Source organism: Dryobates pubescens, chromosome 29 (genome assembly GCF_014839835.1).
Source record: "Dryobates pubescens isolate bDryPub1 chromosome 29, bDryPub1.pri, whole genome shotgun sequence".
NCBI lineage: Eukaryota > Metazoa > Chordata > Aves > Piciformes > Picidae > Dryobates > Dryobates pubescens.
Genome location: NC_071640.1, coordinates 11,531,396 through 11,669,221, shown reverse-complemented (window position 1 = coordinate 11,669,221; position 137,826 = coordinate 11,531,396). Strand labels below are relative to the sequence as shown.

At 55.1% G+C, this 137,826-nt stretch overlaps 3 protein-coding genes across 9 annotated transcripts in view; all 3 read left to right on the top strand.

Moving 5' to 3' along the window:
• ANAPC2 (anaphase promoting complex subunit 2) overlaps nucleotides 1-7,415 on the top strand; it is an 18,182-nt gene extending 10,767 nt beyond the window's left edge. Inside the window, exons 9-13 of the mRNA XM_054174464.1 lie at nucleotides 1,322-1,397; nucleotides 2,362-2,565; nucleotides 4,523-4,652; nucleotides 5,085-5,320; nucleotides 6,826-7,415. Coding sequence (XP_054030439.1) covers nucleotides 1,322-1,397; nucleotides 2,362-2,565; nucleotides 4,523-4,652; nucleotides 5,085-5,320; nucleotides 6,826-7,038 — 859 coding nt within the window. The 3' untranslated portion in view covers nucleotides 7,039-7,415. The remainder of the gene's footprint in view (nucleotides 1-1,321; nucleotides 1,398-2,361; nucleotides 2,566-4,522; nucleotides 4,653-5,084; nucleotides 5,321-6,825) is intronic.
• Nucleotides 7,416-19,952: 12,537 nt separating this feature from the next.
• On the top strand, nucleotides 19,953-27,481 carry TOR4A (torsin family 4 member A). Of its 4 annotated transcripts, none has more exons than XM_054174466.1 (2): nucleotides 19,953-20,067; nucleotides 24,897-27,481. In XM_054174466.1, exon 2 carries the CDS (start codon nucleotides 24,936-24,938, stop codon nucleotides 26,520-26,522), a length of 1,587 nt encoding a protein of 528 aa, XP_054030441.1. In that variant the 5' UTR covers nucleotides 19,953-20,067; nucleotides 24,897-24,935; the 3' UTR covers nucleotides 26,523-27,481. The 4 variants fall into 4 exon arrangements, with proteins under 4 accessions (XP_054030441.1, XP_054030445.1, XP_054030444.1 ...); XM_054174470.1 differs by lacking the exon at nucleotides 19,953-20,067 and adding an exon at nucleotides 23,253-23,360; XM_054174469.1 differs by lacking the exon at nucleotides 19,953-20,067 and adding an exon at nucleotides 23,253-23,364.
• A 25,723-nt stretch (nucleotides 27,482-53,204) lies between these two features.
• On the top strand, nucleotides 53,205-137,266 carry LOC104296977 (discoidin domain-containing receptor 2). 4 transcript variants are annotated; one of them, XM_054174305.1, is made up of 18 exons: nucleotides 53,205-53,293; nucleotides 90,997-91,134; nucleotides 98,385-98,487; nucleotides 103,554-103,782; nucleotides 106,934-107,081; nucleotides 107,809-107,914; nucleotides 112,811-112,997; nucleotides 119,563-119,809; nucleotides 121,696-121,788; nucleotides 122,286-122,443; nucleotides 122,672-122,867; nucleotides 124,418-124,662; nucleotides 128,220-128,341; nucleotides 129,260-129,457; nucleotides 131,741-131,975; nucleotides 134,887-135,036; nucleotides 136,479-136,516; nucleotides 136,871-137,266. In XM_054174305.1, the coding sequence occupies exons 2-18, from the start codon at nucleotides 91,071-91,073 to the stop codon at nucleotides 136,917-136,919; spliced, it is 2,568 nt and encodes an 855-aa protein (XP_054030280.1). In that variant the 5' UTR covers nucleotides 53,205-53,293; nucleotides 90,997-91,070; the 3' UTR covers nucleotides 136,920-137,266. The 4 variants fall into 4 exon arrangements, with proteins under 4 accessions (XP_054030280.1, XP_054030277.1, XP_054030279.1 ...); XM_054174302.1 differs by lacking the exon at nucleotides 136,479-136,516; XM_054174304.1 differs by lacking the exons at nucleotides 53,205-53,293; nucleotides 136,479-136,516 and adding an exon at nucleotides 53,421-53,489.
• The last annotated feature ends 560 nt before the right edge of the window (nucleotides 137,267-137,826 follow it).

The window sequence follows — 137,826 nt, the reverse complement described above, 5'->3', positions numbered from 1 at the left end:
CCAGGCCCTTCACCAGCTTTGCTGCCCTGCTCTGCACTTGGTCCTGTAGGTCAAGAGAGGTTCTCTTCCCTCTCTCCTCTGTTCTGCTTAGGCTGCATCTGGAGTATTGTGTCCAGTTCTGGGCCCCTCAGGTTGAGAAGGACCTCAGGGAACTGCTTGAGAGAGTTCAGTGCAGAGCCACAAAAATGATTGCATGGAACATCTTCCTCAGGAGAGCCTGAGGGAGCTGAGGGCTCTGGAGCTTGGAGAGCAGGAGCCTGAGGGTGACCTCCTTGCTGTTGCTAAAGCTGTGCAGGGGGAGTGCCCAGAGGCTGGAGCCAGGCTCTGCTGGGGGATGCCCAATGCCAGCACAAGGGGCAGGGGTGGAAGCAGAGCCAGAGGAAGTGCCATGGAAACAGGAGGAAGAATTTTGTCCCTGTGAGGGTGCCAGAGCCCTGGAGCAGGCTGCCCAGGGGGTTTGTGGAGTCTCCCCCTGTGGAGACATTCCAAACCCTCCTGGCTGTGTTCCTGTGTGAGCTGCTCTGGGTGCTCTGGCAGGGGGGCTATACTGGCTTTGGAGGTCCCTTCCAGCCCCTAACATTCTGTGATTCTGGTCCTTGGCAGTGCTGGGTTAACAGCTGAACTCCATGAGCTTGGAGGTCTTTTTGAGCTTAATGATTCTCTACCAGCTGGTTCTGGAGGCAGCAGTGCCTGTGGCCATTTCCTCTGCAGCTTTGGGCTTGCACCTAGAATTTCATGCCCTCACCTCTTCTTGGCTGCTTCCAGCTCAGTCCTGCCCTTGGCTTGCTCTAACAGACCAGCATGTAGGAAACTGGAGGCACTGACACCTCCTTAGCTCCATCCCACCTGTTTGGTGCCTCTTACAACCTGCTCAGGCTGCTCAGGGTCAGCAGGAAGTGTCAAAGGGGGGGAAAAGGGATGAAGAATCAGGAGACCTCAGCTGCAATCCAGTTGTGTCTCTTGATTCAGCAGCTGCAGTGGTTTTCCTTTCTCTGAACTGCAGCTGCTGCAAGCCCCATCAGGGGTGGGCAGTCCTGGGCAGGTGGCTCACCAAAGGCTGTGGCTGCCCTGTGGTGTCAAGGGGGTGGCTAAGTGCAAAGGAAAGGGGTGGGAAGGTCTTCAGAAGGCTGCTGCCCTGTGGAGGAAGTGACTGTTCCTCACTTAGGTGCTAGAGCCTGTTCAGATAATGTGCCTTGCAAGGCTTCCTAGGAAGGGCACCCTTGTGCCAGGGACCTTTTGTGGCTGTGTTGTGAGGGGTGGAGGCCAAGCCTGGCTCATCTGTCTGAGGACCCTGTGCCTGATGTGCTGCTTTTCTCCCCAGGGAGATCCGCAACGTGGAGCTGCTGAAGCTGCGCTTTGGTGAAGCTCAGATGCACTACTGTGAAGTCATGCTGAAAGTAACTCTGCTTCCCTTCAACTCCTGGGTGTTTGAGCACACTTGGGGAAGGGCTTGAGGAATGACCCAAAGAGGGTCTTCTAAGAAAATGGCATTCCCAGAATCCCAGTGAGGAGCTGATTCGATAGAATGGGTTGGGTTGGAAGGGACCTTGGAGATCATCCAGCCCCGAGCCCCCTGCCATGGGCAGGGACACCTCCCACCAGCACAGCTTGCTCAAGGCCTCATCCAACCTGGCCTTGCACACCTCCAGGGAGAGGGCAGCCACAACCTCCCTGGGCAACCTGTTCCAGTGTCTCATCACCCTCACTCTGAAGAATTTCTTCATCTCCAGTCTCACTCTCCCAGCTCAAAGCCACTGCCCCTTGTCCTGGCACTCCCAGCCCTCATCAAAAGTTCCACCCCCGGGTTGAACATCCCCAACTTTCTCAGCCTGTCCCCACAGGGGAGGTTCTCCAGCCCTCTGATCATTTTCATGGCCTCCTCTGGACCTTCTCCAGCTGTTCCACATCCTTTTCTTGCTGTGGGCAGCAAAAGTGCATTCAAAATCCTGTCTGGTTTTGAGCCCTGTGTGTTGTCATCCTCTCTGGAGGATGCTTGCTCTGGTGCTGTTCTCTCCCCTGCCCTTCCTGCAGTGCAGTGTTCTGGCACTGAGGAGCTGGGCTCTTCCAGCTCCTCTGGGGTTGGGACTGTGCAGATGAATTCACTTGGGGCCCTGTGAGAAGAGCAGAGGTCTGGAGGGCCTCCAGTGTAAGCCAGTGTTGAGTTGCAGGCCTTTACTCAAGCTCCCCACAGATGTTTCTGAGTATGTAGCAGACACGCTAGTAGAGGTGGTCAGGTCCTTTTGAGTGTCCCCAGTGTCATCCTGTGCAGACAACACTAGTCACCTTGTTTAAGCTTCTGTCCTAAGGGTTAGCCCTGCTGTGGAAGAGAAGGAGCTGCTGAGCTTCCTCTGCCTCCTGCAGGACATGGCTGACTCGCGGCGCATCAACGCCAACATCCGCGACGAGGAGGAGAAGCTCCCCGAGGAGGAGAGGCCTCCCTTCAGCCTCATTGCTGTCATCCTCTCCAGTGAGTTCTGGCCACCACTGAAGGAGGAGAAGCTGGAGCTTCCAGAGCAGGTCAAGGAAGCCATGGAAGCCTACTCCAAGAAATACGAGAAACTGAAGGTGAGGCAGCTTCAGCCCTGCCCAGAAGAGACCTCTGCCCTTCAGGCTTGGCTCTGGAGGGGGGTTAGGGGCAATCAGGGTTAGAAACTGCAGCAGCTTAGCTGTTGCCAAAAGCAGGGTTTATCTCCTGCTGGGGTGCCTGGGGGATGGCAGTCAGGGAAGGGAGTTGTCTGAAGTGCAGCAGTTTGTTGGTTAAGTGGATGCTGAGGTGGCACTTCCTGGGCATCTCTATCTGGTCGAAGCTTCTTGGCCCAAGTTCTGTAGCAGAAGTGTGGCACCCTGGCCTTGCTGGGCTGGGTTTGCAGCACAGCCCTGGGAGGAGAGGCTGAGGGAGCTGGGGTTGCTGAGCCTGCAGAAGAGGAGGCTCAGGGGAGACCTTCTTGCTCTCCTCAACTCCCTGAAGGGAGGTTGTAGCCAGGTGGGGGTTGGGCTCTTCTCCCAGGCACCCAGCACCAGGACACAGTCTCAAGCTGTGCCAGGGGAAGTTTAGGCTGGATGTTAGGAAGAAATTCTTCTCAGAAAGAGAGGTTGGCCATGGGAATGTGCTGCCCAGGGAGGCGGTAGAGTCCCCATCCCTGGAGGTGTTTAAGAAGAGCCTGGCTGAGGCACTTGGTGCCATGGTTGAGTTGATCAGATGGTGTTGGGTGAGAGGTTGGACTTGATCTCTGAGGTCTTTTCCCACCTGCTCTGCTCTGGCACTCTCCTTCCCTGTTTGCCCTCCTGAAGAGCTCTTTCAACATGGTCTCTTTTTGAGGTCCACTGTGAGTCTGGAGTTAGGGGAATGTTGCTTCCTCTTCTGTCTGTGGTCTCTCCTGGGTTTGTTCTTTCACTTCTGGAGGGCCCTCCATGGTAGGCAGTTTATGTGTAAGCATTTTTGGTCCCTGTAACTGTGGCTCAAAGCTGGAATCCCTGGCTTTATGAACAGCATGGGAAGGTGGAAGAGAGGTACACAGAGCAGACAGAAACAATGGTGCAGTCTTCTGTTCTTCAGCCTCTCAATCATGGCTGTTAGTCAAAGAGAGAGGGCTGAGGGGCATCTTGCTGTGCACATACAGAATGCCTTGGAAGCAGGAGCAGCTATCTGGAAGGCAGGGAGAGCTTTAGGTCACTTTCAGAGCTGTGGCCTTGGCTTCCTCATCCTGCAGGTTCTTGCCTGGTGGCATGCAGGGCACACATGTGAGGCACAGGTGATTCAGACCCAGCTGCCAAGCCACTGCAGTGTCTGTGTGCAGGTGCAGAGGGCTCTTTGCAGGCAGCCTGAGCACAGCTGGGTGTCTCATGCAGATGTTGCTCTTTGCTTGTCCACTTGTGCTCTGGCTCCATGTCAGCCCTGGTTTTCTGTGTCCTTTCTTGAACTTGCTATGATACACCAGGTGATAGGTGCCATGAGGCTGGGGAGCTCAGAGCTCTAGGTGCTGCCTCTTCTGCTGGAGCTATATGCCAGATGTGGCTGCCAGATGTTTTCTATGCCTATAAAAATTACTTGGGAGGGGATGCAGGAGGACATGCAAGGAAGGAGCAGCCTCCTTGAGCATCCTCAGACAGCAAGCAGTGCTCTTTTCACACCAGTATCAGCAGAGATTGCTTCTCTCTGAGGAAATCCTGCCTCTGAGGAGTATTTCTGGTAGGAGCTTGGCCTCAGAGGCCCACTTGGTGTTCTAGTGTTTCCTCACCCTGTGCCTACCTTACCTGAGAGCTGAGTGACTGGCTTTTGGGCAGGAGAGGAGCAAGGGCTGGACAGCTACTTGTGCCAAGGAGAATGTTTGCCAGGAGGGGGTAGGGGACAGCTGGGGGGTGGCAGTGCTGGGTGGCTCACGAGGAGGAGAGCAGCTTTCGTGTCTGCAGAGGTGTGTGGGGTGCAGATGGCCCTGGCTGTAGAGGGACATATGCAGTAATGCAGCACTCAGTGGTTCCTGTTGGAAGATCTGCTGTGAGTGGGTGCTTCTCCTTTCTCCAGGCCATGAGGACCCTGAACTGGAAGTACCACTTGGGCCTGGTGAGCCTGGAGGTGGAGCTGGCCGATCGCACCCTCTCCCTGTCCGTCTCTCCGGTGCATGCTGCCATCATCCTGCACTTCCAGACCAAGAGTGAGTGCTGTGGCAGGGGCTCAGCACTGCCACCCTGCCTGCCTGCCTGCCTGCTTCACATGGGTGGGTGGCAAGGCCATGTTGCTTGGGTGGCTGAAGGCTCTGAGAGCTCTGGCAGCAGGACCAAGACCTGGTTCCTGGGCTTGGATCTACCACAGGGCTCAGCCAGGTCTCCTTGGAGACTGCATCAGCAGGGCCCCATCTCAGCAGCCCATCTGCTTTCACTGCACACAGCTCCTGACAGCAGCTCCCCAGCCTTGGGGCTCTCAGCAATCTAATCTAGTGTGAGGTGTCCCTGCCCATGGCAGGGGGGTTGGAACTGGCTGATCCTTGAGGTCCCTTCCAACCCTGACAGTTCTGTGATTCTGTCATCCTCTGGCGTGCTGGGGGGTGGGCAGGTGTCCTGGTGTCTGACATCTGTGGTCTCCACAGGTACCTGGACACTGACAGAGCTGAGTGAAGTGCTCAAGGTGCCTGTGACCTCACTGAAGAGGAAGATGACCCTGTGGCTGCAGCAGGGTGTCCTGCGTGAGGAGCCCCAGGGCACCTTCACTGTGATCGAGGAGGAGCAGAAGGACCAGGTGGAGAAGGTCGTTCTGATAGACAGTGATGAGGAGGGGGACTCTGCCATGGCATCACAGGCTGACCAGAAGGAGGAGGAGCTGCAGGTACCCATCCACCTGTCCCAGCTGCTCCTGGAGCCAGCAGGACAACACAGCCACCCTGTGCTGCTGGGTTTGGGGCATGTGATGAAGGGGATGGATTCCATTTGCTCCTTGGCTTTGCATTTTCCCCTGCCAGTGGCTAAGTCCAGCATGAGGCTCTTTGAAGTGGGTGTCTCATGGTGAATAGGTTGAAACTAGATGATCCTTGAGGTCCCTTCCAACCCTAACAATGCTGTGGTGCTGTGACTGCTCACTGGTGCAGGTGCTGGATTGCAGCCTTTGCTCCAGAAAAGGCCCAGGGCTCCATTTGGACAGCTCTGAACCTGTTGTTGTTTCAGCTTAAAGAAAGCAAAAGTCTGGGACATGACTTTTGTCTTTGAAAATGGTCAAATCTCACTTGGGTTCACCCAGAGAGGGTTGGGTTGTTTTGGCACTTAGGCTGACCCAGCACTCCCAGCTGGGGCTTTGCCTCCTCTGTGTTGTGCTCCCTTGCAGTGCTTTTCCTCCCTCCCTCCCTCCACCCTCCCCTTGTGCCTCGGTGCAACCCGGAGGTGTCATGCTGGTGTTCCTCCACAGAGGGTCATGCTCCTCCCTCAGATCCTGCCTCTCACTCTGCATCCCAACACCTCCTGCTGTGCTTGGATGTTTCCTGTTTAAAGACCATGTGGCTGAGAGCAGAGCTTCCTGCCAGCCACGGCCCTGCTCTGCTTTTGGGATGTGTGACGCTGAGAGCAGCTCTTTCCCTCCCGGTGCCAATATCACTGTGGGTTACTGCTGCTTTAGGAAGGACATTGAGACTCTTGAATGTGTCCAGAGAGGGGCAGTGAGGCTGGGGAGGGGTCTGGAACTCGACATTCCTGGTGAAAGTCAGCACAGGACAGTGTGAGACAGGCTCCTGGCCTGCATCAGGAACAGTGTGGCCAGCAGGAGCAGGGAGGTCATTGTGCCCTGTGCTCAGCACTGCTTAGGCCACACCTTGAGCCCTGTGTCCAGCTCTGGGCCCCTCAGTTTAGGAAGGATGTTGAGATGCTGGAAGGTGTCCAGAGAAGGACAACAAAGCTGGGGAGGGGTCTGGAGCACAGCCCTGTGAGGAGAGGCTGAGGGAGCTGGGGTTGCTTAGCCTGCAGAAGAGGAGGCTCAGGGGAGACCTCATTGCTCTCTCCAACTCCCTGCAGGGAGGTTGTAGCCAGGTGGGGGTTGGTCTCTTCTCCCAGGCATCCAGCACCAGAACAAGAGGACACAGTCTCAAGCTGTGCCAGGAGAGGTTTAGGCTGGAGGTGAGGAGAAAGTTCTTCCCAGCAAGAGAGATTGGCCATGGGGATGTGCTGCCCAGGGAGGTGGTGGAGTCATCATCCCTGGAGGTGTTCAAGAGGGGCTTGGATGTGGCACTGGGAGCCATGGCTTAGTTGTCAGGAGGTGTTGGGTGACAGCTTGGACTGGATGATCTCTGAGGTCTTTTCCACCCTTACTGATTCTGTGGTTCTGTGCTTGCTTGTCCCCCTCTGCAGCTCTTCTGGACATACATCCAGGCTATGCTGACCAACCTGGAGAGCCTGTCCTTGGAGAGGATTCACAGCATGCTGAAGATGTTTGTGATGACAGGCCCAGTGGTGACAGAGATCGACATCCAGGAGCTGCAGGGCTTCCTGCAGAAGAAGGTCCGGGACCAGCAGCTCATCTACTCCGGAGGGGTCTATCGCCTGCCCAAGAACTGCAACTAGGCTGCAGGTGTCCTCCTTGCCTCTCTCTGGCACTTCTCTGTGCTGCTGCTGGGCTCCTGAGTGCTGCCCAGCTCTCTCCATCCTGTGCTCTGGGGGTGTGCTGTGCCCTCTGCCCCCAAAGGTTATCCTTTTCCCCCGTGGAAGCAGCTCGGCAGCAGCCTGGGCTGTGCACCCCACAGCTGCTCGGGCTGGGCCTGCACCCCACGTTGCTTTTGCTCCCATGTGTGGGTGTCTGGGCCCATTTTGCTGGTCAATAAATTCCAGCAGGCTCCTTTTGCAGATGGTACCAGCTCTTCTCTCAGCAGAGCTCTCTTGGCATCAGCCTTCCCATGCTGAATGGGCAGGCAGGAAACTCCCTGCTCTGCCAGGCACTGGCTGCTGCCTTTCTCTGGGTCTAGCCCTGGGAGCTCTGGGAGGGGGCTGTTGGTTCCAGCTGCTGCCTGGCTCTGTCTGTGTGGCTAAAGCAGCATCTTGCAGCTGCCTGTGATGAGCAGGACCTGCACAGAAGCAAGTGTTCATGCTGACTCCTTTGGCTTATGTGTGAGGAAAGTTCCAGGATCTGCTTAGCCTTGTGTGGGTCTAAATCCTGTGGGTGAAGAATGCTTCAGGGGGATGAGATGTAGCAGTTCTTCAGGGTGAGCTGCTTAGTCCTGGAGGTTAAGTGGGCACTGGTAGGTTTGCTTTACCATGGTACCAACATCACAGAATGGTAGGGTTGGAAGGGACCTCTGAAGATCAAGTCCAACCCCCCTGCCAGAGCAGGAGCAGCCAGGGCAGGTCACACAGGAACACATCCAGGCTGGCCTTGAAAGCTTCCAGGGAAGGAGACTCCACCACCTCTCTGGGCAGCCTGCTCCAGGGCTCTGCCCCCCTCACAGTAAAGAAGTTCCTCCTCATGTTTAGATGGAACTTCCCACGTTCAAGTTCATGCCCATTGCCTCCTGTGCTGTCACTGGGGGCAGCTGAGAAGAGTCTGGCCCCATCCTCCTGACAGCCACTCAGCTGTTTGGAAGCATTACTGTGTGTTTCCCTTCAGCACCAAGGTGGCTGCCCTCGAGGGAACATCATCCTGGTGTGCTTCAAAGGTAAGGCACCACTGAGGCCAGGGAGGCTGGTGGCTGGGAGCACCCCTGAGCTCTGCTGGCTGAACATCAGAGGGGTTCAGGCCTATATTCTCTCTCCATGGCATTCAGGCTTCCTCCATCCTGCTCTCTGGGTGGGGTTAGCGCATCAGGAGGAATAGGCTGAGCAAATCTGCTGGTACTGAGAATTTGCTTTGTGTGCAGAATGGTGCAAGGAGTCTTCCCCTTGCTCTGCTGAATCTTCTATCCCAACCTGTGGGCACCACAGTAGCTGGAATGGAGACAGCCAAGTGCCACACTTAAAATGCCAAAGCAGCCCTGGCTGTGCGTCTGGATGCCTGACAGACCTGTGGAGCACAGAAAACAGCCCATGGTTAACATCTATCCTTCTTTCTCAGTGCCTGAAGGCTCAGAAATCCCACACTGGGCATCCCTCCCATAGCTGCAGGCAGCAGGGGAGAGCCCTTACCCCCTCCTTTTGCACATTGGGTGAGAGCCCAATGTCCTTGTTCCCCCCACAGCACTTTGCTCCAGGCTGCTGGTGGTGTGGCACTACCAGCTGCTTGGCATCTTCTGCTGTGGAGCTGAAAATGTGCCTTGTGCTGTGTGGGACTCTGGAAATAAGCAAGCAAACCCCAGCCTGAACCTCAGGAGGTTCTCCAAGGAGAAGTGTAGAGCCCTGCACCTGGGGAGGAATCACACCAGGCCCCACTACAGGTGAGGGGTTGGCCTCCTGGAGAGCAGCTCTGCAGAGAAGAACCCTGGAGTCCTGGATGCTAAGTTGTCTGTGGGACAGCAATGTGCCCTGGTGGCCAAGAAGGCCAATGGGATACCTGGGGGCATTAAGAGTGTGGCCAGCAGGCTGAGGGAGGTTCTTCTCCCTTCTACTCAGCCCTAGTTACAACACATCTGGAACACTGTGTCCTGGGCTCCCCAGTTCACAAGGGACAGGGAACTGCTGGAGAGAGTTCAAGGGAGAGCTATGAGGATAATTAAGGGACTGGAGCATGTGAGGAGGGAAGGCTGAGAGCCCTGGGGCTGTTTAGTCTGGAGAAGAGCAGCCTGAGAGGGAATCTTATCGATGTCTGCAAATACCTGAAGGGTGGCTGTCAGGAGGATGGATCCAGGCTCTTTTCAGTGACACAGTGATAGGAAAAGGGGCAATGGATGTGAACTCAGGAAGTTCCATCTCAGCATGAGGGGGAGCTTTGCTGTGAGGGTGCTGGAGCCCAGAGAGCTTGTGGAGTCTCTTTAGACATCTTCAAGACCTGCCTGGATGCCTTCCTGTGTGACCTGCCCTAAGTGCTCCTGTTGTGTGTGTGGGGGGTTGGACTGGATGATCTCTGGAGGTCCCTTCCAACCCCTACCATGCTGTGATTCTGTGCTGTTGCTCCAGGTAAGGCCAAGGAAAATGAACAGCAGGGTAGGCTTGATCTTAAAGATCTTTTCCAGCTTAAATGATTCTCTGATGCTGTAATCCCAGACCACAGCAGGCAGGGGAAGGAAGTGCAGCTTGTTGAGCCCCAGGCAGAGCTCTCTGCTGTCTGCAGGTCTGGGAGTGTTCTCCCTCACACAAAACCAGCTCCTGGGGTCTTCTCTATGTTCCCTCACAGGCTGCTCAGCTCCTTTGTGCCCTTGCTCAGCTCTGTCTTGTGGAATGAATCAAAGCAGCCCACAAGTGCCTGGGCTTACATCCCAAACCCACATGCCTCAGGCCAGACGTGGGCAGGCTGGGCAGACACCCCTGCAGGCGGTCCCTTCCCACTACATGCTGCAGGTGCACAGCCCCAGGCCTGCATTTCCCAGCTCCTCTTGGGTTATTTTGTTGGGTTTTGTTTTATTTTGCTCAGGAAAGAGAAACTCTGAGCACAGGGAAAGGTCTGGGAAGGTGGGCAGCCAAGGGGGTGGGTGTCTGCCGGCTGCAGGAGCTGGAGCTGCCCAGGGTGTGCCAGGGCCCATCCAGCTCCACACTCAGTGTCTGGGCAGCTGTGGCCACAATGGGGCCTGGGAAGGTCTCCTTTTGATCTCCTGAGATCAAAGACTGCTCCAGCTTTGTGGAGGGAGCCTTGCTGGCAGCCAGGGCTGTCCTCGGCCACCAGTGGAGACAGGGCTGGCTGCTGGGGCAAGGAACGTGGCTGGGAGGGACTCCAGGGCCCTGGGTGGCTCTGCTTTGCTTAGAGAGAGAAGTGGTGTATAGATGCAAAAATGTCTAAGAGAGTTGGGATTGTTCAGCCTGGAGAAGAGGAGGCTCTGGAGAGACCTTCTGGTGGCCTTGCAGTGCTTCAAGGGCTGATCAGAAAGCTGGGGACAGACTTTTTCCTCAGGGCCTGTTGTGACAGGACAAGGGGGGATGGTTTGAAACTGAAAGAGGGAGATTGAAACTGGAGAGAAGGAAGAAATGTTTGACACTGAGGGTGCTGAGAGCCTGGCCCAGGTTGCCCAGAGAGATGGTGGATGCCCCATCCCTGGGGAGGTTTAGAATAGAATTAACCAGGTTGGAAAAGACCTCAGAGATCATCAAGTCCAACCTGTCAGCCAACACCATCTGATCAACTAAACCATGGCACTGAGTGCCCTTTCCAGTCTCTTCCTAAACACCTCCAGGGATGGGGACTCCACCACCTCCCTGGGCAGCACATCCCAGTGGCCAATTACTCTTTCTGGGAAGAACTTTATCCTCACCTCCAGCTTAAACCACACCCTGGCACAGCTTGAGACTGTGTCCTCTTGTTCTGGTGCTGGGTGCCTGGGAGAAGAGACCAACCCCCACCTGGCTACAACCTCCCTTCAGGGAGCTGCAGAGAGCAAGAAGGTCTCCCCTGAGCCTCCTCTTCTGCAGGCTAAGCAACCCCAGCTCCCTCAGCCTCTCCTCCCAGGGCTGTGCCCCAGACCCCTCCCCAGCTTTGTTGCCCTTCTCTGGACACCTTCCAGCAACTCAACATCTTTCCTAACCTGAGGAGCCCAGAACTGGACACAGGACTCAAAAGTGTGTCCTAGAGGTGAGGTTCTTCCTAGAAAGAGAGATTGGCCATTGGAATGTGCTGCCCAGGGAGGTGGTGGAGTCCCCATCCCTGGAGGCATTCAAAAAGGGATTGGATGTGGCCCTTGGAGCCATGGTTCAGTTGTCAGGAGGTGTTAGGTGGTAGGTAATAGGTTGGACTTGATCTCTGAGGTCCTTTCCAAACTGGTTGATTCTATGCTCTTTCTTGCCCTGACACTTCCCAGCTGCCCTGGTGGGCTTGGGATGTGATGAGTTTGTCTGTCCTGAGCTGAGCCTTGCTGCTGCCGAGGGAGTTGTGGGAGGTGCTGGTGTGGCTGAGCCAGAGCCACCAGCTGAGCTGGAGTGTGGTTGTTTCTAAGTGTGACAACAGGGGGAAAAAAACCCCCTCTGATTTAATGAGCACTTCAGCTTTTATGGAATGTTAAAGTCTTAAAGTTAATTGAAACAAGCTGGGAACTCAGGGTCTCAGCAGCACACAAGAAGCTGGGGGAAAGGAAAGTGGCTTTGGGCTTTTTCCCTGTGCCTTTGCCTTGCAGTTGCATTGCTTCAGCCCAGAGCTGTAGCTGCTGGCTGAGGCGAAGCCTCATCCCAGGTCCCTCAGCCTTGCAAATCACTTCAGCTTTAAGAGAAATGAAAGCAAACCAAACCATCTACAGCTTAAAAAGGCTCCTGTGACACCCCCCCCCCCCCCCTTTTCTTGACTCCTCCTGTGCTTGGGGTTGGCTGCAGTCCCCTGGTGGTGCCATGGAAACCCTCTCTGTGAGTGCTGTCTGCCTGGGAAGGGCTTCAGATGGTTTTCTCTGATCAGCCCTTGTGGAGTCCATCATTGTCCATCAGAAGGACACAGAATAGGATAGGATAGGATAGAATAGAATAGACCAGACCAGGTTGGAAGAGACCTTCAAGATCATCGAGTCCAACCTATCATCCAACACCACCCAACCAACTAACCCATGGCACCAAGCACCCTATCAAGTCTCCTCCTGAACGCCTCCAGTGATGGGGACTCCACCACCTCCTTGGGCAGCACATTCCAATGGGCAATCACTCTCTCTGTGTAAAACTTCCTCCTAACATCCAGCCTAAACCTCCCCTGGCACAGCTTGAGACTGTGTCCTCTTGTTCTGGTGCTGGGTGCCTGGGAGAAGAGACCAACCTCTGCCTGTCTACAACCTCCCTTCAGGCAGTTGGAGAGAGCAAGAAGGTCTCCCCTGAGTCTCCTCTTCTGCAGGCTAAGCAACCCCAGCTCCCTCAGCCTCTCCTCCCAGGGCTGTGCTCCAGACCCCTCACCAACCTTGTTGCCCTTCCAGCAAGTCAACCTCCTTCCTAAACTGAGGAGCCCAGAACTGGACACAGGACTCGAGGTGTGGCCTAACCAGTGCAGTGTCCAGGGGCAGAATGACCTCCCTGCTCCTGCTGGCCACACTCTTCCTGATGCAGGCCAGGATGCCATTGGCCCTCTTGGCTGCCTGGGCACACTGCAGGCTCATGTTCAGCCTACCATCAACCAGCACCCCCAGGTCCCTCTCTGCCTGGCTGCTCTCAGCCCCTCTGCCCCCAGCCTGTAGCACTGCCTGGGGTTGCTGTGGCCAATGTGCAGCACCTGGCACTTGGATGTGTTCAATCTCCTGCTGATGGATTCTGTCCATGGGTGACCCGCTGCAGGAGGAGAGCCTGGGGGCACTCACTGCTCTCCATCTTTTCCAAATGATCCCAAATTTCCCATTTTTCTCCCCAGTTTCTCACATTATTGTTTTTTTTCATGAAGCAAATAGCAGTGTGACCCCCAAGTCCCTCTGGGTGCTGCTGGTCCCTGCTCTCTCCCATCCCCAGTCCCAGCACCTACCCCACTGCCTCCCTGGTGCTGAGCCCAGCTAGTGCCTCACAGCAGGATGTCATAGCATGGCCAGCAGGTTGAGGGAGGTGATTCTCCCCCTCTACTCCACCCTGGTGAGACCACACCTGGAGTACTGCATCCAGTTCTGGAGCCTCTGTTCCAGGAAGGATCTGGAGGTGCTGGAAGGTGTCCAGAGAAGGGCCACAAGGAGGAGCAGAGGGCTGGAGCTGCTCTGCTCTGGAGACAGCCTGAGAGAGTTGGGGTTGTGCAGTCTGAAGAGGAGAAGGCTCCCAGGAGACCTAATTGTAGCCTTCCAGGATCTGAAGGGGGCTACAGGAAAGCTGGGGAGGGACTTTTTGGGGTGTCAGGGAGCGATAGGACTGGGGGGGGTAGAGCCAAGCCAGAAGTGGATAGATTCCAGGAAGAAGTTCTTCCCTGTGAGGGTGGTGAGAGACTGGCACAGGTTGCCCAGGAGAGGTTGTAGAAGGAAGTTTTGAAGGCCAGGCTGGATGTGGCTGTGAGCAACCTGCTGCAGTGTGAGGTGTCCCTGCCCATGGCAGGGGGGTTGGAGCTGGCTGAGCCTTGAGGTCCCTTCCAGCCCTGACAGCTCTGTGATTCTATGTTTTGGTTGGAAGAGACCTTTCAGATCACTGAGTCCCAGCACTGCCAGGGCACCACCAAACCATGGCCCTCAGCACCACATCTCCACAGCTCTGAAACCCCTCCAGGGATGGGCACTCCACTACTGCCCTGGGCAACCTGCACCAGGCCATGACAACCATTCTGGTAGCCCCATGGCTGTGCTGAGGTCAGCATGTGGCAGGGGGGGGGGATGCTGCCCAACCCAGTTTGCATTATTATTTTCCTTTTAAAAGCAGTTTTAGTGATGTGGGGATGGAGCTCAGCTGGAGGAGAAAGCAGCAGCAGGTTTCAGGGGGTCGGGCTTTAGGGGGGTCGGGCTTTAGGGGGGTCGGGTTTTAGCGGGGTTGGGGTTTAGCGGGGTTGGGGTTTTAGGAGGATCACTGGGGCCAGCACTCCTGAATGGCTCTAAAAAAGAAGAGATGAGCTAAAAAATCCCCCTTTGCTCCAGAGGGAGGGCTTGGGCTCCTTCACCTTGGTCTATTTATAAACTGTTTAGAAGGGCCACGATAACCCAAGCAGGATGCGGCGGCCGCCCGGGACACGCTCCCCGGCCCGGGGTAAACTGTTTGGGTTATTTAGGATGTGTTAAAGCAGGGCTGCCCAAGCACAGCCCGGAAAGTTTTGCTAAGAGTGAGACTGGGAAGAGCACAGGACCTGGCTCCACAGCCCCAGGGCCTCATCCTGCCCAGGGAGGCACTGCTGGTTTGCACCCAGCTGGCTGCAGCTCCTGCGGTGTGCTGGGGTTAGGATGCGGGAGAGCTGCTGAGGGACCCCACGGGAGTGAGCAGCTGGAGCAGCAGCAGCAGGTCCTGGCAGATCAACTCCAGGTGGGTCAGAGACCAAGGGCAGGGTGCTGCATCTGGGTGGAGGCAATCCCAAGCACAAATCCAGGCTGGGCAGGGACTGGCTGGAGGGCAGCCCTGAGGAGAGAGATTTGGGGGTGCTGGGGGAGGAGAAGCTCACCAGGAGCTCTCAGTGTGCACTTGCAGCCTGGAAAGCCAAGCAGAGCCTGGGCTGCAGCAAGAGAAGTGTGGCCAGCAGGGCAAGGGAGGGGATTCTGCCCCTCTGCTCAGCTCTGCTGAGACCCCACCTGGAGTACTGCCTCCAGTCCTGGAGTCCCTATTGCAAGAGGGATCTGGAGGTGCTGGAAGGTGTCCAGAGCAGGGCCAGGAGGATGAGCAGAGGGCTGGAGCTGCTCTCCTGTGAGGACAGACTGAAGGAGTTGGGGCTGTTCAGTCTGGAGAAGAGAATGCTCCAAGGTGACCTCATTGTGGCCTTCCAGTATCTGAAGGGGGCTCCAAGAAGGCTGGGGAGGGACTGCTTAGGCTTTCAGGTAGTGATAGGACTGGGGGGAATGGAATGAAGCTGGAGGTGGGGAGATTCAGGCTGGAGGTGAGGAGGAAGTTCTTCCCCATGAGAGTGGTGAAGCCCTGGAATGGGTTGTCCAGGGAGGTGGTTGAGGCCCCGTCCCTGGAGGTGTTTAAGCCCAGGCTGGATGAGGCTCTGGCCAGGCTGATCTAGTGTGGGGTGTCCCTGCCCATGGCAGGGGGGTTGGAACTGGATGATCCTTGTGGTCCCTTCCAACCCTGACTGATTCTATACTATGATACCCAAAGCAGTGGGCACTGCTGAGTGACTGGTACTGAAACACTGGCTCAGAGCTTACCCAGGAGATCTCTTGTCCCTGTCCCCAGGGTGCCTGTGGTGGGGCTGAGCCTCGGGCCAGGCTGTGTTTGTGCAAGATTTGCATCCCTGGCTGTGCAGGAAGGGCCCTGGCACCAGTGCCAGCTCCTCACCCATCCCAGCCCAGCAGCCATTTCCTCACCGCCTGGGGCCCAGCGGGGGGAGACCTGGCCCCAGAACCAGCAGGGACAGGGTGAGTGAGTGGGGGGACTGGGGTTGAGGGGAGAGGGCTGGCCCCAGTGCACACCCCCTTCCCCTGCAGTAGACCAGCAGCACCCTGCATGTGTGCAGCCCCCACCCCACTGCCTGTGTACAGCCCCCAGAGCACAGCCCCAGCTGCACTGCCCTGCTGCTCACATATGAGCCCCACAACCCAGCTGCCTTCCCCCCCAGCTCCCCCACTGCACTGCCCCATGCCCTCGTGTGTTCCCCCCACTGCACAGCCCCCTCCCCCCCATTCACAGCCCTCCCCATTGCACAGGGCCCCCCCACAATGTCCCTTTCTCTGCATGCAGCCCTCCCCATTGCACTGCTCTCCATGCAGCACCAGCCCACTGCCTTGCCCACCCCCCATCACCCTCATGGGCACCTATGGCTGTGCTTGGCCCCTAGACTGGGCATGGGCTGGTGGTGGCCACGCTGCCCTGGTCAGGTGCCCATCCCCACATGCTGCTGAGCTTCTCTAGCTCCAAGATGCCCCAGAGGTTGGTCCTACATGCCCACCATAACCAGGAGCTCACCACCCTCTGCTCTGACCAGGGCCCCCAGCACCTCCCTCTGTGGTTGGGAACCCACAGTCCACAGGCAGGGCAAGCAGCCCTCCTGGGCACAATTTGAGCCTTGCCTTCCCCCTGCCTTGGTTTCCTCATGGGGTTTAGAGGCTTCATTCCCCCTCACTGCCCTTGGAGCCCTGGGGGGTGGCTCAGGCTCCTTCCCAGCTGCTCTGGCGAGTGGCCACCCTGGGGCTGCTCTGGCGAGTGGCCACCCTGGGGCTGCTCTGGCTGGGGCTGCTCTGGCGAGTGGCCACCCTGGGGCTGCTCTGGCGAGTGGCCACCCTGGGGCTGCTCTGGCTGGGGCTGCTGTGGCTTTGCTTTGGGCTTGGTTTTTGGGGAAAATCCCTGGCCAGGTTGTGCAAGTGGAGGTGAGAGGTGAGGGAGGTCGAGGCAGGTTTGCTGGGGCTAAAGGGAAGCTCAGCTGTGGGTGGAGGTGAGGAGGAGCTGCCAGGATAAGCCCTTGCAGCACCTATTTTTTCTGAGCTGTTGAGGTTTGCTGCCAGCCCTTGGGAGGTGGCTGGGAGCTTCTTGCTCTCCTAATTGCTTCTTCAAGAGGTTTTGGGGAGCACTGCCTTTTTCCTTTGTGAATGTTTTTCAGCCCTACTGCTCAGAGGAAGCTCTCCCTTTGCAAAGTGTGAATGAGCCAGAAAAACCTCTCCTTTCCTCCCAAAGGGTCTGCCCAAGCTCCTCCAGAAGGGCCTTCCTGACCTTCAGAGCAGCTCCTAGCCACTCCATGCTGGTGGCTGTCCTCCAGCTGAGCTCCTGCACCTTTGTGACACAGAAATCCTCACATTTGCAAGGATTTGTTAGGCAAATCTCCCCCCACCTCGGCAGAGGCAGGGCCAGGGGCAGGGAAACTGCAGGCCCTGACTGGAGGGACCCTGCTCCACACATCCCCTCCCCATGGAGGTGTGGGGACCTTTGTGTGTCTCACAGGCAGGGAAGAATCCATGCTGCAAGGCTCCAAAACACCCCAAACTGATTTCCCCAGCCCAGCTTTCGCTGCTGGGAAGCCACTCTCACAGCGATCAGGCTCCAGCTGGGGCTGCTGCGGCGAGTGGCCACCCTGGGGCTGCTGCGGCGAGGGGGCCACCCTGGGGCTGCTCTGGCGAGTGGCCACCCTGGGGCTGCTGCGGCGAGTGGCCACCCTGGGGCTGCTGCGGCGAGGGGGCCACCCTGGGGCTGCTGCGGCGAGTGGCCACCCTGGGGCTGCTGCGGCGAGTGGCCACCCTGGGGCTGCTGCGGCGAGGGGGCCACCCTGGGGCTGCTGTGGCGAGTGGCCACCCTGGGGCTGCTGCGGCGAGGGGGCCACCCTGGGGCTGCTGCGGCGAGGGGGCCACCCTGGGGCTACTGCGGCGAGGGGGCCATCCTGGGGCTGCTGCGGCGAGTGGCCACCCTGGGGCTGCTGCGGCGAGGGGGCCACCCTGGGGCTGCTGTGGCGAGGGGGCCACCCTGGGGCTGCTGCGGCGAGGGGGCCATCCTGGGGCTACTGCGGCGAGGGGGCCATCCTGGGGCTGCTGCGGCGAGGGGGGCACCCTGGGGCTGCTGCGGCGAGGGGGCCACCCTGGGGCTGCTGCGGCGAGTGGCCACCCTGGGGCTGCTGCGGCGAGGGGGCCACCCTGGGGCTGCTGCGGCGAGGGGGCCACCCTGGGGCTGCTGCGGCGAGTGGCCACCCTGGGGCTGCTGCGGCGAGTGGCCACCCTGGGGCTGCTGCGGCGAGGGGGCCACCCTGGGGCTGCTGCGGCGAGGGGGCCACCCTGGGGCTGCTGCGGCAAGGGGGCCACCCTGGGGCTGCTGCGGCGAGTGGCCACCCTGGGGCTGCTGCGGCGAGGGGGCCACCCTGGGGCTGCTGCGGCGAGTGGCCACCCTGGGGCTGCTGCGGCGAGTGGCCACCCTGGGGCTGCTGCGGCGAGTGGCCACCCTGGGGCTGCTCTGGCGAGTGGCCACCCTGGGGCTGCTGCGGCGAGTGGCCACCCTGGGGCTGCTGCGGCGAGTGGCCGCCCTGGGGCTGCTGCGGCGAGGGGGCCACCCTGGGGCTGCTCTGGCGAGTGGCCACCCTGGGGCTGCTCTGGCGAGGGGGCCACCCTGGGGCTGCTGCGGCGAGTGGCCACCCTGGGGCTGCTGCGGCGAGTGGCCACCCTGGGGCTGCTGCGGCGAGTGGCCGCCCTGGGGCTGCTGCGGCGAGGGGGCCACCCTGGGGCTGCTCTGGCGAGTGGCCACCCTGGGGCTGCTCTGGCGAGGGGGCCACCCTGGGGCTGCTGCGGCGAGTGGCCACCCTGGGGCTGCTCTGGCAAGTGGCCACCCTGGGGCTGCTGTGGCTGGGGCTGCTCTGGGTTTGCTTTGGGCTTGGTTTTCAGGGAAAACCCCTGGCCAGGTTGTGCCAGTGGAGGTGAGGTGAGGGAGGTCGAGGCAGGTTTGCTGGGGCTAAAGGAAAGCCGAGCTGTAGGTGGAGGTGAGGAGGAGCTGCCAGGAGGAGCCTTTGCAGCGCTGGGTTTGGCAACACCCTGCTGCTTCCTCCTTCCTTAGTGTGGCTGAGGGAAGCAGTGGTTCTTCCCCGGGGAGTTTTTGTGCAGGGAGGGCTCAGGGTGCCTATGCCACCTCTTCCAGAGGCTTGTCCTGCTGTGGCCGTGCAGCTTGGCCATGTCCCCACAGCCCTCTGCCACAGGGCTGAGGGCTGCAAGGGGCCAAAAGCCTCACTGGGGCCAGGGGAAGCAGAGCAGCTGCACAGGAGCTGGCCCCAGGGACAGACAAATCAACCACTCTGGACTTGCTGGTTTTTTCCAGACTCTTTTCAATGAACTCACTCTTTTACCCCAATTCCCCCTATTTTCTGCTCTCCCTGATTTCCCTGTTGGCAACACCATTTCATTCATAGAATCATAGAATTGTCAGGGGTGGAAGGGACCTCAAGGCTCAGCCATTTCCAACCCCCCTGCCATGGCCAGGGACACCTCACACTGCAGCAGGTTGCTCACAGCCACCTCCAGCCTGGCTGTGAAAACCTCCAGGGATGAGGCTTCCACCACCTCCCTGGGCAACCTGTGCCAGGCTCTCATCACCCTCATGGGGAACAACTTCTTCCTAACAGCCAATCTCAATCTCCCCATTTCTAGTTTTGCTCCATCCCCCCCAGTCCTATCCCTCCCTGACACCCTCCAAAGTCCCTCCCCAGCTTTCTTGGCCCCCTTCAGATACTGGAAGGCCACAATTAGGTCTCCTCAGAGCTTTCTCCTCTCCAGCCTGCACAACCCCAACTCCCTCAGTCTGTCCTCACAGCAGAGCAGCTCCAGCCCTCTGCTCATCCTCGAGGCCCTTCTCTGGACACCTTCCAGCACCTCCAGATCCTTCCTGTGATAGAGGCTCCAGAACTGGATGCAGTGCTCCAGGTGTGGTCTCAGCAGAGTGGGGCAGAGGGGGAGCATCCCCTCCCTCGACCTGCTGGCTATGCTATGCCTTAAGCACCTCCAGCGATGAGGCTTCCACCACCTCCCTGGGCAACCTGTGCCAGGCTCTCACCACCCTCACTGTGAAGAATTTCTTCCTAGCACCCACTCTGGCTCTCCCCATGTGTGTTTTTGCTCCATTCCCTCCTCGAGGTGCCGCCTCAGCCCCAGTGACCTCTGCGCTGCATCAGCGCCCTGCCCTGCGCCGGCCACAGGCTGCGGGCTGTGGGGCTGCGCTGCCCGCGGCCGGGGCTCTGGGGCTGCCGATGAGCTCATCCCGGCCCGGGCCGGCCCCGCCGCCGCCTTCGTGCTCCTGCAGACGACGCCGCCGTGACGGCAGCCGCCGAGGAGGCCTGGGGGCGAGAGGGGGCAGCGCGAAGCGGCCGGCCCCTGGCCCTGGGAGAAGGAAGTGCTGCCACGGGGCCACTCCTCCTCTGCGTTTCCTCCCCGCGGTCGGGTTCGGTACGGATGAGAGCAGGGGGACAGAGGAGCGGCCGGCTGAGGCCGGGGGCTGGGCTCGGCGGCTGGAGGGGAGCGACGGCAGCCGGCCCTGAGCGAGGCACTGCAGGTAACCGCCCCGGGGTGGGCTCCCCCGTGCTGCTGCGACCCCGCAGGGCACCCCTTGGCCATCATCCCCCCCACCATCATCTGCTGATCATCGCCCCTTCCCACCAGAGCCTGTCCCCGTCTGGCAGGGACCCCGCTGCCCCTGCTGCTTCTGGATGCTTTGGGCTCTTTGCCCCCACTCGCTGCCCTTCCTCTGGTCTTGGCATTTGGGGCTTGGCAAGAAAAAGACAACGGTGAGGCTGGGAGCAGGGCTGGTGGGGGTTGGTGGCAAGCAGGTTTTTGGGGTGGCCTGGGAGGGCTTTGCATGGTTCTGGCTGTCACCCTTGTGCCGTGCTTCGGAAGAGGGCAAACATCTGCACGCCCCAGGCTCCAGCCGCGTTTGGCAGCTTGTTCCCAAGCGGTGACCCCCAAGGAGCAGCAGCTTGGGCTGCTGGGGCCATACCCCGTGCTAGAGCTGTGCTGGCCTCTGCCAGCAGCCAGCATCTCCACTCCTGGCCATAACTTCACTCCACTTTCTCCCTAAAATCAGCTTTGGATGGAAGATTTTGGCTTCCAGCTTGGGGATCAGCCTTTGGGTTTTTTTCCCCAGCTATGCTGACCCAAAGTGCTTTGCTTTGGGCTGCAGCTCCTTTCTCCCCAGCCCTTGGGACTCAGCAGCTGCCACTTTAAGCGGGGCCACGTTTCCGTGGCGGGCGCTGGGCTGAGGTCTCCTGCGAGCCCTGCGCTCTCCTCCCGCCGGCTGCCCGCAGGCTGCCCCCGGCCGCGCTCCCCTCCGGCCGCGCTCCCCTCCGGCCCCGCTCCCCTCCGGCCCCGCTGCCTCCGGCTGCCCACGCAGGCTCCTCTGTTGTGGAAACCTTGTTTTGGCGGCAGCAGGGTGACACACGAGTGCACATCGCAGTGTTTGGGGAAGAGTTAAAGGAGGAAAGCTGTGTGTGGGGGGGCGTTCTCAGGAGAGTTTCCAGGAGCTAAGTGGAAGTCGTCCCGCGGGGTGAGTGGACTCGGTGTTTACAGGAGCACTCGTGATGCTGGGGACTTCAGTGCCGGCTTCTTTTGCCTTTCAGTTTCACCCAACATCTGGTTCAGCTGTTGAAAGCTCATCTCTGCAGGCTGGCAGCGCCGCTGGGCTGGCACTGCGGGGGGCTGGCACAGCCACCTGCTCTGGCCCCGATCCAATACCGAGCAAGCAGGAGCTGCTCTTAGAAATACCAACAGGTATTAGGAGCTGAGTCATGCTATTAATAGGACTATTAAATGCATGACTGGACAGATTTTTTTGCTGAGGATGGGTTCTGGTCCCTCCACCCTGCCTTAATTGGCTCCTCTGGAGGGCTGGGCGTTTGATGCCAGTGGGGTGGTTGATGGAAGTGCTGTTTGGGCTCTTGGCTTTTGGGAAGGAAGGTCTAGCACCTCTCCCAGCCGATGAAAGTTTGATCCTTGCCACTTTCCACTGGCCTTGCAGGGGCCTTGGGCTCCCTGTGTGAACGTGGCAATGGTAGGAGAGTCAGCTTCAAGGCTGTGAGGAGCTGAACTGCTTCGTGCTTCGGCAGGGGCTATGGGCTGACACCCTGTGGTGTGTTTGGGATATCTCATGTTTCCCTTCCACCATCCTTCTGCTCCCTAAACATTTCCCCATAGAATCAGAGAATGGTTTGGGTTGGAAGGGACCTTAAAGATCACCCAGTTCCACCCCCCTGCCATGGGCAGGGACACCTCCCACTGGACCAGATTGCTCAAAGGCCTCATTCAGTCTGGGCTTGGACACCTCCAGGGAGGGGGAAGCCACAACCTCCCTGGGCAATCTGTTCCAGTGTCTCATCACCCTCACCATCAAGAATTTCTCCTTCATCTCCAGTCTCAATCTCTCCTCTCCTAGCTCAAAGCCATTTCCCCTTGTCCTGTCACTTTGAGCTCCTGTCAAAAGTTCCTCCCCAGCTCTTCTGGAGCCCTTCAGGTACTGGAAGGCTGCTCTGAGGTCTCCCTGGAGCCTTCTCTTCTCCAGGTTGAACAACCCCAGCTCTCCCAGCCTGTCCCCACAGGAGAGGTTCTCCAGCCCTCTGATCATCTCTGTGGCCTCCTCTGGACCTGCCCCAACAGTTCAATAAGCTGTGGGAGTTGCCTAAACTCCTTCAGCTCCCCCCTGGCATTTGTTGAACCCTTTCCTCACCTGCATGGGTTTGGGGCTGAGAAGGCTTCACTGTGTGTCACTGTGTTATGGCCTGGAGGGTTGACCTGGCCCCACACTGTGCTTTGCTGTGTCCCAGCTCCTGGACACCACAGCCCGTGCTGGTCTGTGCCAGAGGAGCTGCTCCCCAGCAGCTCTGGGGACAGGCAGCCCTTTGGGGACCCTCAGGACCCCCTTGCACCGTGTGGAGCAAGGCAGAGCACATGAGGTGGAGCAGCGGGGGTGTGACCCCAGCGTGGCGTGGGGAGTTTGGGGTTGCTGGTGGCCACCAGCCCTCCTGCCCTTGCCGCCTCCGTGCCTGCCTGCTGGAATCTCGTCCGGCTGGTTCCACTCTGGGCACAGGCAAACGCTGCACAGGGTCAGTAATTAGCACTCTGGGCTAATTGCTGCACAGCACCAGCTCGCCCAGGGAGTTGCACTGCAGCAGCCGCTCGCCCCAGCTCGGTTCCCACAGCCAGCTCGTCCCTGGGGTGGGGGCAAGGCTTCTCTGAAATGCCCAGGCACACCAAGTGGAGCTGGGAAAGGAGTGGGATGAAGCCAGGAGGTGGCTGGGAGCTTCCCTGGGCAGCCTCTCCCTCGCTGTGTGCCGGCAGGCAGCCTGCGTCAGCCCGGCGGTGCTGAAGCAAAACCTCCTCCGGACTGTGACATTTTGCACTTCCTGCTGAGCTGATGCGAGTTAATCAGAAACCCTTCGGGGACCTCCTCCTCCTCCTCCCCGGGGACACAGAGCTTTTGGCAAAGCCCAGGGTTGATTCTTCTGGGCGGTCGCTGAAGGTGCCGTGCGTGGCCCTGCCCATGCCAGCTTCCTGCTCCGGGGCTTGGCAGTGTCACGGCGGCCCAGTGCCCCTCGCGTCACAGCTGCTGTGGTCTGGAGGTGAGGGCGGGTGGGGAAATGCCCTCCCCCTGTGACACAGCTCCTGCCGCCAGCAGCTTCGTGCTGGGCAGGGACAGAGCTGTCCTGGAGCTGCGGCGCATGGAGGTGATTGCGCTGTGCGGCGGCCAGGGCTGGAGAGCTGCTCTGTCTCAGGGGCTTCCTGCTGGCTCTGTGTCTTGTCATCACATCCTGCTGCTGGAGCACAGCCTCTCCTCTTCCTCCTTCTTCACCCACTGAGGTTTGTCCGTATCGTCTCCACACAGATGGCTGTCCCAGGGGCTCTCATGTCCCTGTGCTCTCCTACAGGGCTCCAGGGCCTCCTGTAGGAAGGACACAGTGGCTGCTGTGTGTCCAGGGGTGTGAGTGTGTGGGGGTGGGAGGGTTGGGGTGCTCGGGGGGTGGGAGGGCTGGGGTGCTCTGGGAGTAGGAGGGTTGGGCTACTATGGGAGTAGCAGGGTTGGGGTGCTGTGGGACAGCTCTGCTCCTCTCTCCACAGCCATGTGCTGCTGGCAGGATTAGCCACAACCACATCAGTTCTCTGCGACCTGTCTGAGCCCTCCCTGTCCAGGGACAGTCTGAGGAGCTGCAGGCTGAGAAGTGGCTGGATGCTGCCCTCCCTTCCTCTGCTCACCAGCACTGATGGGCACTGCCTGAGGCACACATCAGCACAGCCAGGACAAATCTTAGGTTGGATATTAGGAAGATTTTTTTCCCAGCAAGGGTTCCCAGGCACTGGAATTGTCTGCTCAGGGAGGTGCTGGAGTCTCCATCCCTGGAGTTATGTAAAAGCCTCATGGATGTGGTGCTGAGGGACTTGGTTTAGTGTCAGTGGCTTAGCAGCTGGGGTGGGGTTGTGAGCTCTGGGTGAGTGGTTGGGCTTGAGGACCTCAAAGTTCTCTTCCAACCTCAACAGTTCTATGGTTCTCTGAACCCTGCCCAGGGAGATGCTGTGCCACCACAGCCTGCACACCAAGAGCCCTTCAGCAGCCACTTCCAAGCAGGCTGTGATGGCCCAAAAGGTCTCAGTGGGTGCCAGAGAGCCTGAATCCCACAGGGATGTGTGTGTGTGTGTGCTGGGGCAGAGGTGTGGGGTTGTGTCCTGCTTTCATTCAACAGATGGAGGGAACAGGTTTGGGCAGCTCTGCTTCAGAGCGTGGAGCTGTCTGCCCTGTGTCCTGCCTCTTGCTCACAGCAGCGTGGGGCAGAGCCTCTGCCTTTGGCTCCAGCCAGCTCTGAGCTTTCCTTCTGTATCATAGACACATAGAATGCTTTGGGCTGGAAGGGACCTCTGAAGCTCATCCAGTCCAACTCCTCTGCAGTGAGCAGGGACATCCTCAACTAATTCAGGTCACCCAGAGCCAGGTGAAGCCTCCCCTTGACTATCTCCAGGGATGGGGCTTCAACCACCTCTCTGGGCAACCTGTACCAGTGCTCAACCACTCTCATGGTAAAGCACTTGTTCCTACCATCCAATGCAAATCTGCTCTGCTCCAGTTTGAAGCCATTGCCCCTGGTCCTGTCCCTGCAGGGTTGGGTTTGTGAGACACATTGATCTGTGAAGATCCTCTGTAGTTCTGCATGTGTCCAGCAAGTGAGGTCTGAAAGTCTGCCTCTGCCCCCTTGCCACTGCTGCCTGCTGCAGGCAATCATTCTGCCTGTTGGAAAGGAGCTGTCTGGCTAACGTGGCTGCTGCTGGTCACCTCCCTGGGGACAGTAACCTCCTTCTTACAGGTCACAGAGATTGATGAGTCCCCCTTCTTCTCCTTCCCTTTAGAAAGAAGATGATGTGAATGGGCTGTAAGAACCAGACAAGATGGATGGAGAGCTGCCCTGCATTGAGGTGGATGGAGAAATGTCTGCCACAGAGGATCTAGGAGGAGGTCTGCCCTGTGGGGAGAGAGGTGCAGAAGGAGAGATGCCCTCTGCTGAGGCAAAGGAAGAGGCTCCTGGTGCTGAGAGCAGCCCGCCAGGGGAGATGCCCAGCACGGACAGCCGTGGGGAAGTGCCCTGTGCCAACAGTGATGCCAGAGGAGAGGCATCCTGCTGCGAGGGCAGTGGGGAGGAGGCTGCAGGTGCTCAGGTCCCTGCTCCTGCAAAGAAAATGTCTTCAATCTCCTCTCCCCTGCGGGCGATCATCCACCTGCGGCGCCGCTACCGCGGGCAGAGGAAGAGCCGCCTGCAGCTGGAGCTGCCTCGCGAGAAGTCAGCAGAGCTTGTGCACACCAGGCTGCTTCAGAGGCAGCTGTCCCTGACCAGGACTGGCCTCTATGGCCCTTCCATGGCCTTCTTTCATCAGCCCAGCTTCGAAACCTCCCAGTACTTCACCTTCGACACCTCCGTGGAGCAGTACGCCGCCAAGAAGTCCCGGCGGAAAAAGAGCCGGCGGAGATCTCGGCCGGTCCTGTACCCAGACAAAACCAAGAGGTACCTCCCAGCGGAGGAGAAGAGCAAGGCCAAGCGCTGCCTCCTCCTCCTCATCGTCATCATCTTCTTCCAGATCCTCAACGCCATAGAGAACCTGGATGACAACCTCCAGAAATACGACCTGGACGGGCTGGAGAAGACGATGCAGCGGGAGGTGTTCGGGCAGAAGGTGGCTGTGGAAAGCATCATGGAGCTGCTGAAGGACTACCTGGCCACCCACATCCACAACAAACCTTTGGTGATCTCCTTGAACGGCCCCCCGGGGGTGGGGAAGAGCCACGTGGGCTGGCTGCTGGCCAAGCACTTCCGCTCCGTCATGGACAACGACTTCGTGCTGCAGTACTTCGTCATGCACCACTGCCCCGCCGGGCTGCCCCCTCTCACCTGTGAGGTGGATCTGGCTAAGAAGATCTCTGACATGGTCACGAGAGCTGAAACAGAGGAGAAGACCCCTTTGTTTATTCTGGACGAGGTGGAGCTGATGTCTCCGGTGCTGCTGGATACCCTCAGCCGCTTCTTCGAACCCAATCAGACCAACGAGTTCCTCAACGCCATCTACATCCTGATCAGCAGCATAGGAGGCGGTGAGATAACAAAGTTTGTTATCCAGAACGCCTCTGCTGAGCTGCTGCAGCAGCAAAGGGCAGCTGAGGAGCTGCTGAGCATTATCCAGCCGGTCCTGGTTGATGTCCACCCTCTCTGGAAGGCTGCAGACATCATCCCTTTTGTTCTCCTGGAGAAGAGCCACGTTGTAAACTGCTTCCTCGAGGAGATGAGGAGGGAAGGGCTGTACCCTGACCAGAAGCATATTGAAGCCCTGGCCAGTCAGCTCCCTTACTACACTACTGGGGACAAGCAGTACTCCAGGATGGGCTGCAAGCAGGTTGTGGCCAAAGTCAGCCCGCTGGAGGGATTTACTGCAGAGGCCAAGTCCTGCTCTCAGGATTTGCAAAGCTCTGGGCTTATGGAGGGGTAAGCAGCAGGCTGTGGTCAAGCTGTCCTTTCTCAGGCTCTGTCCTAGTCAAGGAAAAGGGATGGCAGCCTGCTTGGATGAGGCCTTGAGCCACCTGGTCTAGTAGAAGGTGTCCCTGCCCGTGGCAGAAGGGTTGGAACTGGATGATCTTTAAGGTCCCTTCCAGCCCAAAGCATTCTCTGATTATCTACGACTATCTATGCCTCCTCTGCAGTGTGGTCTGTGTTCTCCTCCAGATGCTTCACTGGTTGCTGATGCTGAGGGAAGGTGGCCATGCCCTCGGGGGCAGCGCAGCCCAGGCCACCTCCCATTCCCTGCGGGATGCTTTGTTCCGCCCCCATTTGGCAGCCTTTGTCATTAAGGCTGCTGTGAGAGCAGACACTGTGGGATGTAAACAGGGGAAGGGGATGGTAACTGGGTTACTGCTTGCTGTGTCTCACTCCTTCCTCTCCTTCCTTTGCTTTTCTCGGGCCTGGCTGCTGAGGTGCAGAGCAGACGTCTGGGCACTCAGAGCTCTGCCTCCTCCAGCTCCTGCCTGACCTCACGCTCCGCAGGCTGCGGCTTTGGGCCTGCTCCCGAGTTCCTGCTCTTCTGAGCTCATCCCTGAGCTCACACCTGAGCTCACCTTTGGCACCTGCAGCCAGATTTCTGCCCTGCAAGTCTGTTTGGGCTTGTCTAGAAGGCTGCTTGGCTGTGCCAGCTGGGGCAGAAAGAGCCAGCGGATTGTTTCAGGTCTGCTGGTGGCAACTCGTCCTGAGAGCTCTTCTGCTTTGTGCTTCTGGGTGCACCTCCCCACACTCCTTGTCTGGAAACAGCAACTGACACAGATTAAGCAACACACACTGGAAAAGACAGTTGGGGCTGTCTGGGCCAAGTGCAGTGGGAATCCTGGGCCTGTTCCCAGCCCTGCCAGGCCAGGAAGAGGTTCTTGGTTGTTGAGACCCCAGGGAGAGCACCTCAGGAAAAGCACATTTATGACATTGCCTCTTCAGGTCTGGGGTTTGTGCCTCAATCCCCTTCTCCAACGTGCTGTGAATTGTCCTACAGCTAACCCTGTGGCTGGTTTGCACTGGGTGGTTGATTTGCCTCTTTCTACTTGTTGGTCTCCAAAAGACTTCCATCACAAACTCCTGCTTCCAGAGCTGTAATCAGGAATAAACCCAAGCTGTCCTGGATAAAATCATCCCAAGCTCGTTTCCTTTGTGTGGCTAGCCTCCAGAATGGCTCTCCCAGAGCAATGGAGCTGCACTGCCATGCCTGTGCTCCCCAGTGACTCAGACTGGGTGCAAGGGCTCCAGCTTTGCTGGGTGGCTTTTGCAGGCCACCTCAGGGCAGTGTGTGTGTGGCCACCTCCCAGAGGGATGCTCATGGTGAGCCAGATCCAAGCCCCACACGGCACAGCAGTGCCAAAAGCTGTGTGCCCCACAGCTCCAACCTCCTCCAGAGCTTCACGGCAGGGTGTGGGCAGGAGGCTGGGGAAGTATGGCCCTAGCTGAGCTGAAAAGCTTATCCATGGTTTCTCTTCCTGAAATTATCCACTGGGGAAGCATTTTTCTCCCATGGAGCAGTCCATGAGAGCAGCTGGGCAGAGGGCAGGGAGAGCTTCTTGCAGGGCTTAGGAGAAGGTCCCTGAATGAGACTAAGCCACCTTCTAGATGGATGTGTCCACAGGACCCAACCTGTTGAGCTGTTTTCCATAGCTTAATGAGATCTGCTACAGGACACTTAACAGTTTCCACCCTGGAGAGGAAACAGGAGCAACTCAGGGACCAGGAATCCCCTCCTCTGCCAGCTGGGAGAGGGACAGGGGTTGTTTCTGCTTTATTCTACCCAAGTTTCTTGTTTCTGGGAGAGGAGCTCAAAGCCCAAGGATATGACAGGAGAGGTGAGTGCCACCCACACTGCCTGGGCTTGGGAGCTGAGAATGCCACCAGTGACCACACAGTGCTGGGCTGCAGGAGGGCCACCAAAGCACCCCGGGGCTGGATTGCAGATGGCTTTTGCTGTGGCACCAGGAGAGGCAGCAGCTGATGGCAGTGCAGCACCCCAGGGGAGGATGTCAGGCTTCTCTGGGGCTGTAGGTGCTGTGGGGATGTCTGAGTGTTTGGGGGGGCAGTTAGACTTGGGTTGGGATGTCTGCACTTGCAGTCCAGCCTCAGGGTGTTCAGTTGTGCCAGGGGTCCCTGGGAGGCTCTGCACAAACCATCTCCTTGTGTGAGAGGGGAGGCTGACTTCAGGTGGAGCTGGCCATCTGCAGAGCTGCTTCTCATCCCTTTGAGAGTCACCTGCCCTAAGCCAGGGGTCCCATTCCCTGCCCCAGGCAAGCTGCCCAGGTTTTGCTGAGGCAGCAGCCTGTGCCCCTGTGTCCCCAGGGGCTGCATGGGTGGCTCTGGACTCTCCATGAGCAGCTCAGCACCCTTAGGCTCTTGCCTCCTCTCAGGGAGACCAGGGACATCTGGCACTGCCTCCCCTCCATCCCAGCCAACCTCGAGTGCCTCCCAGAGCAAAGCTGTCGTTGCTTGGAAAGCCAGGAGGTGCACAAGTGCCCTGTGCTCCTCGAGGTCTTTGCCTCTCACAAAGATCTTCTCAGTGCTCAAACGTGGGGCTTGGCTTCCTGCTGCAGGAGGAGCTCCTCAGCCCTCAGCCAGTGCTGGAGGGGACAGGCTGGGGGTGCTGTGTGTGCCAGCCCTCCCCACGCTCCCTGCCCCCGGGCAGTTGTACCCCCGGAGGCCATCGTTGGAAAGCACAGGCAGCTCCAGGCCATGGAGAGAGCCTTCCCTCCCAGAAGATAAGGATGTCTGCCAGGTTGGCCCCAGTCCCAGCTTGCCCCAGGACTCAGGGCCCAGCTCAAATGGCTCTTCAGGTTGTTCCCAGTCCCCCAGAATCCCAGCCTAGACCTCTGTCCATACTGTTGCCAGCCCCAAGCTGCCCTGAGATCCTCTGCAAGGCCACCAGCCCTGCCAGGCACTTTGAAGGCAGTGGAAGTGACACAGGAGGCCTCTCACACTGACTCAGAGCCACGGGGCATGAGGACCTCTCCCAGGAGCTGCTCACCATAGCTACTCCCTAGGACCTGGCCAAGCCCTCACTGTGGCACAACCCCTGGAGGGCTGAGGTGCCCCAGGTGGCTTGAGAGCAAACAGCTCCACCTGCAGCACATCTGAGGCTGGGATCTGGGGACAAAGCCAAAGAGCTTTGCCCTTGGTGGCTTTTCCTTGGTCCCACTCTGCCTCTTGGAGGGTTGAGGCTCCTGGCATAGGACCCAAGGCCCTCCTGGAGAACTTTTCTCAGTGGGCATGGCTGAGATGCCAGGTGTGTGGGTGGCATGCTTTCACCATGCTTTCAGCCCCCTTAGCCTGACCTGGGTTTCTTTATCCAGTTGTATTTTCCAGGGAAAAGGCTGCTTGAGCTGGAGGGATGGGATTGAAAGGCAAAGGATGGAGAGGACCCCCCTGACCCCCACTGCCCCAGGCTGGGGCACTTGGGCTGCTGGATAGGATGCTGGAAGCCTGGTCCTGCTGAGCTGTGTGTTGGGGTGCTGGTGATCAGCCTGGGCTGGATGCATCCTGCCAGGATCCTGCATGCTGGGCCAGGGGTGACACAGCTGTTCCCATGACTCCAGGTCACTGGGACGAGTCACCTCCCAACCTCCCACTGCCAGCTTCTCCTGACAGGCACCACACAAACACTCAGGGGAGGGAGCCCTGCTTGTTGGCCATGGCTTCTTCCCTCTGCAAGGGATCTCTTCAGCCCTTCTTTACTCTTTGTAGTTTCCTTGAAATGAAAAGCTCTAGAAACAGCCCTAGGAGGTACTGCTAAAGAGAAGAATAATTGCTGGGCCTGCACCTCTGTCCTGTGACTTCAGCCAGCTCCTCTGGATCCTCCCAGGCGTTAAAGGAGCTGGCCAGAGGATGTAGATGTCACTGGGCTGAGTGCTGAGTGTGGCACACCCTGGGGGCACTGGTTCATGGGATTTTAGCTGGGGAAAGCCTGGCTGATGAGTAATTGAAGGCCCACTTGGTGTAATCCCTGCTCCCCATAGTGCTCCCTGGGGCTCATGGGGACACCAGCAGGTACTCTGCACCCTACAGCTGCATCCCCACTCCAGAGGGGTGTTTGGGCCAAATTCCCTGCTTGAATTTACCCTGGGGAGAATGCAAAGTGGTTCCCACAGGGTGCAGCACAGAATCACAGAGTCATTATGGTTGGGAAAGACCTTCAGGACCACCGAGGCCACTACTACCCCACGTCCTTGAGCACCATGCCTAGATGGCTTTTGAATACATCCAGGGATGGGGATTCAACCACTGCCCTGGGCAGCCTGGTCTGGGCTTTGAGGACCCTTTAGGTATGGAGTTTTTTCCTAATGTTCAACCTAGACCCCCCCCTGGTATAACCTGAGGCCATTTCCTCTTGTCCTCTCAGTTGTGACTAGTGAGAAGAGCCCAACCCCCACCTCACTCCAGCCTCCTTTCAGAGACTTGTAGAGAGCCAGGAGGTCTCTCCTCAGCCTCCTCCAGGCTGAACACCCCCAGCTCCCTCAGCTGCTCCTCCCCAGCCCTGTTCTCCAGACCCTTCCCAGCCTCACTGCCCTTCTCTGGACCCACTCCAGCCCCTCAGTGCCTTTCTTGCACTGTGTCACCCAAAACTGAACCCAGTGGTGAGGCTGTGGGAGCAGCCACAGCTCCTGCCTGTGAGAGCCATGGGGAGGGAAGGTAAAAGGAACCATGAACCAGTCTGTGTCCTGCAGAGCATGGAGACTGTGACCATGTTGACCTGGCTGTGCTGAAGGCTTGGCCAGGGCTGTGGATACGGAGCTCCATGGATTCTGGGCATGAGCTGTGCTCCCAGCCTGTCAGATCTGCTGTGTCACATTGATAAGCAGGAACCAGGCCAGCAGCTCTTCCCATCTTGGAGTCATCCCTGCAGGGGTTTTTCTGCACCTGCTCAGGAGGGCTGTCCATGCTGTTTATAAGGCTGGAGCCATCAGCTGCTGTGGGAGCAGTGTTGGAGGAGTGTCAGTGCCCAGCCCAGCTCCTGCCCTGCCTGCCACAGCCTCACTTCTCCTCCTGCCCCCACACCACAGCCCTGCCTGGCCACTGCTGGACCTAGCCCTCATCTAAGGGTTGTCTTCCTGGCTTCACTCTGGACCCATCCCATCCCATCCCATGATGTTGCTGGATCTGGACTTCTGCCTTGCTGTGGACTCTTGGCTGTACCTGGGCACCGCCTCAGACCTTCTGCAGTCTTCCATGAAGGTACTGTGGAGAGACTCTGCTTGACCTGGGGTCCCACTTGCTCCTTCCTCCCTGAGGCAGCAGTCCTGCTCTTGCTTACCCCTGATACAGGGGCACCTGGCTGTGGGGAGCCAATAAAGCTTATCAGGCCAAGTGTGCAGCTAATGGAGAAGCCCAGGATCCTGTCAGGGTCAATGCACCAATTGTCTTCTCCTTAAGGCTGCCTAAAGCTGGAGCAGAAGGTGATATCCCTTCCTGTGCCAGCTGTATCCAGGGCATGACCCACGTTGTTAGAACCCCCCCCTGGCACCAGAAGGGCTCCCTGAGCTGGAGCACAGCTGGTTCCCTGCACCTGCACTCCCTTCCCTGGCACAGCAGCTTTGCTTTGGGTTGCAGGACACAGTGCCTGGGCTGCTCGGGGAAGGGAGCAGCCGGGGGTGCTGGCTGGAGAAGACATCAGCTGTGGCGTACCCTGGGGTGGGTGCATGCTCCAGCACGCTGCTGCAGACCTCCCCACAGCCACCTGGCCCGAGGTCCATCCCAGCAGCAGCTCTTTTCCATGCTGGAGTTGGGGCTGCCCCAGGGGAGCCTCCGGTGGCTCCTGCCGCACGGCTCCCGGCTGCGCCCTGTGCCCGCGCCGGGGCTGAGGATGCCCCTCCACAGCTGTCCCCACATCTGGACCCAGACAGAGACCTTGCCCCCACCCCCTGAACTGCAAGAGCATGGGAGGTGCCCGGGCCGGGTGCCCTGTGCAGGAACCCAAGCACCTGGGCAGAAGCAGAAGCTGCTGAGGAGCAGCAAACTCCTCCCTGCCCGGGCTGGCAGCGGTGCCCACGGGGCCCTGGCTCCTGGCTCTCCTGCCTCACCTGGTGGCTCTTGCCCAAGGCCCTGCTCAGCTGCAGAGCTCCAGCGTTTGGCCATCAGCCACTGGAGCTGGTGTGATGTCCCTGCTCCTCTCAGTGTCCACAGCATCAGCAGGGACAGCCTTCCAGCCAGGCTTTGCCTCTTCCCACTTGCTGGAGGATCCTTACTGGTTCCTGGGAAGTTGGGGACCTCAGATTGCTCCTGCACAGGGGCTGGGAGGCAGGCTAATAATGGGCTGCTCCCACCAAGCTGGAATGCTCCAGGCAGGAGCTCTCTGGCTGAGGTTCCCAGCCCACAGCTGCAGCAGGGCCATGGCTGCTCCTCCACATGGGCCAGGGATGGGATGTGGGATATGCCCTGTGCCTCTCCACAGGGGGTTGGGGTTGGCTGGCAGGGTTTTGGTTGTGGCTCTTGTGAGAAGCTGCTGAAAGCTGCTCCAAGGGGGCCTCACCTCTGGCCAGGGCTGTGGCAGTCAGCCATGGGGGAAGTGTCTCTGCAAGGGAATATTTAAGAAGAGGAAGAACCTGCAGCAGAGAGAGAAGTGGGATGTGAGAGAAACACCTCTGCAGACACCAAGGGGAAGGAAGGAGGAGGAGGAGGAGGTGCTCCAGGCACTGGAACAGATACTCCTCTGCAGCCTGCTCTGAGGACCATGATGAGCTCAGCAGGCTGTGCCTCTGCAGCCCACGAAGGTCAGCATAGAACAGACCAAGGATCACAGAATGGGAGAGCTTGGAAGAGACGTCTGGAGACCATCCAGTCCAACCCCTGCCCAAAGCAGGATCACCCAGGGCAGGTCACCCAGGACTGCATCCAGGAGGCTTTTCAATGTGTCCAGAGAAGGAGACTCCACAACCTCTGTGGGCAGCCTGCCCCAGGGCTCTGTCACCCTCACTGTGAAGAAGTTTCTCCTCATGTTGAGGTGAAACCTTCTGTGTTCCAGTTTGTCTCCATTGTTCCTTGGCTTATTCCTGTGCACCACAGAAAAGAGCTTGGCCTCCTCCCCTTGCCAGCCACCCTGCAGACAGACATTGATCAGATCCCCTCTCAGCCTTCTCTAAGGGTGGACATCTCAAGCTGTCCACCTGCAGCCTGCAGAGGAGCCCAAGCCAGAGCAAGTGGCTGTGACTCCAAGAGAAGGCTGCACTGGAGCAATCTGCTCCTGAAGGACTACCCCCACAGAAGGGACTCTCTCTGGAGCTATTCATGGAGCAGTCCTTCCTTCATGGGAAGGACTCACACTGGAGAAGTTTGTGGAGGGCTGTCTCCTGTGGAGGGACCAACACTGGACCAGAGGAAGGGTGTGAGGAGTTCTCCCCCTGAGGAGGAAGGAGCAGCAGAGACAGTGTGTGGTGAACTGACCACAACCCCCATCCTCCTGTGCTGCTGGGGGTGAAGGAAGAGAAAACCAAGAGCAGAGCTGCCCCTGGGAAGGAGGGAGGGTGTGAGGAGGGTGGCTTTGAGATCTGGTTGTGCTTCACATTACCTCATTCTGATCTGCTTGGTAACAAATCAAACTGAGAGAGTTTTCCCTGAGCTGAGCCTGCTTGGTGCCTCTGCAGGGTGGTAGGAGTGAGTGAGTGGCTGTGTGGTGTTTGGCTGCTGGCTGGGCTTGGCCCATGCCAAAGGACATGGCCAGCTCCAGCCAGAGGAAGGGGCACACAGGCACAGCTCTGCTTAACTTCAGCTGCCCCTGGGAAAAGAGGTTGGTGTTCAAATGTTGCTGACAAGGAGCTGATCTGTGTGGCCTCCATTAGTCAAAGGGAGCCTGGCTGAAGCCACCCCCAGAGGTGGGTGCTGGCTGATGGGGGCAGCCTGGCTGCAAGGCTGAGTCACCCCTGGGGTTGGGAAGATGCTGCAGTGATGGCACAGTGCTGGACCAGAGCAGACAGTTACACACCACAGCATCACAGAATCACAGAGCTCTTGAGCTTGGAAGAGACCTTTGAGCTCACCAAGTCCAACCACTCACCCAGAGCTCACAATCCACCGCTGCCACTGAACCACATCCCTCAGCACCACATCCATGAGGCTTTTAAGCACCTCCAGGGATGGGGACTCCACCACCTCCCTGGGCAGCCTCTTCCAGTGCCTGAGAACCCTTGCTGGGAAAAATTGTGTCCTGATATCCAACCTGAACCTCCCCTGGCACAGCCTGAGGCCATTTGCTCTTGCCCTGTCTCCTGTTGCATGTGAGAAGAGACCAACCCCCACCTGGTTCCAACCTCCTTTCAGGAGTTGTAGAGGGCCATGAGGTCTCCCCTGGGCCTCCTCTTCTGAACACTAACCACCCCCAGCTCCCTCAGCTGCCCCTCACAAGCCTTGCAGAGCTCACCTGGTTCCCTAGCTGCTGAGTGCTGCTGGGGCTGCTTCTGCTGCAGGGTCCCCAGCCAGTGAGGCCTTGCTGCAGCACCACAGATCACTGTGATCGACATTTAAGCTGATCAAGCCCCAGATGTCCTTGCTGGCTGATGTCTCTGGCCATGATGGCTCTACCAAGGGCTGCAGAGGATGTGTGACACTGGCCTGGAGCACCTGGACAGGGCAGATAGATGCAGTCTGAGGTGCAAGGGCAAGGCTAAGCCCACCTCCTGATATTGCCTTACACACCCAGGGCAAGGAAAAGCTCCTGCTGGTCCCCAGGAGGTTAAGTGCTTTGAGACTTATTTTTCCAAGCTCTGTGGTCTTCACTGAGCTGCAAGCAGGAGAGCAAATGTTAGCATCAGTGACAGAGGAGAAGACCTTGGGCTGCAGTAGGGGAGGAAAGAACAAGGAGCAGCTCAGGACCTTCCCAATAGCTGGGAGCGATGGAATGCAGCATTAGGTGCAGAGGCTGTTATCTGCAGCTGCTTTTGAATCAGTGGTGGAGGGAGTGCCTGAAAGGTGGAGGGAGGCCAAGCACTGCCTCTCCTTGGGAGGAAGAGAAAGGCACAAGGAAATACAGGAACAAATGCATCAGCTGTCAGCATGTAGAAGAGGTGGGAGAAATAGCATCCAGCATCTTCCAAGCTGTGCCCCTGGGGTCTGATCTCCTCCTCTGGCAGAGCATTCAAAGCATAGCTGTTAGGAGTTACTGGCATGAACTGGGGAGCTGGGGAAATTCAGCATCCCTGAACAGTGGGGAGGGCAGGGGTGGGAGTTTGGAGGGGATGGGGACTTCAGTCTGGAGAAGAGGAGGCTGAGGGGAGACCTCATTGCGCTCTACAGCTCCCCGAGAGGAGGTTGCAGTGAGGTGGGGGCTGGGCTCTGCTCCCTAGTCTCAGGTGACAGAAGGAGAGGAAATGGCCTCAGGTTGTGCCAGGGGAGGGACAGGTTGGAGATCAGGAACAATTTCTTTAAATCATAGAATCAGTAAGATTGGAAAAGACCTCAGAGATCATCAGGTTGCTGCCAGAGTGGTCAGGGATTGGCAGAGGCTGCCCAGGGAGGTGGGGGAGTCCCCATCCCTGGAGGTGCTCCAGAACCCTGTGGCCACGGTGGGGTTGTGTTCATGGTTGGACTGGGTGATCTCAGAGGGCTTTTCCAACCCAAGCAATTCTGTGATGGCAGGAGACAGGCTGGGGCTGAGAAACTGGAGGGAAGGTCTGTAAGAAGGGGCTGCAGAGCAGGGCTGGGGGTGAGCAAATGCAGGGCTGGGAGGGAAGCAAGCCCTGGGGGGAGGGGAAGTGCAGCACTCCTGCTCTGCACGGGGCTGTGAGAAAGGCAAACAGTCAGATGTCCACAGAGGTGTGTTGCATGTACAAGGCATGAAGTAATGTGGGGCTGTGCTGGAGCACTGTGGCCATATTTGGGCAGCCTCCCCGGGAAGGAGCCCTTGGTGCTGAGCAGCGCCAGCCCCGGCCCTGCAGAAGGGAGCTCCTGGAGAGGGGGTGTGCAGCCTGGGGGCAGTTTCAGGTGAAGGGTGATAGAAGGTTTCAAATATGCTGGCAAACAGGCTGGCAGGAAGGAGGCAGCAGTGCTGGGTTTGCTGGGTCCTCCTTGGCAAGGTGTGGAGCTGGCTCCGGAGAGTGAGGTTCAGCTTAGACTGCAGGAGAGTTGCTGCAGCTGCAGAAGAGAAGCATTACAACGACTGCAGAGGCTGCAGAATTGCTGGCATTGGACCTGGGGACAGGGGAGAAAGGTTAAGTCAGGGGAGAAAGGTTAAGTCAGGGGAGAAAGGTTAAGTCAGAGCCACAAGACTCTTTGCCTGTCTTCTGTCACCCCTTGGTGCCTGCCAAGGGGTCAGCCACAACTTTCTCCTGCCCAGCACACAGCTGCTGCTTAGCTCTCACAGAGCTCACACCAATCTAACATTGCTGCTCTGTGATGGATTGGTTTCAGCTACTAAAGTGCTTGGATTTAGGTGCAAAGCTTCAGGCACCTGTGTCTGAGAGCTGTCAGCTTGGGAAAGTGTGGTGAGGTCAGAAAGGGGCTCCCAGCTGGGTTGATCTCCCTGGTGGGATGAGCTAGAGGACAAAGGAATCAGCCAGCACTGAAACTAGAGGGTGCAGGAGAGTTAATCATACAACTGAACTAATCTAGAACCTCATTTACTTCTCCTTGATACTTTTCCCTTCTTGATTCTGGAAGGCTGTGTCCAGTTCTGGGCTCCCCAGTTCCAGGATGGGGACTTGCTGGACACAGGACAGGGCTCCAAAGATGCTGAGGGGACTGAAACATCTCTGTGATGAGCAGAGACTGAGAGAATTGGAGCTTTTGAGCCTGGGAAAGAACAGACTGAGGGGGATCTCATCAATGCTGATCAATCCCTAAAGGGTGGGTGGCAGCAGGAGGGGGCCAGGCTTATGTCAGTGGTGCCCAGTGACAGGACAAGGGGCAGTGGGCACAAACTTGATCAACTAACCATGAGGAGGAACTTCTTTAATTGAAGGGTGACAGAGCCCTGGAGCAGGCTGCCCAGAGAGGTGGTGGAGCCTCTGTCTCTGGGACCATTCAAAACCCACCTGGATGAGCTCCTGTGTGACCTTCTCTAGGTGGCCCTGCTCTGGCAGGGGGCTTGGACTCGATGTCCAGAGGTGCCTCCCAACCCCCTACCATTCTGTGACTCTGTGTGGTTCAATTAATGAATAGATATGAGCTATGATTTGAGGGTCTATACAGCTTGAGCTACCTCACAGGACTGGTAGAAGCAGCTGCAGAAGGGGCAGACCTCTCCAGCATGGTTTGATAGTCCCCAGTTGCAGTCATGAAGCTGCTTGGTGTGGGTGGTGGCTCCCAGGTCACTGTGCAGGGTACAGCTCTGCAGTGTGGGACTTGGCATCAGCTCCTTCTCACCCTCCATCTGTGGGGATCACTGCAAGGGGTCACTTACAGATCCCTGCAGGGGAGAGAGGTACAGCCCAGGACCTTCTGTGGATGCTGGGTGGAGCTTATTGACACTGCACCTTCTGGGCTGTTTGATCAACCATCCCCTCGGGATGGGATTCAGGTGCTCTGATTTCATCATCTTGAGGAAGTCTGAGTAATTCTGCCTGGGACTTCCCCATCCCTACCCCCTGCAAAAAGCCTGCCCAGGAGCCCAGGCCTGGGAAAAGCCACCTGGAAAACCTTCCCTGAGACACAACTCATGCCCCTGGCTTCCTGGGCATGGTCAGGCCCCTGGGGCCATGTGGCACCCATGCAGCCCCCAGATCCTTCCAGCCCACTGCAGCTTTGTATTCCTTGATGCTGCTGATGGAAGCTGCCACAACTCCACCCTGCCCCTGCCCACCATGCATGAGACCCAGCCACCCTCACCCAACCTCTTCCCACCCAGCCAGAGTGAGGTCCAGCAGCTCAGGCCAGACCCTGCTATTTTGCTACTACTGCCATGGAAGTTGCCCTGAGCTACAGGAGACCTTGGTGGGCACACCATGGAGGGCACACCTGGGCCTGCACTTGGCTTCTATTGCTAATGGTGCATCTCCCTGCTGGGGCTGCACCCTGGGGGTGTGCCTGGAGGTACCACCATGTTCTCCCCAGCTCCCAGCCTCATGGCTCCAGCCTGGAGCACCTCACCAGCTCCTCAGGGGTTTTGTACACTGATCATTCTTGGCATCAGCTCCAGCTTCCCAGAGGGGCAGCAGCACCAGAACAGGAGGACACAGTCTCAAGCTGTACCAGGGGAAGTTTAGGCTGGAGGTGAGGAGAAAGTTCTTCCTAGAAAGAGAGATTGGCCATGGGAATGTGCTGCCCAGGGAGGTGGTGGAGTCCCCATCCCTGGAGGGGTTCATAAAAGGATTGGCTGTGGCACTTGGAGCCATGGGTTAGTTGTCAGGAGGTGTTGGGTGACAGCTTGGACTTGCTGATCTCTGAGGTCTTTTCCAGCCTTATTGATTCTGTGACTCCATGATAAAGGATCCAGCCCCAAGGAAGCCATCCCTCAGCAGCCCCTGGTCCCCATGAGATGTGTGTGCATTTGTGTGGCCAGCAGGTGAGATGTCAAAGAGAGAGAAGCATTAACTGCAGCCAAATCCTCTCTTTTCCCCCCTACCTTTGCTCCTCTCCTGCTCCTCTAATGTGCTGCACTGTCCACACACTCTCCCATGGCCTGGCCTGCCAAGGGGAACAAAAGCAACCTCAGAATTCTGGAGAAAGCTGTTCCCAGGCTGGATCCCAGCTGGGATTTCAGCTCCCTGAGCCACCCAAGACAAGCTGTGTGTTGGTACAGAAGGAGCTGCAGGTATGGCTTTGTGAAATCATAGATTCACAGGATGGGTTGGAAAGGACCTGAAAGCTCATCCAGTTCCAACCCCCTGCCATGGGCAGGGACACCTCCCACCAGCCCAGCTTGCTCAAGGCCTCATCCAGCCTGGCCCTGAGCACCTCCAGGCAGGAGGCAGCCACAGCCTCCCTGGGCAGCCTGTGCCAGAATCTCCCCAGCCTCACTGCAAAGAATTTCTTCCTCATCTCCAGTCTCAACCTCCCCTCTCCCAGCTCAAAGCCATTGTTCCTCATCCTGGCACTCCCAGCCCTTGTCCAGAGTCCCTCCCCAGCTCTCCTGGAGCCCTTCAGGTACTGGAAGGCTGCTCTGAGGTCTGCCTGGAGCCTTCTCTTCTCCAGGCCCCAACTCTCCCAGCCTGTCCCCACAGGGGAGGTTCTGCAGCCTCTGATCATCTCTGTGGCCTCCTCTGGAGCCTCTCCAGCAGCTCCAGGTCCTTCTTGTGCTGGGGTCCCCAGAACTGGAGGCAGTGCTGCAGGTGGGGTCAGGCAACCTGGTGCTGCATTCCCACCCAGCCCTCCCCAGCTCCCACTTTTTCAGAACATGGCTCTTGGTGTCCCAGAAGTTCTCCCAGGGCAGCAGCTGTAAGCCCCTTGGACTCAGTGATCTTGAAGAGCTTTTCCAACCTAACTGATGCTCTGGGTTTTGTACCTCTCTTAGCTGCCACAGCTTGGCTTTACCATCACGTGCTGCTGCTCCTCTATCTCAGCAACCCCCTCCAGTTCTTCCTGAGGTGACTTCATCTGCTCCTCCTGTGAGATCAAGGTTTCTGAGTCACAGGCTTGCTTTGCTTTCACTGAGGTCCTGCCATCTCCCTGGGTGCTGCAGGGGCCTTGGAAAGCCAGCTCTGAGCTTTTGCTTTGAGCACAAGCTGGTCCTTGGCTTCAAGGCTGCTGCTTCTCTCCCCGACGTGAGGCAGGGTTTGTGTGCCTTGGCTTCGCTCCAGCTCTTCCAGATGATGTAAGGAGGGTTCCTGCCTCTCCCTGCAGACATCTCTAGCACAAACAGCACTGAGATTCTCAGATGCCTTGAGGTCAGAACACAGTACTGAATCTTTCCCCTTGGCCTGACGTGACCTCAGCTCCTTCAGTGCTGTGGCCTCTGTCACCTTCAGCCGCTCCATGCTGCTGCTTTTGCTCCCACAACCCAAGCTGAGGTCTTTCAGGTTGCACCCTTATGCCAAAGATCCAGCAGCTCCACCTCTGAATGCTGTTCCCAGGGCATCCAAGGCTCAGGTTTTGGCTTTGGTGATCCACTGATGAAAAGCACTGAAGTCTGTGGGCTAGAGGGGGTTGATGAAATTCATCTCTTTGGAGCCAGCTCAACAGAAATTGGTTCTCCTTTCCTCACACCTGGTGGGCAGAAGATCTGCTTCTGACAGTGCTGAATCCTCTTACTTCTCACTTGAGGAGGATCCAGTGACCTGCTTGGACAAGCTCACCTGGGAGTGTGTAATGCTCACATGACAGCGAGCTAATGGCTAAAGATGAGTGCCAATAAGAAGAGGATTTGTCCCTACAGGTGGGGAGCCCTCTCCTGGAGCTGGTTTGGAGGCTGGGCTGCTACTTGCCTTCCTACAGCTGGGTGCTGGTGACATGGATGAGGTCCAATGAACATGAAAGATGTGGAATTTCAGTGAGAAACCTCCATGTGGTTGTGGTTGACACAGGTGATCCCTGCCTGAGCCAGAGGCAGCTCCTGGGCAGGCTGCATTCCTGCCCATCAGCAGCTAACTGCAGCAAGGTAAACACAGCTGGAGTGAAGGCACAGCTGGAAGGAACTGAACTGCTCTGTCTCTCTGCTTGGATATGATCCTGGGTGAAATGAAGAGGATCAGAGAATCAGAGAATGTTTCAGTTGGAAAAGGCCTCCAAGGTCACCCAGTCCAACTCTCAACCCAACCCCACCATGGCCACCAAACCATGGTCCCAGGTGCCATGGCCACAGGTTTCTGGAACACCTCCAGGGATGGGGACTCCACCACCTCCCTGGGCAGCCTCTGCCAATCCCTGACCACTCTTGCAGCAAACAAACTTTTCCTCATCTCCAACCTAACCCTCCCCTGGCACAATTCCAGGCCATTCCCTCTCCTATCACCTGATAGAAGGAGCAGACACCAACCCCCACCTGGCTCCTACCTCCTCTCAGGGAGCTGCAGAGAGCAATGAGGTCTCCCTCAGCCTCCTCTTCTCCAGGCTGAACACCCCCAGCTCCTTCAGCTGCTCCTCCCCAGCCCTGTTCTCCAGACCCTTCCCCATCTTTATTGCCCCTCTCTGAACCTGCTCCAGCCCTCAATGTCCTTCTTGGAGTGAATGGCCCAAAACTGACCCCAGGGTTTGAGGTGTGGCATCCCAGGACAGTAGGCATCCCAGGACAGTAGGCATCCCAGTGTGGCATCCCAGGACAGTAGGCATCCCAGTATGGCATCCCAGGACAGTAGGATGATCCCTGCCCTGCTCCTTGTGGCCACACCATTGCTGATCCAGGCCAGGCTGCTGGTGGTCTCCTTGGCCACCTGGGCACACACTGGCTTCATCTTCAACCAGCTGTCAACCAGCACTCTCAGGTCCTTTTCTGCCAGGCAGCTTCTCAGCCACTGTGCCCCAAGCCTGGAGTGTTCCTGGGGTTGTGGACAGTGGAATGTAATACTCCTCATCCTAGGAGTTGCCTTGCTAGGAGCAGCCACTGAGGAGGTGATTCTGGAAGCAGCAGTTTGTCTCCCAGCCCTCTGGACTTTGCCTTGCAGGGAGGGAAAGAGGTGACTGAAGGCCACTGAAGGTCTTTAAGCCCTGTCTGTGTCTCAGGTTTGAGCACTCAGCAGGGCAGTGGAAGAGGGATTTTTCAGCAGTGAGTGTCCTGAGGTGAGCCACAGCCTCCAGCCCTGGGTTTAGATGGGGATTAGGGTTGCAAAACCCACAAACAGTGTTTGCACATGGACTTAATGACCTGCAGGGTGCTGGGGCAGGCATGCCTAGAGATGGGACTCCCTGTACTGTGGTGGCTATGTCAGCAGCTGCATTCCTGGAACACAAGGCTGGTGAGGAGCTGAGGTTGTTTAGCCTTCAGAAGAGGAGGCTGAGGGGAGGCCTCATTGCCCTCTACAAATACCTGACAGGAGGCTGGAGCCAGGCAGGGGTCAGTCTGCTCACATGCTACAAGTGACAGAAGAGGAAAGAGCCTCAAGCTGTGCCAGGGCAGGTCCAGGTTGGTTAGCAGGAAAAACTTCTACTCAGAAAAGTTTCTCAGGCACTGGAAGAGGCTGCCCAGGGGGGTGGTGGAGTCACCATCCCTGGAGGGATTTAAAAGGCACATGGATGTGGTGCTGACCTAGTGTGAGGAGCCTCTGCCCATGGCAGGGGGGGTGGAACTGGATGATCTTTGAGGTCTCTTCCAACCCTAACGATTCTGTGGTTCTGTGACATGGTTTAGTGATAGTAGCTGAGCAGCAGGGGTAGGACTGTGAGCTCCAGCCAAGTGGTTGGACTTGATGAGCTCAAAGATCTCTTCCAGCCTCAACTGTTTTATGAGTCTACAGTCTGGGTTTGCCCAAGGCTGAGCTGCCAGTGGAATAAGCCTGATGGCTGAGTGTTTTCACATCATGCCAGCAGGTGACTGGATGTGACTTAGAGCCAACACCATTTCATTCAGAGAATGATAGAATTGTCAGGGTTGGAAGGGACCTCAAGGCTCAGCCAGTCCCAACCCCCCTGCCATGGCCAGGGACACCTCACACTGCAGCAGGTTGCTCACAGCCACCTCCAGCCTGGCTGCAAACACCTCCAGGGATGAGGCTTCCACCACCTCCCTGGGCAACCTGTGCCAGGCTCTCACCACCCTCATGGGCAACAACTTCTTCCTAACATCCAATCTCAATCTCCCCATTTCTAGTTTTGCTCCATCCCCCCCAGTCCTATCACTCCCTGACACCCTCAGAAGTCCCTCTCCAGATTTCTTGTAGCCCCCTTCAGATCCTGGAAGGCCACCAGAAGGTCTCCTGGGAGCCTTCTCCTCTCCAGCCTGCACAACCCCAACTCTCTCAGGCTGTCTCCATAGCAGAGCAGCTCCAGCCCTCTGCTCCTCATCATGGCCCTTCTCTGGACACCTTCCAGCACCTCCAGATCCTTCCTGGAGCAGAGGCTCTAGAATTGGATGCAGTACTCCAGGTAGGATCTCACCAGAGTGGAGTAGAGGGGCAGAAAGCAAGCAGTGTCAGGGAGCCCAGGGGGCAAGAGGAGATGTCAAAGAGTGAGTTATAAATGTGGATTGCTGCCCTTTGCTGCTCTGTGGTGGCTAAAGGCTGCCTGAGAAGACTTAGGAAGGATCAAGTTCTGTTTGCATTAGCCCTCCAGAGGTGGTTGCCCAAGGCCTGTTCATGAGTCCATCTTTCATTCCCACCTGCTCAGGTGCCCTCCACTGAGAAGGGTGCATGAAGTGTGCTGCTAAATCTCCTGACAAAGGTCCCAGAGAGCTGGGAGACCACTCCAGCAGGTTTGTGGGCACTCAGCCCTTCCAGCCTCTAGTTAGTCATCACAAGGCCCAAAGGATTTGAATGTGAGTGTTGTTTCTTTCCTTTTCTGGGCATATCTGAGGCTGAGCTTGCCAGAGCAAGTGCTGAGGCTGCTCCTTTGCAGGGGCATGGTGCTGAGGTTGCAGAGAGTCATAACAGCAACTAAAGTGTCCAACCTCCATCCTTCCAGCTCAAGGCTGGAGGTACTGGCAGGGGAGGTGGGAAGGCAGGGGAGGAAGGTGAGAGCCTGCCCTCAGACTGCAGTTCTGTTCTTTATAGGTGAGTGCTAATGAAGGCTACACTCTCCACAGCTCTGGAATCTCTCAAGGCAAAGTCTTGTGCTAGACAGCTGCAAGAGAGGAGATCAGAGCTGGGCAGGAGAACACTTGGAGCGAGATCCTGCACTCCCGTTAGCAGCCAGTGCCCCTGGGCAGAGTGGTGCTGGGGGCAGAGACATTCCAGAGCAGCCTGTGAGTCAGCCCAGCTCCTCCCATCACAGCTTCACTCATCAAAGCAAGTATTTATAGCACAGGTAGGAGTCGGGAGAGAAATCAAAGAAGAGCTTCCCAGAAAGATGCATAAATCACTCCAAGAGTTCAGCTCTGGGCTGCTGCATTACTTTGCTTCAACCTGCTGGTGCTCTTGCTAATATCCCTTACCACTATTCCATCCACCAGCTCCTCTGAACTGAAACCATCCCTGAGCAGAGAGATTGACAGAGACTTCTCCCCAGCTTTCAGCGCTGCCCCGGCAGGCTGCTGAGGACAGAGATGTCTTACGCCGGAGAAAACATTTTCTCCAGCACAGATCTGCTGGAAACCAACCCAGAAAGTCTGCCCAGGCTGGTGCTGGCTGCTGGAAGTGTCAGGAGAGCTGCAGGCCTTCCCCCAAAGCGAAGCAGGAGAGCCAGGAGGGTGCTGTACCCAGCCCACGTCAGGAAGTATTTGCCACGTCAGGAGAAAGACCGAGTCAAGAGGTGGCTGCTCCTCTGTGCTGGCATCATCCTCATGCAGGTCTTAGCTGAGGCTCCTGAGCCAGACAGGCTGGCTGGGGGGAAAAGCCTCCCAGAGCAGCTGCCCTGTGCCCCAGCACCGCTGAGGGCTGCGCGGCTGGGGGCTGCGGGGAACGGCTCCAGAGAGGACCGAGCTGCCTCGCAGGCCCTGGCAACCAGTTTGTCGTCGGCTTCTGGGCAGCAGGCTCTCGGGCAGAGCACAGCAGATGTGCCACGGCCAGCCAGGAGACAGCCACAGGCCTTCTGCAGGCACTGCCTCGCCACTGCAGCACAATAAACTCTGTGAGAAGCTGCCCTCGGGCATCAGCTGCTGGAGCGGCAGCAGCAGAGGTGGCTTGGGAGCTTCCGCAGCCCTCCGAGGGGACTCCGGTGATGCCACGGGGCCAGCAGCGGCCAGAGAAGGCACCGAGGAGAGCTCAGGGCTGCAGCAAGAGCTGTGCTGCTTCCTTGGAGCGCGGCTGGGGCTTCCAGGAGCTGCAGCACAAGGCTGCAGGACTTAGACTGACACTTCTGGGGCAGGTTTGTGCCTGCCCCTGTTGCATAACTTTTTCAGTGCCTGGGTTTGCATGTTGTAATTTACTGCCAGCTCTCAGGAGCTAGAAGAAAGTAGCTCAGCTTTTGAGCAACGAGCATGAGAGGATCTTGTGTGCTTTTAAACCATTCTCCCCCCTCTGTGACCCTGGAAAATAAAGCTGCTGAGATCAGACTCACAGAGTGTCTTTCATCTGAGATCTTTCAGCTAAGGTTTGCTGAGAGGTGCTTGGCCAGCCTGGGGAAATAAAGCTAACCAACAGCTCTCCTGGGGTCAGAGCCACAGCAGGACCTGGGCACCAACAAGCTGGTGACCAGCAGGGGGAAAGGGTTCATGGACCTGGATCAGGCATGGGGTGGGGACTCAACATGACCCACAGCATCAGGATAAGATAACTGCTTGAGGAAAAAGGGGAGGCCACTAAAGGAAAGCATGGGACATGCTGGGGAGGAGAGTTGGTCACAGGAACAGGCTGCCCAGGGAGGTGGTGGAGTCCCCATCCTTGGGGGTGTTTAAAAGCCTCATGGATGTGGTGCTGAAGGACTTGGTTTAGTGGCAGTGGCTTAGCAGCAGTGGTGGGACTGTGAGCTCTGGGTGAGTGGTTGGTCTTGGTGAGCTCAAAGGTCTCTTCCAACCTCAACTGTCCTGATTTTGGGTTTGCCCAAGACTTAGCTTCCAGTGGAATAAGCCTGAGGACTGAATGTTTTCACATCATGCCAGCAGGTGACTTGATGTAGCTTAGAGCCCCAGGATCAGGCATGGGGTGGGACTCAACTTGAGCCACAGCATCAGGCTAAGATAGCTGCTTGAGGAAAAAAGCTGGGAGGGCACTGGAGGAAGCCATGGGAGATGCTGGGAAGGAGAGCTGGTCACAGGGGAGGCTGAACTAGAGACCACACATGGTCCCTTCTAAGCAAGATTTGTAGCCTGCCTGTGCTGATCTGAGGTTTAGCAGCAGGCTGTGGTGCTGTGCATGAATTAGGGGGTTAGGCACTGAGCCAAGCTTGGCTGATAAGGTTGTAGGTGTCTCAAACAGAGTCAATGTGATGGTGTCTGGGGCTGCATAACAAGGTGCAGCCTGGAGCAGGCCTGCTGCCTCCCAGGCATGAGAAGGTTGCCTGAGGTAGGAATAAAGAGATCTAGCTCAGGACCTGCTTCTGCTCCTCGTCCAGCTGTGAGCTAAGAGCCACTCCTGGCTCCTTCCTGGAAACACAGAGGCCAGGACTTTTAGTGGATGATATTTTGAGTTTCTGGAGCTTCCTGGCTGTTTCATCACCTCATTCCTGAGGCTGGGATTTACTCTGGGCATTCTGAGGAAATCTGAGTAAGTCTGATGTGGATTTCCCCAGCCTAGCAGTCTGTGAAGAGCTGAATAGACCAGGCCTGGGGAAAGGCCACCTGGAAAACCTTCTCCAGGCCATGACCTGTGCTCCAGCCTCCCGTACCCCAGGTACTCCCTACCACGAGGGTCAGACCCAAAAGGCTTTCCCTTTGCAGCCCCCAGCCTGGCCCTTCACTTCTCCAACTGAACCTTCCACTTGGTAGAACAACTTCAAACCATTGCTGGGTTGCTGAAGGCTGTGTCCAGACCAACTTTCAAAATCTCCAGGCATGGAGATTTCACCCCCTTGGCTGACCTCCTACACTTGCCTGGGATTGAATTGAGATCCTTTCTGTGCCACATGGTGACAGTCAGCTGGTGTGCCTCACTCAGCTGTTCACTGAGCTATGTGCCTCAGAAAGCAGGTAATTACTTGCTCTGCTCCTGATAAAAGCAGAACTCAGATGTCTTGCAATGAGCTGGAGCAGCCACACATGGCCCATGGATGGGAGCAAGCTGGCTCTCACGTGCAGTGATTGCAGAAGAGGTGTGGGAAAGCCAAGTGCAGCACAGCACTGCAGGCCACAAGAGAGGAGAGCAGGGAGCTGCAGCCCAGGCAGCCACAGGGAGACCTGCTTAGGCTGAAAAACGTGCAGCTGAAAAGAGGAACCCCTCACAGAGCTCAGCTGCATGATTCCTACTGCAACAAAACCAATCCAGCAATGTGTCTGTGTGCAGCCATGGAGTCTGGAGGGAGGAGCAGCTGGCACACGTCTTGTGTGCAGGAGAAGATCTTCAGAGGAGCTCTCCATCCCTTGAGCAGGCAGGGAAAGACAATCACAGAATCATCCAGGTTGGAAGGGAGCTCTGAAGGTCACCCAGTCCAACCCCCCTGCAGTCAGCAGGGACATCCTCAACTAGATCAGATTGCTCAGAGCCTTGGCAAGTCTCACCTTGAATACCTCCAGGGATGGGGTCTCAACCACCTCCCTGGGCAACCTGTTGCAGTGTTCCACCAGCCTGATGGCGCAGAACTTGTTCCTCACATCCAATCTAAATCTTCTCTTGTCTAGTTTCAAACCATTGCCCCTCCTCCTATCACTGCAGGCCTTCGGAAACAGTCCCTCTGCAGCCTTCTCGCAGGCCTCCTTCAGCTCCAGTCACAAGCAATGAGTGAGTGCGGGATTTTGGGAAAGTCTGGGGTGGTGAAGATGGTTGAAAACAGAAAGACCTTTCAACCACGGTGCCGCTGGTGTTGAAATCTCCCAGAGCCGATTCGGTGATCGAAGCCTTTCCCCACCCCCGGCAAATCCCAAAGGCACCAGGAGAGGGCAGCAGAGGCAGGGGCTGGGCGCGACCCCCGCGGCGGTGGCCGGCGGAGCTCCGGCACCTGAGTACCCAGCTGCGGGGAGCGGACGCAGGGGACGGCGGAGGATGCTGGCAGTGCCTGGCAGAGAGCTGAGCCGCTGCGGACAAAGAATCTATCACAGAATCAGAGAATTATCAGGGCTGGAAGGGACCTCAAGGCTCAGCCACTTCCAACCCCCCTGCCATGGGCAGGGACACCTCACACTACAGCAGGTTGCTCACAGCCACCTCCAGCCTGGCTGCAAACACCTCCAGGGATGAGGCTTCCACCACCTCCCTGGGCAACCTGTGCCAGGTTCTCATCACCCTCATGGGGAACAACTTCTTCCTAACAGCCAATCTCAATCTACCTCGGTTTGTAGTCTTGCTCCATTCCCCTCATTTCTATCACTCCCTGACACCCTCAAAAGTCCCTCCCCAGCTTTCTTGGCCCCCTTCAGATACTGGAAGGCCACAATTAGGTCTCTTTGGAGCCTTCTCTTCTCCAGACTGAACAACCCCAGCTCCCTCAGTCTGTCCTCACAGCAGAGCAGCTCCAGCCCTCTGCTCATCCTCATGGCCCTTCTCTGGACACCTTCCAGCACCTCCAGATCCTTCTGTAACAGAGGCTCCAGAACTGGACGCAGTACTCCAGGTGGGGGTCTCAAAGCCAACTACTGTGCTGTGGCATAACCCAGTCAAGAGGCTCAGGGTAGACCTTCTGGCTATCTACAACTACCTGTAAGGAGGTTAGAGCAAAGTGGGTGTTGATTTCTCCTCCCTAGTGAAAAAGTGATAGGACAAGAGGAGATGGCCTTAGGTTGCACCAGGGAAGGTTTAGGTTGGACATGAAAACAAACTTCTTCACTGAAAGGGTTCAAACACTGGCACAGGCTGCCCAGGGAGGTGGTGGAAGCCTCATCCCTGATGGTGTTTCAAAGACACAGAGATGGGTTAGCCCCAGACATGGTAGAGAATGGTTGGACTGGATGATCTTGAAGGTCTTTTCATACCAAAACTGTTCTGTGATTCTGTGATTCTAAAATGTGCACAGATCTGCCTTCAATATAAAATCCATCACCAGGTCTAACAGGTGAGAAGTGCACCCAGGAAGGGTTTGAATGTCCCCAGAGATGAAGACTCCACCACCTCTCTGAGCAGCCTGCTCCAGTGTTCCATCACTCTTAAATTAAAGTTCCTCCTCATGTTTAAGTGGAACTTCTTATGTTCAAGCTTGTGCCCATTACCCTTTGTCCTGCCACTGGGCACCACTGCAGTAAACCTGGTCCCACCCTGCTGACACCCACCCTTTAGCTATTGATCAGCACTGATCAGATCCCCCCCAGGCTGCTCTTTTCCAGACTAAAAAGACTAAACAACCCCACTTCTCTCAGAGTGAGAGAGTCCCCTAACCATCTTTGGAGCCCTTTGCAGTGCCCTCTCCAGTAAATCTCTGTCCTTGAACTGGGGAGCCCAGAACTGGACACTGCTCCAGATGTGGCCTCAGCAGAGCAGAGAGGGAGGAGAACCTCCCTTGACCTGCTGGCCTCACTTTTCTTCATGCACCCCACGATGCCCTTGGCCTCCTTGGCCACAGGGGCACATCACTGGCTCATGGCCAATCTGTTGCCCACCAGCACTCCCAGGTCCTTTTCCCCAGAGCTGCTCAGCCACAGATCAGCCCCCAGCCTGCCCTGATCCAAGGGGCTGCTCTGTTCTTCCCCGGATGCAGGACTCTGCTCTTGCCCTTACTGAATATTCATCCAAGCGCAGATGCAGAGCTGCTCAGTATTGTTTCCAAGGCAGCTGCACAAGGTCCCTTCACAGCCTCCCTAGGAGAGATCTGCTCTGCTGCACTGGAACAGGAAGGTCTGCTGCAGCTTTCTGCCTCTCCACCAAACGCAGGAGCCAGAGCTGCTTCCCCTCGCCGCAGTACAAGGGGCACGGAGGTGGCTCCCTGCGGAGCCGTGCCATGGGAACTGTAAACACAGCAGCTTTCACAGGGCACATTGATTCACCCTCTGGCTCGCTCCAAGCTGGACTGATGGGGGTCTCAGAAGCATAATGGAGAACATACTAAAATGTTTGTGTTTGGTTGTGGTTGTTGTTGCACTGCCTCACCAAGCTGTTATGTGCTGCACCACTCCACTGCGCAGCTGGAGCTCGAAAAAAGGGGAGCCTGAGAAGGTTGCTGTCAAGAAGACTTGGGAAGAAGACCAAAATCAGAGGAAATGGAAAGAAATCCAGAAATCAGTGAGCCACCCAGTGAAGAACTAACAGGGTCTGTACAGCTCCTTGTCTCACAGCGTTAGAGAACCACTCAAGGGAGCTCAAAGAGGTGAAATTGTGAACGGCTTTGTGTTCACTCACACTGCAGCATATGAGTGGAAATCCTTTACAGGAGACAGAAAGTTTGGTTGTAAGGCCCATGGGGGGACTCTGACACAGCATTTCTGTGTCCTGGAGCAAAGCAAGGTTCATAGAATCATAGAGCCACAGAATCAATAAGGTTGGAAAAGACCTCAGAGATCAGCAAGTCCAAGCTGTCACCCAACACCTCCTGACAACTAAGCCATGGCTCCAAGTGCCACATCCAATCCCCTGTGGAACACCTCCAGGGGTGGGGACTCCACCACCTCCCTGGGCAGCACATTCCCATGGCCAATCTCTCTTTCTGGGAAGAACTTTCTCCTCACCTCCAGCCTAAACCTCCCCTGGCACAGCTTGAGACTGTGTCCTCTTGTTCTGGTGCTGCTTGACCAACCCCGACCTGGCTACAACCTCCCTTCAGGGAGTTGCAGAGAGCAAGAAGGTCTCCCCTGAGCCTCCTCTTCTCCAGGCTAAGCAACCCCAGCTCCCTCAGCCTCTCCTCCCAGGGCTGTGCTCCAGACCCCTCCCCAGCTTTGTTGCCCTTCTCTGGACACCTTCAAGTGTCTCAATGTCCTTCTTAAACTGAGGTGCCCAGAACTGGACACAGGACTCAGGGTTATTCACTATTATTTGCTCTTAAACAATATCTTCAAACATCCATCTGCTTTACACCCAGGGACTGTGTAGCTCCATCCAGCTGGTCAATAGTTGAATGTTTTATCTCTGTGTTCCCCTGGTGAATTGGAATTATCTTCTGAGCACATCTTTCCTTGCTACTGCATCCAGTTCTGGAGCCTCTATTGCAGGAAAGATCAGGAGGTGCTGGGATGCATCCAGAGGAGGGCCATGAGGATGAGCATAGTGCTGGAGCGGCTCTGCTATGGAAACAGACTGAGAGAGTTGGGGCTGTTCAGTCTGGAGAAGAGAAGGCTCTGAGGAGTCCTTCTTGTGGCCTTCCAGGATCTGCAGGGGGCTCCAAGAAAGCTGGGGAGGGACTTTTGAGGGTGTCAGGGAGGGATAGGACTGGGGGGGATGGAGCAAAACTAGAAATGGGTATATTCAGATTGGATGTTAGGAAGAAGTTGCTCCCCATGAGGGTGGTGAGAGCCTGGCACAGGTTGCCCAGGGAGGTGGTGGAAGCCTCCTGCCTGGAGGTGTTTGCAGCCAGGCTGGAGGTGGCTGTGAGCAACCTGCTGTAGTGTGAGGTGTCCCTGGCCATGGCAGGGGGGTTGGGACTGGCTGAGCCTTGAGATCCCTTCCAACCCTGACAATTCTGTGATTCTGTGAACCTGGGTTTTCCTTCCATTCCCTTTGCTCAGGAGAGTTTCTCACTCCCTGTTGCTTCTGTTGGCTTTTTTGTGGCCCTGTGTCTGGAGAGCCCCAGGAAAAGGATGACCTCCATTGACATCATCCTAAAAAGTAGCTGAAACAATGTCAAACTGGTTAAAAAGAGACACGTGTGGGTGAGGCTGCTGTAGCTGAGCCTCCACGTGTCCTAAGAGCTCACCACCAGCTCATGCTGGCTGGTGGCTCAACACCACCAAGTACCATTGTGGCCACAGAGTATGGGCACTGGGTGTGGGAGGCCGCTGGGGGTGGCAGGGAGGGTTCCACTGGCACCACAGCGGTGATGGGACCCTAGGGAATATTGTGGGATCCTGGCAGAGGCAACAGTTACTGAGGAGCATGAGGTGCTCGTGCTGGCCCAGGAGCATGGAAGAGAGCTGAGGTACATGGCAGGGCCCTGAGGGAGACCTGTGAACGTGACAGGGCCATGAGGTACAGCAGGGGGTATGGGGACAGCACGGCTCTGAGGCATGTGGTGTCACCTGGGAACGTGTGGACGTGGCTCCAGCTCTCAGGCATAGGTGGACATGGCTTAACCCTGAAGCACATTGGGACATGGCTTAACCCTGAGGTGTGGGGGGGACATAGCTCAGCCCTGAGGCACACAGGGGACCCGGGGCCATGGCAGAGCACTGAGGCACACGGAGAACACACGGACACGGTGAGACACTGAGGCACACGCAGGGCACGGGGTCATATGGGGACACTGAGGACACAGGGACATATCACAGCCTTGTTTCACAGGATCACAGAATGGGGACACTGAGGCACACGGGGACACAGCGGGACACTGAGGCACACAGGAACACGGAGGCACAGCCCTGAGGCACAGGGGGGACTCAGGGACATATGGGGACACTGAGGCACACGGGGACACAGCGGGACACTAAGACACACCGGGACGTGGAGGCACAGCCCTGAGGCACAGGGGGGACTCAGGACATTGAGGCACACTCAGGACTCGGGGACACATGGGGACACTGAGGCACACGGGGACGCTGCGGGACACTAAGACACACCGGGACGTGGAGGCACAGCCCTGAGGCACAGGGGGGACTCAGGGACATTGAGGCACACTCAGGACTCAGGGACACATGGGGACACTGAGGCACACGGGGACGCTGCGGGACACTAAGACACACCGGGACGTGGAGGCACAGCCCTGAGGCACACGGGGACACGGCAGGGTTACTGAGGCACACGGGGACACGGCGCTGACCGCTGACCGCAGGCCGCCCCGCCAGCGCCGCCGCTCCCGACGGTGGCCCCGGGCCGGCGCTGGGCCCCAGCTCGGGGCGAGCCGCGAGCCCCGCTGCGCGCCGCGTTGCCATGGCGATGCCGCCCGTCGGGCCCCGCCGCGGCGGGCTCCCGTCGCTCGCCTCGCCTCGCCGCCCCGGTGCCCCGCAGAGCTGAGCTGTCGCTTTAAGAGCGGCGAGGCCGCGGCCGCCCCCGCCCCCGCCCGCCCGGCGGCCGGAAGGGGGCTGTGATTGCAGCGCTGCCGTCCGCCCGCGCCCGCCGCCGCCGTTCGGTCTCTCAGGTAAGCGCCGCGGATCGCTCGGCCCCACCCCGCCCTCCGCTGCCGCCGCTACCGGGAGAGGCGCTGCCCGGGGCGGCGGCTCCGCCCCGCCGGGAGCCCGCGGGCCCGGCCGAAGGCGCCGCGGGGCGGGGCTGGGCTGAGGGCGGCGGGGCCGCCGCTTTTCTGCCCCGTGTTCGGCTGCCGAGGGCGGGCGCAGGTGCGGGAGAAGCTCGGGGCTGCCCTTTCGGTAAAGCCGGCGGGGCTGGCGGCTCTCCGGGGGTGTCGGGGTCCGAGCGAGGAGGGCCCGGCGGGGTCCCTGGGGCCCGGGCTCCCGGCCGGTGCCCGCGGTGGGCAGGGGCCGCTCGGCGTGGGTGGGACGCGGGGCGGCTGAGCCTCCCCAGCTCCGGCCGCCGCTGTTGTGCTTGGCCGCGCTCAGCGCCCGCGGCTTTGCTCACGGCGGGAGCGGGAGCCGGCAGCTCGCCGCGCCGCTGCCCGCGGCAGCTCCGGGGTTTAGGGCAGGAACATGCGGCGAGGAACGCTCCTACCGAGCGCTGCCGGCAGGACCCCCGGGGCTTAATTTCTCTTTGTTCGGCCTTTTGCCTACCATGGCCAGCAGCAGCCTCCGGCACCGCTCAGGGACTTGCCCGCAGGTGGCAGGTGAGGCTCCGCCGTCCCTGCCCGGGCATCAGGCGCAGACCCCGAGCGGGCACCCGGCCCCGAGCCTCTTCCTTGGGCTTTCACCCTCCTGCAGCTGGATCAGCTTTCGGGCAGGTTCTTTGTGGTCCTACCAGCAGCTGTTGGGGCTGCACCAGGTAGGAGTAAGGGGGGCAGGAGGGAGTAAACTCTGCACCGCGGTGCAGAACCGCGGTGTTCGTTATGCTCAGGTCCTGAGATACGTTTTTCCCTCAAGAGTTGGACCCGGATGGGTTTCATTTGCTTGGAGTTTTTGCCTTTTACGAATGAGCATTTAATCCCCCACTCCCTTAGGCAGACCATTGTGGGAAACCTTTGCTTTTAAAGTTTTAATTTGTCATCATTTTCTGGTTGATTATCAGTATTTCAATTTCTTGTTTGTTGGTGCGTTTCCCTTCCTGCTTTCTGTTTCTTTGGCTGGTCTGGCTTCTGAGTGTTTAACGGTGGTGATGGGAGCTGGGAAAAGATAAGACAGGAGAGTCTGAGATTATTTCATGTCAGCTTCCCTGACGGAATCTTGTAAGCCAAATGGGAAGAGGAAAGCAAAAGTGATCAAGTGAGGCTCGGGGTGCTTTGCTTTGCTTTACTTCGGAGGCAGAAAGGGGGGAAATGTTCTGAGGGAGTGACTGAGAGTTTGTTTCGCTTATTTCTCCTCTTTTGAGGTTGAAAGATGAACCAGCAGCTTGAAAATGCTTCGGTTAAAAGTGCTGGGCTCTTCTTTTTCTGTTCAACTGACTCCACTGAAAAGGGAAGGGGGGAAAAAAAAAAAAGCTCTTTTCAAAACCAGAGGAGCAGCTCTGCAGTGGTGGAGCCAGGAGGAGAAGTGTGTGTGGGCAGAGGCCTCTCTGCTCCTCCATCAGCCTTTCCTGCCTTCTCTCTGTGGACCATAACATTAGGAAGGCTCCCACGTGCATTGGGCTGGATTGTCTGGTTGATGGGAGCTGTGGAAATCAAGAGGAGCTCCCTGTGGATTAGCTCTTGTGCTGCCTGTGGTGTGCTCAGCCCGCGGGCTCTGGCCTCTGGTGTGCAACTGAGGAAAGTAATTGGATTTTAAGGAGGCTTTAATCTATTATCCAGGGGTGTGTGTGTGTCCCCTGGGCAGATGTCGGGGGGGTGTGCTTGACTATTTTTGCTGCTATTAAGTGATTTATGGCCTTTTGATGGTGGTAGGTTGCAGTTTGGGAATTGCAGCACCTTAACCTTCCAGCAGCAGTCCATGCTGTGGCTCTCTGTCCTTTTAGAATCATACAATTGGTAGGGTTGGAAGTAACCTCAAGGATCAGCCAGGTCCAACCCCCCTGCCATGGCCAGGGACACCTCACACTACAGCTGGTTGCTCACAGCCACATCCAGCCTGGCCTTCAAAACCTCCAGGGATGAGGCTTCCACCACGTTCCTGGGCAACCTGCTCCAGAGTCTCACCACCCTCATGGGGAAGAACTTCCTAACATCCAATCTGAATCTACCTGTTTCTAGGTTTGCTCCATCCTCCCCAGTCCTATCACTCCCTGACACCCTCAGAAGTCCCTCCCCAGCTTTCCTGTAGTCCCCTTCAGATACTGGAAGGCCACAATAAGGTCTCCTCGGAGCCTTCTCCTCTCCAGACTGAAGAGCCCCAAATCCCTCAGTCTGTCCTCATAAGAGAGGTGCTCCAGCCCTTTGATCATCCTCGTGGCCCTCTTCTGGGAGCTGCCCAGGTGACTTCCCTTTCCACCCCAAGCTTCTCCCAGGAGCTTTCATCTTAAGTCCAAGAAGAGTTTTATTTCACAGTATCACAGAATCACCAAGGTTGGAAGTGACCTCAAAGCTCATCGAGTCCAACCTGTCACCACAGACCTCATGCCTAAACCATGGCACCAAGTGCCATGTCAAATCCCCTCTTGAACACCTCCAGGGATGGTGACTCCACCACCTGCCTGGGCAGCATCTTGCCTGAATTTGGTTCTTGTGCACAGTGACAAGCCTGGCCATGGAGAGCACAGGTCTGTGGTGAGGGATGGAGAGCCAAGCAAAACTAGAACTGGATGTACTTGCAAACTGTCAGCTTTGTAGCAAAGGATGGTGCTCAAAGCATGCAGCCTTCTATCAAGGCTTGAGGTAGCTCCTTGGATAACAGTGAATGGGAGATCTGAGTCTTCCAGGTTTAAATAGATGTTGAGGAGGAAGCATTAGAAAGCTTCCTGAGTGTGGAAGTACTGGGGAGCTTTCTGGGCTGGAGTCCAGAGGTTAAATGGCAATGGGACTCTGGGTGGCTTTTCTTCAGGGGTGCTACTTGCTGCTGCAGTTCTGTACCATCTGATGTGGTTTGGGTTGGAAGGGATCTTAGAGATCATCCAGTTCCAACCACCCTGCCATGGGCAGGGACACCTCCCACCAGCCCAGGGTGCTCAAGGCCTCATCCAGCCTGGCCTTGAACACCTCCAGGGAGGGAACATCCATGACTGCCCTGGACAACCTGTTCCTGTGTCTCATCCCCCTCACTGAAAAGAATTTCTTCCCAATATCTAGTCTGAATCTCTCCGTCTCAAGCTTCAGCCCATTTCCCCTTGTCCTGTCACTGCAAGCCATTGTCTGAAGTCCCTCCCCAGCTCTCCTGTAGCTCCCCTCAGGTAGTGGAAGGCTGCTCTAAGGTTTGCCCATAGTCTTCTCCAGGGTGAACAGCCCCAACTCTCCTAGCCTGTCCCAACAAGGGAGGTCCTCCAGCCCTCTGCTCATATTGGTGGCCTCCTCTGGACCCAGTTCCATGTCCTCCTTGTGCTGGGGGCCTGCAGTCCTAGAGTGGCTTTGAAATAGTTGATCTGTTCAAGAACTATTGTCTTGGAGTCCTCTGCTTGTTCCAGTTTCCCTGCCCTTTCTTCCCTTTGAGGTGGTTGTTTCCTGGGGGTACAACTTGTTCCTGCTTTCCTGCAGGGAGGGTCTGTGCCCTTGAGAAGGCTTTTGAGTAGCAGAGTAATAACCTAGAGCCCCTGCTGAATGAGAGACCACTTAGATGATGTCCTTGGAAGAAGTGGCAAGCCAGGTCCACTGCCATGCTCTCAGCTGAGATGAGACAACACAGGGAGCATGGCTGAGGTCTGGGCATCCAGGAGGAGAGAGAAATGGAGAGGAGGGGGCTGGAGCACCTCTCCTGTGAAGACAGGCTGAAAGAATTTGTCCTGGAGGAGCCTGGAGAAGGCTCCAAGGAGACCTTACAGCAGTATTTCAGTATCTGAAGGAAGGCTGGGAAGGGGCTGTAGCAGTAAGACCAGGGGCAATGTTTAGAAACTGGAGCAAGGGAGGTTTGGGTTGAGCATCAAGAAGAAGCTCTTCACAACGGGGGTGGTGAAATCCTGGAACAGGTTGCCCAGAGATACGCTTGAGGCCCCATCCCTGGTGATCTTCAGGGTCAGACTTGCTGTGGCCCTGGGCAGCCTGATGTAGTTGGCTATGTCCCTGCTGACTGCAGGGGGGTTGGACAAGATGAGCTTTGAGCGTTCCTTCCAACCTGATGCAATCTGTGAATCCAGGAGAGAGGCAGGCCAAGCAGGGAGCAGATAATCCACCACAGCAGTGGGCAGCACTGACAGAATAGCAGCTCCTGCCCAGCATGGCCTGGCTGGATCAGTTTTAGGCAATTTCTTGATGAGCCCATGGGTGAAATTTGCTGTCTCATTCCCCAGATGCCCTGCCACCCCCTTGGGCCCTTTGATTCTGCTGGTGTTTGCCAGACATTGCCTGAGCTGCCCTTCAACTGCAGCTGTTTTTGCAGGTTCCCAGTTACTGCACAGTTGTTCTTACTGTGTTTATTTTAGTGGTTATAAACTGATTTTTAAAAGGGAGTTGGAACTCGAGCTGGAAAGTGTCTCTTAGTATTTCCCCCCCCCCCCCCACTTCTTCCCCTTCATGATTTGGTTGAGAAGCTGCACCATAGGAGGGAGCAGCTGAGCCCTTGGTGTTGTCCCCCTTCTTTGTGCTTTGAAGCTTCTGAGCTGTCCTGTACCTTGATTTTTTTAGGAGTGGAGAGGTCTCTACTCTTAATCTAGTAAAATTAGGGCCCTGATTTAGGAGTGAAAGCTGGAAGAAAACCTTTTGTTCTCATAACATTTTGTTCAGCATGAATGCTTGCAGCCAGCCTGACCTGTGGGTTTCATTTTCTTGAGAGACAGAGAGCAAAAAGCCTTTGTTAGGGCAACGTTTTCAACACCTCTGTGGTTCAGAGTCAGATTTGGAGCTCGAAAGTGCCACCACTCACCAAAGCAGATCGAGCATGAGTCTGTGATCCTACCTTGTACAGGGCAAAGTCCCTCACAAGGGTTCTCACAGTGGCTTCAAGAAGTGTGGGTGATCTAAAAGAGCTTTTTAGAGATGAAAATTGAGGGAGAAGCCAGGGTGGTTAACTTATTTCTTCTGCTTTCATGGTAATGAATGTGTGCTGCCTTTCCACTCTGATCTCTGCTTCCTTCCCTTCAGTTCGTAATGCTTACTTTTGCAAGTTGAACTGAAAATAGGTGCTGGAAGTGGTGAATAATCACTTCACTTGGCTCTCCCAGCCATGGATTATTCCAAGGGTTCAGTCCTCCTGCTCTCTTTTGTTAGAGACAGGCTTAGCTGTTTTTCCTCCCTCCTGTGTTGAGCACCAAACAGTGATTTCTATGCAAGAATGCTGAGGCAAGTCTTTCAGAGTGCTTGAATGGACAGCTAGGGGCAGCTGAGAAAGGGTTGCCAGGGAGATGCTGTTGAGAGCAGCTAATGCAGGGTGCAACAGCTTGTGTGGAAGAAAGTGTAGAAAGGCTGCATTGTGATAAGCTCTTCCCTGCCTCCCCTTTGGGGTGCAGGAGGGGTGCTCCTTCTGGAAGCTCAGGAAATGCAGGTGTGACTTGAGCTGGTGGGCACAAGAGGCACCACACTGCCCCTCCTAAAGGAGCACAGAGTGCATCAGGTTAGAAGGGATCCTCAAAGCTCATCTCATCCAACCCCTCTGTGGTCAGCAGGGACACCTCCAACTAGATCAGGCTGCCCAGGGCCACCTCAAGTCTGATCTTGAATGTCTCCAGGCACAGGGCCTCAACCACCTCCCTGGGCAACCTGTTCCAGTGTCTCCCCAGCCTCACTGTGCAGAACTTCCTCCTGATGGCCAATCTAACTCTGCTTCAGTTTCAAACCATTGCCCCTTGTCCCATCCTCACAGGCCCTTCTGAACAGTCCCTTACCAGCCTACCTGTAGGGTACCCTTCAGATATTGAAATGCATCTCTAAGGTCCCCCTGGAGCCTTCCTTTCAACATGCTGAACAGCCCCAGCTCTCCCAGCCTGTCCTTATGGGTAAGGTGCTCCAGCTAAGCCGAACTGTGAGGGTAAGCTGGAAATCAAACCCTGCACTTCAGTGCTTGTGCTTCCTCAGGGTTGTCACTGGGAAGGGAAAGATGTTGCCTTGTGGGCCTGTAGCATGGGCAGGAGCACAGGGCTTGCAGCATCACCAGGAGCTTAGGTGAAATTCTGCTCTGTCCCTTTAAGCAGTCTCAGGGTAAAGCTGGCTGTCCAAGGAGCTGCTTGTTTGTTCCCTTATGCCTTTCCAGAGCTTCTGCTGTCCTGGTGATTTCTCTCTGTGGGTGTGTACTGTGGGTCCAAGAGACATTGGTGGGGAAATGCTGAAATGCATATGCAGAAATGAGGATGATGATGATGCCTTGTGCATGCAGGTCACCAGCAGTGCATGTGTCAGGCCTTGTCTCTCTGGACGCCGCTCGGCTCGCAGCTCTGAGTCTGTTCTTGCGCTCTTCCAGCGCCTGCTCGTGGAGTGAGTTCGTGTGAAGTGTGAATGCTTCCAGGCTGTTCAGAATGCAGTTGTGATGCTCCAGCTTGGTGCTGGCCAGCTGTCCTGCTGTCTGGAGTTGTGTGGGTGGGTGGAGAAATGGTTTCTTGGTTGTGTGACCCCAATGGGGAGAAGAGCAGCTGGGGTTTAACAAACTGGTTAAAATTATATAGCCCCCCAAATTCTCCTGAGACATCTCTCCTTTCCTAGAAGCTTCCTTTAACAAGCTGATTTCTCAGGCTGATTGCTTGCAGATGAGATCATGCAGTGTGTTTTGCAGGAAAAGAATCTGAGCTCAGACTGGTGAGCCAGAAAGTTTTAACACACAAGTCACATGCCCAGCATCTTCATGGCACACACAAAACCCCAGCCCCTGCGAAAGCATCCGGCCTGAGGGGGGCTTTGTGCTCCTGCAAGAGCCTTCTGACTGTAAAGAATGCCAAGGGATGCTCTCAAGTGCTGGGTCCTGTTGCTTGGACAGCAACAGGAGACAGCAAGGAAGTATTTCATCTCTCCTTAGCTCTGTTTCTCTCTTTAGTATGTGTGGTGTTGGGATAAGCCCAAGCGAGTGAAGGCTCTCATCTGCCTTAATTCCACAGACGTTCTTCTGCTGGCTTCAGCAAAGGAATTTATGTAGAACTGATGATAGTCTTTTGTGTGTGTGTGTGTTAATGCATGAGAACATTCTGAGCAGGGAACACTTGATGCTAATGTGTCTGCTGCAGAGGATCCTGCCAGGCTCTGGTCCCTCTCAGAAGGGACACTGCTCTCCCTTTCTGGCAGCTGGGTTAAGGTGTCCTTTGCAGAAAGGCCTCTTCTTCCAAAGTAATCTCAGCCTTCACTTAAGAATGTGAAAAATCAAGCAGAGCTGCTTTAAGGTATTGCTATGTACCCAGCACAGGGGAACAAGCTGATGAGTTTTGCTGCCAATAGCTTTACAGGACAACCTGTTCCCACAGGCAAGGTGGAAAGGCACCTCCTTGATGCCAGGGCCTCTCTGTGCCTGAAATGACTTCAAGAATGAAGACATTGAATGTCAAGAAGACATTAGAGAGGCAAAACCAGAGGGGGGTGTGTGTGATTTTTTTACTAGTACTGATTATGGAAGCAGGAGCCAAGAAGCCACTTCTTCTGATGGCTCTTGTAAATAAAAATTGCAGTGAGACTGGGCTCCTAAATTGAACAAATCTACCAACATTCTGTGCAGCTTGAAGGCAGAAATGTATAAAGCAAGATGTGTTAGAACCTCCTACCACTGCACATCAGAGAATGACAGAAGGCCTAAGGTTGGAAGGGATCTCAGAGTCCATCTACTCCAACCACCCTGCCACGGACAGGGATGCCTCTCAACTAGACTTGGTTGCTCAAGGCCTTGTACTGAAGAACTTAGTCCTCAGATCCACTCTAACCCTGCTCTCCCTTAGCTTCAGACCATTTCCCCTTGTCCTGTCTCCAGACACCCTCAGGAAAACTCCCTCTGCAGCCTTCCTGCAGGATCCCTTCAGGTACTGGAAGGCAGCTCAAAGGCCCCCCCTGCCCCAGAGTGTTCTCTTCTTCAGGCTGAACAGCCCCAGCTCCCTCAGCCTGTCCTCACAGCAGAGCTGCTCCAGCCCTTGGATCATCTCTGTGGCCTCCTCTGGACTCACTCCAACAGCTCTGTGTCCTTCTCAGGACACCACAACTGGAGGCAGGATGGGAGGTGAGGTCTCAGCAGAGCAGAGCCCAGGGGCAGAATCCCCTCTCCTGCCCTGCTGCCCTGCCTGCTGGGCTGCAGGAGGGCACTGCTGGCTCCTGGGGAGCTGCTCAGCACCCAGCACCCCCAAGGCTTTTTCTTCAGGGCTGCTCTCAACCCCCTCTGCACCCAGCCTGGATTTGTGCCTGGGGCTGGCCCAACCCAGATGCAGGACCTTGCACTTTGCAATCAACGTTCAGCTGCCCCCAGGGGAGTCTCAGTCTGTGGCTCACTCCTCTCAGCTTGCTTTCTCAGACAGTTGAAGGTGAATCTTAGTGGTGAGCACAGTCTTGGTGATATATTTTTTTCCCTGTCATTATGCTGCCTGTCACTTAATCTCTGCTCTGTGGCAGCTTATCAGAAGCTCTTTCCAATGCAGAACTTCACACAGGTATTTTACAGAGGTGGAAAGTCAAGTGTGTGGAAGTAGAAAACACCTCTTGCAGCCTTGTCAGACTTTGTTTGGCATCCTCCTGAGTGTGTGATACAACACAAGTTAAAATGTCTGCCTGCTGAGCTATTCCTTACATAAGGTAGTTGTGAACAGAAGTTGCATGGGTTCCATGGCCTTACTCACTGGTTTATGATCCCAGGATCCTTCTGGTAGTGGAAGTAGCTGCTAGAGATCTCTTCTTGCTGTGGTGGGTTGCAGTGAGGTCGCTCTGCTCAATACCTGGAGTACTGTGTCCAATTTTGGGCTTCCAAGTTCAAGACAGAGACCTGCTGGAGAGTCCAACAGAGAGCGATGAGGATGCTGAGGGACTTGAGCATCTCCCCTGTGAAGAGAGACTGAGAGCCCTGGGGCTGTTTAGTCTGGTGAAGACTGAGAGGGATCTGATCAGTGTCTCTCAGTATCTGAGGGGTGGGGGGCAAGTGGAGGGGGCCAAGCTCTTTTGGGTGGTGCACAGGAATAAGGAGCAATGGAGATAAACTGAAACAGAGAAGGTTTTACCTCAACATGAGGAGCACCTTCTTTACAGGGAGGGTGCTGGAGGCCTGGAGCAGGTTGCCCAGAGAGGTTGTGGAGTCTCCTCCTCTGGAGACTTCCAAGACCCATCTGAACACATTCCTGTGCATACTACCCTAGGTGACCCTGCTCTGGCAGGGGGGTTGGACTCAATGATCTCTGGAGGTCCCTTCCAACCTCCAACATCCTGTGATTCTATGTTTTTCATAGCAGCTCAACTGTTTCATCCTTCATGCTGCTCCTGGATGGAATCCTGCTGGGTCTGTCCATGGCCATCTGTCCACTGGAGACTGGCTGACGATCATCATGAGCAGGAGGTGATGATCTGTACCCTGAGGAGCGTTGCCTCAACCTTGTTTTGTCCATGAAGCTTCGAGCGTGGAGCTGTTAGAGCACCAGCCCACTCGGAACTAATGCTTGCAGAATGCATGAGCAAGGCATTAAACTGGGTGGAGTTGGTCCAAACTTTGGATTTGGGGCCTGTCTGCTCCTAATGCAGCAGCTCTCTGGGTGTTTGCTTGGAAGGGCTCCCAGCGTGGATGATGCTCTCCTGACCTGAGTTGACTTTCCTCTTGCTGCTTGGGTACTATGCCCAAATCTGTCTGCAGAGCTCTGCAGTGCAGAGCTCCTGGGCCTGCTAAACCTGAAACAAGTCAGCTCCTGTCAAGAGATGATCAACTCATCCCTGCTGGGGGGTGGTGGGGTGGTGGTGGGGAAAGTGTGGGTGAGAGGACAAGGGGGAGGGACAGACAAACCAAGTAAACAGTTGTGTTTCTTCCCCAGGACTGTTCTGTGTCCTGAGTCTGCCAGCTGCAGTTTGGAGGCCAGAAGAATAGGGTGGGGTATTTTCTTCCAACCAGATTGAATTTATACAGTGCAAATGAGAAGTTTAGCTCAGTTTCTCTGGGATTAGCATTTAAGGTGTGAAAGTGTTCCACCCATCAGCAATGAAGAGCTGCTGAAGAGCAAGCAGCTACAGGACTGAGCCTGCCCAGCACACTGCATTTGCAGCTCCATGAAGAGCTGGGTGTGTTTTTTGCTGCTCTGGTGATGTGGGAGAAGGCTGTCAGTGATTTTGTGTGTGTGTGTGTTGCCTTCTTATGGAGAGCTGAAGCAGCCAGGTGTCAGGTTTGGTTGTCCAGCTGTGTTGTTTCACTTGGGCTCCTTTGTTTCTGCCTGTCACAAAAAAAAAAGGAAAATAAATAAACATATCCTGTAGCAGAAGTAGCTACAGGAACCACCAGCATTGTCCTGAGTGGGAATGTCAGAGCCTGCAGTGGCTGCTCTTCTGGTTCTGCTCTTCCTGATGAGCTCTCACCTCTCCAGGCTGCGTAATGTGATCATAGAATCAGTCAGGGTTGGAAGGGACCACAAGGATCATCCAGTCCCAAGCCCCCTGCCATGGGCAGGGACACCCCACACTAGATCAGCCTGGCCAGAGCCTCATCCAGCCTGGGCTTAAACACCTCCAGGGATGGGGCCTCAACCACCTCCCTGGACAACCCATTCCAGGGCTTCACCACTCTCATGGGGAAGAACTTCCTCCTCACCTCCAGCCTGAATCTCCCCACCTCCAGCTTCATTCCATTCCCCCTAGTCTTATCACTGCCTGAGATCCTGAGAAGTCCCTTCTCTCTGCTGTGTCTGTGCTGGAGCTGAGCTGAGGAGGCCTGGTGAGAGCAGGGGCAGTGTGAGCCTCCTGTGCCATGGCATTGTTTGGGCTGAGCTGTTGGCCGTGTGTGCTGTGATTCAGCTGCTGAGGAGAGCTCGGCAGCAGAGCTTGCCATGCACTGAGCTCCCTGGCTGTCTCCCTGGCCACCAGGGTCCCAAGGCTGTAAGCTCCTCTGGTGGAGTGTGTTGGGAAGTGCACGTGCTTTGCATTGGGATTGTGAGGGCTGTTGCTCAAATAACCCAGCTCCAGAAAATGACCTTCCCCTTTCCATCACTTTGACACCAGCTTGCTGAGGTGCAGTCTGCTTTATTTCCTTTCAGGATTTAGGACAACCTGGATGGGGCTTTGCTCTCAGGAAATGAGCTTTGCTGCCCCTGTGGGCGTCCCCTGGGTCAATCCAGGCAGCACTCCCTCAATCCAGGCAGCACCATGGGAGGAATGGTGCTGGTGGCAGTTTCTCTGGTGTCCAAGGACCCAGTTTCATTTCAGTGCCTGCTGCTGCTTCCCCATTGCTCTCCAGACAGCACCTCATGCTGCCTCTTTCCCAAGGGCTCAACCCACCAGTGGCTCAGGCTCTGCTAAGGCATTTTTTGGCCTCCTCCTAGCTCTGGAAGGACACCAAATAGCAGCAGTGCTTCTGAGACCTCCCTAGAGTGAAGACTTAAGAGTGGGAAATGAGTTTTCTAGTTGCTTCTAATGTCTTGAGAGCTGTTGGCTGTCTTGCTTTGAATGAGGATTCTTGGAATCATGGCAAGCTTTTGTATTTGAACACAGAGCTGAAGGTTAGTGCCAAGAAGAGGTCTCTTATGGTGGGTGTTCATTTGTGCAAGGACAGTCTGATGCAGTGTACTGACCCTGTTTGAGACTTGTGCAATACATCAAGGCCTGGATACTGGTACTGCAGTATCCCTGCCAGCTACAGAATTAGCCCTGACTGGGTTGGTGCTGACATCTTTGGTAACCAAGCTTTTAAAAGAGTCTAGAAAGATCTCTGCAGAGAAACTCAGTTCATGTCTTTCCTAAAACTGTTGGCATTAACAGAGGGCTGGAGAGCCTCCTCTGTGGGGACAGGCTGGGAGAGTTGGGGCTGTCCAGCCTGGAGAAGAGAAGGCACCAGGGAGATCCTTGAGGTCTCTTCCAACCTCATTGATTCTATGACCTCAGAGCAGCCCACCAGTACCTGAAGGGGCTCCAGGAGGGCTGGAGAGGGACTTTTGACAAGGGCTGGGAGTTCCAGGATGAGGGACAATGGCTTTGAGCTGGGAGAGGGGAGACTGAGACTGGAGAGGAGGAAGAAATTGTTGAGAGTGAGGGTGGGGGGACACTGGCACAGGTTGCCCAGGGAGGTTGTGGATGCCCCCTCCCTGGAGGTGTTCAAGCCAGGTTTGATGAGGCCTTGAGCAAGCTGGGCTGGTGGGCAGGGTGTTTGGACCTGGATGATCTTAGAGGTCCCTTCCAAGCTAAGCCATCCTCTGAATCTGTTCTATAATTATTCTGCCTCTTCTCCTTTGCTGTCACAGCATGATGGAAATACTGACTGGAAAGGACATCTGGAGGTCTTCAGCCTGACCCCCTGCTTGAAGCAGGGCTGTCTCCAGCACGTGATGGCCTCAGCCATAGCTTTGGCCAAGCCTTGAGCGTGGCTGGGGAGGGAGCAGTGCACCATGCTTGGTTTTGCTTTTGCCTGAGAGTTGTACCTAGTGAATCACCTCCCAGCATGGGGTTTGCATTCAGGTTTGAATTACCTCATCCTGCAGGTTTCAAAACATTCAAGTGAATGGTTAGGAAGAGTCCCAGCAGGGCTGATGTAACCTGTAATGTATCTGACTCCTGCTGCCTTTTCCATGCTAGTGTGGGAAATATGAGCAGGCCTGGTGCTGTTCCTACAGGAGAAGGCAGGGATCCTGTTAGATCCCTGTCTGCTGGGGTATTACAGGTGAAGCAGTGCTTGTAGGACGTGTCCCATTGTTGGAAGGAGTACTTGGGTGTTTCCCCCTTGGTATTAGCCATGGTGTTTGCCCTGATGTTGTCAGGAGGTGCAGGAGGAGCGCTGTGAGCATCCTTCACCCTGACGATGTGTGGCCAGCTGTGTGCCCAGCTGTGCACCCACACAGACACAAGGCTTGGGGCTGCCTTTTCTGTGCCCTCCTTAGCCCTTCCCGGAGGGAGGAGAGGCTTTTCCCCAGGGTCTGCTGCATTTACTTCAGGAGAAAGAGCAGGTCATGAAATGAGTGTGTCTGTTGGAGTACACACCTAAGGTGTCCATCATGGTTGAGTTGCCATCCCTGGAGGTGTTTACAGGCTGTGTAGATGTGGTGCTGAGGGCCAGAGTTGAGCAGCAGGCTTGGTAGTGTTGGGTTAATGGCTGGACTCTGATCTTAAAGGACTTTTCCACCCTAACCCAATGATGCCATTCTATGGCCCTGAGTACTGGTGGAAGCAGAACAGCTCTCTGCATCTGGTCACTGGCCTTGCCTTCAGAAATGGCACAAGCTTCTGCAGGCAGTGGGTGTCTGTGAATGGCACACAGGCAGGCCAGAGCAGAGGCCTGCTGCAGCTGGGCTGGGCTGGATTTCTTCAGGCAGGACTGCAGATTGCAACACCCTTGTGCTTACTTAGGCCAGGAGGCCTTGCTTGGAAGGGAAACTGCCAAGATGCTGAAGAGGTGGAAGTTTCCCTAGCCAAGGCCTCATTGCTAGACTGCAGTCTGGCTGCATCCCCTGGTGTAATGGGGAGATTCAGAAGTGATGAGCATGCTTCACTGGTCCTGAAAATGAGAGCTCCAGTGGGCTGGTCATACAATCATAGAATTGTTAGGGTTGGAAGGGACCTCAAGGATCATCCAGTTCCAAACCTCCTGCCATGGGCAGGGACACCTCACACTGCCTCAGGTTGCTCACAGCCACATCCAGCCTGGCCTTCAAAACCTCCAGGGATGAGGCTTCCACCACCTCCCTGGGCAACCTGTGCCAGGCTCTCACCACCCTCATGGGGAAGAACTCCTTCCTGACATCCAATCTCAATCTCCCCATTTCTAGTTTTGCTCTATCCCCCCCAGTCCTATCACTCCCTGACACCCTCAGAAGTCCCTCCCCAGCTTTCCTGTAGCCCCCTTCAGATACTGGAAGGCCACAATTAGGTCTCCTGGGAACCTTCTCCTCTCCAGACTGAACAGCCCCAGCTCTCTCAGGCTGTCTTCATAGGAGAGGTGCTCCAGCCCTCTGCTCTTGCTGAGCCCTGCTCTGTGTTGTATTCCTGCTAGAGAGCAAACCAGCTCTTGGGTCAGATGAGCCTGGTGGTGTGGAGCCCGCAGCAGTGTCCTTGGCTGGATTCTGAATTCTCACTCATGCTGTGCAGAGCAGCCCTTTGGTATCTGCTCATCTGAGCTGCACAGCCCAGGGCAGGCTCCTGCCTCTTCTGCCTTTTGTTTCATACCAGAGCCAGTGAAGAGGAGAGGGAGTGTGGGCTTCTGCAGGCTCTGCTTGCTTGGAGGTGATTGTCCTTGCTGAGGAATCACAGAAATGTGGGGCCACTGCTGTCAGCTGCTCTCTGCTGCTAGTGCTGGACCAAAGCGCAGGGGTCAGGGTTGGGGTTGGACGGCTGGAGGGTCCTGGAGCGACAGCTGTACTGTCCCTGACTTCAGGGATGTCAGCTAGAGGCTGACTTTGGCTGACAGCTCTTGTTTTACCACCCATTCTTCCCTGCACCTCTTGTTTTTGCAGGGCTCTGTCTTTGTGTGTGGCAGGCAGAGGAGCTGCAGTGGCATCACTGCCACAAGCTGAGCCCTGCCTGTTTGGTTTGTGTCCCTTACTGGAAAAAGCAAACAGCTGGTGCTGAATCTCCCCCTCCCTGTGTGCTGTTTGCCCCCACTGCCAGTGCTTGTGGTTTGCTTTGGTTTTCTGCTTACTCTCTGTCTCTCTGGAATAAAGCCTCCTCTGAAGGAAGCTTTTCTCTAAGCTGGAGTTAGAACTGATGCTCAGACAGTGGTCTTCTCTGGTCCTTGTTTTCGAAGTGAGATATGCCAACACAGATCCACCTGGGAAACCCCTGGGAGCAGACCTGGGGAGGTATGACTGCAGGTGAGGTAGCAGAGTGTTGTCCCCAGCAGGCCTGGGACCTGTGCAGCTGCTTGTCAGAATTCTCCCTGCATGTCCCTTCCATGCTCTGAACTCACTGCAGGGATGGAAGGCCCAAAGAGCTGCTCCGCTGCAGCAGTGTGGGGAAGCAGCACCTGAAGGACAATGCTCAGGACGTTAGGTACTATGTAGTGCTTCAATTGCTGAATGTATCAACTGCTTCCAGGGATTATCAGATAGCAGAAGCCCAGAGCAGAGGCTCACTGGCTCGTGGGAGCTGAGCCCTTCTCGGAGCGGCGGCGATCCTCAGCTGCGGCACTTGCTGTTGGAGGACACAAAATGGTACTTGGCTCATTGTGCCGATAAGAGCAAGGCAGAGAGGCTGGAGATGTGCTTGGGCTGGTCCTGGTGTCCAGGGACAGGGAGGGATGTCTGTTTGCACAGAATGGTTTTCTCTGCCCCTTTCTCCCAGCTGGGTCAGCAGGGATGGCCAGGGAGAGTGTTTACAAGTGTGTCCTTGCGAGCGCGGCTCCGTGCCAGGAGTTTACTTCTGGTCTGGCTGTTGTGTTTGCTGGGGCTTCATCATTACCACAGCTCAAGCTAAACTGAGCTCATTCCACTTGTTCTGCCCTGGGCTGTGAGCACTTTCCTCTCTCCTCTCTCTTTTTGAGGCAGCAGCTGAGAACTACGTAGTGATAGGCCGAGGGGCAATGGTTTGAAGCTGGAGCAGGGCAGATTTGGGTTGGACATCAGGAGCAAGTTCTGCACAGTGAGGCTGGTGAAATACTGGAACAGGTTGCCCAGGGATGGAGTTGAGGCACTGTGTCTGCAGACATTCAAGATCAGGCTTGCTGTGGCCCTGGGCAGCCTGATCTAGTTGGAGATGTCCCTGCTGACCACAGAGGGGTTGGGCGAGATGACTTTTGAGGGTCCCTTCCATCCTGATGCAATCTGTGACCATGTTGCTTAAACCCAGGGCCAATGGGGGAGGATATTTCCTGGTAGTATTAAGGTGTTGAGGCTGGTGAAGAGTCAGCATTCCTCCACTGCCAACTCCTCAGCCATTCCATCTCTGGGTGAGGGAGCTGTGGTGACAAAATGGTGCCAGCAGGACAGGGTTTCCCTGAGCAGCTGCCTGTACAGCCAGAAACAAGCTGCCTGGCTCAGCTGCAGGACTCTTGGGGGCATGAGGATGTATCTGTCCCATGGCTGGACCAGAGGTCATGCTTGTTCTGGGGGTTCAGGCAGCAACTGAGTGGCCAAGGAGCTACCATATCACTGTGGTATTTGCCCACTTGAGGACTCTCATCTATCCTCAGAGCAGGAAAGGTGTCCTCAGCATGGGAGGAGAGGTGTGTGGTGGAAGGTGAGTGCTCCCTTCATGCCCTCTTTTCTCTTGGACTGCATGAGGGGGGTCTGTCCCTGTTATGCCACCACATGTGCTATCTTGTCATCTCTGAGCCTTTGTTACCCTGCAGGACAGCTCTGGCCAGCTTTTTTTGGTCAGTATTTCTTGGAGGGTGTCACACACTGTCCCAAACTTGCCCTGCCAAGCTTTGCCCCTCTCTTTGCCCAGGCTTGGGGCTGACAGTGGATTTCTGCAGTGGGAGGATGACGGTAGCAGAGCCAGGCTGAGCAGATGTTGCAGCTGGGGTGGGAGTGAACGTGCTCTGAGCTACGGGAAGGACAGGAGAGGGCTGTAAGGGTGTAAACAAAGCACTTCTACAGCAGGCTTCTGTCTTGCATCAAGAGTTCCTGGGAAGCTGAAGGCAGGAGCTGGCTTTCACCACCTGTCACTGAAAGGATAAAAAGCTTGAATGTTGTACAGGTCCAGCCTCCCTGGTGGAACTGGGTGGTGCTGCTCTTGTCCCTGCTTAGCCAGAGACTGCTCAGGTGATGTCTTGGTCCTGTCTGACATGAGGCATAGGGATCACTGCACCACACCTTGGCCTTGTTGGATGAAGACAGGTAAAGGTCTTGAGGTCTTGCCATAGTTGGGCTGAGCCAGTGACTGGAAGGGAAGGAGTGCAAGGACCACAGAACTGCTGGAGAGGAAGGGGTGGTCTGGTGGTGTAGCTGTTGTGCTGGTAGGTGCTGCAGGAGAGGCCTGGCAGAAAAGCTTTCAGGTGCTGTTGCAATTGGTGTTTGCCTTGTTCTCACTCAGACAGGTTCCCACCTTACTGTTGGGAACTGGGGCACCTCTCTGGCCTCTCACCACACCTCTGGTGCCTGTCTCTGGTGGCATTCATTTCTGCAGTGGGATTTTGTAGCTGTTCTTCTGCAAGAGCCTTGTGCTTGGAACAGAGTGGGCAATCTACTCAGGTGTTCAAGGCCATCACTCTGGTTGCCATCACCATGCTCATCAGGGGCCATTCCTTTAGTTCTCCCAGAGCCACCTGATCAGAGAGCAGCTCTGGGACAGCAAATCTCCTGGTTTCAGTGGGAACCAAGCCACAGAATCACAGAATAGAGAGGACTTGGAAGGGACCTCTGAGGAGCAAGTCCAACCCCCCTGCCAGAGCAGGATCACCTAGGGCAGGTCACACAGGAACACATCCAGGCTTGAAAGTCTCCAGAGACTTCACCACCTCTCTGGGCAGCCTCTTCCAGCTCCCTGCCACCCTCAGAGTTCCTCTCATGTTTAGGTGGAACTTGCTATGTTCAAGCTCATGCCCATTACCTCTTGTCCTGTCTCTGGGGACCACTGAGAAGAGTCTGGTGCCATCTTCCTTACACCCACCCCTCAGGTGAATTTCAAGTCTCTGCCTTGCTGCTCAGCACAGGAGGTTATTTTTAAGCACTGGAAAGGGGGGGAAACAAAGGGCTTTTAAGCTTGTTGGAAAAAAAACCCTTCAACTCATAATTTTCTGTGTTGTGAGACCACCTCTTATCTCTTCTTAGAAAGCTTTTGGCATACTTCTGGGGCTCGTGATACAATAGAGATGCCTGAAAAGCAGCCAAATTGTCCTGCACTGGGATAAACAAGTTTCTGTGGCTAAATTTGTGTGGAATTTAGTATCTGCTGGTGAGTCTTCATCTCTTAATTGGACTGCATGAGGTTCAGCCAGTCAGAGTGCAAGGTCCTGCAGCTGGGTTGGGCCAGCCCCAGGCACAAATCCAGGCTGGGTGCAGAGGGGGTTGAGAGCAGCCCTGAAGAAAAAGCCTTGGGGGTGTTGGGTGCTGAGCAGCTCCCCAGGAGCCAGCAGTGCCTCCTGCAGCCCTCAGGCAGCTGTGTGCTGGCTGCAGCCAGAGCAGTATGGGCAGCAGGGCAGCAGAGGGGATTCTGCCCCTGGGCTCTGCTCTGCTGAGACCTCACCTCCCATCCTGCCTCCAGTTGTGGTGTCCTGAGAAGGACACAGAGCTGTTGGAGTGAGTCCAGAGGAGGCCACAGAGCTGATCCAAGGGCTGGAGCAGCTCTGCTGTGAGGACAGGCTGAGGGAGCTGGGGCTGTGCAGCCTGGAGAAGGCTCTGGAGAAACTTTAGAGCTACCTTCCAATACCTGAAGGAATCCTACAGGAAGGCTGCAGAGAGAGAGACTTTTCCTGAGGGTGTCTGGAGACAGGACAAGAGAGAATGGCTTGAAGCTGAGGCAGAGCAGGGTCAGACTGGAGCTGAGGAATAAGTTCTTCAGTGTGAGGGTGGTGAGACTCTGGCACAGGCTGCCCAGGGAGGCTGTGGCTGCCTCCTCCTTGGGGGTGTTGAAGGCCAGGTTGGATGAGGCCTTGAGCAAGCTGGGCTGGTGGGAGGTGTCCCTGCCCATGGCAGGGAGGTTGGAGTAGGTGATCTCTGCAGTCCCAACCTGAGCCATTCTGTGAGTGATCTTGTCTGAAGCCAAACACCATCTGTTGGAGAGGCTGTCAGCCGCCAGCCCCGGCCGGAGCTGCTCCTTCGCTCTTCGCAGACCTGCTCCCGCTGCAGAAGGCTGGGCTGTGCACAACCAAAACAGGGGCTGTTGATGTTATTTCTGGTCCTTTGAGAAGCTGACTTAGTGGTCACATGTGCTGCTTGTGAGGTCATTAGGAAGTCTCTCAAAAGCATGATTGGAGAACTGATGATGGGATGGCAGAAGAATGCTCCCTCTGCAGTGCGAGCTGCAAACCTCTCTGAAGCGCTCTGGCTCCCCGTGGCTGGGAGTGGGATCTGTTCTTGTGCATATTTGGGCTCATTCCAGTGCAAAAAAGAGGCCTGGTTTGTGCTGGGCTTTATCCCTAGATTGATTAGTGAGTGTATACCATGGGATCAAGTTACATTTCAGAGGGCATCCTGCAGGGAGCCCTTTGCCTTGCCGAAGGGAAGAGCGAGGCCAACTGCAAGATCAGCAGTTTGCTAGCAGTGCTTTGTGCTTCCACAGCAGAGTCCTTCCCCAGGGCAAAGGAGCTCCTCAGAGCTGGTTGTGAGTTGGGCTCTTGCTGCTCTTGGTGCTGTGGGAAAGTGGGGACCTTGCTCTAGACAATCTGCATCTGCCTTGGTGTCCCTCCTGGATGTCCAGGGGTACCTTCTGCCACAAACTACCCTGGGTCCTTCAAAGTGAGGGACAATTGTTTTGGTCCCAGAGTACCCAAAGAAAGGCATGGACCTGTTGGGCTAGGTCTAGAGGAAGGCACAAAAATGATCTGGGGCTGGAAGCCCTCTGCCATGGAGCCAGTCTCAGAGAGTTGGGGTTGTTCAGCCTGGAGAAGAGAAGGCTCCAGGGTGACCTTCTGGTGGCTTTTCTGTGCTTGAAGGGGCTGAGCAGAACGCTGGGGACAGTTTTTAGCAGGGTCTGTTGTGTCAGGGCAATGGTGATGGTTTGAAACTAAAAGAGGGAGATCCAGAGAGAAAGAAGAGAGGTTTGGCATGGAGGGTGGTGAGAGCCTGTCCCAGGTTGCCCAGAGAGGTGAGGGGTGCCCTGTCCTTAGAACCATTCCAGGTCAGGTTGTTTGGAGCGCTGAGCAAACTGCACTAGTTGCAGATACCCCTGCTGACTGCAATAGGGTTGGGACCCTTTAAAGGTCCTTTCCCACCCAAACCATTGTGTGGTTGTCCAGCTTGGTCCCTGTGCAGCACTGTGAGAGGCAGACTCCTCTGCTCTCACAAGAGAGCACCTTGCAAGTGTTACCTGAAGCACTAACACCCTCTGGAGTGTGGCTCCCAAGCAGGAAGGGGTCTTGTGTCTATCCACCTCCACATTACTGCTGGCTGTGTGTTTCTGTCTCAAGCCTCAGGGGATTGTTCCATCCCTCTGAGCTGATTAACAGCCTCAGATGTGGGAAAGTTACCTGAGGGAGGACAAAAGGAAACAGTTCCCTGTTCTTGGTGCAGAGGTGGATTGTGTGGCTGAGATGGGGTATGGAGGCAGGGAGGGAGGTGGGAGCAAGGTGGCATCTGACAGCACACCTGTGACTGCTGTGTTTTCCAGCTGGTGTGGGCACAGTGCTTCATGTCTGCTTCCTTTGGCTTTTGAGTGCTCAAATACCTGCTGCTGCTCTTGTGCCTTGCTGTGATTCCTGCTCAAAGCCTGGTGCAGCACATGGGAAGCTTTGAATGGGCTGAACCTCTGCTGCCCCTGCTTCAGCCTCTGCTCTGGAGTCCTCCTCAGTGTCACTCCTGTACAGCACAGGCACCCTCTCCCTACTCAGCACTGCTGTCATAGCCCTGCACTGCTGACCCCAGGAGGGTACTGGGGTGCCCAGATGGGGATGTGGTGGTGCTTCCCTTGCAGGGCAGCTTCCTTGCAGGAAGCAGGCCAGCATCTGGACAAGTCAACAGAGAGCTGCATCTCTTCAGCCTCCTGGGTGGGCCTTTGCAGGGGTGCCCAAGGGCCTTGTCACCCAGATGAGCATGGTCCCAACCTCCTGCCACACTCCAGGGCTCAGCAGTGGGCACAGCAATGGCTTTGCAGCAGAACCTGGCTGTGGGAAGGGGTGCCAGCTGGTGCTGGAGGTGGAAGGGCTTTGCAGGGCTCTGTGGCTGAAGAGTGGTTTTCTCATGCCCACAACCTGCTGGTCCCTGTGACCACATCATTGGTTCCTGTGGCTCCATCTGCTGAGGTCCTGCTTGTCCTGCAGGACTTGGCAATGCCAGCAGCCCACGAGGCTCACACTGTCACCCGTGGTAATTATCTCCCTCTACGTGCCACATGCTCACATGGAGCTTCATATTTTCCCCTCTATTTCCATATTTTTCAGTGCAAAGGAAATGAAAGTGATGTCACACAGCTGTCAGACAGCTGCAGTAGGGAGCTTGACTCGTGTGGGACCCAAAGCCGAGGAGGGCAGAGCGGGGTGAAGTGCTGCGATGAGCACACCTCCAGCCCTGCTGTCACTGCTGGCCTCTCCCTCATCCAGCAGGGGCTTCGGAAGGCCAAACCACTGATGTGCCCCGCTCTGCTCTTGGGTTACAATAACCCTGTTGGCTGGAATTGCTTGATAAATGGCTGGCTCTGTCTCTGCTTTGTGCCACGGGTGCCAGAGGCTGGGGAGGGGTGGGGGTGAGGAGCGTGGCGTGGCGCTGCCCTTGCTGGCTTTCTGCTGCGCGCCGAGGCAGAAGGTGCAGGCCGGCTCTGCGGTGCCGTGCCGGGGCCTGGCTTGCCCCTGGGACAGCACAGGCCTTGCTTCCTGAGCAGGAGAGCTGCTTTATGTTGTGGTTTTACTAAATGAATTCAAAGCTTGGCCTTCCTCCAGGCAAAGTCTGGGCCAAGTGCCAGTGGAGCAGCCCCTAGGGAGAGCACTGGAGCAAGGAGGGGCCAACAGCAGGGAAGAGCAGAGGAATCCAAGAAGGCAGATCTGCCTAGAAAACAGCTCTGTTTCCATCTGCTGGGTCAGGAGTTGCTATAGGAACTGGGATGATAGAGGCAGGGCCATCTCCTGGGCCTGTCTGTGTGTGCAGAGGGAGGGAGGAGGGAGGAGGCACTCAAGTTTGAACATATCATGCGTGCTGCTGGAAAGTTGCAAGGAATGTCGAAACTACAGCCTGGCTCAACCTGTGGAGCTCAAGAGAGACATGGCAGCTGTTCCCAGTGCTCAGCAGCCCCTGGGCGAGGCAGGTAGGGACCTTCCAGCTTCACTCCTCTCTAGTTTGCAATCAGCCCTTCCTCCCCCCATGCGTTTGTCACAAATGCCTTTGGAGACTTGCTGGCAGTGGAGGAGGGGTGGGGGGTGTAGAGGTGGCAGCATGAGGAGGCAAAGGCTGCTCTCCCAGGCTGCTGGGAAGGTGGTGGCTCTTTGTGCCTTGTTTGAACTCCTGTGGCTGTGGGAGGGTTCCCAAATGCTGAGTATTTCTGGGGTGTCTCATGCCCAGGGCCCTCTGGGACCCACAGGATCTTTTCTTTGGCAGAAATGTGGAGCTGGCTGCTGGTGGTGCTCTGGACAGGAGCAGTTTGTGGGGCTGTTGCTCTCTGGCAAAGCCCATGGTGGTTGAGCTCTCCGAGATGCTTGCCTGGAGTGTTTCAGGGCTAAGGTGAAGTCAGGTGTGCAAAAAGTGGGGCTGGCAGTGAGCTGCTTGTGGGTGGTGGGAAAGAGCTGGGGGGGGGGACACACACAGTCCTGCCTTCCAAGCCATGGCAGCTCCTGCCTTGCCTGAGTTTTATGGCTGGATGTCACCTGCATTCCCCCAACTCTTCTGCCAAGGAGATGCAGGCTTCCTTCTCCCCTCCTGCTGCTGCTGTCAAACTGTCTCAGACTCCTTTCTTCTACAACACAGCAGTGTGAATATGCAGGAAGCTGCTCGGAGAATCCTTCTTGTTAGGGTTAACCACAGCAGCAGCCCCTCCAGGAGAACAAACAAGCAAAACCCCACTGATTATTTCCCCAGTAAATGTCTGTCTTTTGAGGTGCTGAGAACTTCCCCAGCTAGCCAGTGGAGCATTCCAGGGTGGGCTCACTGCTCCCCAGGTATTTGTTTGATAGGTTAGGCTGAAATTTCATCTGCCCCTTCTTGTGGCACACAGAGGATAATCTCTGCTCAGAAAAAAACCCCCAGGAAGACAAAGGACAAAAGGTGGGCAGTGTTGTTTCTCTTCATGGGAAGCTGCACAGGAAGCTGCCAAAAACTGCAATGTGATCTCCACAGCCAGCCTTGGAGCTTGCCAGAGTGGATTAGATCACAGCCCACCTACTCGGGCACCGGCTCCGAGGAGACCTTCTTGTGGCCTTCCAGTGTCTGAAGGGGGCTACAAGAAAGCTGGGGAGGGACTTCTGAGGGTGTCAGGGAGGGATAGGACTGGGGGGAATGGACTTCTCCCAGGCAAGCAGCACCAGAACAAGAGGACACAGTCTCAAGCTGTGCCAGGGGAGGTTTAGACTGGACGTTAGGAAGAAGTTCTCCACAGAGAGAGAGATTGGCCATTGGGATGTGCTGCCCAGGGAGGTGGTGGAGTCCCCATCCCTGGAGGTGTTTAGGAGGAGACTGGATGTGGTGCTTGGTGCCATGAGTTAGTTGATCAGATGGTGTTGGGTGATAGGTTGGACTCAGTGATCTCCAAGGTCTCTTCCAACCTGGTTTATTCTATTCTAAAACTAGAAATGGGGAGATTGAGATTGGATGTTAGGAAGAAGTCGTTCCCCATGAGGGTGGTGAGAGCCTGGCACAGGCTGCCCAGGGAGGTGGTGGAAGCCTCAACCCTGGAGGTGTTTGCAGCCAGGCTGGAGGTGGCTGTGAGCAACCTGCTGCAGTGTGAGGTGTCCCTGGCCATGGCAGGGGGGTTGGAACTGGCTGAGCCTTGAGGTCCCTTCCAACCCTAACAGTTCTCTGATTCTTATCTCTGCTTGGCACAGCACACATGAAACCCCCAGAGCCTGAACACAGGCACATGGGGATTAACCTGCCTGTGGAGGAGACAGCTCTCTGCTCACATTAATGACTGATTTACTTCTGCCTGGCTAGGAGGAAATTTCTCTCCCCTGTGCTCTTTCTGTTACCCTGCTGATGGAATCACAGATGTTCCTCTTCTGCAGCCCCACTTCCAATGTTTTATTGAATTACTCCCACGTTGCTCTGTGGCAATATGTCCCAGAGGCTTAGTGCTCATGGCATGCCATGGAATTTCATTTCCTCAGTTTTTAATTTGTTGGTTTTTAATTTCAGTGCAGTTTAAAGGTGGAAAAGAGGTAAATGGGATCCTTTCTTTGGTCTAGGCATCATTATTTTACATGGTTTGGGTTTCCCCCCCCCCCCCTATATTCATAGATTCATAAAATACCTTGGGTTGGAAGGGCCCTTAAAGAGCATCAAATTCCAACCCCCCCCCCCCTGCTTTGGGCAGGGACACCTTCCACCAGCCCAGGTTGCTCAGGGCCTCATCCAACTTGGCCTTGAACACCTCCAGGGAGGGGATAGCCACAACCCCCCTGGCCAACCTGTTCCAGTGTCTCACCACCCTCACTGGAAAGAATTTCTTCCTAATCTTCAGTCTTGTTTGCCTCTCATCCTGTCACTACAAACCCTTGTCAAAAGTCCCTTCCTGGCTTTCTTGTAGGGCCCTTCAGGTACTGGAAGGCTGCTCTAAAGTCTCCCCTCCCCCCAACCTATCTCCTGTTTATAGTCACAGAATATTTAGGTTGGAAGGGAGCTCCAGATATCATTGGGGAGTTTATCTCATCTTTGCCTCAAACAACCCCAGGATTTCCCTGCAGCCTTCTGTGTCATTGCTAAATCTTATGAATCCTCTCTGTGGACTCCTGTTTTCTGGTCTACCTTGAGGATAATAGCAGCAGGAAGTAGAATAGAATAGAATAAACCAGGTTGGAAGAGACCTTCAAGATCATCATGTCCAACCTGTCATCCAACACCACCCAACCAACTAACCCATGGCACCAAGCACCCTATCAAGTCTCCTCCTGAACACCTCCAGTGATGGTGACTCCACCACCTCCCTGGGCAGCCCATTCCAATGGGCAATCACTCTCTCTGTGTAAAACTTCCTCCTAACCTCCAGCCTAAACCTCCCCTGGCACAGCTTGAGACTGTGTCCTCTTGTTCTGGTGCTGGTTGCCTGGGAGAAGAGACCAACCTCTGCCTGGCTACAACCTCCATTCAGGTAGTTGTAGACAGCAATAAGGTCACCCTGAGCCTCCTCTTCTCCAGGCTAAGCAACCCCAGCTCCCTCAGCCTCTCCTCCCAGGGCTGTGCTCCAGACCCCTCCCCAGCTTCATTGCCCTTCTCTGGACACCTTCCAGCAAGTCAACCTCCTTCCTAACCTGAGGAGCCCAGAACTGGACACAGGACTCAAGGTGTGGCCTAAGCAGTGCTGAGCACAGGGCACAATGACCTCCCTGCTCCTGCTGGCCACACTGTTCCTGATGCAGGCCAGGATGCCATTGGCCCTCCTGGCTGCCTGGGCACACTGCAGGCTCATGTTCAGCCTACTGTCAACCAGTACCCCCAGGTCCCTCTCTGCCTGGCTGCTCTCAGCCACTCAGACCCCAGCCTGTAGCACTGCATCAGCCATTCTGGCTTTGCATAGCTGTGCAATGCTGTTGGAGCTCTCTCAGTTCTGCCTTTTCCTTTGTTTACAAGCAAAACATTTTGGGTTGGTGGCTTGAAATACGTTGTGGTGAGCAGAGATCCTCTCAGTGCTGGCTGCAGCCAGGCTGGATGCTTTGCTGGGACGTTGGAGTTCACTGGAGTTTCTCCTCTCTGCATGAGAAGCTCAAACTGATCTTAGGAAGTTGTATTTAGTGAGCAGTAGTCCCAGCAGAACGTGGTTAGACCTGCCTGGAAATCTTCACTGGAGGCTTGAGGCAGCAGCTTCAGCTGACCTGGAAGTGTTGCCACATCTCTGTCAGGCACTTCATAAATTAAACTTCAGAACCACTTTGCCTGGTAAACAAAGTTTGCTCAGGCAGAACCTAACAGGTCTGTGCACCTAGACATGGCTCTCCCTTGAGTAAGGGCATTGATAGAGAATCAGAGGATTAGTGAAGTTGGAACAGGCCTCCAAGGTCAAGTCCAGCCATTAACCCAGTGCTGCCAAGCCCACCACTAACTTATGTCCCTCAGCACCACAGGGGGTTTCCATCCTTTCCACCACTGCCCTGGGCAGCCTGTTCCAGGGCTTGACAATCCTTGCAGGGAAGAAATTGTTCCTCAAGTCCAGCATAAACCTCCCCTGGCACACCTTGAGGCCATTTCCTCTCGCCCTGTCACTGCTTCCATGGAAGAAGAAGAAGCTGAGCCCCACCTGGCTCCAACCTCCCTTTCAGGGAGCTGTAGAGACCAAAGAGGTCTCCCCTCAGCCTCCTCTTCTCCAGACTGAATACCCTCAGCTGCTCCTCCCCGGCCCTGTTCTCCAGACCCTTCACCAGTTTCATTGTCCTTCCCTGGACCTGTCCCAGCACCTCAATGTCCTTGGAGTGAGAACCCCCAAACTGAACCCAGTACTCAAGGTGTGGCCTCACCAGTGCTGAGTACTGAGGGACAATCCCTGCCCTGCTCCTGCTGCCCATCCAACTGGCCATTCCTGCTGGCTTCTATGGATTCAGCTCAGTCTCTGAAGAAATGGTGCCCAGGGAGGGGACCTTGTCCCCAGTGCTCAGTGTGCTGTGGGAGGGCAGGGACACTCCACCTGCTGCAGTTTGCAGTTCCTTCCATCTGCACAGTGCAGTGTGTGATGATGATGATGATGATGTTTACTCCTTTCTGGTACTGGAAAAGCTTCTCCACTTTTTGTGTCTTTCTGTGGATGTTTGGTGTGGCTTTTCACACAGCCATAGAAAGGGGTTGGGTTGGAAAGGACTTCCAAAGGCCACCCAGTCCAACCCCCTCTGCACTCAGCAGGGGCATCCTCAACTAGATCAGGCTGCTCAGAGCCTCATTCAGCCTCACCTTGAGTATCTTCAGGGATGGGGCCTCAGCTGCTCTCTAGGTAACCTGTTCCAGTGTTCCACTACCCTCATGGTTCCCCTAGGAAGGTTGCTTGGATGACAGCTGAGCCCTTGTGTGCCAGGCACAGGTGCACTGAGTTTTTCCTCATCTGAATTCATGAACAGGCATTTCACAAAGCTCATAAACCACAGCTTCTGGTAGTATCAGCATTTCTGGGGTGGTTTGATGGAAAGTAGATGGCCAGCTAAATTAATAGACGTTCCAGAATAGCTTTTCTGGTTTGTTTTCTTTCTTTTCCCCCACTGAACCATCTCTTCAAGCTTGGCTTTCACCCTTCTCAGCTTCTCAGCTTGGTTCTGGCTACTCAGCACTGCTGTAAGCAGCTTTATTTGCTGCCCTCCTGGCTTGGCAGAGATTCTCTCCCAGTAATTCTCTTCCCAGGAATCAAATAGCAGCAATCCACCAAAAATAATAAACAAAAGGGGTAGATAAGTAGCTCTTACTGTGAAGAAGGTATTTTGGAAGGTAGGTGATGAGTAAGAAAAGCTAAAGGTAACTGGAAAAGCACAGCAAATGTCTCTCAGGTTAGTGAGAAACATTTTGCTGTCCAGATTGATATGGTTGGGGTTGGAAGGGACCTGAAAGATCATTTAGTCCCAGCCCCCTGCCATGGGCAGGGACACCTCCCCCCAGCCCAGCTTGCTCAGGGCTTCATCCAACCTGGCCTTCAACACCTCCAGGCAGGAGGCAGCCACAGCCTCCCTGGGCAGCCTGTGCCAGAGTCTCCCCAGCCTCACTCTCAACAATTTCTTCCTCCTCCCCAGTCTCCATCTCCCCTCTCCCAGCTCAAAGCCATTGCCCCTTGTTCTGTCACTACAAGTCCTTGTAAGAAGTCTCTTCCCAGCTGTCTGGTAGCTTCTTCACAGAAAGAGCCATTGGGATGTGCTGCCCAGGGGGGTGGTGGAGTCACCATCCCTGGAGGTGTACAAAAAAGGCTTGGATGTGGCACTTGGAGCCATGGTTTAGTTAGTCAGGAGCTGTTGGGTATTAAGTAATAGGTTGGACTTGATGATCTCTGAGGTCTTTTCCAACCTGGTTGATTCTGTGATTCTTCAGCCAGTGGAATGCTGCTCTAAGGTCTCCCTGGAGACCTTAATAAATGTTATCAGTGGTGTTCATATTGTTAGGAAAGGTCAACACTTGAGCTGATTGCTAATAAAGCCAAGAACTGAAATGTTTCCTGTGCCTGGGGAGAAGCTGGATGCTGGACTCCCCTTTCTGAGTAACTGGTGATGGGGGGGAGGGTGTGAAACACAAGATAAGGCTTGAAAGTCGTTGGAACTTGTTTGTTTCAAACAAGCTGGCAAAGCAGCACTCCGAGTGCTGGCTGCCAGGGTGTCATCCATCTGGGAAGAGCAAAGGAGCTCAGAAGCTGGGGAAAACAGAAATGTTGTGGCAGTGTTGTGTAGGAGAGTGGGAGCAGGCAGGCAGCAGGCAGCTGGGGCTAACCCCAACCAGAGTGGGATCTGGGAAGCTGGAGCATTAGTGAAGCAGTGTCCCAGGGATCCCTGTGCTCTGATGGAAAACAGATCATGGCCAAGAGGTCTTCAGATTGTGGTTTCTAATGAGATCCCTGTACTGGTTGCCAAAAGTAATTGCTCTGACATCATCTACCTAGATCCTGACTAAGCTCTCTGTTGTTGCCCAAATGCTGCTGCTCTTGGGGGATAGGAGAAGCTCTGCTTTAGGACCCAGGAGGGTGTTGGACCCCAGGGCAGCTCCTGGGCAGAGGGCTGAAGGCAGCATCTCCTTGCCCTGGGCAGGGTCTGATCTCTGGCATCTCCTTCTCTGGGATGCCTCAGCACTGCTGGTAGCTGGTGGGCTCTGGGTTGAGAGGTACCCTCCTGAGCAGTTTTCACAGAATGCCAGCTTGGAAGGGACCCCAAGGGTCATCTGCTCCAACCTTTCTAGGTCACAACAGAGTCGAAAGGAGCTGGCCCAGCACCCTGGCAAGATGAGTCTTAAACTGCTCAGTGGAGAGGACTCCACTGCTGCCCTGGGGGAATGATTCCAATCTCTGAACTGTGCTCATGGGGAAACATTTTCTTTTGGAGCCCCATGGGAGTCTCCCCAGCAGTAAGTTGTCCCCATTGGCTCCTCCCTGGTACCTGGTGTTGATGTGCTGCTGGTGTAGCTGTCCCCTGCCCTCTCACGGTGCGAAGGTGGCAGGCTCACAGTTTCCACTTTGCCCATCTGTGCTGTGCTGAATTCAAGTGCATTTAGAAAGTGCCACCTGATACCTCTCCAAAATAGTTACCAGTGGGAATGTGATCCAGGCAGTCTCTAAGCAGAGGGCCATGGAGTCAGCGTGGGACAAACTCAGTCATTCCCTAGTTTGCCCATGAGGGAGCTAGAGGGGGGCATGGCAAAATCCAGCTGGAGCTGCCTGAGCAGAGCCTTGGGCTCATGAGTGGTGACTTGGGAGAAAAGATGAAGTAACTTAATGCTGAAATGTGGCTCCACTTGAGGAGGTTGATAGAGCCAGGATGGTTTTGCTGGGACGAGAGAATGCTTTGGGATACCTCAGAGCAGCCTATCCAGGAGACAGAAACAGGCTCTGTGTGGAGGTGTGTAGCAAGAGGCTGCCTTGGCTTAAGGAGGGGTGAAGCTTTCCATCTGCAGACAGTCAAGCAGTGGAAAAGGTTGTGCAGAGAGGTGTGGGGGAACCTCCATTCTTGATGCTTTTTAAGGCCCAGCTGGACAAAGTCCCATGCAGGCTGCTCTGAAATCAGGGCTAACCCTGCTTTGAGCAGGAGGGGTGGGCTGGGTGCTGTGGGGGCAGGAGGTGGGGTTGGGTGCTCTCAGGGGGCTTTCCTCCAGCCCAAATAATGCTGTAACTCAGTAACCTGATCTCCTTTTGAATGGTTTGAGTACACTGCAGTAAAAGGTTAACCTTTGAAGCCCCTTGAGAAGAGGGAGGGAGGAAGGTGGTTTAGATTGAGTGCTCTTAATACTCCATCTGTCATCTGTGTGGTTAATATGGCATAGCTATGGTTGCTATGTGAGACTCACAGTGGAGGGTTGGAGCTGATAAGTTTTAAGGGGTTTGGGAGGAAAAAAATAAAGTAAGGTACCTCCTCAAATTAAGCTGGAGAGAGATGCCAGTGTGAGGAACAGAGATGTGTCTGTTCTGGTGCTCCCTCAGGCTTGTTCTGCATGGGAAGGGAGATCTGGTAAAGGATGATGACCATCAGAGTTCTTGATTTGTGTTCATCCTCTGTTTTCCTGCTGCTTCTCTCATACAGAAGCAGTGGGACTGTAGCCTTGAGGCTCCATTCCTTTGAGGGAACCTGTACCTGAACTGTTGGAGTGTGGGTCCAGAGGAGGCCACAAAGATCACAGGGCTGGAGAACCTCCCCCATGGGCACAGGTTGGGAGAGTTGGGGCTGTTCAGCCTGGAGAAGGCTCTGGGGAGACCTTAGAGCAACCTTCCCGTACCTGAAGGGGCTCCAGGAGAGCTGGGGGGGAACTTTTGATAAGGGCTGGGAGTGCCAGGATGAGGGACAATGGCTTTGAGCTGGGAGAGGGGAGATTGAAACTGGAGAGGAGGAAATGAGGGTGGGGAGACACTGGAACAGGTTGCCCAGGGAGGCTGTGGCTGCCCTCTCCCTGGAGAGGTGTTCAAGGCCAGGTTGAATGAGACCTTGAGCAACCTGGGCTGCTGGTAGGTGTCCCTGCCCATAGTATGGAACTGGAGGATCTTTAAGGCTCATTCCAACCCAAACCATTCTATGATTCTGTTTCAGAGCCCAGGGAGAGGTGCTGAATGCAAGGAAAAAACAGGAATTCCTCCTCTTCTAGTGCTCTACAGCAGCTGGAGTTCTCTTGAGCAAGGTCACCAAGAGAGGTTTTCACCCCATCTCATAATTTAGAGGAGCCTCAGCTCCACTCATGAGCTTCCACCAGCTCAGGTTCCTCAGGGCCTCATCCAGCCTGGCCTTTAACATCTCTAGGGAGGAGGCATCCACAGCACACAGCCTCCCTGGGCAACCTGTTGCAGTGTCTGAGCTGTGATTGTGTGCTCCAGAGGAAGGCTGCTACATTGGAGCTACCTCAGATCAGTGTTGAGACGAAGGAATGTTCCACCATCATCACCCCAGAGGCACAAACCTGGGAAGCACACTTTCCAGGTTCTAGCTTTCCAGGCTTCAGGAATTGTTCCAATTGTAGCTTTGCTGTTGCTTCCTTGGATTGCTGTAGGAATGCTAGAACCATAGAAGGGTCTGGGTTGGAAGGGGCCTCCAAAGCTCATCCAGTCAACCTTGCTGCAGTGAGTAGGGACATCCTCCACTAGACCAGGTTGCTCAGAGCCCTGTTCAGCCTCACCTTGAATATCTCCAGGGATGAGGCTTCAACTGCCTCCCTGGGCAACCTGTGGCAGTGTTCCACCATGCTCACGGTGCAGAACTTGATCCTAACATCCAATCTGAATCTGCTCTTCTCTAACTTCCAACCACTGTCCCTTGTCCTGCCACCTGCAGGCCTTTGGAAACAGTCACCCTGCAGCTGCCTTCTGTCCCCCTGCAGGTACTGGAGGGCTGCTCTGAGGTCTCCCTGGAGCCTTCTCTTCTCCAGGCTGAACAGCCCCAACTCTCTCAGCCTGCCCTCATAGGGGAGGTGCTCCAGCCCCCTGGTCAGCTTTGTGGCCCCCTCTGGACCTGCTCCATCAGGTCCCTGCCCTTCCTGTGCTGAGGGCCTGAGAGCTGGATGCAGTACTCCAGGTGGGGCCTCACAAGAGCAGAGCAGAGTGGCAGAACCACCTCTCTGGCCCTTGCTGGCCAGGATGCCACTGGCCTTAGTGATACATGGAGTTCCTCATACACACAGGCTGGGAGTCTCAGTGATGACCTTGGAGTTTCTTGGTGAGGTGCTGGGCATCTGCAATGGGATTGCTGCAGCAAAGCTGAAGGTCCCACTCCGAGGTAATGAGCCGTGAAGGAACCACTTAAAACAAACGCCTGCTTCAGCTGGGATCTAGGGAGGCTTGCAAACATGCCAGACATCCATAATGGATCTCTGGAGGGAGAAGAGCACCTGGAAGGGCTCCAAGCTCCACCTTCTTCATGCACATCCCTAAAGAAGAGCTCCCTCCTGTGCCTGCCGAGCCTCTGCTGGCTGTTGCTGGGTCACAGGGAGCTGTTTGCTGCCGGGAGGTGGATTGGCTGTTTGGCCGTGGGCTCTGCTGGGCACACTGGGGAAAACTCCTCTCTCTTTTGCATTTCTTAGGGAGTTTTTCAGCAAGGAGCTATATTTTTTTTTTCTTGCTTTTCTTTTCTTTTTTTTTCCCACTCTCACAATGATGGTAGCAGGATTTGATTCTCCTTGCAGGCAGCTGTTAGCAATTAGCAACTCGATCCATTCAGGCCCAGACCAGAGTTTAACACTTTCTTGCCTCGGTGAGGATGTTGCTAATCCTGGGTTTGCTGGTCTGGGACTCGTGCTGTAGTTCTGGCACTTTGTGTGTGTTGTGTGGGCAGGTCAGGAAGAAAGGCCTGAGCACAGCAAGGACTCTGCTGCAGCTGGGGGAGCTGGGAAGGGAAGTATCAGGCTGTCTAGCCAGGGGAAAAATAAAACCCTTAGGAAGACAATTCCCAAGCAGTTTGTAGAGAGGCTTGCATTCAGCACTGTCCAATCTGCTGCTAGCTGAGATTTAGACTCAGCAGAAATCACCATCAGTGCTTCTCCAAACGGTGGATTCCTGCAGGACAAGCTCCTGAGTGGAGCTGAGGCTCCTCTAAATCGTGAGGTGGGGTAAGAGCCTCTCGTGGTGACCTTGCTCAGGAGAAGATGAGGAATGGCACTGTGTTCTCCTTGTGTTCAGCACCTCTGCCAGGGCTCTGAAGCATAGAATCATGGAATGGTTTGGGTTGGAAGGGATCTTAAAGATCACCCAGTTCCAAGCTAATGGGCAGGGACACCTCCCACCAGCCCAGCTTGCTCAAGGCCTCATCCAGCCTGGCCTTCAACACCTCCAGGCAGGAGGCAGCCACAGCCTCCCTGGGCAGCCTGTGCCAGAGTCTCCTCCCCAGCCTCACTGCAAAGAATCTCTTCCTCCTCTCCAGTCTCAGTCTCCCCTCTCCCAGCTCAAAGCCATTGTTCCTCATCCTGGCACTCCCAGCCCTTGTCCAGAGTCCCTCCCCAGCTCTCCTGGAGCCCTTCAGGTACTGGAAGGCTGCTCTGAGGTCTCCCTGGAGGCCTCTTCTCTTCTCCAGGCTGCACAGCCCTGACTCTCTCAGCCTGGCCCCACAGGGGAGGTTCTCCAGCCCTCTGATCATCTTCATGGCCTCCTCTGGAGCTGCTCCAGCATGTGCTTGGGTGGTTCCAGACTGGGAATCAAGTGTGATGGGAAGAACAAGCCCAGCACAGCCTGAACCCAGCTGCTGGGGTCTCTGTGTGGGGCTGAAGTGTTGTGCACATTTATTCCCTGCCACACACAAAGGTCAGGATGTGTCTTGCCAATCTGTGGCCACCAGGAAATGAAGAAATGAAGAAGCTAGCCAGGCCACCCCTCTGGCTTCCTTCTGTCATACTGGAGGTGCACATCTCAAGAAGATTCATCCTACTCATCTGGGATTCTGTTTAGGCAAGAGCCAATGCAAAGCCACTGCTGTCAGCAGAGAGCTGCAGAAAGCTGAGCTCTGAGCATTTTCTTGTCTTTTCTGGAGGCCTGGCTGAGCTCCATGGCCACATTGTCCAGTTTTGGCTTGCAGTTCTCCTTAGCCACACCATGTTTGCTTGACCTGCTGAGCTCCATGTGCCCATCAAGTGCTGACAAGCCCTGGTTGCCAGGGTGCTGGCTGCCAGCAGGGTGGCACAGCCCCAGTCTGTTTTACTCCAGCACTGGTTGCTGGCTCAGTGGTGGTGGTGCTTGGGCACCTCTCTGTGACTTCCCTCATCCCCCAGCTGGTCCTCCCTCAGCTGCTGTTGTCTCTTCCACTCTGGTTGCTGTGTTGAAGCAGTTAAAGGATGTGACTGGCTGGGGGGGCCAGGTGATAGAGCATGGCCTGAGCTTTGCATGGAGCAAAGGGGCCTCAAGATGGAGGTGCTTGGGCTGTGCCTGGGCGAGGGAGAGGAGGCTGCTGCCTGTGTTACACAGCACATTGCTGGGACCTTGGTGGCTCTTGTCATTACATCACTTCCAGAGGGTGACAGACTTGGCACTGCCACTCTTTTGTCAAAAGATTAAAATCCTCAGTGCTAACACAAAGATGATCAGAGGGCTGGAGCACCTCTGTTAGGAAGACAGGCTGGGAGGGCTGGGGCTGTTCAGCCTGTCCCAGGGAGGCCTCAGAGCTGCATTTCACTATCTGAAGGGAACCTACAGCAAGGCTGGGGAGGGACTGTTCAGAAGGGTCTGTGGGGATAAGAGGAGGGGCAATGGTTTGGAACTGGAGCAGGGGAGATTTAGTTTGGACATCAGGAGGAAGTTGTTCTGGTGAAATACTGGGACAGGTTGCCCAGGGATGTGGTTGAGGCCCTATCCCTGGAGATGTTCAAGATCAGACTCAGTGTGGCCCTGTGCAGCCTGGCCTAGCTGGAGGTGTCCCTGCTGATTGCAGGGGGTTGGACAAGATGGGCTTTGAGTCTCTCTTCCAACCTGATGCAATCTATGAATCTGAACACTCAGCTCAGGACCTTCCACTCCGTCCAAGGTGGGCTGTGGGCTCTGTGCCGACGGCAGAGGATGGCTGCTCCTCATCCCTCTGCTCTGCTGCAGGCTTCTCTCTCTGCTGATCCTGCTTTGATGGGTTCCTGCATCCAGTGGGAAGCTGTTGGAAGGCTTGGTGATGTCTGGAGTTACTGATTTGGGTGTTGTGTTGGCTTCTTTGGGGTTTTTTTGCTTCAGCAGGGGCTCTGGTCCTCACCCAGCCAGAGCAGGATCACCTAAAGCTGATCACACAGGAACAGGTCCAGGTGGGCCTTGGAAGTCTCCAGAGAAGGAGATTCTTCACCTCTCTGGGCAGCCTGCTGCAGTGCTCTGCCACCCTCACAGTAAAGAAGTACTTCTTCAGGTTTAGATGGAAAATCCCATGTTCAAGTCCATGCCCAGCACCTCTTGTCCTGTCACTGGGGACCACTCAGAAGTCTGGCCCCATCCTCCTGACACCTCCCTCTTAGATCTTTGTAAGCAGCCTTGCCCTGGGTGCCCAGGTGGCCAAGAAGGTCAATGGCATCTTGGCCTGCATCAGCAATAGTGTGGCCAGCAGGAGCAGGGAAGTCCTTGTGCCCTGTGCTCAGCACTGCTTAGGCCACACCTGGAGTCCTGTGTCCAGTTCTGGGCTCCTCAGGTTAGGAAAGATGTTGAGCTGCTGGAAGGTGTCCAGAGAAGGGCAACAAAGCTGGGGAGGGGTCTGGAGCACAGCCCTGGGAGGAGAGGCTGAGGGAGCTGGGGTTGCTTAGCCTGCAGAAGAGGAGGCTCAGGGGAGACCTCATTGTTCTCTCCAACTCCCTGAAGGGAGGTTGTAGCCAGGTGGGGGTTGGTCTCTTCTGCCAGGCAAGCAGCACCAGAACAAGAGGACACAGTCTCAAGCTGTGCCAGGGGAGGTTTAGGCTGGATGTTACGAAGAAGTTCTTCCCAGCAAGAGAGATTGGCCATGGGAATGTGCTGCCCAGGGAGGTGGTGGAGTCCCCATCCCTGGAGGTGTTCAAGAGGGGATCGGATGTGGCATGGTTTAGTTGTCAGGAGGTGTTGGGTGACAGGTTGGACTTGATGATCTCTGAGGTCTTTTGCACCCTTGTTGATTCTGTGATTCTCATGTGGAGCACAAGAGGTGGCTGAAGCAGGAGGGGTCCTGGCATTTGGAAGATCTTTATGTGGTTGGAGTTGCCTCCTGGCTGGGCACAGCACCTGCAGGCAGCATCCCCCCATCCCTGGGCTCCCCTCCTGCATGAGAGTTTGGCTGCTCTCCCAAGAAGGCCCTGGGCTGTTTTTCAGGCCTGGAGCCATCTTCTCTGAGGGAATGCAGCAGGGACAATGGCCAGTAGCAACTCTTTAGGGAAGGGAATAAACCCAAGGCAAGCTTCAGTGATTCTAACCCTGACCTAGCTCCTGGGCCTCTGCAAGCTGCGGCTGGGGGATTTCCTGAGCCAAAGGTTTTACCATGGGACTGAAAAGCCCTGGGGAGGCTTTGTCTTGTGAATGCAGCCAACTGTGCTGGTCTCCAAGGCAACTCAGGCTGGGACTGGCAGAGTTCAATTATCTTGGGTGGAAAAAGTGCAGCCTTTTGTTCCAGATCTCTGAGCTAATGGCATCCAGTGCTCTGGCACACCTGTGTGCACTGCCAGAGGGATGATCACCTCCATGTCCTCTCTTCAGAGAATCACAGGGTGCCTCAGGTTGGAAGGGACCTCAGAGATCATCTCCTCCAACCTCCCTGCCCATGGGAAGATCTTTTTGTGGTTGTCTGGAGTTGTCTCATGGCTGGGTACAGCACCTCCAGGCAGCATCCCCCCATCCCTGGGCTCCCCTCCTGCATGAGAGTTTGGCTTCTCTCCTAAGAAGGCCCTGGGTTGTTTTTCAGGCCTGGAGCCATCTTCTCTGATGGAGAAGATGGGCAGGGATGCCCCATGGGCAGGGATGCCTCTCAACTAGACTTGGCTGCCTGAAGCCTCATCCAACCTGGCCTTGAGCACCTCCAGGGAGAAGGCAGCCACAGCCTTTCTGGACAACCTACTCCAGACTCTCACCACCCTCATACTGAAGAACCTCTTCCTAAGATCCAGTCTAACCCTGCTCTCCCTCTGCTTAAAACCATTCCCCCTTGCCCTGTCACTACACATCCTCATGAGGAGTCCCTCTCCAGCCTTTCTGTAGCTCCCTTCAGGTATTGATTAGCAAATCCTAGCCCTCAGTTTTGCCTCTTTACCACCCCTCTGAGCATTCTTCAGCCAGCACCCTCTGCCCCTGGCTGTTTCCATTTACTGGTCTGTTCTGGTTTCTTTTTGCCTGCCCTTTCACTATGAGCCACAGCCTCTGACCTGCCTCCTGAAAGCCATCTTCCAGGATGGGAACCTCCTGAGGCTCCTTCTAGGGCACAAAAGGATTCACAAAGCTGCTGGTATGACCTTGTGTTCCCTTAGCTGTTATCCTGGCTTTCCACTGCCATTTGCCAGCCTTTAAGCCCTGTGCTGTTCTCCTTGTTTCCAAACAGGAAATGAAGTGTGCTCACATGTGTGTGCTCCACATGCTTTTGGCAGCAGTGTGGACCTGTAGGGAGAGATTATTTTCACCCTGGGTTTGGGTATTTAGCTCAAACTTGTGTGACAAGTTCCAGAGTGCCCACTTGGTTCTTTGGAGCAGGTGGCTGGTGTGCACTGGGGGGGGATAAGCCCCACCTGGGGAGCCTGGTTGGGCTCAGGCTCCTGGGAGCCAGGTTCCCCATTAGTGTAAGTGAAGCACTGATGGGGGAAGAGATTGCTTTGCATTGGATGTGTTTAAGAGCAGCATGGAGAAGTGTGTCCACACAGCAGTGGTGGCAGCTGAGAGCTCCTGGAAGCAGAATTCCATGGATAGCTTGGAGGTGGTGTGGGCTGGGTAGTCAGGCAATCATCAGAGCCTTCAGAAGGGCTTGGGTTGGAAGGGACCTTAAAGATCATCCAGTTCCAAGCTCCCTGCCATGGGCAGGGACACCTCCCACTAGCTTAGGTTGCTCAAGGCCTCATCCAGCCTGGCCTGGAACACCTCCCTAGGCAAGAGGCATCCATGACTTCCCTGAGCAATCTGTGCCAGTGTCTCCCCACCCTCCCTGGAAAGAAGTCCACCACTTCCCTAAGCCTGTGCTTGGGTCAGAGCAGGGCTGAGGTCAAGGTGCTGTTGGAGGTGTGGGAGATTGTCCATCCCATCACGAGGCAGTGACCCTAGAGCAAGTCTGCAGCACAAAGCAGTCCTGTCTTGGGAGCACTCTCACCTCCTGCCTTTGCTTTGTCTTTCAGAAATGTAGCTGGCAGCTGCTGTCTGTGAAGGACTTGCAGCCACCCGACCCTGCGCAGCGCCTCCGACTGCTACCATGATCATCTGCATGCTGCTGCTGGCCTCCCTGCCTGAGCCATCTGGGGCTGAAGTCAACCCTGGTAGGGAGCTGCTGGGCTGGGAGAAGGCTTTGGTCTCCTACCGTGCGTGTGCTTGTTCTCAGCTTCTCTTTGCCTCACGGTGAATGCAACAAATGCACGTGAGTGCGTCGCTGGTGTGGCTCCTGAATGGCCTTGGGGCTGAGATGGTCAACCATAGAATCACTCAGGGTTGGAGGGGACCACAAGGATCATCTAGTTCCAACCCCCCTGCCATGGGTAGGGACACCCCACACTAGATCAGCCTGGTCAGAGCTTCATCCAGCCTGGGCTTAAACACCTCCAGGGACAGGGCCCCAACCACCTCCCTGGACAACCCATTCCAGGGCTTCACCACTCTCATGGGGAAGAACTTCCTCCTCACCTCCAGCCTGAATCTCCCCACCTCCAGCTTCATTCCATTCCCCCCAGTCCTATCACTACCTGACATCCTGAGAAGTCCCTCCCCAGCTTCCTTGACAGCTCTGCTGGAGTGGGTCCCCTCTCCTGACAGTCCTGGGAAGGCTCAGGCACATGGACATACTCTTGTCTCTACCCACACAGATGGCCTGTCTTGAGCTCAGGTTACCCCTTCATCACTTTGACCATGTGGGCTGCAGAACAACCCTGATTCAAGACTGGCTCAGAGATTCTCTGTGGAAAGCAAATTACCAGTTAGCAAAGCATCAGCCACAGCTCTTCAGCCAGCAAGAGGAGTTCTGGAGAGAGAAAGAGAGAAGGAAAGGCAGAAGACCATAACTGGCACAAAGCTAGGGTGGAGTCAGGATGTTAGGAACAAGGTCTTTTCTATGAGGGTGGTGAGAGCCTGGCACAGGTTGCCCAGGGAGGTGGTGGAAGCCTCCTGCCTGGAGGTGTTTGCAGCCAGGCTGGATGTGACTGTGAGCAACCTGCTGTAGTGTGGGGTGTCCCTGCCCATGGCAGGGGGGGTTGGAACTGGCTGATCCTTGAGGTCCCTTCCAACCCTGACAGTTCTGTGATTCTGTGAACCTGGGTCTGCCCCATGCACGCTTCAGGCCCACCAATGGCTCAGCTGTCATCCAAGCAATCTTCTTAGAGGAACCATGAGGGTGGTGGAACACTGGAACAGGTTGCCCAGAGAAGCAGCTGAGGCCCCATCCTTGGAGATACTCAAAGTGAGGCTTAGCAGGGCTTTGGGCAACCTGATCTGGTTGAGGATGTCTCTGCTGAGTGCAGAGGGGGTTGGACTGGGTGGTCTTTGGAGGTCCTTTCCAACCCAGACCATTCTGTGATTCTATCATATGTGGGCCTATGAGTCCCTGTACAGGGCAGGACCTCTTAGCCTGCAGCATCTGGCAAGTTACAATCCTGGTGGCAGTAAGGAAGGTAGTGGCCTGCAGTCCCCATGTGAGGTGCTTTGAATGGCAGGCAGCAGAGGCTAATCCTTTCCCAGCTTGGCTGAAGGCATGGAGAGGCAGCAGTGCTACCCTGAGGCCCTTCCTGTGCTCTGCTGGGGCTGGCTCTGTTTGTTTGGAGCCCTTTGATTGTGTGTGGCTCTGACCCTGCTCTGGCCTGTGGATTTCTGCAGAGGTTGGAGGCTGTGCTGCTAACAGCCAGAGGTGAAGTGAGGCCCAGGGGGGAGCTCAGCAGGCACTCCTGGGCTGCCTGTTTCACAGCCATTAGCTGCACTGTTCTACCCCCAACGGTGTCCACTTGGGAACTGGGCTTGCCCTCTGGTTCTGATGGATAAAACCTAGTGGAAGCAAAGGGAAGATGGCAGCTAGAGGGTCAGGCACCCTTTGGTGGTGGTAAGCATAGAAGTTAGTGCACCCAAAGGTGCAGGAATAACCCCATCCACCAGCTGCTGGGAGGGGGAGTGGGCTCACTGTGGTCCCACCCTCCTGCAATAACCTTTTTCACCTAGAAAGAAGCAGGTAGCTTTGCTCACACCTCTCACCTCTGCCTGAGACTTGTGACTTCCCCAAGCAGCTTTGTGTTCTCAGCTGCCTCTCTGCCCCACGGGGCCATGCCCTGTTGTTCCCAGGCGGACTCCAGCTCACCCAGCTGGTGCTCCTTGAAGGTGACACTCCATTGATTACTCTGATCTCCAGGAGTGGTTTGAAGCACCTCCTGCACGAGGGGGCTGCTCTGTGGATGATACCAGGCCTGTGCTGGGAGGCTCCTATGCAATCCTTTTGCCTAGCATCAGTTCTTTGACCTCACTGGCAGAGGTGAGCTGTGACATTTTCTGAGCCTCAGTGTATCCTGTCTGCATGCTGGGTGAGTGTCCCAGAGTGCTTGGTGAAAGGCCAGGGATATCTGAGTCCTGGTGGCACCTAAACAGCCCCCAAGGCTGGTTTTACTCAAGAGGATGTTTTGGTGAGAGCCTCATGCTGCTTGTTTTGCTGAGAGCCATGGCCACCTGTAGAGTGTATCCCTCCATGCCAGGGACAACCAGCTTCCATCTGCCAGCCCCAGGGCTGTGAAAGAATCATAGAATCAATAAGGTTGGAAAAGACCTCAGAGATCATCAAGTCCAACCTGTCACCCAACACCTCCTGAACTAAACCATGGCTCCAAGTGCCACATCCAGTCCCCTCTTGAACACCTCCAAGGATGGGGACTCCACCACCTCCCTGGGCAGCACATTCCCATGGCCAATCTCTCTTTCTGGGAAGAACTTTCTCCTCACCTCCAGCCTAAACCTCCCCTGGCACAGCTTGAGACTGTGTCCTCTTGTTCTGGTGCTGCTTGCTAGAGAGAAGAAACCTACCCTTTCCTGGCTACAACCTCCTTTCAGGTAGTTGTAGAGAGCAATGAGGTCACCCCCTGAGCCTCCTCTTCTGCAGGCTAAGCAACCCCAGCTCCCTCAGCCTCTCCTCCCAGGGCTGTGCTCCAGACCCCTCCCCAGCTTTGTTGCCCTTCTTTGGACACCTTCCAGCATCCTAACCTGAGGAGCCCAGAACTGGACACAGGACTCAAGGTGTGGCCTAAGCAGTGCTGAGCACAGGGCACAAGGACTTCCCTGCTCCTGCTGGCCACACTCTTCCTGATGCAGGCCAGGATGCCATTGGCCTTCTTGGCCCCCTGGGCACCCTGCTGGCTCCTGTTCAGCTGCTGTCAACCAGTACCCCCAGGCTCCTCTCTGCCTAGCTGCTCTCAGCCACTCTGCCCCCAGTCTGTAGCACTGCCTGGGGTTGTTTGTGACCAAAGTGCAGCCCCTGGCACTTGCTGAATGCCATCATGAGTTTGTCAGGGATTGCAGGAAGCCCTGCTCCTCCAGGGCCCTTCCCACCCAGCCAGCTCTCCATCTGGCACTGCTGATCAGGTGGTGTTGGATGATAGGTTGGACACCATGATCTGGAAGGTCTCTTCCAACCTGGTTTGTTCTTATCCAGATGAGGTGTGACCAGACAGGGCTCCCACTGCAGAAACCCAAACCCCCTTTCTGCTCTCAGATGATGATCTCCCCCTTTTGGAAAAGCAGCTGTGGGTACACTTCAGCAACACAGAAACTTTCTGTCAGCAGATAGATTCTACTGCCCTGTGGTGGGACAGGTAAGAGTGAAGACAGTCAAGGCTAGATTGGTTTGCTGGGCTTACTGTTCAGTGTCAAAGCAGGGCTGAAGCTCTTGGTTGGCTTTCAGCAGCCACAGTCATCATGCTTGATCCCAGCCAGGCACCAGCTGCCTCCCACTGAATTCCTCTGGAAACCTCAGACATATGAATGAATGTTCTGGGTGAGTGTAGAGATCCATCCAGTGTCCTGACTCCAGCAGCCTCCCATCCCTCCTGCTTCTGGAGGAGGCCTCAGGTGGGCAAGCACACAGCAGTGCTTGACCCTAGATGTGCTCTGGGCTTGTGGCAGTCTGCTGCTGAGGAGCTTCCCTGGATGTTTGCCTGTGGGAGCTGTCAGTTTGTTGTGAGTTTTGAACCCCTGTGAGCCTTTGGCATTCAGTATTGAATAGGTGAAAGATGCAGAGGTGGTCTGGGAACTCTGCCACCTGATCTTCTGGGGCTGCCTGCTTCTGCTGACACTCAGGAGTTGGTGAGGGTATAAATGATCTTTGCCACACTTCAGCAATCTCTTCTGAGGTTGCTGGTCTCTCCTTCTGCATCAGCTGTGTGGCTTCTCTGCCTTTTGATGGGAGCAGGCAGGACTGGGAGCTCCAGTCCCTGTTTGGCTGGTGCCTGGCCATGAGTGCAGAGATGGAATGGTGGGTTTTAGCTTGTTTTGTAGTCTCATCATTTGCTTTTTCTCTGTATGCAATAATTTGGTGCCAGCAGCAGCCATTGGCAGCTCATCACTCACTTTCTGCACAGGAGTATTTAGGAATACACAGAACATCAAATCACAGAAGGCTTTGGGTGGGAAAGGACCTTCATGCTCATCCCTCCAACCCCTCTGCAGTCAGCAGGGATGTCTGCAACTAAAACAGGCTGCTCAGAAGCCCAGCCAACCTCACCTGGAATGGTTCCAGAGCATCTACCACCTCTCTGGGCAGTCTGGACCAAGGTCTCACCACCAGCAGTATCAAACATCTCTCCCTTCTCTCCAGACTGAATCTCCCTCTTTTAGTTTCCAGCCATCACCCCTTGTGCTGTCACAACAGGCCCTGCTCAAGAGTCTGTCCCCAGCTTCCTGATCACTAGGCACCCATAGGAAAAGCCTCTCTCCAGCCTTCCTGCAGGATCCCTTCAGGTACTGGAAGGCTGCTCTAAGGTCTTCCTGGAGCCTTCTCCTCTCCAGGCTGAACACCCCCAGCTCCCTCAGCCTCTGCCTCACCAGGGCAGAGTAAAGGGGGAGGAGAACCTCTCTTGACCTATTAACCACAGCACTTCTAATCCAGCCCAGAAGCAGAGATGCTTCAGCCCTTGGATCATCTTTGTGGCCTCCTCTGGACTCACTCCAACACTTCTGTGTTCTTTGTCCACACATTCCTTGAACATCTCTGGGTTGGTACAAGGGTAAGAGTCTGGAGACAGAGATGCAGCCCCCCTGGGCAGTGTCCTGGAGAGGGCAAGGCAGGCAGCAGTGCTGGGCTGGCAGTGCAGCAGGGAGGATGGCACCCGACACGTGTGCCCCTCTGGAGTGACTGCAGCATCTGCTGGCCCTGGCTTGTGGCCCTGCAGGCAGGGCAGCCACTGGGACTCTTGTGGTGGGGCCTCTGTGAGCTCAGAGGACCAAACCCCAAAATTCTGTAGGAAAGTCCATTCCCTTTCTCTCTGGCACTTGCCCTGGCTGTCTGTTTGCCTTTTTAATTGTTTCATCCTTTAATCCCAGCTAACTTTCCTTTTAATCTGCTGTTGATGTCAGCCTGACAAAAATATCTTGCTTGCCTGTTTTGAATCCTGAGCCTTAATGAAGACATGGAAGAGTTGGAGCTTTCTGAAACAGCTCTAATATTCCAAGACATGTTTAAAAAGCTTGTGTCAGGGGAGAGAGCTTGGCCAGCTTGGATTTATAAACCACCATCTGCAGTGGCTTTGTGTATTGAGCTGTACTGAGCTTGTAGTGCTCTTTGCTTTGAGCAGGAGCAGGGAGCTCATTCTGCCCTGTGCTCAGCACTGCTTAGGCCACACCTTGAGTCCTGTGTCCAGTTCTGGGCTCCTCAGTTCAAGAAGGATGTTGAGAGACTTGAAGGTGTCCAGAGAAGGGCAACAAAGCTGGGGAGGGGTCTGGAGCACAGCCCTGGGAGGAGAGGCTGAGGGAGCTGGGGTTGCTTAGCCTGCAGAAGAGGAGGCTCAGGGGAGACCTTGCTCTCTGCAACTGCCTGAAGGGAGGTTGTAGCCAGGTGGGGGTTGGTCTCTTCTGCCAGGCAAGCAGCACCAGAACAAGAGGACACAGTCTCAAGCTGTGCCAGGGGAGGTTTAGACTGGATGTTAGGAAGAAATTCTACCCAGAGGGAGTGATTGCCCAGGGAGGTGGTGGAGTCCCCATCACTGGAGGTGTTCAGGAGGAGACTTGATAGGGTGCTTGGTGCCATGGTTTAGTTGATTAGGTGATGTTGGATGATAGGTTGGACTCGATGATCTTGAAGGTCTCTTCCAACCTGGTCTGGTCTACTCTATTCTATTCTGCTTGGAGGCAGCAAATCTGAGTCTTCTCATGGATGGAAAGAAATGCTTGCTCTGCTTGAGGAGGGAGACAGGGAACAGAGCAGGATGGGACAGTGTGGTCAGGGGCTTGTGCTCAGGTGTGAGCTCTAACCTGCAGTGACACAACACAGCAGATGTTTCCATAAGCTGGACACAGAACCATTGAGTTGTTTTGGTTGGAAGAGACCTTTCAGATCATCAGGTCCAAACATTGACCCAGCACTGCCAGGTCACCACCAAACCATGTCCCTCAGTGCCTCATCTACATGGCTATGAAACTCCTATGAGGATGGGGACTCTACCACTGCCCTGTTCCAGGGCTTGACAACTCTTTTGGGGAAGAAATTGTTCCTTGTGTCCAACCTAAACCTCCCCTGGGGCAACTTGAGGCCATTTTGTCTTGTCCCATTGCTTGTTCCTTGGGAGACCAACCCCCACTTGGCTCCAGCCTCCTTTCAGGGAGCTGTAGGTCTCCCCTCAGCCTCATTGTCTCCAGGCTGAACACCTCCAGCTCCCTCAGCTGCTCCTCACCAGCCCTGTTCTCCAGACCCTTCCTCAGCATTGTTGCCCTACTTTGCTCCTGCTTCAGCCCCTCAATGTCCCAGGAGTGAGGAGCCCAAAACTGAACCCAGGATTCAAAGTGTGGCCTCACCAGCGCTGAGTGCAGAGGCACCATCACTGCCCTACTCCTACTGGCCACACTGTTGCTGATCCAGGCCTGAGGTCTCCCTGGAGCCTTCTCTCCTCCAGGCTGAACAGCCCCAACTCCCTCTGCCTGTGCCCCCAGGGGAGGTTCTGCAGCCCTCTCATCATCTTCACAGGCTGCTCTGGACCCTCTCCAACAGCTCCACGTCCTCCTTGTGCTGGGGGCCCCAGAACTGGATGCAGTGCTGCAGATGGGATCTTGCCAGTGTAGAGGGGCAGATTCCCCTCCCTCACCCTGCTGTTCTTGCACTGTTTCTTTGTAGAGTTTCTGCCTTTCCAGGACTCTGAGGGATGCCAACTGGGAGTGGTTTTCGTTAGCTCTAATCGCAGTTCACGGTGGCTGTGCAGCGTTTCAGCCTTTCCACTTGCATTCTCTCTTTATCATTACCATCTTGATTTTCCAGCCATGATAGCCTTTTAATTGAACTTGCCTGCTGGTTTAGAAGGGATTGGTGCTGATCTTTTTGTCCTGCTCTGTTCCCCCTTTGCAGCTATCTGCCGTTACCCTCTGGGTATGCACGAAGGGACGATACGAGATGAGGACATCACCGCCTCCAGCCAGTGGTACGACTCCACAGGGCCCCAGTATGCAAGGTAGGCTCCTCTCTGCTGGCAAATGTCATCTTCTCTCATAGAATCACACAATGGTAAGGGCTGGGAGGGACCTCCAAAGCTCAGCCAGTCCAACCCCCCTGCCAGAACAGTATCACCTAGAGCAGGTCACACAGGAACACAGCCAGGTGGGTTTTGAATGTCTCCAGAGAGGGAGAGCTCCACAGCCCCCCTGGGCAGCCTGCTCCAGGACTCTGTCATACTCACAGGGGGAAAAAAGTTTTCTTCCTGTTTCCATGGAACTTCCTCTGCCTCAGCTCCCACCACTGCCCCTTGTGCTGGCATTGGGCAGCACCCAGCAGAGCCTGGCTCCAGCCTCTGGGCACTCACCCTGCACAGCTTTAGCAACAGCAATGAGGTCACCCTCAGGCTCCTCCTCTGCAAGCTACAGAGCCCTCAGCTCCCTCAGGCTCTCCTCATGAAGATGTTCCACTGCCTTCATCATTTTTGTGGCTCTGCACTGGACTCTTTCAAGTAGTTCTGTGCCTGTCCTAAACTGAGGGGCTCAGAACTTGACACAATATTCCAGATGCAGCCTCACCAGGGCAGAGTAAAGGGGGAGGAGAAGCTCTCTTGGCCTATTAACCACAGCTCTTCTAATCCAGCCCAGAATGGCATTGGCCTTCTTGGACTTCTAAATGTATGTGAGTGAGGAAGAAGTTCTCTCACCCATAAAGAAACTTCTTTGCTCGTTCACCGCTTCCAGAATCACAGAATCAACCAGGTTGAAAAAGACCTCAGAGATCATCAAGTCCAACCTGTCACCCAACACCTCCTGACAACTAAATCATGGCTCCAAGTGCCACATCCAACCCCTTTTTGAACACCTCCAGGGATGGGGACTCCACCACCTCCCTGGGCAGCACATTCCCATGGCCAATTGTCTTTCTGGGAAGAACTTTCTTCTCACCTCCAGCCTAAACCTCCCCTGGCACAGCTTGAGACTGTGTCCTCTTGTTCTGGTGCTGGGTGCCTGGGAGAAAAGACCAACCCCCAGCTGGCTACAACCTCCCTTCAGGGTGTTGGAGAGAGCAAGAAGGTCTCCCCTGAGCCTCCTCTTCTCCAGGCTAAGCAACCCCAGCTCCCTCAGCCTCTCCTCCCAGGGCTGTGCTCCAGACCCTTCCCCAGCTTTGTTGCCCTTCTCTGGACAGGTGAGGAATGCCAGGTTGGAAGGGACCCCAAGGATCATAGAATGGTTTGAGTTGGAAGGGACCTCCATAGGTGATCCAGTCCAACCCCTCTGCAGCCAGCAGGGACATCTGCCACTAGAGCAGGTTGCTCAGAGCCCCAAACAAACTCATATGGAATGGTTCCAGGGATAGGTCATCTACAGCTTCTCTGGGCAACCTGGGCCAGGGTCTCACCACCCTCAGTATAAAAAGTTTTTTTTCCTTCTTTCCAGTCTGAATCTCCCTCTTTTAGGTCCAAACCATCACCCCTTGTGTTGTCACATCAGGCTCTGCGCCAAAGTCTGTACCCAGCTTTCTTTTTGGCTCCTTTAAGCACTGCAAGGCCACCAGAAGGTCTCCCTGGAGCCTTCCCTTCTCCACTCTGCACAACCCCAACTCTCTCAGCCTGGCCTCCCAGCAGAGGGCTTCCAGCCCTGCCAGCATTGCTGTGGCTTCTTCTGGCCCTGCTCCAGCAGGTCCATGTACTGAGATCTCACCAGAGCAAGATGACTCTCATCTTCCTGTGAATGAATCTGTGATGGGTTTGTGACTTGCAGGTCAGCTGCAGACAGTGCCCCTGGGAATCCTGCAGAGCTCTTTAAGCTGAATGGTAGGAAATCATTTAGGAGGGTGAACTTCTCAACAGCATCCTGGAGGAAATGGGCTGTGTCCACTTTGACTCCAAAACCTGGAAACTGCTGAGTGAAGGAACTGTTGAAAAGCAGCTGAAGGATTTCTTCTTTCCCTTCAGTCTCCCTTAGAAGCTTGGCTGTTGGGTTTGGGGTTTTCTTTTGTGACATTTCATTGCTCTCAAAGCCCTTCCCTGATGAATCTGCAAAACACTCATAAAAGACAAAGTGTCCTTAGAATCCTTTTAAATGATGGTCTCAAACATTGCTGCTGTTCTGGTGCAAGTCAGAGAGCCATTCCAAGGTAACCCTGCTATGTTTTTATGATTAATGTGACCAGGCCAAAATGATGCAGCTCTAGTGCTTGATTTTTTTCATCATGTTGGTGGTTTTTTCCCCTTACAGAATCACAGAATGTGAGAGGTTGGAAGGGACCTCTAGAGATCAAGTCAATCAATGGGATGGCATTTAATAAGTCCAAGTGCCGGGTGCTGCACTTTGGCCACGGCAACCCCAGGCAGTGCTACAGGCTGGGGGCAGAGTGGCTGAGAGCTGCCAAACAGAGAGGGACCTGGGGGTGCTGATTGACACCTGCCTAAACATGAGCCTGCAGTGTGCCCAGGTGGCCAAGAGGGCCAATGGCATCCTGGCCTGTATTAGGAATAGTGTGGCCAGCAGGAGCAGGGAGGTCATTGTGCCCCTGTACTCTGCATTGGTTAGGCCACACCTTGAGTACTGTGTCCAGTTCTGGGCCCCTCAGTTTCAGAAGGACATCGAGACACTTGAAGGTGTCCAGAGAAGGGCAACAAAGCTGGGGAGAGGCCTTGAGCACAGCCCTGTGAGGAGAGGCTGAGGGAGCTGGGGTTGCTTAGCCTGGAGAAGAGAAGGATCAGAGGTGACCTCATTGCCCTCTACAACTACCTGAAAGGTGGTTGTAGACAGGAGGGGGTTGGTCTCTTCTCCCAGGCAACCAGCACCAGAACAAGAGGACACAGTCTCAAGCTGTGCCAGGGGAGGTTTAGACTCGAGGTGAGGAAAAAGTTCTTCCCTGAGCGAGTCGTTCGTCATTGGGATGTGCTGCCCAGGGAGGTGGTGGAGTCACTGTCCCTGGAGGTGTTCAAGGGGAGATTGGACATGGCACTTGGTGCCATGGTCTAGTTGTGAGGTCTGTTGGAACAGGTTGGACTTGATGATCCTTGGGGTCTCTTCCAACCTTAGTTACTGTGATACTGTGATACTGTGAAGTCCAACCCCCCAGCCAAAGCAGGATCACCCAGAGCAGGTCACACAGGAACACATCCAGACAGGTTTTGAAAGGAAACTCCACAACCTCTCTGGGCATGCTCCAGGGCTCTGTGACCCTCACTGTATAGAAGTTTCTCCTTAGGCTGAGGTTGACCCTTCTCTGTTCCACTTTGCATCCATTGTTCCTTGTCCTATTGCTGAGCACCACTGAAAAGAGCTTGGCCCCCTGCACTTGACACCCACCCCTCAGGTATTGATAGGCATTGATCAGATCCCCTCTCAGCCTTCTCATCCACACTAAACAGCCCCAGGGCTCTCAATCCCTCTTCCTAGAGAAGATGCTCAAGTCCCCCAATCATCCTTGTGGCTCTCTGTTGGACTCTCTCCAGCAGATCCTTTAGCCTATGGTAGAGAAAAGTTGCTGCCCTGTGTTTTAGTGGAGTTTGAACCAGCCTGTGGGGCTGAAGGCTGGGAGAGTTTTGTTCCCCAAGCTATGACTTATCTCTAGTGCTGCAAATACTTCAGGCCTCACTTACCATCTGTTACCATCAGCTCTTTGCCTGGGTAGCTGGGTGTCCACAGGGTGAAAACATGAAGGCAGCCTCTGGCTGGAGGTCAGAGTTGTCCTCTGCAGCTGCCTGTCACTGGTATTTCACAGTCACCCTTCCTGCCTTTCCTGTAACTTTTTACTTGCCACTTGACTGTAAAATGAGTCTTGCACAAGTAGCTGATCCACCTGAGACACAAACCTTCTCTAGACCATGGCTTGACATTCAGTGTCTGCCTGCCTTGATGCTCAGGGACTGGCACTCACCAGTCCCATCACTTACAAGCAGAGTAGCTCTCCAAAAGGCAAAGGCACTTCAGAGGCTCTCTGTTTGCAAAGGGGTCCTTGTTGCTACAAACCCCACATGGTCTTTTTGTGTCTGGGCAAATCTTTCACCTTTAAAGCTGTCAGCACCTTGTGGCTTGCCCAGGTGAGGCAGAGCTCCCTTCAGTGCCTCCACCTGCTGATGGCTGCAGCACTCTGCTCACCATGAGATCTTCTCAGTGGCGCTCAGTGACAGGACAAGGGGCAGTGGGCACAAACTCTGGGACCCAGGAGGTTGCATCTGAACAAGAGGAGAAAATTCTTTGGTGTGAGGGTGCTGGAGGCCTGGAGCAGGCTGCTCAGAGAGATTGTGGAGTCTCCTCTGGAGAGCTTCAACCCCCACCCTGGCCATTGTGATCCTGGGCCATGGGTGCCTTGCTTTAGCAGGGGGTTGGGCTGGGTCATCTTCAGAGGTCCCTTCCAACCTGCCCCATGCTGGGATTCTGTGGTTTTAAGGTATCTCCTCTTTGTGCTAGAACTGTAGGAGGTGGTCAAGGAGAGGTTCAGGCCTTACCAGGTGAGGTTTAGGAGTGAGTGTGCACTTTAGCAGCTACCTACTCCATGTTGATTTGGATCAATGTGGGAAAGAAATTACTTCTGACAGTTAATGAAGGACATCTGAAACTGAGGGGAGTTGTTCTGAGCAGGCAAAATTGGCTGCAGGACTCAACAGACCATGACCCTGAAGGGGAAAAGTGTTTGGTAGCACCTCTCAGCTCCCACTTTGGTTTCTTTCTCCCACTTTGGTTTCTTTCTCCCAGTTCTTAAAGGTCCAAGGTGTTCCCTTGGGTAGCTGAAGGGAGATCAAGACTAGAGATGAGGAAGGAATTCTTCCCAGTGAGGCTGGGGAGACACTGGCACAGGTTGCCCAGGGAGGCTGTGGCTGCCCTCCCCCACTGCTTCCAGGATGGGTGTTAACCCATCACACCCCACTCTGGAGGTGTTCAAGGCCAGGTTGGATGAGGCCTTGAGCAAGCTGGGCTGGTGGGAGGTGTCCCTGCCCATGGCAGGGGGTTGGAACTCGATGAGCTTTCAGGTCCCTTCCAAGCCAACCCAGTCTGTGGCTCCTCAGTTTCTGGGAGGGTTGGACCCTTGGGAGTGACTTGTTTTTAACGTGTGTGGTTTTCCCCTCAGGTTACAAAGGGAAGAGGGGGATGGAGCCTGGTGCCCAGCTGGTTTCTTGCAACCAGAAGATGTCCAATACCTTCAAATTGACCTGCACAAGCTCTTCTTCATCACCCTGATCGGGACTCAGGGGCGCCATGCCCGTGCCACCGGCAAGGAGTTTGCCCGCGCCTACCGCATCGACTACAGCCGCAACGGGGAGCGCTGGATCTCCTGGAAGGACCGGCAGGGAGAGAAGGTGAGCCTGCTGGGGACTCAGCTGTGGAGCATGCATAAGGCAAGTCATGGAATCACAGAATGGCTTGGGTTGGAAAAGGCCTTTAAGATCATCCAGCCCAACCCTTCTCTAACTCTGCCAAGGCTGGCGCCGAACCACGGCCCTCAGCACCACAGCTCTGCCTCTTTGAAACACCTCCAGGGATGGGCATTCAACCACCTTCCTGGGCAGCCTGTGCCAGGGTTTGAGAACCCTTTCAGTGAAGAAGTTTCTTCTAATGTCCAACCTAAACCTCCCCTGGTGCAACTTGAAGCCATTTCCTCTTGTCCTGTCACTTGTCCCTTGGGAGATGGGCGAGCGTGTGGACTACACGTTGCAGAGAGCTGCTGTTGCTGGAGCAGTTGATAGATGCCCAGTGACTGATGCTTCAGTGTGACTCTGTGAGCCCACCTTGGACTGTCTCTGCCCAAAGGGGTCACACAAATTGTTTCAGCCACAGAAAGCCCCAAACCAACCCCTTCACTGTGCTGCTGAGTTTCAGACCTGTAGCACAGGCTGCTCCTCACAAGGGAAGTCACCTCCAGCTGTAATTTACTCAGTGAAGACAGAGTCAGTTTGGTGTGCCCTTGCCTCTGACACCAGTGAGGCATGGTGCCCTCTCTACTTGCACTAATGTTTTGTGGTGCAGAGCTGTTCATTCCTGCTCTCTCATCTTCTAGTGTTTGCCAGCAGCACCACTTCATCCTTGATGAGCACTGCCATCAGTAATGGCTGGGACTGGAAGCTGGTGCTGAGCTGGTTCCACACACAGCTGATTGTCTTTTGGGGGTTCTGACCCTGAGAAACTGTGTGCTCAGCAGCAGCAACCCCACCTTGTGGAGGTGCTGCCCAAAGTGCATCTTCTCTTTGCCTCTCTCAGATGTCTCCAGCACAGGCAACAACTTCAGCTCTTCCACTGTGGAGCTGGTACAAAGGTACCTTTTCCTGAGGGGAATGGCTGAAGCTCTTGTGCAGCATCATGTCCATCTAGGACTTCTTGGCTTGACCTGTCTACCATCTGCCACCTCAGTTTTCCCAACAAATCAGAGAGTCACTTAGGTTGGAAGAGACCTTTGGGATCAGTGAGTCCAAACATTAAACCCAGCACTGCCAAATCCACCACCAAACCATGTCCCTCAGCACCACATCTACACAGCTTTGAAACTCCTCCAGGGGTGGGGACTCCACCACTGCCCTGGGCTTGACAACCCTTTGTGGGGAGGAAATTGTTCCTTGTGTCCAACCTGAACCTCCCCTGGTACAACTTCAGCTCCAGAGGATCTGCCAACATCTGTGATTGTGATGTGGGATATTGTGCCATATGCTGTCTCCTCTTGGCTGTTGTTTCCTGGCAGCAAGGTCTTGTGGAGCCAGCCAAGGGGGCTTCCAGGTTTCCTGTCTTAGGCCTTCTGTCACTTGGCTCCTGAAGACAAGGAATACTTGACTCCCCCTGCTTCACTGGAAGAAGTCATGAGTGTGTCTCCTAGGAAGAGAGGTTAAGAGGCTGCAGATTAAAAGCCTCTTAAGGATCTGAATGGGAGGAAGAAATGAGTTGGCTTGTTTGGTTTCCTTCTGTTTTCTTTGGTCAGCTCCTTGGACTGTGGATCTTTGTAGAGCTGTCCAGCTAGGTGCAGTAAACTGTTCCAGAGCTAGCCTGGTGCAGTCCGGTAGACCACCATATGTGGCCTGTGGTTCTCCAGGGAGGTGCAGCCTTTGGAGTGGTTTGCTTTTCTGCTGCAGTGAGATCTTTCACCTCCCCATGGACTCTCCAGCCACACTTACTCTCTGGAGACCTTTAAAGTGAGGGTGGTGAGACACTGAAACAGATTGTTCAGGGAAGTCATGGATGCCTCTTCCCTGGGAGGTGTTCAAGGCCAGGTTGGATGAGGCCTGAGTAACCTTGGCTAGTGGGAGATGTCCCTGCCCATGGCAGGGGATTTGGAACTATGTGAGCTTTAAGGTCCCTTCCATAAAGAGGAAGCCACCTTCCTCTTCCCCTGTTGGCCTCCCTCATCTTTTGAATGGCTTCTGCATCAACAATTGAAATCTCCACGGCTTGAGTAACCTCCAGCCTCTGATTCTTCCTTCCCACCATCAGCACCTTTGACCAAGAGCTCTCACACTTTGAATTCAGACTTTTGATGTCAAAAGTGTTCATAATGTATTTCCTGAAGCCCAAATTGTTACCCAAAAACCCAGTCTCTTAGATTCTTCGTGTCCAGTGCTGGGGGCAGGACAGCCTCAGCTGTTTCCACACTCTGTTCCCAGAACCCTGGTGAAATGAGGGGAAGGGGAGGGTGAAAGTCCCTGTCCTATTGATCTCTGAGGCCTTTTCCAACCTTATTGATTCTATGCTCTATGTTCTATGCTCTATCAGACTGAACTTCAGCACTGGGGTGTGACTGTGGCAATGCTGAACACTTCAGGACTTCTACCGTGCAACTGCTTGCACCTTCACCCCCCAAACAATGCAACCTCTCTAGAATGTTGTTGACTTACAGAGAAAAGGCATCAGAACCCTCCACCAGGTCACCTGTGATGAGGGCAAGTGCTCTGTTACCAGGTTCTTAGAACGTCCATGGAGACTCTCTTCAAGGAGGCTGTGTCCTGGTGACTGCAGCTCTCTGCAGTGTACAGCCCAGGTCTATGTTCATCTCCCATCTGCCTTTCTCCTCTCCCTCAGAGCATTGTCTGGTATGCAGTGGAGAGGAGGGGAAAGGGCAGCACCCATAGTGATAGGATGAGAGGCAGTGGGTTGAAGCTGAAGAGGGGAGATTGAAGAAGTTCTATAGAGTGAGGGTGGGGAGGCACTGGAACAGGTTGCCCAGGGAGATCATGGATGCCTCTTCCCTGGAGAGCTGTTCAAGGCCAGGTTGGAAGAGGCCCCCAGCAACCTGGGCTAGTGGGAGGTGTCCCTGCCCATGGCACAGGGGGCTTGGAACTGGATGCTCTTTAAGCTCCCGTCCAACCCAAACCGTTCTGTGATTCGCCCTCTAAGCCAGGCAGCAGGTAGGGGGAGTGGAGCAGCCGACGCTGCACGGGGAAGTTCCCCAGCCTCAAGTGGCAGGCTGCAAGCACGCTGCAGGAGCAGCACAGCAGGGAGCAGTGGCTGCCAAGGAGCTCTCTCCTGCAGGTGATCCAGGGCAACATCGACACTTACGACGTGGTGCTGAAGGACCTGCGGCCGCCCATCATCGCCCGCTTCGTGCGGGTGATCCCCGTCACCCAGATGCTGATGACTGTCTGCATGAGGGTGGAGCTCTATGGCTGTGTCTGGTATGGTAAGTAGCCATTCCCCTCCTGCCCCTGCACAGCACACCTTACACAGAACTGGCACCCCCCCCAGCCCAGGCCCTTACCCAAAAGGGGGACACCCCCACCCCCACCCCCACCAGCCTGGGCCCTTACCCAAAATGGGGACCCCCACCTTCCCCCCCAGCCTGGGCCCTTACCTGAAAGTGGGACCCCCCCCCCTCCCCTCCCCAGCCTGGGCCCTTACCTGAAAGTGGGAACCCCCCTCCCCCCCCAGCCTGGGGCCTTACCCAAAAGTGGGAACCCCCCCTCAGCCTGGGCCCTTACCCGAAAGTGGAACCCACCCCCCCCCAGCCTGGGCCCTTACCCAAAAGGGGGACCCCCACCTCCCCCCCCAGCCTGGGCCCTTACCTGAAAGTGGGACACCCCCCCTCCCCCCCCCAGCCTGGGCCCTTACCTGAAAGTGGGAACCCCCCCCAGCCTGGGCCCTTACCCAAAAGTGGAACCCACCCCCCCCCAGCCTGGGCCCTTACCCAAAAGTGGAACCCACCCCCCCCCAGCCTGGGCCCTTACCTGAAAGTGGGAACCCCCCCCAGCCTGGGCCCTTACCCAAGCCTGGGGCCCCCCTGTGGAGAAGGACCCCCAGCCCCACAGAACTGCTTCTGCTGATCCACAGCACAAATGAAAGGATCCCTATGGGTAGGGGTGATGGAGGGCTGCTGCTGTGTTTCTGAGGGGTGTGGCCTTCTCTTGTAGATGGTTTGGCATCCTACAGCATCCCTGAAGGAGGGACCATAGCGGCTCCTGGCTTCCCCATCGTGTACCTGAACGACTCCACCTACGATGGCTACCAGGAGCGCAGGTGGGAGAAGTCGTCCTCTTCTCTCTCGGTCTCTTCTTTCCTACTTAGCCCTTTCACCAGCATCTTGTATCCCAAACACTTCTGTGAGACCTCCAGAGCTGCAGGCTAGCCTGCTAGAGTCTGCAGAGCATTGTGGCTCTGTTTATCCAGGCTCCTTGACACGCTGTTAGCTGCTCTTTGAAAGGAGGGCATGGGCAGAGCACACTTCAGATTCGTCTCCCCAGCTGGCCAAGGCTGGCAGGAAAGGAGGAGTTTTTGGTAGAAGTTGCTGTTGCTTCTCTTTAAGGAGAGTGTGTCTTCTACAGCCAGCTGCTGTCTTTGAGAGCTTCCACGACCATAGAATCAACAAGAGACCTCAAAAATCATCAAGTCCAACCTGTCACCCAACACCTCCTGACTACAAGACCATGGCACCAAGTGCCACATCCAATCCCTTCTTGAACACCTCCAGGGATGGGGACTCCACCACCTCCCTGGGCAGCACATCCCAATGGCTAACAACTCTCTCTGTGAAAAACTTTCTCCTCACCTCCAGCCTAAACCTCCCCTGGCACAGCTTGAGACTGTGTCCTCTTGTTCTGGTGCTGCTTGCCTGGCAGAAGAGACCAACCCCACTTGGCTACAACCTCCCTTCAGGGAGTTGGAGAGAGCAAGAAGGTCTCCCCTGAGCCACCTCTTCTGCAGGCTAAGCAACCCCAGCTCCCTCAGCCTCTCCTCCCAGGGCTGTGCTCCAGACCCCTCCCCAGCTTTGTTGCCCTTCTCTGGACACCTTCAAGTCTCTCAATGTCCTTCTTAAACTGAGGAGCCCAGAACTGCACACAGGACTCCAGGTGTGGCCTAAGCAGTGCTGAGCACAGGGCACAAGGACTTCCCTGCTCCTGCTGGCCACACTCTTGCTGATGCAGCCCACGATGCTGTTGGCCTTCTTGGCCACCTGGGCACACTGCTGGCTCCTGTTCAGCTGCTGTCAACCAGTCCCCCCAGGTCCCTCTCTGCCTGGCCTCTCTCCAGCCACTCTGACCCCATCTGATGTGATGACACAGTCCTGGTGTCTGATTGTTTCAGATCTCTCTTTGCTCTTGGTCCCTAGTTGTGACTATATTCATTGTGCTGATTTCTTTGCTGGTTGAGTTAAAGCCTTAAGCTGTCTCTGGTACTGCAGATCATAAGGTGCTTCTACTCTTCTGTTGCCCCAGATTTGAGTGGGGGAGCTGGCTGGACCTTCTGTCTGCACAGATTGGAGCAGATGAAGATCCATCCTTCCTTCATGTAGTGGCAGGATGAGGGGTAAAGGATTCCAACTAGAAGAAGCTGTGTTTAGATGAGATGTTGCACCATGAGGGTGCTGAGGCACTTGGAACAGGTTGCCCAGAGAAGCTATGGAGGCTCCAATCTTTGAAGTGTTCAAAGCTTGATTGGATGGGGAAGAAATTCTTTGGAGTGAGGGTGGGGAAACACTGGAACAGGTTGCCCAGGGAGGTCATGGATGCCTCTTCCCTGGAGAGCTGTTCAAGGCTAGGTTGGAAGAGGCCTTCAGCAACCTGGGCAAGTGGGAGGTGTCCCTGCCCATGGCACAGGGGGCTTGGAACTGGACTATCTTTAAGCTCCCTTCCAGCTTCAACCACTCTAGGATTTTGATTCACTGTCTGTGTTGCTTCTGCAGTCTGAAATGCATTGTCCAGCAGACTGCACCTTAAACTGTTGCAGGAGGTCTCCAGGGCAAAGTGGGCATCCAAGAAAGTGAGCAGCACCTGAGCTCTAGGCCTGCACTTGACACCTGTGAGCTCCTGGACAGGTCTGAGTTGTTGCTTTTGAAAGCAAAGCTCTGGTGGATTTGAAACAACTTGGGAAAGTGCATCAGTGCCTGTGAGAAGCTCCAGGTCAGCAGAAACACCACTGCCAGTGTGCTTATGAGAAGGTGGTGGCTGATTACTCACTGTAAAGATTCCTTGGGGGTGATGCTTTTCCAGCTTGGAGTCAAACAGCCTAAAGCAGCTGGATTTTGACAGCTTATGAGGAGGTCTGCTTAATTTTTCACACCACTGAGGTTAGGGGAGGTTGGAGTAGAATAGAATAAACCAGGTTGGAAGAGACCTTGGAGATCGTGTCCAACCTATCATCCAACACCACCTAATCAACTAAACCATGGCACCAAGCACCCTATCAAGTCTCCTCCTGAACACCTCCAGTGATGGTGGCTCCACCACCTCCTCAGGCAGCCCATTCCAATGAGCAGTCACTCCCTCTGTGTAAAACTTCCTCCTCACCTCCAGCCTAAACCTCCCCTGGCACAGCTTGAGACTGTGTCCTCTTGTTCTGGTGCTGCTTGCCTGGGAGAAGAGACCAACCTCTGCCTGTCTACAACCCCCCTTCAGGTAGTTGTAGAGAGCAAGAAGGTCTCCCCTGAGCCTCCTCTTCTGCAGGCTAAGCAACCCCAGCTCCCTCAGCCTCTCCTCACAGGGCTGTGCTCCAAACCCCTCACCAACTTTGTTGCCCTTCTCTGGACACGCTCCAGCAAGTCAACCTCCCTCCTAAGCTGAGGAGCCCAGAACTGGACACAGTAGGTTAGGTTAGGGGGCACATTGCTGCCATTGAGGTGTCTCTGCTTTGCCCAGTAGCAGTGGGAGGAGAGTTCGTGAAGAGTCTGTGTCTGAAATGTGAAATAAGTGGCTGACCTTCCAGACAGTTAGCTTTCTGTGCTGTAAACACAGCTTTGAGTGTGTTGCTTGAGCAGCCTGGATGGATTTAGGATGTAGATTTGAAACCTCAAACAAACCTGGCCCTGGGTATCCTCTTTGAGGCAGCATGTCCCTGCCTGTGCAGGCAAGTGCTAATAAGGGCTCTGACAGTGTCTCCTCAGTGACCTGCTGTCATCCACTGACTCATGATGCTTTTATTATCTGTCCTGTTTCAGCTGTCATTAACTTCCTGAGGCTCTTTACTGTTGCCTGCAGTTAGGATTATTCATTTTTTTCAATCTTGAGAGGTGACTTTTCTAAACTTATTTGTGCTCTCCTCTGCTGGAGGTGGAAAAGCCTGGGGTGGAAAAGTCCATTCTTTGGGGCTTGTAACAGTGTCTTGGGATTGTAATAGCTGGGCCTTTCCAGCTGCATTGATGGAGTAGGGGTTGGGTATTAAAACAAAAATAGAAGTGGGGGTGGGAAAGGTTTTCATGTGCAGAAAGAGGCAGAACTTGCTCTTAGCTGTCCAGCCTAGGGAGCTGGGGAGTGTTGGGAAGCTACAGATGTAGGCACAAACCCCAGCCTGCTGAGCAAGGACTCTCTCAAACTACTTAGCTTCTAGTTCAGGTGCCTGGCTGGCCTGGAAGCAGGAGTCTGCCTTTTGCAGCTGTTAATCCTGTTTGGAGTTCAAAGGCTTCCCTGCCTCTGCCTCACCTGGGGTGGACCTGCTGAGCTTCAGTGTCTGTAGCAGCAGCAGCCCAGCCCAGGTATTGAGTGCCTGGAGGCAGCTGAATGAAACCAGTTTGGGGAGTAAGCTCAGGCACTAACACAGCTCAGCTGTTGGCACTTTCCCTGCTGGAGGAAAAGGGACATGCCAGGAATGGCTTCCAGAAGGCAGATGGAGTCAGGACTGTACCACTGTGGGACAGTGGTGGAAGACAGCTTAACAGGCTCTGCACTCTCAGTGGAGTGAGGCAGGGTCCTGGGTGAAGAGCCCTGGAAACAGAGCCCCTAGCAGCCTCCTCTTGCACGAGGAGCAGTGCTAGACATGATCCCAGTTAGACCTGGGTGAGCTGCCCATAGTCTCACTGCTCTTTTCCCTGCTGCTCTGTGCCTGCCTGCAAGCCTTTCCCTGCTGGTTTGCCCAGGACAGGATGGAGCAGTGTTCCTGCCACACAGCTCCATGGTGGAAGGCTGCAGCTAAAGCTCTGTTTGCAGAACTGTGACATTTTCTGTAGGCTCAGCTTTCCTTCTCAAGAGACTCTGCTCAGAGCTGGGCTTTGCTGCCAGGGCTTGATACCAATGCTAAAACTGCTGCCTTTTCCCTGGCAGGCAAAGCTTTTGAAAGCCCAGCCTGAACAAAATCAAGGTGATGTTGCATAAGGACAGGGAATTTCTTGTCCAGGATAGGTTAAGAGTAAATACACTCAACTCTTCCTGGTACCAGCTGAAGGACTCAACCAGGGTGGTTGGAGAGCAGCCAGGCAGAGAGGGACCTGGGGGTACTGGTTGACAGCAGCTGAACAGGAGCCAGCAGTGTGCCCAGGTGGCCTTGAAGGCCAACAGCATCGTGGGCTGCATCAGCAAGAGTGTGGCCAGCAGGAGCAGGGAAGTCCTTCTGCCCTGTGCTCAGCCCTGGTTAGGCCACACCTTGAGTCCTGTGTCCAGTTCTGGGCTCCTTAGGTTAGGAAAGATGTTGAGATGCTGGAAGGTGTCCAGAGAAGGGCAACAAAGCTGGGGAGGGGTCTGGAGCACAGCCCTGGGAGGAGAGGCTGAGGGAGCTGGGGTTGCTTAGCCTGCAGAAGAGGAGGCTCAGGGGAGACCTTCTTGCTCTCTCCAACTCCCTGCAGGGAGGTTGTAGCCAGGTGGGGGTTGGTCTCTTCTCCCAGGCAAGCAGCACCAGAACAAGAGGACACAGTCTCAAGCTGTGCCAGGGGAGGTTTAGGCTGGAGGTGAGGAGAAAGTTCTTCCCAGAGAGAGTTGTTGTTGGAATGTGCTGCCCAGGGAGGTGGTGGAGTCCCCATCCCTGGAGGTGTTCAAGAGGGGATTGGATGTGGCACTTGGTGCCATGGTCTTGTAGTCAGGAGGTGTTGGGTGACAGGTTGGACTTGATGATCTCTGAGGTCTTTTCCAACCTTGTTGATTCTATGAAATGCTTTCACACTTGGGCTCTCCTGGCTGATGTTCTCCCTAACTGTTGGTTCTTTCTTGCTAGGCACTTGTATGGTGGTCTGGGCCAGCTGACAGATGGTGTGCTTGGACTGGATGACTTCACCCAGAGCCACCAGTACCGTGTGTGGCCAGGCTATGACTATGTTGGCTGGAAGAATGAGAGCTTCAGCACAGGCTCTGTGCAAATGGAGTTCCAGTTTGACCGACCGCGGAACTTCACCTCCATGAAGGTAGTTGGCTCTGGTCCTCTCCAGCAGCCTGGGGCAGGCTTTGGGTCTGGGTGCTTCCAGATTGCCCCTTTAGGTCCTCTCCCAAAGCAGGAGGATACAGCTGTGTCCACCACAGGCAGAATTAAGCTTCTCGAGCTGTGCCAGGGGAAGTTTAGGCTGGAGGTGAGGAGAAAGATCACAGTATCACCAAGGTTGGAAGAGACCTTGAGTATCATTGAGTCCAACCTGGCACCACAGACCTCATGACTAGACCATGATACCAAGTGCCACATCCATTCCCCTCTTGAACACCTCCAGGGATGGGGACTCCACCACCTCCCTGGGCAGCACATCCCAATGGCGAACGACTCGCTCGGTGAAGAACTTTGTCCTCACCTCGAGTCTAAACTTCCCCTGGCACAGTTTGAGACTGTGTCCTCTTGTTCTGGGGCTGCTTGCTTGGGAGAAGAGACCAACCCCTTCCTGGCTACAACCACCTTTCAGGTAGTTGTAGAGAGCAATGAGGTCTCCCCTGAGCTTCCTCTTCTCCAGGCTAAGCAACCCCAGCTCCCTCAGCCTCTGCTCACAGGGCTGTGCTCCAGACCCCTCCCCAGCTTTGTTGCCCTTCTCTGGACACCTTCAAAATCTCTCAATGTCCTTCTTAAACTGAGGAGCCCAGAACTGGACACAGGACTCAAGGTGCAGCCTAACCAATGCAGAGTACAGGGGCACAATGACCTCCCTGTTCCTGCTGGCCACACTGTTCCTGATGCAGGCCAGATCTCCCCAGAAAGAGTAATTGCCATGGTCTAGCAGGCATGAGGTCTTGGGTGACAGGTTGGACTTGATGATCTCTGAGGTCTTTTCCAACCTTGTTGATTCTATGATAATTAGCCACTGGGATGTGCTGCTCAGGGAGGTGGAGTCCCCATCCCTGGAGGTGTCCAAAAAGGGATTGGATGTGGCTCTTGAAGCCATGGTTTAGTTAGTCAGGATGTGTTGGGTGATAGGTTGGACTTGCTGATCCCTGAAGTCTTTTCCAACCTTGTTGATTCTATGATTCTATGAATTAGGTCAGGAGCTGCCTTACGTTGGCCAGTGCAGGGGAGCACTTCCCTCTCCAGAGCTCAGACACCCCCCTGTCAGTATTTGGCTTGAAGGAATCAAAAGCAGACACCTGGAGCAGTGGTCAGGCAGCTGAGATGGATTTGGGCTGTGAACTCCTTACTGCCTAGGGACTGCCTGACCCTCGAGGTGAAGGAATGTGGTGGTGTTTCCATTGTGACCAAAGAGTTTGCTGTGCTTGTGCTGTGGGAAAATTACTTCACACACACAGAGGAAAAGGGATGAGCTGAGCTTTGAGTCTGTAGTAAACAGCAGGCTCTGTTACAAAGGCTTGGTGGCTTTTCTTGTAGCGATTTCAAATGAAGGAGAACCCACCACATCCTTAAGTAAATTGTTTTGGTGGTTGACTTACCCTAGTTTTGGCTATTTTTAGCTTGCAACCATTGGCTCTTTGCCTGCTTTTGCTGGCCAGAAAAATAGGAGTCCTGCCTCCTCAAACTCTCCTGCTTCTCCACTGTGATTAAAACACTCTCTTGATCTTTGCTTGGGTAAACTGAGTTGGCTGAACTTCTCCACTCCTTCCCTGTGAGATCTGGAGGCATTTTTGTAGCTGTCTTCCAGTCCTTTCTTTTCTTTGCCAGTAGCCTTTTGGAGGTAGAGAAGCTGGAGCTGGAGGGAGGCTTTCTATCAAGCTGCATCACAGAAGGGTATCAATTTCCTGCTTTTGGACAGATCTTCTTTGTTTGTGAATCTTGTGATCATATTAGTGCTCCCAGCCAGTGGGTATGGAGCCAGTGTTCATCAGGGCTTTGGGATCATGCTCAAAGCCAGCTCCAAGTTGCTCCTGACCAGGGTAGAAAGCATCACTTCAGTTTTTATTCCCAAGCTCACTACTGTGAGATGAGTCAGGCCTGAACCCCCCAGGATTGTTTTAGGAAACATTGATTCATCCCCACCCCCATTTATTTGATTGCTAGTGGTACTGCTGTCTCTTTCAGAATGGTTTGGGTGGGAAGGCACCTTTAAAGCTCATCCAGTCCAATCCCCCTGCAGCCAGCAGGGGCAGCTGCAACTAGAGCAGGTTGCTCAGAGCCCCAGACAACCTGATCTGGAATGGTTCCAGGGATGGGACCTCTCCTATCTCTCTGGGCAGCCTGGACCAGGGCCTCACCTCCCTTGTGTCAAGCATTTTTCCCTTCTCTCCAGCCTAAATCTTTTAGTTTCAAACCATCCCCCCCCATGTCCTGTCCTGACAGGCCCTGTTCAAAAGTCTGTCCTCAGCTTTCTGCTCAGCCCCTTTAGGTAACTGAAGGCCACAAGAAGTTCTCCAATAAGAAGATGTCCGGTGCTGGATCAAGCAGAGCTGCTTGTCCCCAGCTTTGATATCAGCCTCTTCAACAACTTGAAAGGCCACCAGGAGGTGTTCCTGGAGCCTTCTGGTCATTGAAGAAGGTAGCAAATAACCTTGAGCTAGGGACACCTTCCTGTTAGCAAAGCAGCTAGAGAAGAAACTCTGTGCTTTCAAGTGTGTGAGGCAGTTTTTAATCCCTTTCACACAGTGAATGAGTGAGGCTGAGTGGCTGCCAATTTGTAATCCCATTAATACAATCAGTGAGCCCATCCTGTGCCCACTGGAGGCAGATGTGGTGATGAGTACATCCAAGAGGGACAAGAGTCTGTCATGTAAACACAGCCATCCTGATCAACCAGACACATCACCTTCTGAAGCCAGCTACTTCATCTGGGGCTTTCATTATGAGGCTGTATTGATTAGCATAAATTACTCTTCATTACTGATTGAGTGTTGTCTCTCCCAGCTTTGTGCTCCTCCTCTCCAGGGTCTCTGAGTACTTTTTGCATCTTCAGGTCTGTCTGTACTTGCCCAGTGTCCAAGAAAGTGTGGGGGAAAAAAAGAACTGTGAGCAAATATTGCAGCTGCCTTGCAAGTTGCTTGGGCTTGTGTGCTATAAAAGTTGGGCTTCAGGAGGTGGTATTTGGACTAGAAAGTATCTCTGTTATCAGTCCAAGATGTGAAGACATCCAACTCCTGTCCAAATATGGCACAGATTGTATACTGTCAGGCTTTCCTGCCTGGTTATGGATGACTCTCTTCTCCTCATTGAATAATTGTTGTCTGAGCTTCATCTGTTCCTAATTATATGCAAATAGCCTTCTTTTGTCTTTCTGGTGCACATCAGGCCTGTCCTCATTACTGCTTCAACTTCCATTCACTGCAAGATCTTGCAGAGGCCAAGCAGCTAATGGGGTTCAAAGCTGCACTTGGGTTGGAGACTGTTGCTGTGGTGGTTGCTAATGCTTCACAGCCATTAGGAAATGGTTTCTGGAGTTGCTAGGGAGGGTTGGACCATGGTGGCTATGAAGATGGAGTTGAGTGAGGGATACTGAGGACTTTGTCACCTTGTTCTTTCTGTTTCTTGGTCACTGGCCAAGGCACCAAGACACTGTGCTCCAGATCTTTGGGACTGTGGCAGAGCTTCATCTGTGAGGTTGGTTTAGAATGGTGCAGGGCAAGATTTGCATGGAAGACAGACAGTGGAACAGCATAACAGACCCTTGCAAGCCTGTCCCTCTTCTAGCCTGCTTCCTTGGGAGTGCTGGAGGCCTGGGAGAGTGCCAGGAGTGTGGTGTTGATGGGTCTGCTGTGCAGCAACCCAGGGAGATGGAGATGTTGCTTTTGTACTGCAGCCCCTTGGTTTGGGTGTAGCCCAAGAGCAGGAAGGGAGAAAGTTGGTACCAGCTCTTGGGAGGGTAAAACAAAGCTCCCACATCTGGAGGTGTGAAGGCAGCCTGAAAGCAGCTTGTGAATCACTTCACCTCAGTGTGAACTATGTGGAGCTGTTCCTCAGATGAGAGGGTGCCCTTGCTTAGGTGAGAGGTTACCTTGGCAGCAGTGATTGCCACCTAAATACCACTGTCACAGGCTAAGCCAGAGGTGCCACTGCAGCAAGGGACACCCTGATGCTGAGCCACCAGGACAGGCTGATAGAGGCAGGCTTACTTAAAAACTGGTTTGCTTAAAACTTGTGTCCACAGTAGTCTTCAAGGGACAGTCACAGCAGAAGAGCTGCTGTGTGCCAGGGGGGTACCTGCCTGAGCTTGTACTGTGCTTCCTGGAAGGAATTAGCTTTGCCTACAGAGGCTGAAGGTTTTCTAACAGAGACTGGAGCCCAGGTGTGATTTTTCACTTTCCTGTGTCCAAGGAGAATTGGTATGTGAGGCTTCAGGTTATTACAGGAAATGTCACAGGCTCACAGGAGGTTAGGGGTTGGAAGGGAGCTCCAGAGATCATCAAGTCCAACCCCCCTGCCAGAGCAGGAGCATAGAATCCAGCACAGGTCACACAGGAACACATCCAGATAGGTCTTCAAAGCCTCCAGAGAAGGGAGACTCCACAACCTCTCTGGGCAGCCTGCTCCAGGGCTCTATGACCCTCACAATGAAGAAGTTCCTCCTCATGCTGAGGTGGAACCTCCTGTGCTGCAGCTTACATCCATTGCTCTTTGTCCTATCCCAGGGTGCAGCTGAGCAGAGCCTGTCCCTGTCCCCTCCCTCCTGACCCCCAGCCCTCAGCTATTTATAAACTTTTATTCAATCCCCTCTCAGCCTTCTCCTCTCCAGACTGAACAGCCCCAGGGCTCTCAGCCTCTCCTCCCCAGGCAGTGCTGCAGTGCCTTCAGCATCCTGATAGCTCTCCCTTGGACTCCCTCCAGCAGATCCCTGTCCCTCTTGCACTGGGGAGCCTAGAACTGGACACAATATTCCAGGTGAGGTCTCAGCAGGGCAGAGTAGAGGAGGAGGAGAGTCTCCCTCTGTCTTCTGTGCACACTCCTCTTAGTGCACCCCAGATTGATTTCTTTTTTTGTGGGGGCCTTTGGAGGAGCTTGCCCTAAAGGCACTGTTCCTGTAGCTTTGGCATGTAAAGCTGAGCTGCTGCAGAATCACTCTTTGCCCAAATCTTCCCACACTGTGAGTGGCTGAAGCTGTACTGGACAGGTCAGGGGCATCTGTACAGAGAAATGTTAGAAACACAAAGTCTTCACAAGCTAGTAGCCAGCAGTGGGTAATTGCAGCCTGGAGGGCAAAGCACATCCTGGGCTGCAGTGAATGCAGTGTGGCCAGCAGGCCCACAGAAGGGATTCTGCCAACTCTGCTCTGCTGAGACCTCACCTGCTGTGCTGTGCCCAGCTGTGCAGCCCCTAACACAAGACATGGGCCTGCTGGAGGGGGTCCAGAGGAGCTCACAGAGATGATCAGTGGGCTGCAGAACCTCCACTATGAGGATAAAAATGAAAGAGTTGGAGCTGTTCAGCCTGGAGAAGAGAAGGCTCCAAGGAGACCTTAGAGCTGCATTTCAGTGTCTGAAGGGGACCTACAGGGAGGCTGGGGAGAGACTGTTTAGAAGGGCCTGTGGGGATAGTATCTTAGTATAGGATCACAGAATCAGTCAGGGTTGGAAGGGACCACAAGGATCATCTAGTTCCAACTCCCCTGCCATGGGCAGGGACACCCCACACTAGATCAGGCTGCCCAGAGCCTCATCCAGCCTGGGCTTTAACACCCACTGGGATGGGGCCTCAACCACCTCCCTGGACAACCCATTCCAGGGCTTCACCACTCTCATGGGGAAGAACTTCCTCCTCACCTCCAGCCTGAATCTCCCCACCTCCAGCTTCATTCCATTCCCCCTAGCCCTATCACTACCTGAGATCCTGAGCAGTCCCTCCTCAGCCTTCTTTAGCCCCCTTCAGATACTGGAAGGCCACAATGAGGTCACCTTGGAGCCTTCTCTTCTCCAGACTGAACAGCCCCAACTCCTTCAGTCTGTCCTCACAGGAGAGGTGCTCCAGCCCTCTGCTCATCCTCCTGGCCCTGCTCTGGACACCTTCCAGCACCTCCAGATCCCTCTTGTACTAGGGGCTCCAGACCTGGAGGCAGTACTGCAGGTGGGGTCTCAGCAGAGCTGAGCAGAGGGGGAGAATCCCCTCCCTTGCCCTGCTGGCCACACTTCTCTTGCTGCAGCCCAGGATCTGGTTGGCTTTCTGGGCTGCAAGTGCACATAGGATGAGAGGCAATGGTTTGAAAGTGGAGCAGGGGAGATTTAGGTTGGACATCAGGAAGAAGTTCTGTACAATGAGGTCAGTGAGAGACTGGAACAGGTTGCCCAGGGATCACACAGTCTCACAGTATAACCAAGGTTGGAAGAGACCCCAAGGATCATCAAGTCCAACCTGTCTCGACAGACCTCACGACTAGACCATGGGATGTGGTTGAGGCATCATCCCTGGAGACATTCAAGATTGGACTTGCTGTGGCCCTGTGCAGCCTGATCTAGTTGGAGGTGTCCCTGCTGCCTGCAGGGGGGGTTTGGGCAGGATGACCTTTTGAGGCTCTCTTCCAACCTGATGCATTTTGTGAGTCTGTGCCAGCAAATCCCTGTGCCTTGGTGGAGGCTTGAGCCGAGCCTTCCTCCTGCCCCACTCGTCTGTCCTCTTCTCCCTAGGTGCACTGTAACAACATGTTCTCCAAGGGGGTGAAGATCTTCCAGAGGGTGGAGTGCCTGTTCAAGCCACGGCTGATCGCAGAGTGGGAGCCTGAGCCTGTGGGGGTGGCAACTGTCCTGGACGACAAAAACCCCAGCGCCCGGTTCGTGACCGTGCCGCTGCAGCACCGCGTGGGCAAAGCCATCCTCTGCCGCTTCTACTTCGCTGACACCTGGATGATGATGAGTGAGATCTCCTTCCAGTCAGGTGAGTGTCCTCCCAGGCAGCAAAAGGGGGGTGTGGAGGTGCAGGGTTACCACAAGGGTAGGGGCACTGCGGGGCTGTGTGATGGGAAGGTGGAGGCAGGAGGAGCAAGAGGGGCAGAAGGATGCAGTCTGCAGCCCAGGCTGACACTGATGATCATCCTGGCCTGCATCAGGAACAGTGTGGCCAGCAGGAGCAGGGAGGTCATTCTGCCCTTGTATTCGGCCCTGGTTAGGCCACACCTTGAGTCCTGTGCCCAGTTCTGGGCACCTTAATTCAAGAAGGACATTGAGACACTTGAAGGTGTCCAGGGAAGGGCAATGAGGCTGGGGAGGGGTCTGGAGCACAGCCCTGTGAGGAGAGGCTGAGGGAGCTGGGGTTGCTTAGCCTGGAGAAGAGGAGGCTCAGGGGAGACCTTGCTCTCTCCAACTCCCTGCAGGGAGGTTGTAGCCAGGTGGGGGTTGGTCTCGCAGGCACCCTGGTTGTGTCTCATACATGGAATCACAGAATCAGCCAGGTTGGAAAAGACCTCAGAGATCATCAAGTCCAACCTATCACCCAACACCTCCTGACTAACCAAACCATGGCTCAAGTGCCACATCCAATCCCTTTCTTGAACACCTCCAGGGATGGTGACTGCACCACCTCCCTGGGCAGCACATCCCAATGGCCAATCTCTCTTGCTGGGAAGGATTTCTTCCTCATATCCAATCTAAATTACCCCTGGCACACCTTGAGACTTTGTCCTCTTGTTCTGGTGCTGGGTGCCTGGGAGAAGAGACCAACCCCCACCTGGCTCCAACCTCCTTGCAGGGAGTTGGAGACAGCAATAAGGTCTCCCCTGAGCCTCCTCTTCTGCAGGCTAAGCAACCCCAGCTCCCTCAGCCTCTCCTCCCAGGGCTGTGCCCCAGACCCCTCCCCAGCTTTGTTGCCCTTCTCTGGACACTTTCCAGCATCTCAACCTCTTTCCTAACCTGAGGAGCTCAGAACTGGACACAGGACTCAAGGTGTGCCCTAAGCAGTGCTGAGCACAGGGCACATTGACCTCCCTGCCTCTGCTGGCCACACTGTTCCTGATGCAGGCCAGGATGCAATTGGCCTTCTTGGCCACCTGTGGCACACTGCTGGCTCCTGTTCAGCTGCTGTCACCCAGTACCCCCAGGTCCCTCTCTGCCTGGCTGCTCTGCAGCCACTCTGACCCCAGCCTGTAGCACTGCCTGGGGTTGTTGTGGCCAATGTACAGCACCTGGCACTTGGATGTGTTCAATCTCATGCCCTTGGGCTCTGCCCATCTGTCCAGGCTGGCAAGGTCCCTCTGCAGAGCTCTCCTACCCTCTAACAGATCAACTCCTGCCCTAGGCAGACTCTGGGTGTAGCCTGGCATGGTGATTCTTAGAATTATGCTGAAATGGGGAAAAAAAGCTCTTGCTCAGAAAAAAATTGTGCTGTAAGGGTGGTTAGGCACTGGAACAGGCTGTGGCTGCCCCCTCCCTGGAGGTGTTAAAGGCCAGGCTGGATGAGGCCTTGAGCAAGCTGTGCTGGTGGGAGGTGTCCCTGCCCATGGCAGGGGCTTGGAACTGGATGGTCTTTAAGATCCCTTCCAACCCACACTGTTCTATGAATTTATGAATCCAATCCCCCATGTCTGGCCTAGCTCAGAGAGGGTCCTGCAGGCCCTGGGGTCTGCTGTGGTCAGGGGGTTGTGCATGCAGCTCAGCAGAGAGGCTCAGCCCTGCCAGGCAGTGCTGAGGGAGCAGGTTCATGACCCGCTCTGTGCGTCTCGGCCCTGTCTGTATGGGAGGGCAGGGAGGGGGGGTGGTTGGGGCTGGCAGGATCCATGGGCAGGAGCAGAGAGGTTGGTTGCTGGACTGACACCTTCCCTCCCACAGACATGGAGAGTGTCAATCCCAGTTTGGTTACAGCAGCCACAAGCACGACGGATCTCCTGGAACCGGAGCGCAACGCTACAGAGGGCACCTGGGGTAAGGACTCTTCTCACTGAGCTATGCCCAGGGCCCAAGTGCCAGGGGATTTCACACTAACAGCCCAGTTAACATCCTCTTCCCCTCTTTCTGGAGCTCTGGATATGGCCTGGTTATTGCCCTCGTGCAAAGTCCTCCAAGCCTCAGCTATTTCTTCTTCCCTCCCTGGCTGAGGCAGCCTGAGAGCAAGTGGGCTGAAAGGAGTATGTAGAGGAAGGGAAACTGAAACCTGTCTGCTTTAGCAGGGATCAGTGCAGGAAGCTGTTCCAATGCTAAGAGCAGTCCTTGACTGCAGAGGTTCTCTGCACGAGTCTTAGCTGCAAGCCCCCAGATGAGAACTTCTGATCAGAGCAGAATGTGACCACAGCTCATGCTAACGCTCAGGAAGCTGCCTGAGACCTTCTCTGTGGCAGGCTGTAGGAAGGGACGTGCTGGAAGTTAGCCAGCATGGGTAACAACCTGTGCTCTCACTCCTCTTCTTTCCTCTGTGATTGCAGAAACCACCTCTTCTGTAACCAGCACGTGGATAGGAGAGAAAGCAGATGACTCCAGTACCTCCATCCTTGTGGGCTGTCTTGTGGCTATTATTCTTCTGCTCCTGATGATTATAATCATCATTCTTTGGAAGCAATATGTTCAGAAGAGGCTGGAGAAGGTAATGTGAGGAGGCTGCTCTGCAGACACGAGGGCAGTGCTAAGCATTAACCCTAATTGCATGGAAAGCACAGGCTTTCCTCAGCTCCACAGAGCAGCTACAACTGTTCTCACAGCAGGGGAGGATGCCAGCCCCATCCAAGATGTTACTGGAAATTGCTGTGGTCGCAGCCAATGCATTACTTAACGAGTGAGCATTGCCTCAGCAATGTCTCTGGCTCCTTTGCAGGCCCCACGTCGGATCCTGGAGGAGGATGCCACAGTTCGCCTCTCCTTCTACAGCTACACCATTGCCAACAACCAGACCCAGATCCACCAGTCAAATCCCACCTATGAGCGTGCTTTCCCACTGGATCTGGAATACCACCAGCCAGCTACACTGCTCCAGAAGCTTCCAGAGCTCTCCCAAAGTGCAGAGGACTCAGGTAATCATCCGGCTGAAGAAGCTGTGTTTGTTCCTTCATCATTTCTCTGGGGTTTTAACCTGCACCACGTCTCTGTGGCCTAAGTGGTGATCTCTGCAGCACAGCAGTAACCAAGGGAGCCAAGACAAGATTGTGAAGCTCCAGAAACTTCTTAGCATGTAACTTGGGCAGATGGAGCCCCCAGCCCCCCTTCATTCTTCTCTTTGGAGCCAGGTCATCTTTAAAGAGCTGGGTTTGGCCATCTCACACTTGTAGGTCATACTGAGCTCTTACCAGAGAGGAGTTTGTGCAAACATCAGCTTTAAATGCAGGAGGAGCTGAGAAGAAGGGAGTTGCTTCACCTTAAAAAAAAAAAAATGAGGAGGAAAGTTAGTTCAAAAGTACTCAGTGGCCCCCTGAAACACATCCCTGGAGAGACACTGGTTCCCAGGGCCTGCAGTGATAGGACAAGGGACAATGGTTTGAAATGAGAGCAGAGCAGATTGAGATTGGATGTTAGGAACAGGTTCTGCACCATGAAGGTGCTGGAACACTGCAACAGGTTGCCCAGGGAGGTAGTTGAGGCTCCATTCCTGCAGCTGTCAGGCTTGACAAGGCTCTGAGCAGCCTGATCTAGTGGTCCCTGCTGACTGCAGTGGGGGCTGGACTGGATGACCTTTGGAGGACCCTTCCAACACAAAGCATTTTCTATAGTCTCATAGCTCCTTGGCAGTGGAGTTGCTGCCTGCAGCACTCCTGGCCTGTCCAAACTGGCTGCTGGAGGAGACCTTTAGCACCTTGTCCTGCAGCAAGAGCCCTTTGAAATTCCTTTAGCAGGGGGAAAGGCAGCAGAGAATTGGCAGTGGTGCCTTGGCTTCTAGCCCCTGGGGAGCTTTGGGATGAAGACAGAAGGGAATGTTTTCAGCAGTGTTTTGTCCTGAGTGATGGCAGTGCTGCATTCCTCAAGCACTGCCTAGTTGCTAAGATGGAGCATTGTACTGCACAGGGAGATTAGCTGGGATTGAGTCAGGCAGTGAATTTGAAGCAGGATGAATGTTCTGTGTGATACTCAGCACACAGACTTCATCACAAAGAGCTACCCCACGGTGCTGATGGGAATGAGCTGCCAGAGGTAGCTCAGCCTCCTAACAGGGGACATGCAAAATGGAAACTCCCATCAGTTCTTACTGCAGAAGGGAACCCAGAACAAGCCTGATGTTGCAGCCAACATCCCTATGTCAGGTAAGGGGAACAGATCATGATCAGGATGAATCACAAACAGGAAATCACTTTGGACTCCATGTCTGGGCAGGAGCTGGAGCTCTCCTGACCAGCTGGAGCAGGCAGTGTTCAGCACAAATTCACTGGCACCTCACAGGCACCCTGCTGTCTGCAGACTGTGCCTTGTTCTGCCTTAAGCCCTGCTTAAAACAGAGGTTTCCTTCTGGGACAAGGTGGCAGGCACACAGCTAGGCTGAATTCCCAGGGGTCTGCAGGACTGAGAGGAGTGGAAGCTGAGCCATGCTGCTTTCAACTGTGTCTGACTCCACCTGTCTCTGGCTTCCCCTTAGTGTGCAGTGGGGACTACGCTGAGCCCGACCTGACCAAGTCCACTCCTCACCAAGGCTTTCAGAACAATGTTCCTCACTATGCTGAAACAGATATTGTCCACCTGCAAGGTGTGACAGGCAACAACATGTATGCAGTGCCAGCCCTCACTGTGGATTCCCTCACCAAGAAGGACATCTCAGTAGGGGAATTCCCCCGGCAGCAGCTGCGACTGAAGGAGAAGCTGGGAGAAGGCCAGTTTGGAGAGGTACAGCTCTTCTCTTCCACTTTCCCTCCAACAGAAAGGTGATGCCTGGCAGAGATGAATCTTCTGAGCTGCCTCTCTGGCACTGCTTCATCCTTGGGGGCTGAGGGCTCTGCATATCAGTGTCTTATTTATGTGTCTCTGATGGTGATGTCCCTTAGGACAGGCTTCAGAGAGCCCCACTCTGCACCTGGGAGCCTGCAGCTTGGGACCTCAAGCCCTCCTCAACAGATGAGCTGTGCCACCTTCTTCTGTTCAGTGTCTATATCCCTGGTTATAAGGGAGAAAAGAGAAAAGGCCCAGGGGTGGGAGTTCAGACTGTCCTGGCCTTCTGTGGACATTTCCAGTGTGTGATGGTGTCCTGGTGTGAGGGCAGGCAGATCCTCTCTTGCCCCTGAAAGGGACAAAAGAATGGCACTCATCACACAAATGGATTGCAAAAGTGAAGGAAAGTTTAAATGGAAAGCAGTAAATGTTTTACAGAAGCTGCAAGCACAGTGACAAAAGAATCCCAAAGCCTGCAGAGTCCCCTGTAGCACACCCAAAGGCTCCCAGCACTTCCCTTCTCCCCACCTGAGGGTACACCCAAAACCCCCAGGGCTCTTTCTTCCCCTCACTACTGCTAGGCTGGTCTCAGGCTGCTTTCCCCTCTTCTCCTCCTGGCATTAGGCCCAGCCAGGCCTAAGAGGCCTTGAGATAACTCCCCCAGCATTACCCAACAGGGAGCATCTCCCAGGAGAGCAGAGAGGGAAAAAAAAGGAAGAGAAAGACTTTGCAGGTGGATTTATAGGGGGCAGGATATTATGGGTATGAAATAGGCTGTTTCCTATGTCCACCTTATTGGGTTGGACACTCTGGACACCAGAGGTGTAACTTATGTGGCAGGAACAGGAGGGACCCAGCCTGAGCTGCCACAGATGGCTATCACCCACCTTTAGGCACGTGAGTTTGACAGCTCTGGTGATGGCTTTGGCCAGGACAGATTGATCCTGGCTGTGAAATGCTTTCCCATCCATGGAAAAAGATTCTGCTTCTGGTGGGGCTCTGCAGGCTGGCCCAAGCACTCTGATGCCCTCTCAGACTCTCTGGCATTGCTGCTTGCTGAAGCCCCAGTTTGTCAGAAGCCTCAGGTTCATGCATCTGTCCCCTGCCAAGCTTTCCCTTTACTCCTTGAGCCCCCTTCAAGCTGTGAACATCTTCACCTCATCCCTTCTTTTCCCTGCTTCATTTCCACAATATCCATAGCTCCACACTGAGCAGGTCCTTCCCCTCTCCTCACTCTTCCACTGTCTTTTTCCTTCCCAGCTTTTGCTCACTTTAAGCCTGAAGTTCTACCTCTGACAAAGTGCAGCCCTTTACTGACTGTTTCCTTCTCATCTTTGCAGTTCCTCCTTTCTGAGAGCACACCTTCTCTGCCCCAGCCCCTTCTCCATCCCACTCCCTTCATTCTGGATCATTCCATGTATTGGGAATGTGCCAATGTCCTCAGCCTCTTCACCTGGCTGTCAGTGTAGCCCCTTCTGCTGTTGCCTGGGTCCTGCCCTCTCTTGGGCTGTGCTCTGAAAGCAGAAGGGAGTGTTGTGGGTTTTTCCTTTCCCCTCATTATTTTGCTTCTGGTTGCTCCTTCCTTCTCCTTCCTGTCCTCCTAATATCTGTCAAAGATTTTCCTCCTCCTCCTTTGTGTTGTCAAACAGCCCCAGCCAGGCTGCTCCATTTTCCTTGCAGACTGATTCAGAGCCTGTTCCTTTCCTCCCACCCACAGACTCTTTCCCTCATGTTTGCAAAGGTGCTGCCTTGTGTTCCCCTGTCTCTCCTCCTCACCTCCTTAGTCTTTACCAAGCTGGACATCTTCACAATGCTGTGCTCTGCCCTGGTGTGCAGTCTTGCTTCTAGAAACATGGCTCATGGTGTTGTTCACCTCTCCACTCAGAGCTTCCTTTCCTTTCCAACTTTTTTCCTTCCTTGCTCCTTACCATCCTCTGCCTGGGCTCAGTGACACCTCACCTGTACTACACATGCTCAGAACCCTGCTTCTTTCCTATTCCTGCTGTCCTCTGACCACATCAGATTTCATTCTCCAGGTAACTGCAGCACCATCCCTGTGCTTCTGGGTCTGTCCCCTTTTGTGTACTGTCTCCCTTTTCCCCCCCTCACCATGCTTGTCACATGAGCTCTTGCTGCTTTCTTCATACAAAATTCATTTGGCTCCCATTACATTCCTCTCCCTGCTTGCAAGTCTTTGCCAGCTCCAGTTTGCTCCCTTCCTCCAGTCCTTTTTCCTGCCCCCCCCACACTCAGGTCTTTCTCCTTTCCCCACCCCAGCATCTCTTGCTCCATGGGAATATACACTCAGCTGACTTCTGAAGCAAGTTTCTTGTCACTCCCTTTTGATGGAAGCCTGGCAGAGATTTAGGGTTTCTTCATTTATTAAGCTGAATTCTGTGTGCTCCTCAGAGAATTCATCTCTGGGTATAAACACAGGGGAGGGGTTCCCATCACACACACAGGGACAGGCACACACAGGGACAGGCACACACTTCTCTCTCTCTCTCTCTCTCTCTCTTTCTTTTTGTTCCTTTTTTTTCCCCTGAGGAAAAGAGGACTTTGGATAGCTGTCTGGGATTCCTGGATGCTCCTCAGTGAAGCTGGAGCAGTGACTTAAGGCTGCAAAACTGCAGGGCAGTTCTGGACTTGTATGGCTGCAGTATTGTGCTGTACTTGCCAGACCTGCTGCAGCTGTGCTGCTTTTGTGCACATGCAGAGGAGAGCAGACAGCCCCAGGCACAGTGGCCATCCTGAACGTCCCTCCCATCTTCCCTGGGTGGTTTGGACTCTCCCAGGAGGCTACTGGACAAGTCTGCAGTAAATTCAGTGTGTTGGGGATGCATCAGGCTGCAAGCCACATGTTCCTGTGTCCGTGTGTGTATGTAGGAGGTGCAGTGAGGTGGGGCTTGGTCTCTTCTCCCCAGTATCAAGGGATAGGACAAGAGGAAAGGCCCTGGAATTGTGCCAGGGGAGGGTTAGGTTGGAGATGAGCAAAAATGTCTTTGCTGCCAGAGTGCTCAGGGATTGGTAGAGGCTGCCCAGGGAGGTAGTGGAGTCCCCATCCCTGGAGGTGTTCAAGAAACCTGTGGCCACGGCACTTGGGGCCATGGCTTGGTGGCCATGGTGGTGTTGGATGGGTTGATGGTTGGTGTGGATGATCTCAGAGGCCTTCTCCAACCCAAATCATTCTATGACTCTGTGGTTATATTGTGTGAGCACATCTTGTCCAGGATCTAGGGCCAGACTGGGGGCTGGTTATGAAGTGTCACCTTCAGTAGGTCATTCTGCTGGCAGTGACCCAACTCAGGGCCTCAATCTGACATTATTGGGGAATCTCCTTCTCTGGAGATACTCAAAACCCTCCTGGCTGTGTTCCTGTGTGAGCTGCTCTGGGTGACCCTGCTCTGGCAGGGGGGTTGGACTGGCTGAGCTTTGGAGGTCCCTTCCAGCCCCTAACATGCTGTGATTCCTCTGGTTTTCTGCCTGAGGACAACAATCTGCTTTCTGTCCTGCAGGTGCACCTGTGTGAAGCTGATGGGCTGCTGGAATTCCTAGGAGTCTCCTCCACAGAATTCACTCACCAGCCTGTCCTTGTAGCTGTGAAAATGCTGAGGTCAGACGTCAACAAGACAGCCAGGTGAGGACATGGGGACACAGTCTCAAGCTCCGCCAGGGGAGGTTTAGACTCGAGGTGAGGAGAAAGTTCTTCACTGAGAGAGTCATTTGGCATTGGAATGTGCTGCCCAGGGAGGTGGTGGAGTCCCCATCCCTGGAGGTGTTCAAGAGGGGATTGGATGTGGCACTTGGTGCCATGGTCTAGTTATGAGGTCTGTGGTGACAGGTTGGACTCGATGATCCTCGAGGTCTCTTCCAACCTTAGTGATACTGTGACAGGCACAGTGCCCACCAGCTGGGGAGGAGAGAAAATCCCCTCTGGGGACTTGTGCAGGAGTGTCATAGAGTCATAGAATTGTCAGGGTTGGAAGGGACCTCAAGGATCAGTCAGTTCCAACCCCTGCCATGGCCAGGGACACCTCACACTACAGCAGGTTGCTCACAGCCACATCCAGCCTGGCTGCAGAAACTTCCAGGGCTGAGGCTTCCACCACCTCCCTGGGCAACCTGCTCCAGAGTCTCACCACCCTCATGGGGAAGAACTTCTTCCTAACATCCAATCTGAATCTACCTGTTTCTAGGTTTGCTTCATCCCCCCCAGTCCTATCACTCCCTGACACCCTCAAAAGTCCCTCCCCAGCTTTCCTGTAGCCCCCTTCAGACACTGGAAGGCCACAAGGAGGTCTCCTTGCAGCCTTCTTTTTTCCAGACTGTTCTGGATTATGTCCTGTGTGGTCCTGTAGGGCCAGGAGTGGGCACTGGGAAGGAACATGGTGTGAGGCTGCAGAGCTGCGCTGGGGGGAAGGGGCTGACGCTGAGCACCAGCACAGCTTTCAGACCCGCTGGGCAGCGGCTCTGGGCTGAGAGTTTCCTAAGTGCCCCTTCTGCTTTCCTTAGCCAAAGAGCTGAGGATCTGAGCCTGTGTTTTCTGTTGTGCAAGGAATGATTTCCTGAAGGAGATCAAGATCATGTCACGGCTGAAGAACCCCAACATCATCCGGCTGCTGGGGGTGTGCGTGCGGGACGACCCCCTCTGCATGATCACCGAGTACATGGAAAACGGAGACCTCAACCAGTTCCTGTCCCAGAGGGAGATCTACAGCAAATTTGCCATTTCAAACAATATCCCCTGTGTCAGGTAAGAGGAGTTCACAGAATCCTAGAATTGGCAGGGTTGGAAGGCACCTCAAGGCTCAGCCAGTCCCAACCCCCCTGCCATGGCCAGGGACACCTCACACTGCAGCAGGTTGCTCACAGCCACCTCCAGCCTGGCTGCAAACACCTCCAGGCAGGAGGCTTCCACCACCTCCCTGGGCAACCTGTGCCAGGCTCTCACCACCCTCATGGGGAACAACTTCTTCCTAACATCCAATCTATTAATTTCTAGTTTTGTTCCACTCCCCCCCAGTCCTATCCCTCCCTGACACCCTCAAAAGTCCCTCCCCAGCTTTCTTGTAGCCCCCTTCAGATACTGGAAGGCCACAATTAGGTGTCCTGAGAGCCTTCTCTTCTCCAGACTGAACAGCCCCAACTCCCTCAGTCTGTCCTCATAGGAGAGCAGCTCCAGCCCTCTGCTCATCCTCATGGGGACACCTTCCAGCACCTCCAGATCCTTCCTGTTACAGAGGCTCCAGAACTGGACACAGAGCTCCAGGTGTGGTCTCAGCAGTGTGGAGCAGAGGGGGAGAATCCCCTCCCTGGCCCTGCTGGCTCTGCTTCTCTTGCTGCAGCCCAGGATGTGATTTCCTCTGGGCAGCCTGATCCTAGTGGAGGATGTCCCTGCTGACTGCAGAGTGGGTTGGACAAGATGACCTTTGGAGGTCTCTTCCAACCCAAACCATTCTATGATCTCCCTCTAGCCCAGCCATTACCACAGCACATGCTGTGGGCCCTAGTCCTGCCTTGTGTGGGAAGCTGTTCTGGAGGCCTCTGGAAGTTTGTATTCCCATGGAGTGTCCCTGGCCACAGGGAACCACCTTGGGCATGCTGCTTACTGCTGTGACCATCTGTTTACCTTGGTGGGCTTGCATCACTGATTTCATCAGCAGGGGAAGCCAACTGCATCCCAGCAGGAGTTTTGGGATGCAAGCCAAGAGTGTGCCTCAGGGTTCTGAGGAGGTTCAGATGGCTTCTGGAGGTCTAACATGAAAAGACTTCTACATGAGGGGAGCTGAGTGTTGAGCTTCAGTAAGGAAGGATTTCATCAGCCAGCAGAAGGAGAATACTTGGCAAAGGAAGCCCTTTGCTGTCAGTGGTGGCATTTGTCTCCCTCCTCTGTGGAAGGATTCAGTCTCATGCAAAAGCATCCCCAGTGCTGCAGAGATCCTTTCCCCAGAGGAGGGCTGTGTGTAGGACTGATGTGTTCTGCTTGGTAAAGAAACCTGCACTGATCTGCTGCTGCTGCTTTGCTCAGCCTTGGCATGGACCTCCCCAGAGGATTAGAGTTGGGTCTAGTTTCAGGACTAGGCAGTAGTTAGGGTCAGTTCTGTTGATGGACTGCACAGGAGCTGGCTTGGCCTTGCCATGGGGAGACACCAGCAGCATTTCTGCCAGGTAGCTGGCACTGGGCAGTAGTCCTGTTGGGCATCCTTCAGTCACAGCACAGCAGATCTGTAGGGTGAGACAGGATTTGCAGCAGGCCACAAACACATCCCAGCCCTCTCCAGTGCCCTGCACATCTGAAACAGCTTTCATCTTTAGACTTGGGGGTGTAGTCCCTGGCCAAAGCCTCAAACTGTCCTCCTTTATCTCTTCCTCATCTCTTATCTGACTTTAGCACTGGCACTCCCATTGTCCCTGCTTGGTTTCTATTACTTGGCTCTGCCTCTAGTTTTGCTTCTCTCTGGTTGATCCTTCAGCCTCTCCTTTGTCCCTTCCAGCCAGCTAGAGTTTCAGGTTGAAGGAGGCTGGTGTGATCTAGCTCAGGCATCTGTCTGCAAGGGAGTTGTTCACTGAGGGTGGAATGAACTCCCCTGCCAAGGAGTGCAGCTTGTCTCTGCTGGTGCCTGTAGGGGTCTGGCTGACATGGCAAGGTCCAACCATCCCACCTGTCTCTGGAGCCTGGGATTCAGTGGCCAATGTGGTGCCCAGCCCTTCCCTGCAGAGAGGTCACACATTTCTAAGTCTTTGTGGCTCACTGGTGTTTGAAATGCACCTCCCTGCTGTGCCTCTGGCTGGCTGGCAAGCCATGAGGAGGAGTCTGCTGAGAGGTGTCTCCTGTCCTGCCCCTCTGCCTGCAGGGCTGCAGAGCCAAAAGGGACCTGCTGAGGAGGCCCTTCCAGCGTGCAGGGGGGACAGGGGGGCCTGGGCTGCTCGAGTGGGGAGAGCAACAGCCTCAGGCAGGGGAAAGGAGGAGGTAGGGTCTTGGAGGCTGCACCCACTGATTTCTTTCTTCCTTCTGTTGTGCTCTCTCCTGCTGCAGCCACTCCAACCTGCTGTACATGGCCACCCAGATCGCCTCGGGGATGAAGTACTTAGCGTCCCTGAACTTCGTGCACCGGGACCTGGCCACTCGCAACTGCCTGGTGGGGAACAGCCACACCATCAAGATTGCAGACTTTGGGATGAGCAGGAACCTCTACAGTGGAGACTACTACCGCATCCAGGGCAGGGCTGTGCTGCCCATCCGCTGGATGGCCTGGGAGAGCATCCTCCTGGTAGGCACTGCACAAAGCCTCCGCCTCTCCCCTGCCCTTCCTTCTCGCTCTGCCCCTCCCTGCAGCCGGGGCACATCTGTGGCCCAGGTCCTCACAGCAGCAAAGTGCATGCTTGTGGTGGTTGAAGCCTTACCTGGGAGTTAAGAGCTCAGATGGGGGCAAGGCTGAGAATCTACCACCCCCACCACCAGAGATGGGGAAAAAAGGGAAGGAGCAAATCCACCAAACAATAATTTGGAGTCGGCCTGGAAGTAGAGAGGTAAAGAGTTGTCTTCAAACCAAACCAAACCAAAATACACATATATATCAATAACAGGTGAGGTTCACAAGGGCAAGGAACAAGGATGGATGGGAGGGGGACAAAAAAGAAGAATACAAAACCAGTCTCTCTCTGAAGAGGCACAGAGGCAGCAGGGAGAAGGATCAGGCCCCACCACGTGGCAGAGGAGCAGGAGAGCAGCTGCAGTAGCTCTCATCCAGGAGAGGAAGGAGCCAAAAGGAGGGCTGATGACCCCAGTGCCTTCCCTTTTCTACCCTAGCTGGGCAGGGAGGGGGGAGTGGAACAGACTTAGCTTCCCAGGGGGAAAATGCCCTGCAGGGAGGGCTGAGCACCCTCAAGCCCTCCCCACTGTTCTCCAGGATGGGTGTTAACCCATCACAGTGCTTACACCTGGCCCCAGCTGGGGAAGCCTTTTAGGCTGCACTGAGCATAACTCATCTTGAGAAAGGAGCTCCTGGCAGATAACAGCACAGCTCATGGAATGTTTGGGATGGAAAAGGACCTTCAGAGGTCATCTTGTCCAGCCCCACTGCAGTCAGCAGGGACAGGTTGCTCAGAGCCCCAGACAACCTGACCTGGAATGGTTCCAGAGATGGGGCATCTCCCACTTCTCTGGGAAACCTCTGACAGGCTCTCACCACCCTTGGTGTCAAACATTTCTCCCTTCTCTCCAGTCTGAATCTCCCTCTTTTAGTATCAAACCATCCCCCCCTTGTCCTGTCCCAGCAGGCCCTGCTCAAAAGTCTGTCCCCAGCTTTCTGCTCAGCCCTCTAAGCACTGCAAGGCCACCAGAAGGTCTCCCTGGAGCCTTCTCTCCTCCAGGCTGCACAACCCCAACTCTCTCAGCCTGGCCTCACAGCAGAGGGCTTCCAGCCCTGCCAGCATTGCTGTGGCCTCCTCTGGCCCTGCTCCAGCAGCTCCCTGGCTGTGCTGAGGACTCCAGAGCTGCCCCAGCACTGCAGGGGAGGTCTCAGGAGAGTGCAGCAGAGGGGCAGAATCCCCTCCTTCCACCTGCCACCTACACTGCTGGGGCCACTTCCCAAGCTTGTCCTGGTGCCTCTGGATGGTTCCTGTCCTTCAGCCCTCATCTGAGGCCAGATCTCTGCTCTGTGCCTGGCATTCAGGATTCCTGCTGGCTCAGTCACTCTTCTGTATTGATTCCCCCAGCTGCAAAGCTGAGAGGGTGGGGATGAAAATTCAAGTTTCAAGAAGCAAGTCTGGTTTTGAGGCTGGGGTTTTGGTTTTCATGTTTAAAGCTCCTGCTGTCTCCCCTTAAGAGATTGTTCAGGAGCCCAGGCACATGCAGTCTGGAGGCAGGTCCTTAATATTCAGCCCAGTGTTTCTTTCTCAGACTAGTTGGTGAGGTCACCTGGCTGTACTTACTTAACAACACACCCTGCAAAAGTTGTGAGGCCCTCTGCTCTTGTGAGACCCCACTTGCAGTACTGCCTCCAGTCCTGGTGCCCCCAGCACAGGGCCGTGGAACTGTTGGAGAGGGTCCAGAGGAGGCCACAAAGATGATCAGAGGGCTGAGAACCTCCCCTGTGGGGACAGGCTGGGAGAGTTCAGGCTGTTAAGCCTGGAGAAGGTTCCAGAGCAACCTTCCAATACCTGAAGGAGCTCCAAGAGAGCTGGGGAGGGACTTTTGACAATGGCTGGGAGTGCCAGGATGAGGAACAATGGCTTTGAGCTGCGAGAGGGGAGACTGAGACTGGAGAGGAGGAGGAAAGCCTTCCCCATGAGGGTGGTGAGAGCACTGGAGCAGGCTGCCTCAGGAAGTTGTGGCTGCTCCCTCCCTGGAGGTGTTCAAGGCTAGGTTGGATGAGGCCTTGAGCAGCCTGGGCTGGTGGGAGGTGTCCCATGGCAGGGGGTTGGAACTGGATGATCTTTCAGGTCCTTTCCAATCCAAACCCTTCTAGGATGCTATCATAAGCCTGGGCAGTCTGTGTCTTGGCTGTTGTCTAGCCAAACAGGCCCTGCAGCCCCTGACTGTTTTCTGTTGCTTTCTGAGCAGTCTTTTTTGCTCCATCCCTCCCTCAGCAGCACATTGTTCCCAGCACAGCCTGTCTGGCCACACTTCTGAAGACAGAAACCAGGGGCAGCAGGCAGACCGTCACTGACTCCTTAATGCGCAGAGATCCAAATTATCTTGGCCTTGCTCTAAGTCTGGAGTCTGCTCCAGCTCTGCTTTCACCCCAAGGGCTCTGCTCCCTCTTCAAAGGCTTTCCTGTGCTGTGCTGCTGTGTTTTGGGTGGAGGTAGGCAGCAGCTCCCCACCCCCCTGCCACACTTCTTTCTCCTAAGCTGCAGCTGTCCTCAGGCCACTGGCAGGCTCTGCCTCCCTCTGAGGCTTGCCCTTTGTTCTGCAAGGTTTGCCCCAGTGAAAGCTGCACCTTCTTAGAGCTGGGTCCCACAGCTGTGCTGCTCCTGCCCCACACAGCAGCCATGTCACACCTCAGTCCCTCTGTGCACTGCTGCCCAGCTCACCTGCTCTGCTGGCTCTTTCCCAGGCTCTTTCCCCCGCTGCCAGTTCTGCAACCTCCTCTCCAGCTGCAGAGGGTGGAGGCGAAATGCCCTTTGCTGAATGTGCCCCGTCAGCAGCCTGGGCTTACAACATCCTCTCTGTTCACAGGGCAAGTTCACCACAGCCAGTGATGTCTGGGCATTTGGGGTGACCCTGTGGGAGATGTTTGTCCTGTGCAAGGAGCAGCCCTACAGCCTGCTGTCCGACGAGCAAGTCATCGAGAACACCGGGGAGTTCTTCCGCAGCCAGGGCAGGCAGGTGAGAGCACATGGCACCTGCTGACGGCCAGCTGCACCTTCCCAGGGCCCTTCTGCTGCCCCTGTGTCTGCTACTCATCTTCTCAAGTGTGTCCCACCTGGCTTCCCTGTTATCCAGGCTCATAGCACCAGCTTTTCTCTCTTGGAGTACCCCTGCAAGAATCTCTTGGCCCTGTCCCGTGCTTCTTTCTTATGCTGAGGCACTTCTGTTCCAATCTGCCCTGTCCTCTGCTTTTCTGGGCTCTGCTGTGCAGCCCTTTGGCTCTTTTCCTCTGTCAGATCTCTCTCCTGGAGCACAGCCCTGTGAGGAGAGGCTGAGGGAGCTGGCATTGCTTAGCCTGGAGAAGAGGAGGCTCAGAGGAGACCTTCTTGCTCTCTCCAACTCCCTGAAGGGAGGTTGTAGCCAGATGGGGGTTGGTCTCTTCTCCCAGGCAAGCAGCACCAGAACAAGAGGACACGGTCTCAAGCTGTGCCAGGGGAGGTTTAGGCTGGATGTTAGGAAGAAGTTCTTCATAGAAAGAGAGATTGGCCATGGGAATGTGGTGCCCAGGGAGGTGGTGGAGTCCCCATCCCTGGAGGTGTTTAGGATGAGCCTGGATGAGGCACTTGGTGCCATGGTTGAGTTGATCAGATGGTGCTGGGTGATAGATTTGACTTGATAGAATAGAATAGAATAAACCAGGTTGGAAGAGACCTTCAAGATCATCACGTCCAACCCATCAACCAATCCAACCCCTCTAATCAACTAACCCATGGCACCAAGCACCCCACCAAGTCTCCTCCTGAACACCTCCAATGATGGTGACTCCACCGCCTCCCCAGGCAGCCCATTCCAGTGGGCAATCTCTCTCTCTGTGTAAAACTTCCTCCTAACATCCAGCCTAAACCCTGATGATCTCTGAGGTCTTTTTCAACCTATTCTATTCTGTTCTGTTCTATTCTTTTTTCTCTGATTGATGAGGAAGCACCAACTGAGGTGGGGAAGGAGGAGTTGTTAGTTCCCAGGGATTAGATGCTCCCTGTACTATGCCAAGAGGCCTTTGGCCATCTCCAACTGCTACAGGGCTCTTTTGGTGTCATGCTGTCCTCTCTAACTCCCAGGCAGGACCATGCACTCCTGCCTTTGGGAGATCCCAGTGGTGATGCAGGACAATCCAGCCCCTCAGTACCCAAAACAGGAGAGTTGCAGTTGAGAACAGTTTCCCATTCTCCCCAAATTCACCTTTGGCACCAAACCAACTAAAGGCTTCCAGGGAGTGAAACGAATGGGAGGCTTTATTCCGTGTCTCCTGAATGCTGGTGGTGTGGTGAAGACCCTCAAAGATGTGTGCTGGAATGAGAGGGGGGGAGGGGGGGGAAAAATAACCCCAAAACAACAAGAATTCTGCCAAGCTGTGCTTTAGCTGAGCTCTAAAAGGTGTTTTTTCTGTCCCTGCTAACAAGCTGTCACGATGCTTAGAAAGCCTCGTGGGCTCTCTGCGGTGAGTGAACGTCCTTGGATCTTAACTGTGGTGAAGCTGGGGCTGGTTTGTGTTTCGCTGTCACTCAGAAGAGCAAATCTCTGTGCAGCATTTGTGTTTCCTGAGGGACAAAGGAGTGTTTTGTGAGCAGCTCACCAGACAAGTTGGCAGAGGGTCCCCAGTGCCGTTGGAGACGGCGACAAAGCTCCGTCCAGGCTTCGCTGCCAGAGCTGTGCTGCGTGGATTTCAGCCACCGCATGCTGGCTGTGCCTTGTGAACCTGGAATGAGTCTGTCCTCTTGGTGTTTGCTTGGGAAAGCAACAGGGGGAAAAAAAACCCCAAACACTGACCCAGCTGTCCCTTTCTTCCTTTCAGATCTATCTCTCCCAGACTCCTCTGTGTCCTAACCCTGTGTTTGACCTGATGCTGAAGTGCTGGAGCAGGGATATCAAAGACCGTCCCACGTTTGACATGATCCACCACTTCCTGCTAGAGCAAATGGAATCCACCATTTGACTCCAGGAGGAGACAGACTGTTGGGAACAGAGTGACTGTGGTGTCTCTTTGGCCTGTACCTCCTGGGGAGACGGTCAGGCCACCTTGCTCTCCTCCCTTGACTGTGCCGTATTTAAGTTGAGACGTCCATGGCAGCTGCTCATTCTCTTGGCCATGGTCTGACACACACAGGACCAGAGGATCTCAGTTGGTTGTGAAAGAAAATCATCTCCTCTTCTGAATCACTTCCTGGGAATACTGTGAGAGGGTTTGTTTGTTGTTTTTTTTTTTACTAAGATACCCAAACACCTTTGGGCAAAACCTTGAGGGGCTTGGAGCTCTCTCCTGCGTGGAAGAGAAAGCAGCCGGCGGTGAGAGCACTACCGCCGGAGAAGAGACTTCGAGTGAAGGCTTCGGCTTTCCAGAACTCTTCCATTCACTCCAATGGAAGTCTTGTGCACATTAGCAGCTCTTGCTGTATGCTCTTGCTGCAGGCAATGCATGGTGAGAGACTCTGAAGAACTGCCTGGAGCTAGGAGGTGGTCGAAGGGACTTGAGAACTGACAAAGCATTTGGCAAGCCTTTGGGGGGCGGATGCTGATACCCCGAGCCCAAGCTCGTGCTCTTTGTTTTCCTGTGGTTGTTAAGCACTGCTTTTGTTCTGGATGTGCCTTTTCCCCACACTGGATTTTTGGTTGGTTTTTATTTTCTAGGGAAAAAGACAAAAAAAAAGAAAAAAAAGAAAGTTAAAAAACAAAACCCAGTTGCAGATGAATGTTAAAGGCCAGAGGAAGGTCGAGGAGGTTTAGAGGATCTTCTTCTGGCCTGCAGAGTAA

Coding starts and splice junctions, on each gene's coding strand:
- LOC104296977 (XM_054174302.1), top strand. CDS start 91,071: ATGATCATCTGCATGCTGCTGCTGGCCTCCCTGCCTGAGCCATCTGGG. Junction 107,082..107,808: donor CTATGGCTGTGTCTGGTATG/GTAAGTAGCCAT, acceptor CTTCTCTTGTAG/ATGGTTTGGCATCCTACAGC. Junction 121,789..122,285: donor CGCTACAGAGGGCACCTGGG/GTAAGGACTCTT, acceptor CTGTGATTGCAG/AAACCACCTCTTCTGTAACC.
- TOR4A (XM_054174466.1), top strand. CDS start 24,936: ATGGATGGAGAGCTGCCCTGCATTGAGGTGGATGGAGAAATGTCTGCC.